Genomic DNA, 144,179 nt, shown 5'->3' with positions numbered 1-144,179 from the left:
CCAGAGCCTTGATTTGGGAGGGGTGGCCGTGTTAGGAGGGAAAAGTAGCGCATTACTCCCCATCTAGAATTCCGTTCAAAATAGGTGTGTTAAGGCCTCGTTTACTATCGACGTAACGTAACGCAAGGGGAAGTTAAAACCAAGTGTTGTAATAGGTGTTGTAAAGACGCTAGTTAGGGGTCCTTCATATGTGAAAAAGCCTGTTTTGATCTAATTTACCATGTTTTTTCGTTTTCAAAAATTTTACCAACCTTGATATTATACGCAATGTAAAATATATTTAAAAATAATTATGCCACGACATAATCGACCTTAGTCAGGTAGGTCTTAGCGGTCTCTCTTGGGAGAGAGCACATAGGCCACAGTAAGGAACGTTGTGATACCACCGATATAATAAAAAACACTAATTAAATAAATTGTGATTATATCGTGCAGTAATTATTCTTGATACATTTTTATATCACAACATGACCGACAAAAACCTACTAGTAAGTTAAAAAGGTGTAATGCCATGTTTTCGATCTAAATACAACATAGTAACGGTTTTTGTGTTTATTTTCAGATATAACTTAAACAAATAATACCTATTGAATTATATATTATGGTTCAACTTTAGAAAAAAAAATTCATGAAGTGTTTTCATCTTTTGTTCCTGCATCTGAAAGCCATCATAAATTCCAAAGCTTATATATGCACAATATATTGCATAATTAGATTCATACTTCATATGAACATGATAGTGGTGTTATTTTGTGTGGATTTTGCTAAAATCTCTAAAAATCTGCAGGAAGAAAACCTATATCGAGTTCGTTAATGACTAAAATTGGACTAAGATGATAGAAATCGGAATGGCTTTTTCAAAAGCAGAAAATCCGCTATTGCTCCCTTAATGCAAGAGATACACCATCCATTTAAATTTATAAAAATGTTTAAGAGATTTACCCAAAACTTATGTTTGGACACTTTTGATAGAACCATTTTAAAGTCAGGGGTGAAAAAAATGGGGGTTGAAGAGAGAAAGAATATTTTATTAGGCCAAAATTTACGTTTCCAGCTGTGGGGTTAAAGGAGAAAAATATCTCAACTTCGTTATTTATTAGTAAAAGTGGATCAGTCTTGTTTATGTCAACATGAATCAGTCAAATAAACTGTACAATTTTTATTTGAAGCTATTTTTTAAGTCTCTTAATACTCAACAAGCCCAGTTTGTTTTTTGAGCCGGCAAGAATCTGCTAAATGGTGCTAACAACTGTTGTTTAAAACAATTAGGAAAATGGAGGAAAGAGAAAGAGATAATGGTATGGGCATGCCGAGATGCATCAAGTTGGCCCGCTTGGGCTCCGACAGCTTAAGCTAGCCACCGTTACTTTTAAAATGTGCTCCTTATTTTAAACGATATGTTTTCTTACTCCGGCTCCTTGTTTACTGCAATCAAATGGCTAAATTCAATATTATTTTTGAAATCTAGGTCCTCCCGTTAGCCATACTGAAATGGATTTGTTTTTCATTTTTGTCTCTCAAATTCACAACAAATAGTTTATAGGTCGAAGAATGACCCTGAAGCATTAGAAACCTTGTAAAGTCATAGCAAATTTGGCCAGTCTTGTTCCTAAAACATTTTTTATGACGAAAGTTTTAAGAAATAGCTGGTAGAGGCTGTTGCAATGTAACTCACTCTTTAGATGTGAACCCCACCTACAACTTGGTAACGCACCCTAAACTATTAGAAATTAAATAGAAATTATAGTATAAACTATCCAGTAAGAGAAATAAAATATATATTATAACTATAGATAAATAGTAACTACTTGCTGTACAAAGTAGAGATGAAACTTAAAAAATACCAAAACTTATTCGTCCCATCTGCTATTCCTTCTTCTGAATCAAGTAGTAAACATATAGACACCTACGCTTCATTCTTCAATAATAAATAAAATGCAGCCAGCAAAAAGAAAGGAAATATTAAAAGAAAACGTCTTGTTCAAGCGGGTGGTAATTTCTTTTCATTGTTACTGCAGATAATCGCAGGACTTGTAAATTCTATTCTCCAGAAATGACTGAACCCTATAAATTGACGCCAATTGAACTTGCTCTTTCACCCAAAGACCACTTTGAAGATAATCATTTTGAAGATAACCACTTTGAAGATACATTTATTAACAATGAAGCAATTGCCGATGATGAAAAATTAATTTTGCTTCAAAATGCCCTTCGACGTGTTAAAAAAAATAAACCTTATCGTGACAAACGGCTCAAATTAGACGTCACTGGTCAACCTTCTGAAAGTACTGAAGGTTTCGAAACTTTGAACAAGCCGAAAAAAGAAGATGATTTATTAATAAGCGCTGTAAACATATTGCCTCCATCCTATCGTGAACAAAGTAAAAGATTCTTGACATATCTCACTGAACAAATTGACGAGAAATTGAATGCAGTTATACTTTAGGGCAAGAGTTGCAATTTACTTTATTTACTATCAGATTTGATTGCATACCATAACGGGATCAAGGTACTTGCTAGTCAATTATATAAATTTTTAAAGTCCTCAAATCGTTCCAACAATCTATTCCGGAATAGAAATGATTCGAAATAACTAAGGATCTTGGAAGAAATATCATGAGATTTATAATTGGAGTGCACACCAAGTAGGACTGGTATGGATATTGAACGAACCCGTCTTTCCACACCATTTAGTACGTAAAAGGGTAGCGGGCACTTCACACCACGATTCATAGGACTAGAAGCCGTGACAATCGAAAAACTAAAGCCTTTTACCCTCTGCATATATTAAAAGCAGATCTTTTGGCTCTAGACGCGATTCAAAGACGTCATAATAGAACGTACAAATATATTTTATTCGCTATAAGTGTTTTAGTCACTATGCATATGCAGTTCCATTGCAGTCGAAGAGAGGCCATGATGGTGCTAAAGCCCTTGAATACATCTTTGAACAAGATTCGTATAGAAAAATTCAAACGGATGGCGGAAGTGAATTTGTTAATCCACATATAAGAAATTTTTTATTGAAATATAATACAGTACTCTACCCTAGTCACAAGTCCTATAAAGGTGGCATTGGCTGAACGTTTGATTCGAACTATTGGACTTTTAATTTCAAGATTTTTCTCATTGAACAATACTGGTGTATTTTTTCACGATTTAGATAAAATTATGTCAATTCATAATTAACTCCCTTATCAATCCCTTTCCAACCATAGTTCTATTAAAGGTTGTTATAGTGATAATAAATTTTTCCATAAACCATATTCTAATGAAAAGTCGGGAAAGAAAATATTTAATGTTGGTGATACTGCTCGAATCGATAGAACAAGAAATATTGTTGAGAAAGGGTATTACTTGTGGTCCACTGAACTTTTTCAAGTGTGAAATGTCCTGGACATTAAATCTGTGACGTTCCGTCTTCGTAATATGAAAGACGAGTGATTCCAGGCAGTTTTTATGATTATGAATTGCAGAAATTTAGAAATAGCGAAATCTATCAAATTAAAAGGGTGTTAAAGATACGTACTCACAAGGGTAATCGACATTTGCTTGTTTGCTGGCTAGGATACAACTCTGATTTTGATTCCTGGGTACCCGTTGAGGAAGTTTATAAACAATGTCTAATGATTTTTACGTGACATTCCTGTTCATTGTTTCTGATCCACTCTACAATGACTTGAATAGAACGAGCGATTTTTGGACAAAACTCTCACTTGCCAAGAAATTTGAGAGAAGGTATGAAGTTGCTCTTTTAGATTGTATTTTTAAAAACACATATGATATCATAGGTAGAGCAATAGCGCTGCCTAAGTCAAGAACGATGTTGCCAAAATGTATTATTTTTTTTTCCTCCATACCCGGGCACTTCGTATCGAAGGTGCTGTCGTAGAAACTTCGAAAAGGGCTCATTCCTTTGGAATTTGGAGTGGTTACTACCCTTTTTAATTGTTGAAAGGGTTTGGTGGGCACCTCCCCCCCCCCCCCCCCCGCCCATCATTCCCCCAAACACATCCAATCAAAATTTTGAGATAGCTATTTTGTTCAGCGTAGTTGATTTCCAGATAGAAAATACATTTTTGAGGAGGAAACTCCCCCACAACCCTCGGGGCAAGGGGTTTAAGTTATGCCCTGGGAGCATATAAGGTTTTTCTACAAGGTGTTGTCGTAGAAACTTCCAAAAAAGGTTATTCGATTGGAAATTCAAAGGGCTAGTGCCCTTTTTAATATTCAAAAGTGATTGGAGGGCAACTCCACCCCCCTCCCCCGCCCATCATTCCCCCAAACACATCCAATCAAAATTTTGAGATAGCCATTTTGTTCAGTGTAGTTGATTTCCAGATAGATAGATAGATAGATAGATCGTGTATTTCAAAAAGCCCAAGAGCCATATACACACAAAAAATATTAAAATAGAAAAATTACAACAGAGCAAATTACAAACACACATTAACATTAATACATAGCTAAAAATACCTTCTGTTAAAATACAAAAAAAAAAAAAAAAAAAAACTTTAATTCCAAAAAATTAAAAAAAATTAATTTTAAAAAAATTTACTTATTTTTAATACCTTATCTATGTACGCACCAATACGAAATATTGTGGTTGGATTACTACTTTGTAATATATTTGGAAGCAGCAAAACAATCCCATGTAAGTAATTTTCCCTTAAATCAGAGAGCACCAGGCACTTTTGGAGAAAATGGTCCAAATCTTCGTCCTCATCTCTACAAAGAGGACACACATACCAACCATCAGGATGTACTATCCCCCTGTCGAACACCATTTGCCTGCTCTGGATTGGAAGGTAATTCGCCCTAAGCTGAATCCATCGACATAAAAGCATAGCCGGTAAATTGAATTTAAAATAAATTTTCTCTCCAAAGCTAGGTTTAACCTGATTATACTGATTCAATGCAGCAGAATTTAAAACCAGCCCTTGCCAATACTGAATTTCTTGACCCTCTAAGATAAATCGTACCTGGCTTACTAAATTGGTTGGTAGATCACGGGAACCAAGACCGTCATTCCATAAGCAAGCCATTCCCACTCTTTCTAGTAATGACCTAATTTGGGATGGCCACGACCGTTTCGAATCATAGCTCAACATCTGATAATAAGCAGCACTTACTAGTCTGTCTTCATTGCACCTAATGATCTTCAACCAAAATCTAAGCATCAAAATAGACCTACGTAGTTTTAACGAAAACAGGCCCATATCACCTTTCAGAACCTGTGAATGAGTTGTCTGATGTAATCCAAATAGTCTTTTATAATACTGGAGCTGGAGGGACTCCAACTTCTGTGCCGCTTCTCCGCCCCAAATCTCCGCTCCATACTCTAATACTGTTAAAATTTTTGTATTAAATATTCTTTTGTGCATTTTTAGGCTTTTAATTACCATTATCGTCGGATTTCTAAAAATTGCAGACATGGCCACTTTACCTCTATTAATTAATTCATCAACATGACTCTTTAAACTTCCATTTTCCGATAAAACAAATCCTAAATATTTTATTCTTTTACTTACTTTAAGTTCCTCATTATTAAATTTAAATTTATAATTATCTCCGCCACTTGTTTTCCTTTTTTTAAAATAACAACTTCACTCTTTTCAACATTCAGCCTTAGTTTTTTCATCTGCAAATAATCATCTATAAGACCCAAAAGCGTCTGCAGATCTTGCGGTGTGCTAGCCACCAAGGCAATATCATCTGCAAATAATAGTAGTGATAGTTTATGGGTCCCTAGACTAACATTTGGAGCCCATATATTCTCTAGATAATCAACAATATCATTTATAAAAATATTAAACAATTTAGGAGAAAGAGTGCTGAATTGTTTTACACCCAGCTTAATATTAAAAAACCTAGAAAACCTGTTACCAACTAGCATGATTCTACTCACACAAATATACATACTCACTATCAACCTCACAAACAAATGAGGGAGGCCAATTCTAACCAGGGCATCCTTAAATAGCTCTCAGTCGACACTGTCAAACGCCTTGTGGAGGTCCAGAAATCCCACATAAAGACAAGTTTTTCCCTTTCCGTATTTATCAATTAATGCCCTTAAAATAAATATTGTATCTACCGTCCCGTACCCTGTTCTGAAACCTGCTTGTTGTTCATGTATTATATTATTTTTATATAACCATTTAGAAAGCCTTGTATCTAGTATTTTTTCCATTATCTTACTTAAAGCAGGGACTAGCGATATTAAACTATAATTTATGTGCAACTTAGGGTTTCCTCTCTTAAAAAGCGGCATAAGCAATGATCTCTTCCACTCATTTGGCCATGGTCCTGAAGTTAACACCTTATTACAGATAAAAACAATTATCGACATAAAAATTTAAAGAAAATTCTTAAATAACTTTATTGGTGCACCATCAACCCCCGCAGCCGAGCCTCCTTTTAAATTCTTGAATACAAACTTGACCTCATCATTACTCACTTCCCCTACTAAATCGTAATCATGTTCCTTCATGGGATAAACAACCATCTCTGTGGTATGTGTTACCTCTTGTAATTCTGCGCAATCACCTTCCATGCTTTCTAGGTAATCAGGCCATGAGTTGGCGTCTGGAGCCACCTGTGTCTTTCCTTATTCGTTTCAAATATCATTCATTATATAACCCCAAAACTTCTTAAAATCTCTATTTATAAAATAATTTATATTATCAAATTTCTTATTAAAAAAAAAATCTTTTTTTTTTTCCTTTTAATTAAAACTTTGTAATATATTATTCTATATTTATATTCTGCTAATCTTAAAATTTTCTCTTCATGTTTATCACATTATTTTAAAATATTAAATAAGCATCCTACCTTTTCTTTCATTAACTTACACTCCAAATCAAAATATCGCTCGTTTTTATTTTCATTTTTATTCAGATTACACGATGCTGCACAACTGCAAATTATTTCATTTAACTCCATAATTATACATTGTATATCTTTTCCATCTTCTTCTAACGCTTTCAACTTATTTGTTATATGCAACTTCATAAGCTCCCTTTTAAATTTTTCAAAATCATTATCAATTAAATCATATCTAATTCTTTTTCCTAAGCCCTCTAATCTAAGCTTCCCATTAGATAAATTTCTAACTCGAGGAACAACATCCTGAAGCTTCCCAGTCTTCAGCTCAAGCTTAATAGCTCTATGATCGGATCCAACTAAATCTAGTACATCAATACCAATCGATTCAGGTACAAATTTCGTATTAATCAGCGAATACTGCTGTATTTATTTAAAATTTAAATACAATTGTTTCGATTTATGACAAACGTCCTCATCCATACTTGTTCAATGTTAGCCCTATCGAAGTTCATTGAAGTAAAACTAGATTTTTCCATAAACCATATGCTAATGAAAAGGCAGAGAAGAAAATATTTAATATTGGTGATACTGTTTGAATCAATCGAGCAATAAATATTTTTGATAAGAAAAATAATTTGTTGTCCAATGAATTTTGTAAAGTGTCAAATGTCTTAGATACTAACTCTGTAACGTATCGTGTTTGTGATATAAAAGTTGAAGAGATTTTTGACAGTTTTTTTTACTGTGAGTTGCAAAAAGTTAGAAACAGTGGAATCTATCAAATTGAAAAGTATTAAAGATACGTACTCACAAGGGTAATCGACATTTGCTTGTTCGCTGGCTAGGATACGACTCTGATTTTGATTCCTGGATACCCGCTGAGGACGTTCATAATGTCTAATGATTTTTACGTGACATTCATGTCCAATGTTTCTGATCCACTCTACAATGACTTGAATAGAACGAGCAATTTTTGGACAAAACTCTCACCTGCCATTAAATTTGAGGGAAGGTATGAAGCTACTATTGTAGATTGTATTCTCAAAAATACATATGATATCATAGGCAGCGCAATAGCGCTGCCTAAGTAAAGAACGATGTTGCCAAAATGTGTTATTTTTTTTTCCTCCATACCCGGGCACTTCGTATCGAAGGAGTTGTCGTAGAAACTTCGAAAAGGGCTAATTCGATTGGAAATTGGAGTGGCTAGTGCCCTTTTTAATAGTCGACAGGGTTTGGAGGACAAATAGCCCCCCCCCACGCCCATCTTTCCCCCAAACACATACAATCAAAATTTTGAGATAGCCATTTTGTTCAGCGTAGTTGATTTCCAGATAGAAAATACATTTTTGAGGAGGAAACTCCCCCACAACCCTCGGGGCAGGGGTTTTAAGTTATGTCCTTGGGGCATATAAGGTTTTTATACAAGGCGTTGTCGTAGAAACTTTAAAACAGGCTCTTTCGATTGGAAATTCAAAGGGCTAGTGCCCTTTTTAATAGTCGAACGTTATTGGAAGGCAACTCCACCCCTCCCCCCGCCCATCATACCCCTAAACACATTCAATCAAAATTTTGAGATAGCCATTTTGTTCAGTGTAGTTGATTTCCAGATATTAAATATGTTTTTGTGGAGGACACTCCCCCACAGCCCTCGGGGCAAGGGTTTTAAGTTGTACCCTGAGGGCATATAAGAACGATGTTGGCACAATGTATCATTTATTATTTTTACCTTTAGAGCAAGGCACTTCGTATCGAAGAAGTTGTCGTACAAACTTCAAAAAGGGCTCATTCAACTGGAAATTGGAGTGGCTTGTGATTGGATGGCAACTAACACCCCTTCCACGTCCAGTATTTCCCGAAACACATGCAATCGAAATTTTGAGATAGCCATTTTGTTCAGCATAGTTGATTTCCAGATAGAAATTATATTTTTGAGGAGGACACTCCCCCACAGCCCTCAGGGCAAGGGTTATAAGTTATGCCCTGGGGGCATGTAAGGTTTTATAAAAGGCATTGTCATATAAACTTCAAAAAAGGCTCATTCGATTAGAAATTGAAAGGGCTAGTGCCCTTTTTAATAGTCGAAAGTGATTGGAAGGCAACTATCCCCCCCCACGCTCATCATTCCCCAAAACATATCCAATTTTTTTCAGCGTAGTTTATTTCCAGATATTATTTTTGTATTATTTTGTATTGTTTTTTTTTTCTCTATACCCGGGCACTTCGTATCGAAGGAGTTGTCGTAGACACTTCGAGAAGGGCTCATTCGATTGGAAATTGGTGTGGCTAGTGCCCTTTTTAATAGTCGAAAGTGATTGGAGGGAAACTAGCCCCCCCCCCCCACGCCCATCATTCCCCCAAACACATCCAATCAAAATTTTGAGATAGCTTTTTTGTTCGGCGTAGTTGATTTACAGATAGAAAGTATGTTTTTGAGGAGGAAACTCCCCCACAACCCTCAGGGCAAGGGTTATAAGTTATATCTTTGGGGTATATACGGTTCTTAGAGAAAGTGTTGTCGTAAAAACTTCAAAAAAGGTTCATTCGATTGGAAATTCAAAGGGCTAGTGCCCTTTTTAATAGTCGAAAGTGATTGGAGGGCAAATAAACCCCCTCTCAAGCCCACCTTTTTCCCAAATTTTGAGATAGCCATTTTATTCAACGTAATTTTAAGTTCTGTAAATAAGGTTTTTGAGGAAGACAAACCCCTCACAGCCCTCAGGACAAGGGTTGTAAGTTATGCCCTGGGGCCATATAAGGTCTTTATGGACCGAATTGTCGTGAAAACTTCAAAAAGGGCTCATTCGATTATAAATTGAAATGACTAGTGCCCTTTTTAATAGTCAAAAGTAATTGGAAGGCAACTAACACCCCTTCCACGCCCACCATTTCCCCAACCACATCCAACCAAAATTTTAAGATAGCCATTTTGTTCCACGCAGTTAAAGTTCAGGAAATTATACCTTTGAGCAGGACACTCCCCCCACAGTCTTCATGGCAAGGATTATAAGTTGGGCTCAAAACCCCTGTGTCTTCCCAAGGCCAGAACATAATTTGCACTTTACTGAAAAAAATATAATTTTTTTTGCTTGTATAACTTTAATAAATCAAATAATATTAATATTTTGATTACTAAATATCAGTATATGCATATTAAACTGACAATGCACATTCATTTGTATTTTTTCAGTACAGTGCAAATTTTTTCTGGCCTTGGGAAGGCATAGGGGTTTTGAGCCCAACTTATGTTAATTTCTGCTTGTTTTGAGTTTGACTCGGTTATTTTTTGTAATTTCTGTTCGTTTTGGGTTTCATTTATTCATCAATGCTGATTTGTTGTAATTTCATGCTAGGTATATTATTTGATTTTATTTTTGCTCATTTTTGGTTTAATGGAGTTCTTTACTTTTCTTTGAAAAACCCTTTTTGTGGAAAAAGTTTTTTTTTAAATAATCCTAAGAAAGGATCACACATATGATATAAAAATTAGACCACATGATTGGCCTGTCGTTAACGATCAACATATAATTGAAAAAATCAATTCATATGAATATCCCTTTGTCACATTATCATACAAGGAGTTTGGGACTATGAATGATTTGTGTAGCTCAGTCAACAACAAAAATTCATATCGTACAATGGTGCCTTTCAATTCAACTATTCGAAGAAAGAGGGCAAGATCTACATTAGTTCACCCACTGACAATTAAAAGGTTGTTCTCAATGAGGATTTACGTGAAGTTCTTGGTTTTAAACATAATATTATCAATGTTAAAAGTACTGGAAGCGCTATTGGCATGGATTGTGTCATTTTCAGAGTATTCAGCCGCGGTCTCCTCGGACAGTTGTATATTTCTTTACGGATCCTTTGTCGAGAGATCAAGAGTCTGTAATTCCAATATCCCCGTCCTACGTCTTCTTGAACGAAAAATCTCTAGTAACCACATTCACCCCTACAATATAAAGCACCTTCAATACATTCCAGTCAACACTTTGTATTTGGAGCTCTGTCAGTTGACATTAAGAACTGAATTGAAAGATCCTCTAGCAATAACAAAAGGTTTGACAGTGATTACATATCATTTTCGACCCATTCAGTGAAATGGCTAATAGAACGCATTTTGTATGTCTTGATATTAATTGCTATGTTGCTACTCTTGGGCAACGACAGCTGGGCCATGGAATGGACTATTACAGGGGTCGTTCGTCAATTTCCGGTCACGGTCTCGGCAATTGGTTTACTAAGCTGTTTGTCTCTGCACTACCCCTGGCTAAAAAATATATTGTTCCGGTTGCCACAGATTTTTTGTCTGCACTACACGATAGTGGTTCCTGGAAGAATTTTCAAGGAATCGCTCCACACAATGTCAGGTCCGATGTGTAATCCCCTTGCGAGAGACGGAAATTAAAACGAACTGGAAAAGGTTTGAAAAGGGCGTAAAAGACCTGGTCACTCATCAGTGTCAACAACTCAGCCCAAAAGCGTAAAGCATCAAAAAAGAAAATACAAAGATCGAAAAAGGATTTATTTTACTAGAAAATGGCATATGTACCACATAAAGAATCTCATCCATCAGTCAACTCATCTCTAAATATTTTCAATGCGGAGAATGTATGTCAGTGTAAAACACGGATACTATGAACAATTTTATCCGCAAAAGCTACTATCTGAAAATGTTCATTTTCAAATTTAGTCAAGTGAAAATTATTTCATAGATTTGACTTCAACATTTATAGATTGAAATGTTAATGTAAAAAAATCTAACAACGATAAACCAAGTGCAGCCGAGGGGATATCCGATGAAAATTTTGTATTACACAATTTATTTAGACAATTAAGTGTCTACATAAATGGAACATTGGTGAGCACAAGCAATAATCTTTCAAATTAATTATTTTTTAACTAGTTTTTTTCATTAATTATAAAACAATTAATGTTGATGACTCTAATGTCATATAAGCTGTTTAGAGGACATGCACTGGGTTATGAATATAAAACAGACACTGACTGTTTTTCTCAAGGATATTAAATCTCGTCCAGGCTTTACCAAGGACATTAAAACACTTTGTATTTTACTACATTTGTTTCTTTTTACAAGTTTTTATTTATTTATTTTCCTAATGTTCAAATAGTTCAGTGGAATAAAATGGTAGTAAAGGGACAATGCGTTAAAAAGATCAAAGTACTTAAAGGGGTTTCAGAGCTAAAATGTTAGGTGTAATAAAGGTTTAGAATCGCCTATCAACTAAATTTATATCTGGCCAACACTTTGTGTCTTTCTTTATTTATTTCTGCTACAAGTAACGCCGCTTGTGGCAGAAACTATTTCTTTTACGCAAAGGTGTAAGTAATATTTAAGAATGCATTTATTTTTATTACATGTAGACCTGTTTTTTTGTTTCTTTTTTACGGTTTTTTTTATTTATTTATTTTCCTAATGTTCCGCTTTGTGACAGAAACTTTTTCTTTTACATAAAGGTCTAAGTAATATTTAATATTGTATTTTCCTAATGTTCAAACAGTTCAGTGGAATAAAATGCTAGTAAAGGGACAATCTGTTAAAAAGATGAAAGTGCTTAAAGGAGTTTCAGAGCCAAAATCTTAGATGTAATAAAGGTTTAGAATCGCTTACCAACTAAATGTATATCTGGCCAACACATTGTATTTTACTTTATTTATTTTTGCTGTAAGTAACGCCGCTTGTGGCAGAAACTTTTTCTTTTACACAATGGTGTAAGTAATATTTAAGATTATACTTATTTTTGTTACATGTAGACCTGTTTTTTTCTTGTTTCTTTTTTTTTTGTTCAGACAGTTCGATGGAATAAAATGTCAGTAAAGGGCATTTCGTATCCTTAAAATTTTCTGAGAAATTGATTGATATAGAAATAGAAATGTTTTTTCCTTTTTTTTTATGTTCAAACAGTTCATAGGAATAAAATGTTAGTAAAGGGCAATACGTATCCACAAATTGACCCAAAGAGAATGCAAAGATATAATTGCACTCAATTCTTGCTCATAGACACTATGCAGCTGTTCCAAATGGTAATCTATAACTAGTTATCGACACTATCTAGTTTATTTAATGCATTAAATCACTAATTTTCACACATTGGAGGGATAAACACTTGCATCATTTTTTTAAAAGTGAAAATGAATTATTCTAAGAAAGTGAGCTGTATTTGTTAGAGTGTCAGAAACGTTACATATTCATTTAATTTAAGCCCTTTTTTCAGCTATAATAATGTTTGGTGCGATTGACACAGAATATATTGGTCTGAAATATTCCTCAACTGGCATTATTTTCGAAGCAACTTTCTTACTGCTAGACGAACAATAGCGTGATGTCCCTCCAAGGTCCCCTCTCCCCAACCTCCAACTTTTTGATCCCATCCCCCACATTTTTTTACTTAAAGCATAAAAAATTCACATTTAAGTTATATTTCTTAACGTTTGTAGATGTGTGTTGTCTGAAACCTATGATTTGGGGTGCTTGGTTTACTATTTCGCACTTTTCTGACCTAGGTTTCTTAGCCTGTCGTAGGTGTGTGTTGTCTGAAATCTATGATTTAGGATGTTTGGTTTACTATTTTAGGCTTTTCTTAGCTAGGTTTCTTAACCTTTCATATGTGTGTGTTGCATGAAACTTATGATTTAGAATGTCTAGTTTGCTATTTTGGACTTTTCTGAACTAGATTTCTTAGCCTTTTGTAGGTGTATGTTGTCTGAAACCTATGATTTGGGATGCTTGGTTTACTATTTCGCACCTTTCTGAGCAAAGTTTTAACCCTTTATTATTTCCTTTCGTAGGTGTATGTTGTCTGAAACCTATGATTTGGGATGCTTGGTCTACTATTTTGCACCTTTCTGAGCTAGGTTTTAACCCTTTATTATTTCCTTTCAGTTAGACAAGGAAAGGTAGGATGTTCATGGGAATTATCTGTCTATAGACTACAAGTGGTAAAAGACAAACTTTATTTTTAAAATATTCTTTTTGTATTTTGGAAAAAAATATTTGCATATTTAAACCTTTTATTATTTCCTTTCAGTTAGAAAAGGAAAGCTAGGGTGTTCCTAGGAATTATCTGTGTATAGACTGCAAGTGGTAAATGACAAGCTATATTTTTAAATTTACTTACCACACTCAAATTTCTCATAGATACTTTTTCTATTAATTTTTGATACTCAGTCAACAGTTAATGGTGTTATGGACCTGCTAGCAGTATCAATGTCTCTGAAAATTCCATTTCTTACATCTCTGACTTTTTAATAAACATTCTAAGCGTTTGACTTGCTAGCGTACCCTACAGATCAATTCTATTTTTTTCAGAGAAAATAAAAAGGTTCCACTTCAGTTCAGATTTTTCCCAAAGACATAAAAAATTTAAAGTTTGGTTCCAAATTTTTTGTAGAAGATAGAAAAAGCTATACATTGATCGTGAATATTTCACCATGAAGATAAGGAGCTTCACTTTAATTCTGAGATTTTTTTCCCAAAGACATAAAAAAATTTAAAGCTCTGTTCAAAATTTTAGCGTAGAAGATAGGAAAAGTTATACTATGATTGTGAATAATTTCCATGAAGATAAAAAGTTCCACTTTAATTCTAATTTTCTCAGCGAAGTGAAGAAAAGTTCAAGTTCTCTTCTGAATTTTCTCTATGAAAAGAAATAAGTTACAGATCAATTCTATTTTTTCCAGAGAAAATTAAGATGAAAATAAAAGGGTTCCGCTTTAGTTCTGATTTATCTCTAAGAGATGAAAAATTTAAAGTTCAATTCTAAATTTTTTGTAGAAGATAGAAAAAAGTGATACCCTTATTGTGAATATTTACATTAAGAATAAAGAGCTCCACTTTAATTTAAAATTTTCTTCATGAAGTTCTAAAATTTTCAAGTTCCCTTCAGAATTTTCTCAATGAAAAGAAATAAATTACAGATCAATTCTAATTTTTTTCAAGAAATAAAGGTTCAACTTCAGTTCTGGTTTTTCCCAAAAGACATAAAAACATTTCAAGCTCTATTCTAAATCTTTCCGTAGAAGATAGGAAAAGTTATACTATGATTGTGAGTATTTTCCATGAAGGAAAAAAGTTCCACTTCAATTCTAAATTTTCTCAACGAAGTGTAGAAAAGTTCAAGTTCTCTTCTGAATTTTCTCTATGAAAAAGAAATAAGTTACAGATCAATTCTATTTTTTCCAGATAAAATAAAAAGGTTCCACTTCAGCTCAGATTTTTCTCAAAGAGATGAAAAAATTCAAAGTTCTGTTCCAAATTTTTAGTAGAAGATAGAAAAAGTTATACTTTGATCGTGAATATTTCACCATGAAGACAAGGAGCTCCACTTTAATTCTGAGATTTCTCCCAAAGACATAAAAAAATTTAAAGCTCAGTTCTAAATTTTATCGTAGGAGATAGGAAAAGTTATACTGTGATTGTGAATATTTTCCATGAAGATAAAAAGTTCCCCTTTAATTCTAAATTTTCTTAATGATGTGAAGAGAATTTCAAGCTCTCTTCTGAATTTTCTCTTTGAAAATGAAATAAGCTACAGATCAATTCTATTTTTCCAGAGAAAATAAAAATTTTCCGCTTCATTTCCGATTTTTCTCAAAAAGATGAAAATAGCTCACTTCTGAATTTTACCAAAGAAGAGTTACAGTTCAATTCTAATTTTTCCAACTAACTTAGACAAGGTTACGTGCGCGCACGTACCAAACTTCCTTAACAACTGCCCGAAACTATACCTAGTAGATGAAAATAGTAACCTTATCTTTATTATTAGTAAACAGTTTCAAACAAATAAAAGGTCAAATAAATGCGAATATTCAAAGAAAATTCAAAGAAAAATCTAACAGCTATGCCAAACTTTCTTAACAACTCTCTGAAATTATATCTCGCGGAGAGAAATGGCAACCTTATACCCATCATATTGCCTCAGATCTCTGGGCTGTATTCTCTGAAATATATATATTTCCAAGCTAAGGATATCTCAATAATATAGGAATCACCTATACCAAACTTCCTTAACAACTGACCGAAACTATACCTAGTAGAGGAAAATAGTACCTTTATTTTTATTATTAGTAAACAGTTTCAAACAAATAAAAGAGCATATTCAAAAAAGAAGTCGTTTAACAAAGATCTCCCGAATCATAGATCTTGGAAGCTCATTATGATTTTTTTTGTTATCATTAAACAATTTTAGTCAAATAAATGCGAATAATCAAAGAAAATTCAAAGAAAATCTAACAGCTATGCCAAACTTCCTTAACAACTCTCTGAAATTATATCTAATGGAGAGAAACTAAGAACTATTCCACGTTTCATGATCGTCTTCAAACTGTATTGCATTTTCTACCCGTTTAAATTAGTCGAACAGAAAATGTGCTTTGAAAATAGATATTTTCGTTGTGTCTTAATTTTTGAAAATGTGATTTGAAAATAGATGTTTTGTTTGTGTCTTAATTTTTATATTGACGAAAATTTCTTTTAATATTGGATTTTATTGTTGGATGTTTGTATGAATAGCTGATGCGCTAAGGTTCGTAAATAGAAACAGTTATAATGAGGAAAGATTTTAGGCCACGGGGGGATTTAAAAAAAATGGTAACATTCTAAATGATATATTTGATAATGTGAGGTAAAAAGTAACAGAATTAGATGTTCAAAGCATCTGCTTGTCTAAGTGCCGAAAGATTAGGTCAGAAATGACGTTCTGTTAACTTTTTTCTTACACATTTTTAACTCTTAATGGAGCCTCTATAATGAAAATTGGGGGTATTCTAAAAAAAAGCTGGACGGGTGGGGGGGCCCTATGAGCTTGGGGAATAGTGACCCTTGGAGGTTCAGTGAGGTTCTTGGTGCTTGCGGTCCTTGATAGTTCAAATCCAAAATCGTCTCACTAATCCCATATTGTGTACTTGTCTATTATAGCGACTATAGTCGAGAAGTAAAGCCAAGTCATCTTGATGAGTCTATTACTTTCAACTTTTTTAGCGTTAAGTCAAAAATTTCTATCTCTTTTATTGCATATTTTATATTGACAACACTGCTCGATGGTACTTGTGTATTATACAGAACACAGTCGAGTATTAAAGCTATGTCATCTTGATGAGTCTGTTAATTTCAACTATTTTTTAGGGTTAAGGCACAAATTTCTATCTCCTTTATAGCATATTTTACATTGACAACACTGCTCGATGGTACTTGTGTATTATACAGAACACACTCGAGTACTACCCAAATAAAAATAATATGTATCTCTGAATTCCATAAGGCATTGAATCAAACTGTTACTTTTGCCTCGAAACGTGAACAATATAAGAAATGTCTCAAAGTGGAATTGTGACATCACTGATAACAAAACACTTTGATTTCAATAACACTCTGTTACATAAATTCAAGGTAAATATTGGCTGTCATCTTGTTTGTACCGTTGTTCGTACCGTTAGTAGGTCAATGATCTTGTTCGTCCCGTTGTTCGTATCGGAGTATAAGGTCTTCCCCTACTCTTGTGTATTATGCGCCATCAGCGATCACCATAAAATACTTAAATGAAACTCTACAATAACCTAATAACACTACTAAATACTTGGAAAAACGGTCATTTATAAAAAAGAACTCTTAACACTTGGAAAAAACACTTAAATGAAACATTACATTTACTTTATACCGGGATTTTTTTTTCTTTTTAGTTAACAAACTTTCCAGATACCTCGCTATTCTTCTCATACACTATACAGGTTCAGTTGAATTTTAAAATTGATCGTCAACAGATTGTTGCGACAGCTGAAACGTAAGTTTTTAGAATTTTGTTTTCTTTTGCTATTTTTAGATACATTTTCTTAATGTTTAATACACATTTATTGAACGCCTGATAGATTTAAGGAAATACAATTTTCTTTCTGAAAAATTTTAAAATTTTTATTTATTATTCGAACTATTATGCAAGGGTTCTGAAACGCCACAGCCATTTCGTTTTTACCAGATTTCTACTTCTCTTGATGGATAACGAAGAAGACCAGCGGCCAGCCAGCGACTAACGAAGTTCTTAACTCATGAATAGGCCCAACTCTGTTGGAAATTCAAGCTGGGATTTGAGAAAGACTGATGAAAACATTAATGTTTGCAATCAACACTGATCACCCCGGCTGCGCGCCGCCGACATCTCACTGCTTTTTTTGGCCCCACCGCCACCGGCCATCCCTTATCGGCGTGGCACCGGGTCTAGTCCTAACTCTTGACTCTTCAAAACTATGCCCTAATTCTTGATTGGTCAATCAATTGACCGATCAGAGTAGTCAATTTTATTCTTGAGAGTTGAACATTGTTCAGATCGAGAAATTATGAATGGTGGGTGCAAGTGCCGCTGTAGTCGTGCGTAATTTTGTTTTATCGACATGTGTGACTACAATATGGCCTGGGCCAAGGCCGTATCCAGGGGGTTAGGGGGTTTGACCACCCCTCGGAAAGTTTGTCCGACTCGTAAAAATGTAACAAAAATGAAAATAAACCAATTTTTGATGCCTTTTTAAAGTTTTTTTTTGTAACCTCGTCCCCCCAGAAAAGATCCCTTTGAAACCTTCCCCCCCCCCCTTGTCCTTAAAAAAAATCCTGGATACGACCCTGGCATGGGCATTAAACCACAAAATGTGGGGGGACTCCTAAATTGTTTTTACCAAAATTGGCACACAAGATGTTCAAATGCGTCTGTAATAGAAAACCCATTCATTCACACGCATTAAATCACTCACAATCCTTAATAAAGAGAAGCTCTACCCTTTCGCCATGGAAATTTTAATTGCCTTGGTAAATGACGTCGTAACGTGCTACGTGGATGGAATGCTCAGGGCGGCTTTTGGTTTTAAAATAACAGTTCTAAATTCAACTTACATGAATAGAAGTAAAAAAAGAGTATAAATCCTTCCATACTTAACAATTGAAAGCTTGCTTGTACTAGATTTTCACTTTTTTTTTCTGTATATGCCAGTACCTACTATCACTTAGGCCTTACATTCTCAACGAACAAGGTAAGCTGTAGTTTACTATCATAAGCAGGTTGGAACAAAAATAGTAAGAAAAGTTAATTTACTAGTTATAGTCAACGTAAAAATACATAGCATAGTATAGTAATAGTAAGTATTTAGTATAATTATAGTAAAATATTTAGTATATGTAGTATAGTCAAAATTTATCTGTAAACATATAGCTTACAATTATGTATAGTAAATAAGGATGGCAATAGTAAACGTATAGAACGACCGTCGGCTAGAAATGAGATTACAAAATGGCCTTAAAATTTTAGAATATTTCTTGGGACGTAGCCAAAGCTTAAGGGATGAAGGAAGAGCATTTTCCAGTACGTCGACCTCTTGTGTCGTGTGAGTCTGCAGTAGTAGCTGTTGAACTACGATATGTAAATTAAATAATGAAAAAATACCTTGGAAGCTTGCCTTTAAAAACTATCATTTGCTTACGTCTTCTCATTTCATCATTATATGATTTAATTGGCCATTTTTCTATGTTTGGTTTCAGGGATTTTAGAACGTTTTTAATTAATACTCAAAAACGGAACAATATTATTGAGTCCTTTTATATTTAAACTCTTTTTTTATAAATACAATATCGAAATAAATTACTTAATAACACAAAGCTTATATTTAGGTATTATAGATAGTATAAAGATAACATATATACAAAATAAGATAATTACAACCCACAATAAATCGTGTTAAAACAACTTTAAAAGTGAAAAAAAATTACAATTTTATTATAATGAGTTAATTAATTTTTAGATATAATTTACTATAAATATAACAATTTTAAATAACAAACAATCGGATTTTAACTTAATGTATTTATTGGCAAAAAACAAAAATGAAAGTGAACATTCTTTACCCATTCGTATGCTACTCCAATTATGTTAAACTTCTAAATTCGAGGTTTTCAGCCTCCACAGGATTTTGCACTATTCCAATGCAAAATCCATAAGAAGCAGTTTGGTAACATTTGCTTTACGTGTCCGGTCATTGTCTTTGATGAAAAAAAATAGGGCTAAGGGAAGCATTCCTCGCTGCTTACTCAGCGTAATACACAGTTTTTTAAGCACCTTTCGACAAGCCTTTGCATTAGTTGTTGAATCTCATTCTAAGCCAAGGACATATCAGTTTAATAAGATTATCATTGGCACGTAATTTAGAGAGGATGAGCATATTGCCTCCCCCCGATTTTGAAAATATTCTTTTGGTATTCTTTATAAAAAAAAAGAACAAAATGCCCCCTCCGAATATTTACAAGTACTTTTTTGCATCTTCATAAAATCGAAAAATTCACAAAATTCATGAAAATGTGTACTCTAAGATAATTAAATGACACAAAGAAATGTCATCACCAACACAGGTTGCATAAGTGAGACAAAATTGCAGCTAAACAAATTGTAATTGATAGTAATGAATATTCTAATCCTGTCATTGTCAAGGTATTTTCTCTTTTTTTATTTGCCTGTTGTCAACACTCCAGTTTATTCTTTGCTATTGTCACTTCAGATGTCGCAGATTAACTCAATAACGTTCCAGCCAATATGTGATAGAGTAGAAAATCCTTTATATTCCCTTAAGCGTCTGACAGAATTATTCGGAGTTAAGACATCTAAACCATAACATTATAAGGGCTAAGATTATTGCTAGAGCTATTACTAACAATTCACTGCAGCACCAAGCCACCTGAGGCCAACACATCTGCGCACGCTCCTTCTCAATCTCAATCTGTTCAACATCCTCCCAGGAAGTTCCCATTTCGCTTAAATCTTTGCTTATGACATCCTTCCACCCAATTCGGCGACGACCTTTTTTTTGTTTGGTCCTAGACGATTGCTCGACAAGGATAATCTTTGACAATCTGTCATCCGCAGATCGTATCTTAACCATCTCAACTTTACTCTCATTATAGCCTAGTCTCAGTTAAGATTATTAACTATTTTATAGTATCTAAAAGTATTTGAAGTTTCAAATTAACTTTTTTACTAATTATTATTTTCTAAAATGTTACGGCAGCTGTTTTAATTTGAGCCTTCGTTCAAGTTCAAACTAAATTTTGATTCTTTTGTATATTAAATAAAAAAGACTAGTTTATTCAACTGAAAATAAGGAGCAACACTAAAACTTAAAACAAACAGAAATTATTACGTATTTGAGGGGGGTCGCTCTCTCCTCAATATCGCGTTCTTTACGCTAAAGTTTGATTTTTTGTCACAGTTATTTAAGAATGACTCCTGAATCACAAAGCCCGTTTAATTTGAAAACAAAGCGTTTTTAAAAGTTATAAAAAAAACCTTAGTGTAAAGAGTAAGGTATTGAGGAGATGGCGACCCCCCCCCCCCATATACGAAATAATTTCTGTTCGCGTAAAATTTTAATGTTGCTCCTTACTTTTACTTGAAAATCCTTCTTTTTTAAATTTAATTTCTGATCATTTTTAGATTGGTGTCTTGTTTTTCCTCAAGCGAAAACTACCCTTGTAATTTTGAAAAATGCCTTTTCGCATCTTTACGCAGAGAACAGAACAGAATCCTCACTTCCTCCCTGCATTTTCCTGATATGGTACCCTAGGCTTATCCCCCGATTTGTGAAAATTGGTTATTGGTGATTTAATCAAAAGATTTACTTTTCCCAATATAATCACTTGGAAACCAACGACAATTTTGAAAACGACCTTTCTTATATTTTCATGGAAAAAATTTGTCCCAAAAAATTTTTTTTATAAAAAAAGATCCATTGAAAATCTTTTTATCCCAAAAAATTTTCTTTTATTAGTGACAATTGTACATTCTATCACTTAAGCTATAAAAGGACTCTGGACTTCTCACCTGGATCTACGTTACTGTTATACAACACAGTTTAGGCTTTGTCGATTAAAAAAAACAACTTTATAACGATTCCATCCTTGCTGAAAATTCCCCCTCGCTTCCTTAAATTTTTTGCAGAGGCTTCAGCCTGCAAAATTATCCTTAGCATACTTTCATTTGAAAAATGAATTTAAGCTCTAATCGTTTTTTCGACCACTTGGGAAATTTTTCCTTCCATGTAAATTTTTCCCCGGAAATCAAAACATGCTGGGAAATCTCCAGAAAATCTCCAGATTTGGCAAAATTGACTTGGCAAAGAGAAAGTAAGACAAATAAAAAGAACTTTGTATAGGAATTCTGTCAAATCCCACAGTGCAAAAGTTGCCTTGGAAATTTTCCTCTGACGGAAAATTATCCCCATTGAGTTCCACCCCAAGCACAAACCTCCCCCGCCCCCCCCCCCCAAAATAAATTATGTCTACTTCCCAATAAAAACTACTATACGTAAACAAAGGACTAATTTATAACTTAAAGACCTATCCGCAGTGGCTCTGCGGGGTCATGTCAAATCTAAAGGGATAGTTTTGAAACCTTTCAACTAAGCTAAACAAATGGCTATTTCAAAATTTTGATCGAATGTCTTTGGAGAATAATAGGACATACCAGGGGGGCTAGTTTTCATCCAGTCCTTTTGGTCGCATAAACAGGGCAGTAGAAATTTTAATTTCCGGTCAAATGAGCCTTCCCTAGATGTTCTACGACTGTTGGTTCAATACTATCACCCATGGGGGAAAACAAATAATGATGAATTCGTGATCTTTCTTTTAGCAAAAAAAAAAAAAAAAAAAAAATTGAACATTTTTGCAGATAGGAGCTTGAAACTTCTACACTAGGGTTCCCTGATAGACTGAATCTAATGCTGTGATTTTCATTAAAACTCATTGACTTTTAAGGGGAGTTTCCTCATTCTTTCAAAAATCGGGCAAATTTTTGCTGGTTTGTAGCCTTTTATGCGGAACGCTAAGCTTAATCTATCTTATATATTTGAAAACACCTTAATAAGCCCATGATATATCTATTGACATCAGAATTTTGTCTTTTAGAGTTTCGGTTATTATTGAACCGTGTCGCTCCATACGACAAAAAATATTGGTTAATTTCCCCTCCCCTCTTCTGAAATTAGAAATATTCTATGTAAAGCTGAGCTTTTTAAATGGAAAATGTACTTTTTGTAGTTGTTAAAAATCATTTATTTTAGACTTATCATCAAAAAACTTACTTTATTACTTATAAAACATCAATAAGTTTAACTTTTCTGTATGATCTTTCATATTTTTTTCATAAGAAATGATGGGGGGGGGGGCTAGTTGCCCTCCAATAACTTTTGACTATTAAAAAGGGCACTAGCCCTTTGAGTTTCCAATCGAATGAGCCTTTGTTGAAGTTTCTACGACAACCCCTTCTATAAAAACCTTATATGCCCCCAGGGCATAACTTAAAACCCTTGCCCCGAGGGTTATGGGGGAGTGTCCTCCTCAAAAAGATATTTTCTATGTGGAAATCAATAACGCTGAATAAAATGGCTATATCAAAATTTTGATTGGATGTGTTTGGGTGAATGTTGGGCGTGTGGGGGGGGGGTTAGTTGCCCTCCAATCACTTTCGACTATTAAAAAAGGGCACTAACCTTTGAATTTCCAATCGAATGAGCCTTTCTTGAAGTTTCTACGACAATGCCTTCTATAAAAACCTTATATATATATATACGTATATATATATATATATATATATATATATATATATATATATATATATATATATATATATATATATATATATATATATATATATATATATATATATATATATATATATATATATATATATATATATATATATTCCAATCAACTGAGCCTTTTTTGAAGTTTCTTTGACAATGCCTTCTATAAAAACCTTATATGCCCCCAGGCCATAACATAAAACCCTTGCCCCGAGGGTTGTGGGGGAGAGTTCTCCTCAAAAACATATTTTCTATCTGGAAAACAAATACGCTGAACAAAATGGCTATCTCAAAATTTTGATTGGATATTTTTGGGTGAATGATGGGCATGGGGGGGGGGGGGTAGTTGCCCTCCAATCACTTTTGAATATTAAAGAGGGTACAAGCTCTTTCAATTTCCAATTGAATGAGCCTTTCTTGAAGTTTCTAAGACAATGCCTTCTTTAAAAATCTTATATGCCCCCAGGGCATAACTTAGAATCCTTGCCCCGAGGATTATTGGGGAGTGTCCTCCTTAAAAAGATATTGTCTATCAAGAAATCAACTACGCTGAACAAAATGGCTATCTCAAAATTTTGATTGGATGTGTTTGGGGAATGATGGGCGTGGGGGGGGGGGGGTTAGTTGCCCTCCAATCACTTTCGACTATTAAAAAAGGGCACTAACCTTTGAATTTCCAATCGAATGAGCCTTTCTTGAAGTTTCTACGACAATGCCTTCTATAAAAACCTTATATATATATATATACGTATATATATATATATATATAAATATATATATATATATATATATATATATATATATATATATATATATATATATATATATATATATATATATATATATATATATATATATATATATATATATATATATATATATATTCCAATCAACTGAGCCTTTTTTGAAGTTTCTTTGACAACGCCTTCTATAAAAATCTTATATGCCCCCAGGCCATAACTTAAAACCCTTGCCCCGAGGGTTGTGGGGGAGTGTCCTCCTCAAAAACACAATTTCTATCTGGAAAACAAATACGCTGAACAAAATGGCTATCTCAAAATTTTGATTGGATCTGTTTGGGTGAATGATGGGCATGGGGGGGGGGGGTAGTTGCCCTCCAATCAATTTTGACTATTAAAAAGAGCACTAGCCCTTTGAATTTGCAGTCGAATGAGCCTTTCTTGAAGTTTCTAAGACAACGCCTTCTATAAAAACCTTATATGCGCCCCGAGTACAACTTAAAAACCTTGCCCCGAGGGTTGTGGGGGAGTTTCCTCCCCAAAAACACATTTTCTATCTAGAAATCAACTACGCTGAACAAAATGGCTATCTCAAAATTTTGATTGGATGTGTTTGGGGGAATGATGGGCGCGGGGAGGGGGGCTAGTTGCCCTCCAATCACTTTCGACTATTAAAACGGGCACTAGTCCGTTGAATTTCCAATCGAATGAGCCTTTTTTGAAGTTTCTACGACAACGCCTTCTATAAGAACCTTATATGCCCCCAGGGCATAACTTAAAACCCTTGCCCTGAGGGTTGTGGGGGAGTGTCCTCCTCAAAAAGATATTTTCTATTGGGAAATCAACTACGCTGAACAAAATGGCTATCTCAAAATTTTGATTGGATGTGTTTGGGGGAATGATGGGCGTGGGGGGGGGGCTAGTTGCCCTCCAATAACTTTTGACTATTAAAAAGGGCACTAGCCCTTTGAATTTCCAATCGAATGATCCTTTTTTGAAGTTTCTACGACAACGCCTTCTATAAAAACCTTATATGCCCCCTGGGCATAACTGAGAACCCTTGCCCTGAGGGTTATGGGGGAGTGTCCTCCTCAAAAAGATACTTTCTATCTAGAAATCAACTACGCTGAACAAAATGGCTATCTCAAAATTTTGTATGGTTGTGTTTGGGGAAATGATGGGCGTGGGAGGGGGGGTTAGTTGCCCTCCAATCACTCTCGACTACTAAAAAGGGCACTAGCACTTTGAATTTCCAATCGAATGAGCCTTTCTTGAAGTTTCTACGACAGTGTCTTCTATAGAAACCTTATATGCCCCCAGGGCATAACTTAAAACCCTTGCCCCGGGGGTTTTAGGGGAGTGTCATCCTCAAAAACATATTTTTTATCCAGAAATCAACTACGCTGAACAAAATGGCTATCTAAAACTTTTGATTGGATGTGTTTGAGGAACTGATGGGTGGCGGGGATAGTTGCCCATCAATCACTTTTGACTATTAAAACGGGCACTAGCCGTTTGAATTTCCATTCAACTGAGCCATTTTTGAATTTTCTACGACAACGCCTTCTATAAAAACCTTATATACCCCCAGGGTAAAACTTAAAACCCTTTTCCCGAGGGTTGTGGGGGAGTGTCCTCCTCAAAAAGATATTTTCTATCTGGAAATCAATTAAGCTGAACAAAATGGCTATCTCAAAAATTTTGATTGGATTTGTTTGGGGGAATGATGGGCTTGGGGGGGGCTAGTTGCCCTCCAATAACATTCGACTATTAAAAGGGCACCAGCCCTTTGAATTTCCAATTGAATGGGCCCTTTTTGAAGTTTCTACGACAACGCCTTCTATAAAAACCTTATATGCCCCCATGGCATAACTTAAAACCCTTGCCCCGAGGGTTCTGGGGGAGTGTCCTCCTCAAAAAGATATTTTCTATCTGGAAATCAACTACGCTAAACAAAATGGATATCCCAAAATTTTGATTGGATGTGCTTGGGGGAAGGATGGGCGTGGGGGGGGGGCTAGTTGGCCTCCAATCACTTTCGACTATTAGAAAGGGCACTAGCCCTTTGAGTTTCCAATCGAATGAGCCTTTTTTGAAGTTTCTACGACAACGCCTTCTATAAAACCTTATATGCCCCCAGGGCATAACTTGAACCCCTTGCCTCGATGGTTATACGGAAGTGACCTCCTAAAAAAGATATTTTCCATATGTAAATCAACAACGCTGAACAAAATGGCCATCTCGAAATTTGGATTGGATGTTTCTTGGTGAATGATAGACTTGGGGGGGCTAGTTGCACTCCAATTACTTTCGACTCTTAAAAGGGGAACTAGCCCTTTCAATTTCCAATCGAATGAGCCTTTTTTGAAGTTTCTACGACAACGCCTTCTTAAAAACCTTATATGTCCCGCGGGCATAACTTAAAACTCTTGCCCCGAGGGTTGTGGGGGAGTGTCCTCCTCAAGAAGATAATTTCTATCTGGAATCAACTACGCTGAACAAAATGGCTATCTCAAAATTTTGATTGGATGTGTTTAGGGGAATGATGGGCGTGAGGAGGGCTAGTTGCCCTCCAATCACTTTTAACTATCAAAAAGGCACGAGCCACTCCAATTTGCAATCAAATGAGCCCATTTTGAAGTTTCTACGACAACTTCTTTGATACGAAGTGCCCGGGTGTGGAGAAAAAAAACAAAAAAACACCACATTGTGCCCACATCATTCTTTACTTAGGCAGCGCTAGCGCGCTGCCTATGATTTGAACTAGAAACTAAACTTTAACTGATTCAAAAAAATATGTATATACTGGAGTGCCTATGCTTCAAAGCTTTAAAGGCCACTAGTTACAGTAAATAAATATAAACAGTAGTGCATGTTTGATTCAGAAATGGAATACATCACACCACCACAAATGGACGGTGGTCAGCGGATGAAAGTACTGATTAATTTTCTAATAGCGTATCAAAGCACAGTAAAGCACAGTAAAGGTAAACAAACATAGATTATTGAACTTTACATAGATTTCTAACTTCAATTTTTTGCAAACCTCAAAACCCATCCAATCAGGTGATTTGGTCTTCCTAAAGGTGAGGATATCCAATAACATTGAGTGGGTAGAGCGTTATCTAATCCAAGCGGGTGGAGTTTTTTCAAACCAATCAGGCATTGCACGGGAGGGCTGGTTTTGCTAGATAGCCAATGTAATTGAGGATCACATCGGCCCATGTGTTTCACTAGCAGGGAGATATTTGGTGAAAGCTAATCTTTAATCTCTGATATAAATTCCTCATTGCGCACACACGAAGGAGGAGCCAAGAAAAATGTAATAATTACTGAATAATAACTGAATTAATTACTTCCCTGATAATTACTGAATTGGAGATTCAGTAATTATCAGGGAGTCCCAGTAAGGTCTTTAACATTCAATTCGCCGATTTTCAGGATTTGAAATTCCAATTTTGTTGTTGATAAACACTAAAAACAATTTTTGTTGAAACTCAAACAGTTTTTTTTTTTTACAGCGTACCATTATTCGTAATAACAAATCATTGGACAGATAAAACTAATGCCGTATAGGTATTACGTCATTAATAAGAACGTTCAATTAAATTTCAGAGAATATAACCAGTTTTATGAAAACATAGTTGACTTCTTTTCAAACTGAAAAATAATATTTTGAATCTAGTATTAAATTGAAGAACACGCTAGATCTGCAAGCATTTAAACAGTAAATAATTTCAATATTCCTACTTAGTTCCGATTCTCTGATAAAATTCCGATATATGATAAACACCTTAGTTTAATAACAAAATGTTAAAAAAGGACGAAAAGGAAGAAACGAATAGAAAAAATACAAAAAATACTTCAATCAATGAGACAGCGGAATCCATCGAGTTGGAACCCCCGGGAGTAGGAAAAGTAAAAATTGATAAAAAAAAAAAAAACAACAACAATAACTGAAGAAGAAACGATACCTGAAAAAGAATTAAAAATGTAAGATCGGAGAAAATCTCAGAAAAAGGCAGTGGTAGGAACGCAAAATATTATTGACCGTGTTAGAGCTATGATTTCTCGAGCTAAACGTGATGATGGGCTTGTATCCGACATTAGCCATGCTTTCAGGAGCAGCTGTGACACTGCAAACAATTTGAAGACAAGTAAGGAGATGTTTAATGATGAATAATGTTCGAGCAATACAGTGCTAGGAGACGGACATAATGGATATGTACTTCTTGCCGAAGGGAAATACAACGGAAGAAAAGTTGCCACAAAAATTGTAAAACTAGAAGACACTAGAAAGATTCGAAATGAAACATCTGGAATTACTATCCCACAAGAAACAAATTGGCTGAAAAAAGTCAAAGACATAGATGACTGCTTAAAATATATTGACTTTTATGTTGACGAGAAATATACTGTTACTGTTTTGTAAGAAAAGTCACTTGATTTAAAAAGTTTTATCAAGCAATTGATCAGAGTTAAAGAATTGGATAAGCAGTGTGGAAAAAACGAACACTGGTTGAGTGAATATGAAGTTCTTAGTAATATTCCAACAAACGTGTCCATAGTTGCAAGATTAGAAGAGTGTAAAATTGCTCATAGACATCTCAATACAGAAAACGTAACAATACAGAAAACATAGATAGATGGCAGTTCTAAGTAGTCATTATTGATTTTGACGCTTACAGAGACATGGAAGAGGAAATTGCGTAGCCAATTCTTATTTTTCAATGTCTCTTTCCCCCTTCTGAATTAAACAGCCATCACCAAAGAGTGAAAGAAAAATACAATACTCCTAGTTATGAATTCATTTCAGAATGTGACAAAAAATCAAGTAAGAAATGATTAAACTCTATGGCTATGGTCCAATAACAACATGGTGCTTGGGAGTAATCTTGGCACGACTTTCACTTGTTGAACCAGACACATTTTGGGAGAATGCAGAAACAGTTTCAAAATCTGCGGAGAGCATAACGTAGGAATCCTTAGTTTCTCCACTGGGAAGAAAGTTTTAGATCAACCGTATATCGTAAATAATGAAACAGATATTTCAATTAAAAAAGAGGAAAAACTACCATAAACAAGACGAAATCTGGTATAGTTTTTATGTTCCAACGTGGCCCAGTACTGCTTCATATGTAAAAAGTGATGTGTTCACAATGTATTATTTATGTATCACAATGTATGCTGACTTCATACCCTTTCGAAAGACTGTAGGAAGCAATGGATGGTACCAAATTGGTCATCACTAGGATAATCGTAGGCAGCGCAATAGCGCTGCCTATGTAAAGACCGTTGTGGGCACAATGTATTATTTATTTTTTTGTTTAGGCATTCACTTCGTATCGAAGGAGTTGTCGTACAAACTTCAAAAAGGGCTCATTCGACTGGATTGAAAGGGATAGTGCCCTTTTTAATAGTTGAAAGTGATAGGAAGGCAATTAACACCCCTCCGATGCCCACCATTACCCCAAACACATTCAATCAATATTTTGAGATAGACACTTTGTTCAACGTAGTTGAAAGATCCGGAAATTATGTCTTTTAGGATGACAAACCCCTTAGATCCCTCAGGGCAAGGGTTGTAAGTTATGCCCTGGGGGTATATAAGGTTTATACAGAAAGAGTGATCATATCAACTTCGGAGGGGGCTGATTGGACTGCTAATCAGAAGTTTTAGTACCTTTTCTTGAGATTCAGAGTGATGGGAGGGTGGATACCATTCCCCCCTCGTATTTTCCTGAAATGCATCTAGTTTTCCGTGGGGGAGGAGATTTCCTTGGGGGAATTTTCCACGGGGAGGAATTCTCCGGGTAAAACGCCTAGACTCACTAAAAACTGTGATTTTGGTATATCGACGAGTATCAAATCTTCACTGTTTATAAGGGTCTGGAAGAGCAATTACCAACTACGATGAGGAGTGAAATAGGTCTCTAGTGCTAAACTGCGGGGAAATTTCTCCAAACTATGTGGAAAATTTCAAACATTCAAGGTCTATGTCGAAGCGTAATCAGATTTAAACCAGTTCTTGCGATTCTAGGTGAAAGTAGGGCTGGAAAAGCATTCTACGCAAGCATTTATATTCTCGCATAGCATTTCTCTTGTGAAAAAATTAGGAAACGGACTTCCAAGCACTCAGACTAGGCCCTCTGTCGGATAATATTAACTAAAATCTAATTGAGCCTTTGTCATTACAGGCTTTATAATATATAATCAAGATATGGATGTATCTTGCTAAGTGGATCTAGCCTTACATAATAATTATATACGTGGCTTTCCAAATAATAATCCACACAAAACAAGAAATAGGGAAATTTCTTATTTACCACAGAGAAGAGGCAAATAACTTATAACTAAAATGCTAAATCAATTAGAAATAAAGCTAAAAATCTTAACGAAGAAGGAAAAATAAACATAATTCTAGATAAACAACTGGATAAGTTACCCTAACGGAGGGGGAAAGAAACTTGCAAAAATAATCGCATTGAAAGCTATACGAGCGTAATGCTTCTCACAACAGATATAAGAACGTAATGCTTCTAACAAAATCAATGCTGCGTAAACTTCTAAGGCTAAATTCATTGCTCTTTACTCAGAAGTTTGGTTTTTGCATATCAATCACTTGAGAAGAAATGAGGATTTAGGTTTGTTTGCTGCTGAAAATTTCCTGAAATTCACACATGTTCAACTTTTAATCACATTATTTTGCTTTTGAAAAATAACATTTTCGGTAAAAACTACTCATATGTCAGTAGATGCAAAGGCAGGGCTTAAAACTGCTTCGTATAAACTGCTTTGCAAAGCTGCTATCATATAAATTCATCTTCATAGTAAAAGTTTGTTGTGGAAGCAAATGTATGGGAAATAAAAGAAAAAGATCTGGAAACGCTGATATGTCTCCCTTTATCTGTTTGATTTCTCCAGTACTAATAGGGCACTAGAACGTTGCAGAGCGATGAGAGAGAGAGACACAGATAAAGAAGGAGAAAGAGGGAGAGAAAAGAGGTAATACGAGAATAAAAAAAACCTTAAATATTCATCAAATATACACATAGATGTGCGTCTACTTCTTCCAATCTCGCTTTGACTATCATCGAAAGAATTGAGATCCTCCAGATTTCACTTTCTTCGCCTTAGCTTCCTCTTTAACTTGCAGTCTTAGGGGTAATAGCGGGTGCAAACCCTGGCTCTTCATTGTGCAAAATTTTATTATCGAGCTGCTGTTTTATATCCGGAGGACGCAGAGAATCATTCTTTTCTTTTGGTCGAACCATTATATTATATAAGAGATACCTGAAGTATCTCTCAAAGAAGGTTTTAAAAAGTGGGCCTATAATGCAGTTTAGTTGGTAAGCAACTATTCAATACGAATCCTTATTTTATGTAAAGGTAGAGTGTTTTTCAGAGTAGATTTCAATTCTTTTAACAACTTATTCCTCGAAAACAAGACTTGGACGATTTATTAGAAAGAAGGTTTCCTGCATCACAGAGGGATGCACAGTGCACAGTCACGTTACAATGCCATGCATTTATGATATACGTTTTCAGTTTTTTTTTACCTCTCTGTACTTCAGCTATGAACTAGATTTCGGCACAGCTTTTAGCACTTTCGATAAGTTCTGCACTTTAGAATATTTTTTTAGTAATTGAAATATGGTTGCTTAACTTTAGTTGCCTCTTTTTTAATCTTACCACTTCAGAACAAAGGATGGGCCTTAATATTCCTTTAAACTTTCATTGCACTGCGCCACTCTAAAACCGTCTAAGTAAAATTTCTCGCAAAGGTAAGTTCCAAAGATACTTTTGCGGGAATTTTCATTGAAGATTGAAAAGCTGCACTCATGTTTTCATTTACTTCCAAAATCCAGTTGCACTTTTAATTGTAAGCTTTAGTTTTAAAACTAAAAAAAACAACAGAAACCTAAACATAAAAAAAACTTAAACCTTCTAAACATCAATTTGTTGATTCCAAGTCAACCATTTTGCTTTTGAATAATTTATAGCAAATTCATAATAAACTCTACTATGGAGTCTTTAGCTCCTTCCTCTGTCCTTATCCTTGGAAGGGACTCCCTATAGGCGCAGCTAATAGCGTCATCAGGGTTACATTTTCACGATTTGGCCTAAGCAAAACCGTGATTGCGAGCAGCGTTGAAGGGTGACCTTAAGGATTGGTACCTCTTGAGGATATTACAGCTTACTAAATGACACAGCAGTGCACTGGATTGGTGGCCGGCGTTTGCCCCCCCCGCGGAAAATACCCCCCCCCCCAGAAAATAACCTCCCGTGGAAAATAAGGCTTTCCAAATTTGAGAATTTTATTTGAGTTATATTTTTTTTATTTCCGTAGGAGGAAGGAATTTTGGTACCTGTGCGTTATGCGCCACTCACTCAAGTTTACGCTGTGTAAAATTCGAGAGCACACTTTTTTTTTGTTAGTTTTTTCGTTACTTTAGAAATAATTTGGGCTATATATTTGCATATTAGGGGGGGGGGGGGAGGAGGGTAAAGTATAGCGGGTCGGTATGGAAAATGTGTTTGGTACAATTATTCTGCGTATTAGATAGATAGATAGAGAAGTGTATTTTAAAGCCAAATATACGGCCATTAGCATAGTAAAATAACATAAAAGGCACAAATAAGATAAACTTTGATCAGCGATCACCATAAAAAACTTAAATGAAACACTACATTAACCTAATAATAGTACTTAATGCTTGGAAAAACGGTCATTAAAAAAAGAACTCTTAACACTTGGAAAAAACACTTAAAGGAGACACAACATTTACTTTATACTGGGATTTTTTTTTCTTTTTAGTCAACAAAATTTCCAGATACCTCGCTATTCTTCTATATTTTTTAGTGTCTATATACCTAGAAAGAATTATTTTCTGCCTTCAAACTGTCCGAATACTTTACTCCCCAGGTAAATATCCCCCCCCCCCGTGGAAAAGAAGGCTTTCCGACTTTGAGAATTTTATTTGAGTTTTAATTTTTTAATTTCCGTAGGGGAAAGGAGTTTTGGTACATGTGTATTATGGGCAACTCACCCGAGTTTACGCTGTTTAAAACTCGGGAACAAACCGGTTTCTTCGCTAGTTTTTTTTCAGCTTTGCGCGAGACAAGACAAAGACAAGTGACAGAATATATGGGAAATATATAATTTGGGCTATTTATTTGCACATAAGGGGGGGGGGGGTAAAGTAGTTTGGGAGTTGTAATTCAGAAAATAAATCCTTCTAGGTATAGCCACTAAAAAATTAAAGAAGAATATCGAGGTATCTGGAAATTTTTTTTTACTAAAAAAAAAAAAAAAAAAAAAAAAAAAAAAAAAACGAGTATAAAGTAAATTTAATGTTTCATTTAAGCGGTTTTTCCAAGTATTAATTGTCTTTTTGTGTTGTTTTTTTTAATGACCGTTTTTCCAAGCATTAAGTACTATTATTAGGTTAATGTAGTGTTTCATTTAAATTTTTTATGATGATCTCTGATACAAATTTATCTTATTTGTGCCTTTCATTTATGTTATTTTACTATGCTAATGGCCGTATATTTGGCTTTAAAATACACTTCTCTATCCATCTATCTGATACGCAGAATAATTGTACCAAACACATTTTGCATGCAGACCCGCTGTACTTTACCCCCCCCCCCCTAATATGCAAATATATAGCCAACATTTATTTCTGAAGTAACGACGAAACTAAAGAAACAACTGGTGCGTTCTCGAATTTTACACAGCGTAAACTTGAGTGAGTGGCGCATAATACACAAGTACTAAAATTCCTTCCCCCCACAGAAATCAAAAATAAAACTCAAATAAAATTCTCAAATTTGGAAAGCCTTATTTTCCAGGGGGGGGGGGGGGGTACAGCGAAGCTTATAGTAGATTGGGATGGAGTCGCAAAGGTGGCTTAGGTTGCTAGTAAGCCACCTCACTCAGCCCGTGCTCAAACATTGTTTTGAGGTTCGTGCTAAACAATAGGTAACCTAGTGGTTTTTTAATGCGAAAGAAATTGCGAAGACTTTTTTGCAATAAATTAGTTTTTTTGGTACTTGTCTGTTATAGCGAACATCATACATAGGCAGCGCAAAAGCGCTGCCTAAGCAAATAACGATGTTGGCACAATGTATTATTTTTTTTTCCATACCAGGGCACTTCGTATCGAAGGAGTTGTCGTAGAAACTTCGACAAGGGCTCATTCGATTAGAAACTTGAATGGCTAGTGCTTTTTTAATAGTCGAAAGTGATTGGAAGGCAACTAACACCCCTTCCACGCCCACTATTTCCCCAAAAAACATCCAATCAAAATTTTGAGATAGCCATTTTGTTCGGCGTGGTTGATTTCCACATAGAAATTATGTTTTTGAGGAGGACACTCTCCCCAAAGCCCTCAGGGCAAGGGTTGCAAGTTATGCCCTGGGGGCACATAAGGTTTTATAGAAAGCGTTGTCGTAGAAGCTTCAAAAAGGGTTCATTCGATGGGAAATTCGAAGGGCTAGTGCCATTCTTAATAGTCGAAAATGATTGGAGGGCAACTAACCCCCCTCTCATGCCCACCTTTTCCCCAAACAGATCCAATCAAAATTTTGTGATAACCATTTTGTTCAACGTAGTTGAAAGTTCTGGAAATTAGGTCTTTGAGGATGAAAACCCCCCACAGCCCTCAGAGCAAGGATTGTAAGCTATGCCCTGGGGGGCATATACGTTTTTTTTTTATAGAAAGAATTGCCGTAGAAACTTCAAAAACGGCTCATTTGATTGGAAATTGAAATGGCTAGTGTGCTTTTTAATAGTCCAAAGTGATTGGAGGGCAACTAACACCCCTTCCACGCCCACCATTTATCCAAACACATCCAATCAACATTTTGAGATAGCCATTTTGTTCAAAGTAGTTGAAAGGTCTGGAAATTATATCATTGAAAATAACACTCCCCCCACAGCCCTCAGGGTGAGGGTTGTAACTAATGCCCTGGGGGCATATAAGGTTTTTATTGAAAGCTTTGTCGTATAAACTTGAAAAAGGGCTCTTTCGATTGGAAATTCAAACGGCTAGTGCCCTTTTTAATATTTGAAAATGATTGGGGGGCAACTAGCCCCCCTCTCACGCCGACCTTTTCCCCAAACACGTCCAATCAAAATTTTAGATAGCCATTTTGTTCAACGTAGATAAAAGTTTTAAAAATTAGGTCTTTGAGGATGATAACCCCCTCAGAGCCCTCAGGGCAAGGGTTGTAAGTTATGCCCTGGGGGCATATAAAGTTTTTTATAGATATCGATGTTGTAGGAACTTTAAAAAGAGCTTATTCGAATGGTAATCAGATGGGCTTGTGCCAATTTTAATAGTAGAAAGTTAGTGGATGATAACCAACGCCTCTCGCACACCCACCATTTCCTCAAATATATCCAATCAAAATTTTTAGATAGCCATTTTGTTTGACGTAGTTAAAAACTCTGGAAATTATCTCTTTCAGGATGAGACTCCCCCCAAAGCCCTCAGGGTAAGGGTTGTAAGCTATGCACTGGGGGCATAGAAGTTTTTTTTTATAGAAAGCGTTGTCGTAAAAACTTCGAAAAAGCCTCATTCGATTGGAAGTAGAAAGGGCTAGTGCCCTTTTCCATTGTCGAAAGTGATTGGACGGAAAGTAACCTTTCTCTCACCTCCGCCATTTCCCCAAATACATCAAATTAAAATTTTAAGACAGCCATTTGGATGAACGTAGATGAAAGTTTTAGAAATTTGGTCTTTGAGGATGAACCCCCCCTCCACAGCCCTCAGGGCAAGGGTTGCAAGTTATGCCCTGGGGGCATATAAGGTTTATTTTTATAGAAAGCGTTGTCGTAAAAACTTCAAAAAGGGCTCATTTGATTGGACATTGAAATGGCTAGTGCCCTTTTTAATAGTCGAAAGTGATTGGAAGGCAACTAACACCCCTTCCATACCCACCATTTATCCAAACACATCCAATCAACATTTTGGGATAGGAATTTCCAATAAGGCATCTCAGCACTATCCCAAGAACGAATGAGGGTATTATGTTGAAACTATCAGAGCTACTTCTGCCCTTAAAATTTAACCGAATCAAAATAGCGTAAGTGTATCCAGGCTATCAAAGAAAGTAAACAGATTTTTTTGCGAATGGTATCAAGTTTTCTATTTCAGATCAGCTAGAGGAGGTATGAAACTAAATTAGCGCTACTATTTGTGTCCAGATTTTTAAAAGGGTGTATGTTGTTAAAAATTGCTGAAAATTTTTCTCCAGCATACAAATAGCAGGTCAAACCATAAAGTCTTAAAAAACGAAAAGATTTAAACTATTATTTTCTTTTTCCCTGAAAAGACTACCATACTTTATGCTAATAAATATCACATCTAAAACTGAATGCCAAAACCACGCTAAGCATTCCTTTGAACAAGCCGTAGCCGTGGAATCAGGGCAGTTCAAAAGAGGGGGCATCGGGGCAGGTGCCCCGGGTGCCGTGAGTGAAGGGGGGCACGGCTAGGGTCCACCAACCCTAAGAACGCCTCTGCGTAGAATTTTTTGTATATGATGAATGCCTTACCTGTACATGGGCATCTAGCCTTCTAAAGATTTGACCCTTTATCCTTTAAACGGACGAAGTCGAATAATTGCGCTTGAAAAAGCCAAGAGATCGACAGTGGAAATGAATAGCTCCGAAGATTTTTGAACCGGTAACATACAAATCTATACAGATATCGTTAGACCCTATTCAGAGGATTTCGAATACCAAATGGAACAAAAGACCGGAAAATAACAAAATAATGGAAATCCTAGAAGAGCTAAATGACACATATTCTTCACTTTCTGGCGCCCTCATTCTGTTTCTTCCTTTTTTTTACTTTAAAAAATATAAACTTGTCAATTTGGTCAGTTATTGGCGCCCTTGTCAAATCCCCCCCCCCCCAAGATGTTGCTCTAGATCCACCTTTGTTAAAGAAGTTCGCTCATCTAAATTTAAGCCATAAAAATACCACATAATTGGGGGTAATTGAAAATAACCTTTCCACAACTGCTCATAAAAAAACACAAACAACATAATCCCAGTGAAATGGTATCCCTTCGATAACAGCCTTATTACCTTGTTTTTATTTGTGTTAGTTCTATTGAATGCGTGGCCGAATATTAAAGCCTTGTTTTCATATTGCCACTCATATTGCCACAACTCTTACTGCCCCATGTTTAACTATGTCACACTGAATAAATTAGTTTATTCGTTCAATGCAATCTGTTTTACACAAAATCGCTTAAACGTCTAATATTTACAACTCTTATTTGTACTGTTCCAAAGCCAATTAGTTTAAACCCAGATACGGTGCTAGGTTTGATTATAATATACTAATCAGTTAAAGAGAAATAAATCTGGGATTTATTTCTTTATGTTTTCTTATGTATTTACGCACGGACAATGCCATAGCTAATGATGAGACAGAACCGTACCAGTATGGAGGTGTTCCAGGTTTCACCCCCTCCCTCAAGTGTCAAAAGTTATGAAAAAATACATTTTCTCTGATGAGTCAATGGCTAAAAAGAGCTAAATGAACATTGGCATAGCTGATAGCCACTCCCCCCCCCCCCAACCAAAATCTTAAATACAACCCTATTGACAAAATAAAGAAACATCACATACGCTTTCCAAAACAGAATCTATTAACACAAGTACAAGGTAAAACAACCTAGAAGGCGTAAAAAAAAAACAACAAAAAAACTATGAGATACAGAAATATCTTCAAATCATACAAAACTATAATATTGTTAATGAAAAAGCATATATTCAAAAATATGGATGTAGAACGTCCGCTGAACTGCCTATCATAATTGGTCCACACTCTTCAGAAGTCCATTTTCGCATCTAGAAATAACCGTAGTTCAGCAACTGAACATAATTATCTTAGAAAATAGTTTAGTCAACTGGACTACTTGAGTGTGAGCTAGCCCCCTTTTGGCTCAAGGAGTATGAAAACTGAAGAAAGCGAAAACTTAAGTTTGTTTCTATGAAAACCGTAATCTAACTTAATCTACTGAAATTACGAGGTTATTTACAAAAACCTATATAAATGCATTAGTTGCATTTATTCCTTCTTTAATTTTGCTTTTGGGCGAGGATAAAAGAGAAACTTTTGGCAAAAGAACGCAACAGGTTGTACAATAATGTGTACGTGTTTGTTTATTTAGCCTATGTTTTGTATACATACCAAGTACTAAGTTTTTTCTAATCCAAAAACAGTTTCAAAACGAGATATTCTACTTATTTTCAGTAAATTCAAAGTAACTTAAAACTTTAATGGAAATACGTTTTTTTTGTATTGTGTAATTCAGAGCATTGTTTAACGCATTATCACTGTATTGTTAGGCCTCCTACAAGCCAAACTTCTTGGGTAAAACAAAACCCTCAATAGTGTTTCTAAAATAATGTTCTGTATGAATAGAACAATTGATTAATACATTGACATTGAGGTTGTTTTTATTTTGGGTTTAGTTTTGCTGTGTAACACTGCACTTTGAGGGCCGAGAGTAGTAGTTTTGAATTCCTAAGAAACCCAGGTTAAAGTGCTTGACATTCTTCTCTAATCAGTTTCCCATAGTCTTTGCCCTGGTCTTTCTTTAGGTTACTTTGTTTTTAAAAAGCATTGCCTGATATACTTGAACGTAGCTGATATCAAAAGAGCAATATTATGTAAAGTAGCACTATTACAAATTTTTATTGCAAGAAAGCATCGTCATCTGTCTATTCCACATGATGAACATGACAAGTTGAGAATAATAAAGGAGTAAATTCATCCATGGATATAAATGAATAGAGGCCCATTTTCCATCGTCCAAACAAGACTTTAGCTAATAATTTTCCAATCAGTTACATGTCTGCCATCGAAACAAAAACTGTCAACTAGGAATGATAGAGAATCCCTTTAACAAATCAAATGTTGGAAAATAGGAAGCGGAATATACAAAAACCAGATAACGCAGTAAAGCAGGATGACTAATTTTCCTGTGGTGGCCCAGTGGGTGTGGCCTCAGCTTGGTAATACAGAGCCAAGAGACCGAACCCGGCCGTAGGAACACACTGCAAGGCCGACACAAGAACCTTAGTAGTCAAGGAGCGTCGTTATTCCGATACAATACAGTGCACAATGACTAGTTTTTATGTTTATGACATTAATTGAGGATTCAGAACTTCTTGACAAAACTTTTGGACTAATTCGAGACAAAACCTTTTTCAATTGAGGATACAAACTTTTTCGGCTATTCCGACCTGATATCAATTTATTAACCGATTAGTTTTTGCTTTCTTAAAGTCCTTTTGGTCCTACGAAAAAATCTGTGTTTTCTTGAATTTTCTGCCCAATTATTACGTTTCTGCGAACTGTTAGCTAGCAAGTTTTGCCAGATAACAGTTCTGTATCCGCCGTCCCAACTAAAACTGTTAGCTAACAATTGAATGGCGGAAAAGAGCCTTAGATTTGTGTCTTGCATTATGACATCTACTTGATGCATGCGAAGATATAAAGCACCATCTTTTTACTTGTTTTTACAAACCTAAAACGAACAGAAATTACCCAAGGTATAAGAGAGGTTACCTTCAGGTCCAAGCCCCCCCCCCCAAAAAAAAGTCTATACCTCCCTCCCAAATTTTGTTATTTTATGTAAATTGCCTTCTTTTTTTTTAGCATGTACAGCCATCATGTTATTTTGTCCCCAATAAAAAAGACAAAACAAAAAACAATTAAATAAAAACAAAAACATATAATCTTACCGTAAATACCATAAGGGCAAGTGCTTAAATATCATGTACACGAGGCGAAAAGATTTACCTTTTCTTAAAAATCCGGAATTTGACTTCAAATAATGAATTTCAATCAAACGTATCGATTCAAAATACCTCCGAAAGGAGAGCTATCTAATTGCATTATATTTTCGTGTCCAAAAAGGGCATGTCTGAGATTTTCATTATTTTGCTAAAGAGAAAATTAAAAAAATTATTTTTGAAAGCTGTCATTAAGTAAAAAAAAAAAGAACTTTTCTTGCGGCAATACATTCAAGTTTTTAAAAAGAAGAGTATGCAAGGATTGAAGCCTGTACCAGAAAAATTTGGCTTCATTTATGTAATATATGCAATACGCAAAAATATATTAATTTCGACATATAATGGGATATAATTGTTAGCTAACATAGTTTGATTTTTAACGAGCTCGTAACGAGGGAGCAAAGGGCAATGCTCTGAACGTAGTAGGGGTATGAAAGTGTAGTAGGGCTACGCCCAGACCAGTTTCTCGTGCAAGTGGTACTATTTATTTTCGGACACGTGATGCCCATTACGGTAATTTTTGAACCAAAATACTCATTACAAAGTAATTTTTCGAACAGGTTCGGATATCTAAAGTAAGCAAGACTTCAATATGAGGGAGCAGACGATGGAGCTTGATAGGAGAGAGGAAGGAACAGAGCACTGAATAGAGTAGGGGGAGGAGTAGCGGTGTAGTTAAATTGTTCTTAGGTGGCTTGGTGCCCAGACGAGCTGTTCATAGAAGTGGGAAGTAATAAACGTTTTAGATATATCCATCATGATAATTCTTGATCAACACACTACTTAGACAGCGTTAATGTGAGTTATTCGTAACAGTAACAGCGTTATTTATAGTAGTAGTCTTATACATCAAGTTTTTTTTATATGTTTGTTAGATGGAACAAAATTTGCTAGTCGGAAATCGAGTGGTTGAGAAATTGATTGGGATATGAATCAACATAAGAAATTTCAATATAGGTACGGATCCCGTCATCAATTAGCAATCCAAATTATAATACAAGCACGTTTGACAGTATATTAACCGTTTAAACAATAATTACTGTTATATTTAGTCCTATGTGCCGTTACCATCAGTTCTGCCACTCCTCAAGATTTTTCTCAAGATCTTGAAGTTTCAGCACTGAGCTTGGGATCTTGGAAAAAGGATATAAAAAACGTCATCTTCGAAAACTAAATTAGAAATTTTGGAATTTTTTCTCAGATCTTGGGAGGCATCGCGAGTAAATTTTGGGGCATTGTTAAATTCCCAGTGGGTGTCCTTGTTATCACAAATTTTATGCCTTACCACTCTGTTCTATCAGCCTTGTTTTCCATTGTTTAGAAAGCTTTTCCACGAAATTGTCTAATATATCAACGCTCGGTCTCAGCGCTGTCTTTTTATGATCCTTCCTAGTTCTCTGTTTTTTATTTTTTCCTTCATATGTTGTCATCTCAATATTCGTACACTGATCAACCAAAACCCTGAAAAGAAATTAATACATATAAGATATCTTAAAAATAAGTTGTTCAGATGCCAAATTAAACCCACTTTTAAATTTATTATGGAGTTTGGAGCCCAGCATTAGGTTAACTCTGACCGTTTTATGTTCTTTGAGATATCCATCAAAATTCAGGGTAAAAACGAAAACTAAAAATTTCTTTTGGCAATCAAATATTACCATCATTTCTTTATGACTTTAGTAGCCAATTAGAGATGTCAGAGACGTCTTTTTAAACCGGTCACCTATGGAGGGAGTCATGGGCTCTATGCCCCGTTCCCGAGAATGTGATGGTCTGCTTATTTTGTTTCTATAAATTGCTTAGTTTCCATATGATCTGCCTCTCTAAGAGTTTATCCCACCCCCACTAGTCCTGGGAAAATGGGGCAAGAAAATATAAGTAACTCACTCTTTGCAAATCAGATTTCAAGGCATTATGCCTTCCCAAAAACCCATAGGCAAAGCCCAAAACTTCTGATGTTTTTCCACTAGGTCATTGGTAGGTTATATTGAAATCGAAGCAGCAAAATAAATTAGTCCGTCTTTTTTGTAAGCTCTTTAATGGTTTTTCAGTTCCGAAATATTTTTCATACAATTTTTTTGCTTGAGTTTTTCAAGAGGATTTAAATTGTTTTTAATTGTAGAAACTTTATCTTTTGTTAAATTGATTTCGAGTAATCTATGGATACTCGAGTTGTATTTTTCTTTTTTTTTATGACAAACCGTCAAATATTTAAAAAGTTTGGGGTATCCTGGTATCTCCTAGGTATCTTATCAACGGAAGGGATAGTATATCCCCTACGGTATCTGGAGTATTTGGAAGTGCTTTTATCTGTAAGAAATATTCAGTTTATCTAATTTTGTATAGTAATAGTTATGCACATCATGGCCGACAAAATATTATTGAAAGCCTTTTAATTAAGTCTTTTGTTTCCTTCAGGCTGCTTAAGGACCTTTCTACCCTTTTATTTACAACTCCACCCAAATAGTTTGAGCTTTCTACTTAGTTTAGAGGTGTTCAATCAATCAATCAAGTTTATTGTTACGCCAAAATATCCAAAAGAATGGCCCTGGCATGTTAGAAAAAAAAAGACATCACTGTGACATGTTATTATATTGTTTACAAAAGTATGGCACAAAGGAACGATCGTATCGCACACTACAATTGGCCGGAGGGAGCTTAAATTTTTCTTTTCTCCAGTGTGACCCCCGGGTGGGGCGGGGATTTTCAAGAGCTACGTGGATTTTTAGATTTTCATCTAAAGACTCCTGGAAACGAAATGGTTTATTTATTTAGAAAAAAAAATCTACTAAATTTCATTATTAAATCAAACATCAACTGTATCTACAAAATGGTGTAAAAATCATTTATATTGCAATTTTGTCCCAGATCGTTAATTTTTTCGTAGATTTACTGGACTATATCAACGGTTTCTGATGAAGTCCCTATCTAATGATAATGAAAATCTAATGATAATAATGATAATGAGATTTCATCATCAAACCTAACACCACCTATATCATTGCTATTGCTTTATTGCATTGTGATATACGAGAGAGACAACCTAATTTGTCAAACTTATTCTTTTGGTTACTATTGCATGGTGAATATTGTCATATTGGACGTCATTAAGATATGAGTTTTGTTTATCTTTTTTTTCCGTTGATAAATGCTTCGAGAGTCGAAATATTCAGAATTTTTTGCAATTTATAGTTTGCTTTTTTGTCCACTGTCTTGTTTTTTGTTTTATAGCTATTGTAAAATTATTATACCTTTTAAAGTCTATTACATCATTTTTGCTATATTGAAAACCAAAGCAATTATATTTTGAACGTTTTTTGACTATAGCGTTTAAAAAACAAAATAAAATACTATTAAACAAGTTCTTGAATTTTGAATTGCTAATATTTCACACAATTGGTATCACTTTATATTGAACACTCAGTTTTTGTTTTTGTTTTTTGTCATCTTGACAATTTTCTTGGCAATTTTGTCCCAGATCATCGATTTTTTCCCGTAGATTTACTGGACTAAATCAACTGTTTCTGATGAAGTCCCTATCTAATGATAGGGACTCTGGTTTATTACAATGTGATATACGAGAGAGACAACCTAATCTGTCATACTTTTGTTCGTTTCGTTGCTATTGCATGGTGAATATTATCATGTAGGACGTTATTGAGATGTGAGTTTATTTATCGTTTATTTCTTTTCTTTATATATTTTGCTTAATTTAGTTTAGTTTTTGTCCGTTGATAAAGGCTTCTAGACATGAAACCAAAATATTCAAAGTTTCTTTCTATTAGTTCGCTCTTTTGTTTTTTGTCCACTGTCTTGTTTTAAAATACTACACCCGTTTTTCTCTGTTTTAATTTGTTTAATTTTGTAAATGGAATAGCGGTGTCGTCTAAAAAATTATTCAGTTCAGGGATTTTGTACCAAAAACATTTAGACTTCTTATCGGAACCTGATCCAACAAGTAAAAGACACATACAAACTTTGCCCTGAAAAGCAGAAAAATGAGGAGATATAGCTAGATGTCAATATTTAAAAATATCAATTTGCAGTTGAAAATTTTTAAATCAACAATTTTTGAAAAATATTTTTTTTTGAAACAAATGGAAGTCAGTCTTACAATTTCAAACACCTAGGATGCTGACAGTGTATACTGGTTAAAAGCTTTACTTAATCGTTACTGTTAATTCCTAGCTTGGGATTCAGATTCTTTGTAGCAACGCATATGGTAGCGAACATTGGAACATTTTTTTGGGGGTTTAATTTGAACAAAATGGAGAATAAATACAATGACAAAAAAAAAGCTGATATTATTACATTCCTCTTTACAGACCTGATACAAATCTCATACACCTGATTACTAAGATGTATTTCAGCTTCTAAATTCTTCCAACTTGTTTCAAACCTCACCACCATCAGCACTTATTAATCCAAAAGGGTAATCTACAATTATAACCGAGGAGGGGCCACATCCAAAAAAATGGGGACTTTCGTCATAAGTCTAATATTTATTTAGAACACTACAAGATTCTGTTCTTCGTATTACCTACTCATTCCCAACATAAATGTGGGAAATCTCTCCTTCCTCTCCCTGGGCATCCATAATTAGACCCCATGCTTACTTGAGAGTTGGAGGGGCCACATCCATAAAAATGGGGTCTTTTGTCATAAAGTTTAAAGTTTATTTAGAACACTGCAAAATTCTATACTTCATATTACCAACCCACTATCTTCAGAAATGTGATCAATCTCTCCTTTCTCTCCCTGGGCATCCACGAATAGACCCCATACTTACTTGACAGTTGGAACCTTCTCTGGATCAAAAAATTCCACACGATGAGGCTCAAACGGTACACAAACCCTCCCTGTTTTTGGATGAACGCAAAACGGCGACTTCAACAAATGATTCAACCCTTTTGATACATTTATGTCCAATCGTGGATAGAGGCAGTGTAAAATTATCTCTTCTCGAATATGCAATTGAGGACGTTTCTGAAACAAAATAAGACTGGAACTTACACGCTATGCATATACAATGACTGTATTAATTTATAACAGACTACAGACAGCCTGTGTTCTAACAAACTAATTGAAATTGTTCTTCTAGAACACAAACAAAATCTTAGATTTTTTTCAAGTGTTTGAGTACGTTGATGGTAAATTCTACGGCCTTAACTTTGATAAGCTCGGTTACATAGATTTTAATTCTAACAGAAATATATAAACAAACAAAATATTTTCAAATACTGACAAATGGTCTGCGTAGCACAGGCACTGATCTACTATCAGCCTTTGGCCGGGAGTGCAATGCGTGGCTGGGGACCAATCATCCAATGATTCCAGTATCCCCCTTCACGAATTTCTTCGTGTACCCAATTGGAGCTGGGTCAACTCAGTCTGATCTTACAGAGTCACACCGCTGATCCTATTCCAAAACCAGATAATAAGCGACACCAGGACCCAAACCCCTGCAATTACTGACGAAATTGAAGGTCTAGCGCGTCAACCACTTGGCTAAGACAGCTATTAGTACTACAGCAATAGAACTTTAATAGCAATAATAATAATGCCATCGTTTTAGTTAGATATGTCAGTGACTGTTTATTCATTTGCACATTGCAATGCTTTTTCTATATATTTTTGGGTATCTATACAGGTAATATATCTATGGGCAAAAATCTGAAGGCAAAAATGCAGTGGAATATTTTACAAGTGAAGCAGCTTTTCCACTTTTTCGTCTAGTAAAACGTTGAAACGACAACAGATTACCATTTGATCGTATAGAATGGATATCAAAGACAGCAAGCAAGCAGGAAAGCGGGTAGGTCTTGGTTCCTGCCCCACACCCTCAACTAAGGAGATTTACAGTTGTACCAATAAGTTCCCACATATTTCTTATATTTCACTTGTTTCATGCTAATTGCCTCCCTCCCCTGAATTTTTTTTTTTATCAGTACATGCCTATTACCGCCAATGACTATTTAATTTGAATGCCTCATGGCACCGGAATTAGGCAAAGGATCTTCCCCCAGGAAATCAGGACTAAAAAACTTTAGATCTTTACGGAAGTGAGTAGAAGCGGAAGCGCTGAAAAGAAGTGATTTACTTGAGACAAAATTGCATAATTATATAACCAATAAGCCTATTTGTCATCAGGAATTTCATGGGTAGTTGGGATTGAAAAACTCTAGATTTACTGGGAAAACTGTTGGGGTCGAAACACTTGAAAGACGTAATTTACTAAAGAGTCAAAATTGTATAGTGGGCTGAATAACCTAGGCATTTCTTTTCCACCGTTTTAAGAGCATACACATGCGAACGGCAAGCAAGCCTTTTCATAGAAAACGTGACGCTTTCTAGGCAAATATTTGAATTTTTAGAACATGGACGCTGAAAGAGGATTATTAGTAAATCCATCACGAGGGATTAGTCCATATTAATTGAGTTTGCTTGCAGCAGGACCACGCGCTTTTTGTCACACATGCCATATGAAATTCAGAAGTTTTGGAGGAATTTGTTTAACAGTAAGCTCCTCAGATTCACGGCGGCTGAGCTTACAGAGTCAAAACAACTGACCCTCGCCCCAAGCCAAAGAATTGGTGATACCAAGATTCGAAACTCTATCCTAAAGGACAAAGGGTTGCAAGCCTAGCCCACCATCCATATGGCTAAGATCACTTGGCTATGAAGTCAGATTGGATGAGCATACATTTCTATCGTAAGTATTTCCATAAATCAAACTATGAAAATCTCTCAACCAACAAACCAACACCAGAAAAACAAAAAAACATAAAACAGTTGAACCAACAAATCATCTAAGAAAAGGAATCTTGTTGAAAGATGGTATAGTCGCTCTAATGAATATATTTTCATAAACTAAGCTTGTTTAAGTATTTCCTTCACAGAAACAACAGCTCTAAAATGACTATTCTACAATAATGGCAATAATGGCACAACAATGGCCTAGCAATCACCATATGAAGCTAAATTTACACCTTTTTTTTAAGAGAGACATTGGGCTATATTTCACCAACTGTATAGCAAGTGACTCGATTAATTCATTTTTGACAAGCTCAAAGGCTATTGCGACAAATGTTCAAAAAATTTCTAAATCAAATGTTACTTTAAAAAGATTGAAGATGAGATTACCCAAGAACAATTACTTAAGAAACTTAAGATTACTTAAGACACTTAAGATTACTTAAGAAAGGTAGAAAGACTACTTAAGAAAAGAAGGTTGCTAAAAAAAAAATGAGCGCAGCAAATCCCTTGGTGAAAACGATTTGTACACGTTTCAAAATTGCTGACTTTCATTGCCCAATTCACCACCAATTATTTTATGCAATCATTATGTTGAGGCAATATGTACAAATTATGATAATTCCTTAAGTTTTTCTTCAGCATAGGAGGTGGACTTACAAATCTAATATTTTTTTAACAATATTCTGCTTCTAATAATAAAAAAAAGCATTGAAACAGACATTGCCCACATTTCAAAAGAACATTCATCACCACCATTTAATGCAAAATGAAAAGTCTATCTTTTTAAATATTTTATTTAAAAAGAATAGGATATTTATTAACAAAAATCGTTTTAATAGTTTTCATTTTATTCTATTATTCAATGAATGATGCAAAGCAATTGAATCCGCACTTAACCTTTCTCAAAGTATTCATATCCCCACCAATTTTCAAAGTCATACCAGCCAAATGAACGTTGAAACTAAGCTACCATACTTTATATACCTTTTTTTATTACCCAAAATAACGTTAATAGATAAGATTTTTATCAACAAACAGAAAACCGCATTTTCTTGTATTCTTTGAATATGGGGACTTTTATAAAGTGCATTTTAGAATGGACTAAGTCAATAGGGCTTGTAAAATATTATGCAGGATTTGGTGGCGAGAATATTCTTGTTACTGTTTGAGTTGGGAATAAATCAAGCGTCTAAAGGCCATAATCTACAGTATCTTATTTAGAGTGTCGGCGACATTCAGTCACCCAATAGCTAATATGAAACCATGATGCTACAGAACGGGTAGTGTAGTATCAGTTTCTCCGGAAAGAGGAGATCAGATCAGTCAGTTGGTTTTAAAGTGCCCACAAGAGGGATTATTTTTTGGGAAATTTCAAAGAAGTATTTCATAATTTGGAGGAGAGAAGAGTAAGGGAGCATTTAAGGGAAAGAGGGCAAACCTCTTTTTATTTGGTCCTAAAAAAAAACAGTATGCGCCACATTTTTTTTGTCTTTTCCTATCTATCGTCCAACCTTTTCTGGTGCTAGATACAGGAGATGATCTTCAGTTTTGTTGGAGATAGGGGAGGAGCTACAAAGCGACATTAAGCTTTGGGCTTGGGGGGGGGGGGCGTTTCTTGCGATCCCCACAAAACAGAATACAGTCCGGTTTTTTAAGAGATTAAAAAAGTAAAGTTTAAGCCTGTTGGTTTCATTAAAAGGCGAGATATTGTACACGTAGCTTGGTAAACATACGACACTTTTTGTCGTAGCTCGGGGATTGAGCTGGAACTTTTAGAATTATTTTCCGGAGGGGAGGGGTAGGAAAACGTAGAATTTAGCTGGAAGGTGGCAAACTAGTATTTCTCTAGTCCTCATCTGAAAGAATGCCGACAGTCTTCTTATGAAATTTAAATAATAATGTACACCGTGAATAGCGTTGGTAAATTTTTGTCCAAAGTAACAATCACACGTTCTATTATTGGTAATGTTGGTAATTCCAGTTAATTCCGGTTATCACAATAAAACAGGTAGGCAAGGCGTCTCTAAAGATACAACAACCTAACCCGATGCATAAGTCTGTTTAAAAAATTACGAGAGAGTACACGATTTTAAGCCATTTCTTTTTTATGCCTGAAGGCAAGCGAGAATACCTCATTATATAGATTATATATGGCCAGGTTTAATATTAAGGTGACAAATTTCATGTTTTCGAAAACCTATGCTGTTATGCATCACGGCTTTTTTTGGGGGGGGGAGGGGGGATGGAGACGTGTTTAGGGGAAGGAGGCAAAATATTTTTCTGCACTCCTCACAAAAGAGTATACGCTAGGGTTTCACCAAGGGTTCCTCTTTTTCACCTTTCGCCCCACAGGCTCTGGCTAATTATGCCAATACATGAAGAGTTTTCTTGTGGTACTTTGGTAAACAAAGGATTTTTCGATTGGACAAAAAATATTCAATTTTTAGAGAAACATCCACAGTACAGAAGCTCTTATTTTTATAGGAATTTTTCAAAGTAAAATGGAGCGTGCGCGACCATGTGATTTTATGTCTAGAGTAGAGTGATTTTGTGCTCTTTCTCAAAAAAGAAGTACCCCCTTATAGTTAACATGCCTTTAATCCATCGACGATTTAAACTTTATATTTTTTTTAAAGTTTTATACATTATGTCTCTTTAAGCTTTAACTAAGATTTAAACTCAATATTAAGGAGCCATTTACAAAAAAATTACATGGTCAATATCGGGTCAAGGTTTCTTTCTCTACCTTCTTAAAAAGGAATAGATAATTTTACAACGAATTTCATGAGAATATCTGCAACCAGATAAAGAAATGGGGAAATAAACTGGGAAAATATTAAATTTGAATACGAAAACAATCTGTATTTTCTTTTTCTGAGGTTATATGTTTGTCTTCTTTGGTCTTGTCGGCATGAATCCCCCCCTTCCCCCTGTCAAATTAAAGTATTCACTGTTCTTTTCAACTTGCGAAATTAAGTCTCATAAATCTCAACCCGTTTGGCTAGTAAATTTACGTAATTTTAACAATGGTTAATCTTAAGTATCAAGTTAGCTCTATTGAAGAGTGTTTTTACCTCCCCCCCCCCCTCTTTTTTTTGATCCAAGTTTCCAAATTTTATTTAGTGAATTTATAATTTTGCGACATTCAGAATCAGTCAGATCCTGATTGAATTTATTTATACAGTTTGCATTTAACAGCACTACCAATTTTAAAAGAATCTAGGGCTTTTTTAGTCGTGATACACCAACTTCATGAGTTTTTTCATTGGAAAGGAGTCGGGAGTGTTTTGTTTTGCTCTTTGTTTGCTATCTCTATGACCTGGGCTTATTTTTCATCCAGCGATAGGTCAAATGCTACATCTTTTCTTCAAAAAAGAAAAACATGGATCTGTTTCTCTTTTTTACAAGATTCTCCCTCGATTCCTCCATTACGTACAGTAGAAAATTCTTCACAAAACTCTAGCTTGTCACAATGATCTCGGTACTTTTGTACCCTAAAAAAAATCCTAGGAGTTGGTTCAAAACCGAAAACAAAAGAAACTATTAACCAATAGAATATCCAGACCTGCTCATATTTCAATAAACTTTTCCAAAATTTCTCTAGGACGGGGCTAATTTAAGCAATTCCTCCGTCCACATTTTGTACACATTTAATGATCTAGACCATTTTCTTTAAAATTGGTTTATTTCTCACGTAATTTACTCAGTTTTCAGATTTATACGGAAAATATAATCCAACTCCCCTAATAGTATAAGATTCATTCATAATGAAATAATTCATAATCCCCCTCCCCCTCCAAAAGCTCCTTGGCCTGTGAAGTAGGGAGAAGACAAACAAGTCATTTACAGAAAAAAAATTGAATACAAGGATTAAAATTATATAAATTGAATATACGAAATAAATTAGATAGATTAAACAGACTCCAAAAATTCCTGTGCCAAAGAGAGAGATAAAAAAAAAAGAAATGATTACTAATGGGCTAAGAAATCCTAATCTCTGTTTATCTTTCTATATTGTGAAAATTTGCTACCTTTTCAATTTCTTTACAATATTCCTCAATAAGCTCCCATCTTCCATGGCCATCCAAACTTGAGGCTTCTTGTTTGAGCATTTCTTTGTTTTGCCAGTCATCAGGGAAATAGCATAGTAATTTCTCCCAGGTTTGGTTGTCCTCTAAAAGGCATTGTTCGTCTAATATAATGGCCTTAAAATGTTTCTCACATATGCTAACGGATCTCCTAAAAATAATCAAGAGTTCTGGCCATCAATAGCATAGCATCAATGCTTTTTTTGTATTTTCTTTTTTTGTTTTAGACGAACAAAAATATCTTAAATGAATAGAGGCCTAACAACAATGATTTAACAAAAGCTTCGACTAAAATTCGAAATAATTGTCGAAAATATGAGATTTATATGGAAAACGGAAGAAATCATATAGAATGGAGGCAGCTGCCCCCCCCCCTGCTCAGGCCTACAACGGCCACTGGTAATAACTCCCGATCCCCAAAAAATTAAGGCCTAAAACTACGCTTTTCGCGTGTTTTCAACCCCCCCCCCCTAAGAGTTGGTCATTGTCCACTTAAGAAAAACAAAAGATAAAATATACTGTATGATTTGTCTCTTCGTCTTTCCTTCTTTGAAATCTATTATAGCACGAAATCTTTGTTTTATGTGACTTAGTCAGCGTTGTTATGGGGATTGAATAAACTGGTTATGAGTGAACTTCACTTGCGATGCCGCTAACTCCGCCACGGCTATTTCGTTTTTTTTTCTGTATTAACAAAACAGAGATAGGAAAAATGTACTCTTAATCCAGAGCTTGATTCTAATTGTCTTAAAATGTACATTTCACAATAAAAAACAATAAGTTATTGAAAATAGGTGGGTAGCATTATATAAAAACGTTTATCATTATTCGCAAACGTCTTCAGCAACACTTCCTGATAAAACAAATTATTACGTTCGTAAGATTTTTCTAATGCGTTTGAATCCATTGATCACAATTACAGAGATGTATTTACTGGAAAGGAGACAGGTGATACCACCTAACACAGGGGTGAAAATAATTTGGTTCATCCAGCTGAGAAAAACCTAAAGTAATTCATGTATTTTTCACAGGGACAGGTAGCAAGCCTGTCGCCCAGTGAAGCTATATAGTTCAGCTAAAAGTTGTAAGTTTTAAAAATTTTGTTTTAATCATTGAAAAAAAACTTCCTATAAAATGCTTAAAACTTTATTTGAACTCACCTATGAATGATTATAACTTAAATGCAATCAAATGTAAAATTACAGAATCAAATGTAAAATAATCAAATGTAAATACAACCGATGTAATGAACCTATGAGCTCGGTCTATAAAAGAATATTAATTTCAATCAGGTAAAATATTACATAACACCAACCCTGGGTTACTCCACAGTAGAAGTATATACCAGTAGCGAAATGCTTCTCCAAACATGACACACATTTCATAGCGCATAATTCGGAAAGTTTCCGGACCGTCAGAGCAATGGATTTATTTGCTATTTTGCATTCAATCAGATTGGCGCTGAACATTTGTCATTGCGCGTGCGCGAAAGCGGGGTCATGAAGAGTGATTTAGCTTGCGTGGTTTTACATATGTTTCAAAAATCTACTGTAATCCGCTACTGTATGCTGCTGCAACCAAATTACTGATGTTACTTACATTACAAGCATTATACACGAGAGAAACGCAATTACGATCAAATCTTTCTAAGAGGGAGTTCATTCATGAAGAAAGGATTCAAGCTACCCCCTACATATGTGTGCAGTTATATGTTTATACCACTTGTAGAGACAAAATTCAAAAACTTACTATATTGCAGATGCAGCATGTATTTAGTAATATCCGTATGTTAAACACTTACTTGGCAAAACACAAAATATTTATAGTATGTTTTAGGAGGGGGGGGGGAGGGGGTATTTGAGCTCTTCCTGGTAGCACCTATATTTTATTTTTCTTCTATTTTCAGTTCTATTGAAATCACAGGAAATTAATTTTTTGAAATTGAAAGAAAAGAAACTGAAGATACACCTTTTAATAACCATGAGCAGATTACCAGCTAACTTGTACATGACTTTGAATCTCAAAACAGAAACTTCTTTTTTTTGTTTGTTGGAGCTCAACATTCACCTTCTAATAATGTATCTTGGATGAGAGACTTAAAACTATGCTGTCCTGATACTGTTTCCAGTAGCCACGAAGTCGCACAGAATTTAGACCCCCCAAAGTTTTACCCCCCCCCCCACCTTTCTGAATACAGCTTTACCAACAAAATGCTCCGGCAAAAACTCTTTAAATCACTTCCACGTAGGAAATTGAAAGAAACAATATTGAACGTTCATTTGCTTCTTTCTTTTTCATTAACATATTCTAAGGAAAGGTAAGCGTACAAAGCGGTCACGCATACCCCACCCCCTCCATAATTTGTAAAATTATACGGATGTCATTTCCTTAGCAGCAAGAAGTCAACCCCTCTTACAAAATAAGTTAAACCTCAATCAAGTCTCATTCGCAGCTGTAGCGCACATTCAGTCCAGTCGCATTAATTATGACGCAAAAAAAAAAAAAAAAAAAAAAAAAAAAAAAAAAAAAAACAGCAGCAAAATAAATTGTTGCTCAAATGGATTGGACAACTTATACAAAGTGCCTTAATACCCCACCCCAAATTAAAAAAGACATATTAAAAATCAAAAAGCGATGACACCTGACATAAAATATGCTACTTTTAGAATAGAATACCCCCTCCCACAAAAAAAAAATCAAAATCATTAACCTCTATCTCCTAATGGTTTATTGAGACATTAAGAAAAAATATAAAAGCCTTTGTGTACGAAAGGATTTCTCTAACTTTTTCCTTAAAGGACAAGAAAATTCTAATAGGAACTATTTCAAGTCTTTGCTTAAATTATCAAAAGGATATTTGATTTCATGAAACAAAACCCATAATGATGAACATCTCCAAAAACATTCATGTAAAAAGAGGATAAGTTAATGAGATAAATACAATAAAGGCAAAAATAAAGGCCACACGCGTGCCTACCCATGAAAAAATCTAATGTCGCTTATGTTTCTTCTGGTTTATATGTTTTCCGGAGGAGCAGCAGCCCGGTTCGGCTTTATCTAATGGTTGAGATACGGGATGATCGTACTGTGTAGATTTCTCTACAGTGTCTGAATAAGCCTGTAGCATATGGACTGTTGCTTCTATGGCCAGAGTCATCTATAAAGGGAAGGGGCTACTACCCGAGGAACGAGTCTTAAAGGAATTCTGTCCGATTTTTCACTTCTCTTATTTTTCGTGCGAACATTACGTTGCGAATCCAATTTTTTTTTTAACCATTTTTTTATTTCAGGATATTTACGACTCGCATTTTCCACTTACTATAATATTAACAATCAAAATCGATCAACCGTCAAAACGTAAAAAAAAATAAACTCAATAGTTTACTACCAAAACATATAATTACATTTGAGGGCCATGCCAGCCACAGGAATGCTACATGCAGTTTTTCGCCTTTACATAACGAGCTCTCCTTATGACCTGTCGTGTTTATTGGCATTGATACCATAGAGATACCAAAGCAAAGGGCTAGAAATCAGGAGGGGAAACCAAAAGAAATTTTTTCCCCTGGGGTTATTCTTGGTTCTCGACGGTCCAGTCTCTGACTCAGATGATATGTCTTTTAACCACATCTCTTTCAAAAATAAAGTTTTTTTCTTGTTTTTTTAAAGCATTAATCCTTTCTTCATTGATCTATTGACTTTTAAGGAATTTCTTTTTTTTAAAAAAGGTGAATAAATAATACTGCTTACGCTACAAAAGGATGTAGTCTCAAAGAGTTAAGACTTATTTTTTTATTTTGATTAGCTCCGCCTCTAAGGAGCTGAAGATATTCGGCGACAGCTGCTCGCGCGGTTACTGACATCTTCAAGGCAGTTTCATCAGCTACCCAGCAATGAACACCACGCCGACCAGAATATACCCATAGGATATGCTGAAACCCAAAATCACCTGAAAAAAATAAGAATATTGAAAGCTGTGAATTATTAAACTGGGCTACTAGTTGGAACCTATTTATTTGCCATTACCACCCTAAGGCAATAGAGCTTATGGCGGTGGTAAATAAAAACATAGTACGTTACAAGATATAGATTTTACCAGAGAGTGGAAGACTAAAAAAATGCAATTCAAATTAAGTCTTTTACGAATATAAGATAAGGCAAAAAATTTTTATATGAGAAGCGCCAATTTCAGAAAATTTCCGCAAGCAACAAAAGGATCCACGACCTGTTTTAAAAACCAAAAACCTAAGTTAATTAAGAGCTTAAATGAGATACGTGAAATCAGACTGCACCACTCAATCGAGCGTGCAGAGTTCAAGCGAATAAGTTTTGAGTTCCATTTTGAAAAAAAAAAAAAAAAAAAAAACCATCACCTGTTCTATTACCATGGCTAAATTTTCGGGTTAAACCAAAGATCTTAGAAGAAAATATACAACAAATAATGCAGTTCTAACCATTCTTCCTGCGTCGGTTCTTTGCGGGGAGATACTACAGTTTTCTGGTTTTTGAAATGATGCAGTTTTTAGAACCGCTATACATGACTTCGGCTAGCTGAAATCAATGAACCTCAATTTTTCTACCCACAAAATTTCTTAAACATTCTACCCCTGGGAAATTTAAATCATCCCACATTTTCACCAGCATTTGGAGCCTAGTGATATAAGTCTTTGAGTTGAACTTAAACATCCTTTGTGGTTGGGCAAATTCTAGAAGCCCAAATTGTCGGTTTCTTGAAGAATTCACAAGACCCTACGATGACATTGAGCAATCAGAAGAGTCTCATAGGGGCATAATTAAGTTAGATTTCGTAAGGGAAGACAAATTGACACATTTTAAATAAATACTATTCCATAAATCCATTTCAGGGTCATTCTCAAACATATTGTCAAGTCCAAACGAGAGAGCTTGTCTCGCCCTTTTCAAAAACATGCTAGGAGTGAGAAAGATTCTTTTGGTGGATTTTTATACACTGGTCAACTACCTACGGTGCTGAAACCTGGCCTGCTACTGCTTCTACCGAATGTAAGATAAGATTTTGCTTGGTCTCCAATTCCTAACTCCAATCAGTAATAAAATCGACTCACAGTCCATGTCATTTTGATGTATAAACTTTATGCTATTTTGATCACTTAGTCCGCGTTCCGGCAGTAACACCCACCGAAATACTTCTCACTGTAAGTCTTCAGCACATTTAGAATGGAAGACACTTGTGAACATTTCAACTACCGCCATTTCAAATCTTTTTACTCAAATTTACATAATATACATTTTTTTTACTACCCCTATTTTTAACCATTGCTGATTAATCAGAGGCAACACTCTAGCGTCACCAATAGTAAGTAGTCTTTTATCTCCCATGTATTAATTTTTTTTTTCTTCACCCACTTCGCATGGAAGATGTAATCTTAGAAAGTTGGGATGGGCTTATTCCATTAGAAATGAAGTTTCTAGTGCTCTTTTTAAAGGTCAAAAGTGATCGGAGAATAACCAGTTCCCTTTCTGTGCCATTTTTTTTTTGTTTTGTTTTGCTATCCAGTTTTACCATAGCCTCACATAATATTATATCAAAATTTCGAGATAGTAATTTTGTTCAGAATAATCGAGAGGTCCAATAAATATGTCAGGGGGTGACAAGCCCCCACAGCCTCTGGGGCAAGGGCAGTAAATTATGCAGACTACCAATTGCTTACAGATAGGTTTTATAATGGTAAAAGAGAGCCAGGTCTGATCTTGGGAGCCAGATTAGCTAGAAACTTTTAGTGGTCATTCCCCGGACAAAGAGGAACACACATTTTGCTGATAGGGGGTGGCTCTAAGGAGCCAGGAAATGGGTCAAAACATTTTATCCCTGATTAGTTTGAAACTTACGACGTAAAGCCTCGAGCCAAGATGAAAAAAATAAAAAAATTAAAAACAAGAATATTGGTTTAGAAATTAGAAACAAACTGTGTCTTCCCATAAAAGGTGCCTTACATCTTTTTAGTTGGAGTACGGGCCTCCTCCCAAAACGGGGCCTAAAATAATTTTCCCCGATTGACCTGAGAATTTCAAGGATGGTCTAAGTCTATGAAGACCATATATTTTTGTATCAAGTGGGACAGGTTATAGGGGGCCCGCAAACAGGCCAGCAACCTTGTTGTCCCTGATCAATTTAAACTTTCAGTCCAAAGTCCCCATGCCATGAGGAGTTTAACATGAAAAAAAAAAAAAATTAGATTGAGGGCATGATCCAGCCAAAAATTAGGCTCGATAAGGGCTAACAACCTTTTGTTGCTGTTCATCTCAAAACATATATCCTTAAATCCTTGGGTCGAGAAATCCCAATGCACAAGAAAAAAACTGGAAGAATAAAATGTAGGTTCCCCCAAAAAGGGCTGATTTTTTCTTGTCTGCACAGTGGGACACAACCATAAGTCCCTGGACCAAACAAACTCTCATGTACAAAAATTAGATTGGAGGCATGCATTCCAGAAACTGGGCCAGAAAATAATCTTTCAGAATGGCTTGAGGCTTGTTTCTGAAACTCCGTAGAACAGGAGACACAAGGATTCACAGAATATATTTATATATAAATTTAGTCAAATACAAAGCCCTACAAAGGGCTAACAAAATATTTCCGAACGACTTGTAATTTAAACCCTGGTCAAATGAAATAGAAAAAATTTAATTTCAGGATAGACTCCCCATCAAATTTTTTCCCAAAAAATAACCCATTTTTTTAATTCGTTTGAAACTTCCAAGGATCGCTGCCTAGCCTCAGGGGACCTAATTTGTTGTTTAGAGGGGGAGGATGTCGAAAGCTTTGGAAAATAGCAAAACAGCTTAGAGTCCCTACTCAGTTTTAATTTGTAGCCGTAAGTCCCTAGGCCAAAAGGAAGCTAATATAACAAGAGATCTTTCTTTGGGGGCATGGTTCTTCTAAATATGGGGCCAGAAAAGGACTGTAAACTTAATTTTTCCAACCGACTCAAAAAATAAGTCCTTGGGCCAAGAGAACCCCAATGAATGAGAAAAAAAAAAAGAAAATAAAAATATTGCTCACAATGAAAAAGGGAAAAGCTTTCTTTTTTTCATATGGCCAGACTTACACCCGTAAGTCCCTGGGTCAAGGGACCTTAATGTACAAAAATACTTTTATCTTATGATTCAAACTTTACAGTACCTCAATTAATAAAAAAGGAAAGAGTCAAAGAGAGGTGAGCAGAACATTTAAAGAATGTGTTAAACCCTGATAGAGCTCTAGGAAGATTATTTTGCGAGGAGGAACTGGAGACAGCACAAAAAGGATTGAAAAATCATAAGGTCTCAGGTGTTAGTACCGCCACGAAATATTTTTTGAGTTATGATGGCTATGAAGCTAGTGAGAAATTACTGAAGAGTATGAACATGTCTTTTGGAAAAGAGGAAGTACCTAGTAACTTTAAGAAAACTTTAATTAAACCCTTTATAAGAAATGATAAGAGTGATTGCGGTAATTACAGAGGCATTAGCTTGATTTGTGTAGGAGACACTATTACAATGGCTCTCATTAGACTAAGAGATGGTGTAGATAAAGCTTTGTGAGAAGGATAGTGTTTTTACGATGGGGATAAGATACGTCGATCAAATTGTCACTCTTAGTCTTAGATTAATTAACTGAGAATATAAACGGCTAAATTTTTAATTAAGACAGTGAAAGTAGCACCTTATTTTCTACTTTTTTTTTATTTCTTCAATTCATTTCAAATTGAAGAAATTATATTTAAAATGAATTCTGTGTGCCCTTGATTTTGATGAAAGCAAAACTTACTTACTTCTGAGGGCAATGTCCAGTACTTTAGTAGCAACAACCATAAACTTCCAACATTTGCTGCATATATCTGCACCAGAGCAACAGGTTCGTACCTCGTCATAATCCGTCATATCTATGTCAAAAACTAGCTCCTTTTCCTGAGGCTGAAATTGACCAGCAGAAGCCATTCGATTGTCTTTAGGCCTAAAAAATAAGCAATCAAAAAAAAAAATAGATCATACCAGCACAAAAAGTGGTTGGAGGATTCCTCCTACTGTTGGTCTAAAAGGCCTAAAATCTGTATTTTTGATCGTGAAAAACCACGTTGGAAAAAATCCTCTGATTCTCAGGTCAGGCACCCCCCAACCCCCACTCAAATCCTGTGTGTACACAGAAAGCATTTCAGAAAGGGGCCAGATGAAAACAGAGACAACAAACAAGCATACCAATTATATGAGAAACAAAGGACATTATACTGAAAATATAAAACTAAGTTGAAATATGGAAGAGGGGGCAATTCCCAGGGTATCAACTTGTGCATATCTTAATGATCCAATATACATGGTGTTCTTACAATAAGACATAATATACTGTAGAGTCTAGTATACTTTATTAAGACCGTACTGTGACATACTGTACTAAGACTGAACTGTTTCTGGCCGTAGTCCGTTCGAAGTCTCCCATGTGCAGTTAGACAAAGAGTTTTGACCAAATCGTTTCCGAGGACATGGTGGGTACATTTCCTATCGGTGGTGACGGGTACTATTATACTCTGTAAAAGCAAAGAAGCTAGTTGGAGTGGTATTATCAATGTTCCCAACATTGCAGAATACCCTTGTAAGGTCAGCTCTATCATATTCGAAATGAATACTACGTAACTGTAGTCTCTGCATTCACTGGTGGTATGGTAGATATGTCTGGTAAGGTATAAGTTTGGTGGCCTTCTGTTTCACTTACTTGACTCTTACTCTATCTCTCTTATTAAGATCACCATGCTGATGAGGAATGTTCAAGTATTGGACGTACAGCAGAAATACAAAGTAACATAAATGAACGAAGGCTAAACTTAGAGAACGTGCGCTTTAGACATAATAATTGGTAATTCACCAAAGAGTGACATCTGAAACATGTTTATCAAACTTAAGTCGAAGTAAATCCCGAGGTCTCGAACATTACATCCATACCCAACATTGATTTAGCATCAACAAAGTATTGGTAATATTGAGGGAGTGTGCGCAAATAGTGCACAGTACTAGACTTAGTTTCGTTAATGAACATGGAATTTGCAGTACACCACCTGCACAGGGCGTTCAAATCGTACCGAAGTAACGAGATCTCGTGTGCATTTATAACCAACCTACATACCTTTACGTCATCCGTAAACATTTTTACAGTCAAGTCTTTGACAACGTGTAGCAAATCATAGATAAAAAGGCAGAAGAGTACTAGCGCAAGACAAACACCTTGCGGAACTCCATTTCCCACAGGCATAGGCAACGAACCATTCCTGCACAGTTGCCTAACGATTGCTTTTTTCCACTTTGAAGGATACGCGCTAGCTGAAAGACAGATATGGAACGGACACAAGAGAGGTTAAGCAAGCACTGATGCGCAAGCACTGAAGTTCGCGGAATACTGTATTTAAAAATCCATTAATGTCTAGTGCCTTTCCAGTATCAAGATTTCGAAGCGTATGATAGACTTGCTGGACCATAAAATCTGAACCATTAAATTCTTTTGTTAAATCCAAAGGACTGAATTGGGAATGTGTTTCTGCTGGTGCTTCTGCTTTGTAGAAAAGTTGTGATTTTTCCAGATTTTGTACCGTAAGTAATATGTGATATATTTAAAATATAAAATTGTTTTCAAATACTTCCGAATAAAATAAAATTGTTTCCTTCTAAAAATACTTCCGATATAAATTAAACTCCCCCTAATTGAGTTTAAATCCCGTTTCAAACTTGAGTCTAAACTCTTAATCAACAAAAGAAAAACCGCATTTCATTCTCAGCCAAAACACCCCTTTAAAGTACAAAAAAAACGGATGATTATATTTGCAAAAGAACTTCATACTTGATGAATTCAAGAGCACTTTCTAATACTTCGCAGCATCCCAGACTTTTTGTTTTACAGACCGACAGATGTGAAATGTGGAAAAACCTAACGGTTGAATTACGGTATTAATCAAGGAAGATAGTTTTGAATTTCGCGAAAATTCTTGGCAAAAAAATCACGAGACAATGTCTTACACAAAGTTTCACAGGAAGTTTCAAGTTATAATAGGAATGTGAACGTATAATGATCAAAATATTGAAAATAAATTATTGGACGCTCAGTTAACATAATAACTTTAGTTTTTCAACATAATAACAAAGTAGCGGGCCCTCCACAGGAGTTGGGCCAATCGTGAAATAGCTCTTAGGGCACAGAATCAGGACTGATAATATATAGTGATGAAAAGTGTTTTCCGCGTCAATTATGTTAGTACCATTCTGCCATCCATTATGAAATTATCATTCTGACTGTTAGCACGATTGAAGTGAAGCCTTGCTCATATACATACATTGTTGTATACCTGAAATTAAAGTCTCAATAAACCCATCACTTTTCTATTTGTGTTTGTTCTTATTATATTCCTGTATTTCACCGCATAGTAGATAACTAGTACAATTGTCTCCATAGGCAGCGCTCCCAAGGAATCTAATTACCCTACGATATATGTTTACGCCCCTGGATTGATGGCTCTCCAGCCCAATTAATCACCCCACAAGACAATTCTAACTTATTATTTAATCTATTCTTTTTTCTCCCATGGGGAGTGGCATAGTCATTTTTTTCTACCCCGTCATTATATTCATCCCTTTCCCCCATCATAAGCGGCACAGGGCGGACAGCCAATAAAATTCCCCCGGTACAAGTGGCACAATCTTTAGCGGCACAAGTTTATATCAACTCAGCGGCTCAAGGTAAAACCTAAGCGGCAAAAGCGGCTTAAGCCATAACGGCACAGGTGGCGAGACACTTAATGGTACAAGTGGCACGGTCGTAAAAACTTGGAGGCAAACATGCGAACTAGTTATGCTACAAACTTCTTAATTTAAATTTAAAACATTGGATAGGTACAGACTTACAAGAAAAAGTGTCTAGGACTATAACCGCTAAGTTATAATAGGAAAACCCTTTTGGAATATCTCATAGGAGATAGCAGTCAACCCCAAATAGGTTAAGTGAATTTTGTGAAGTTGGTTTAAATATTTCAAACGCAAAAATGTCAGAAGAATTGAGCGAACTATTAATTGCGCAAAAGTTGGTCGCAAAAAATGTAGAAATAACAAAATCTATTCCGCAATATGATGGACAATCAGATGTCGACGAATTTAATATCCAATTGGCCCAATTCATAGAATTAACAAAAACAGAGCTAAAAACGTTAGTAAGTATGCTCCTCCTAAGATTAAGAGGGCAGGCTTTAACCTTCCTAAAGCAAATTGAAAATACTGTCGAAGATGATGACAATTTGCCAATAAATACAATAGACAAATTGTTAACGGCATTCAAAGATAGATTTATCGAAACTAGTTCAACAAATAAATTAAAACACGGAACGGCAAGCTTTGACCATTCATAGAACGTGAGAGAATATTTACATAATATACAAATTTCAGTAGAAGCAGAACTTGGAAAAGGGTTCAGGAGAACTCTATGAAAAAATCATACTACACGCTTTTTTGTAAGAGCGTCCCCCAAAATTATATAGGATGGTAATATCCAAAAAAATTCGAAGTTAGATCTTGCAGTTCAGGAGGTGGGACGAATGATCGAAATTGACACGATTGTGGCAAACCACAGTAAAACAAAGATAAATAGCCTAGGCGAATCGACCGCAAGGCCAGCCTCCATTGAAGGTCAGGCTTCTCCAAATTTCTTTTCAAGGGATAATTCCCCAGTGCCACAAAGAAATAGACCTCAAGAACCAACTAGGCAGAAAACAGTAAGTTTTCAGCCCATTAAACGAATAAATTATGGGAATAGTCCTGCAATAGTAAGATGCTATAATTTTAATTGAACTGGGCATATCGCGAGAGTGCTGTTCTAGGATCAGAGACATAACGGTACCAGGGAATGCCGTCTGTAATACACAAAATTATGACAACCATTTGTTCCGGAGAACAAACTTTAGCGCTAGTGGTGCACAAGGCTATAGCTAGGGAAGAGTGCGACAAACAGTACTTCGCAATGCGTATCAACCGAATTTGCCTAGCCTTCCCCCCAATAGGCAAAACAATTATCGATTCGAAAACCCAAATACTCGTCAAAACCAATATAGGGCAAGAATAGTATAAACGGAAATTTGCCGACGGGAAATGCAAATTTTTCAAGCCGACGGCATTTGCAGTCAGCGCCAGCACCCGCCACTGTCGCAAGAAATCCAAACTACCGTAATAATACATGTCAAAATCTGAAAAAAAATGTAAATCAATTAGCTAGAGATTCCATTGAAATATCTGAATCTCTATTGCAGACACCGACGTATGAAATAAATCCGCAGGCAAACGTGTCAGGCCCCTCAGAAGAAAAAATTGGACCCAGAATATTTTATAGGTCCAAACCAATAGTAGTACCGTCCTTTAGTCTTAGTAATAATAAGTTACCTATATTTAATGATTTTTGTGTGGCAAATGTTCACTTTAAGACACTAATTGATTCTGGTGCCACGGTTAATATCATAAACTTATGCGTATTTAATAGGTTGCCTTCGCGCATTACGCAACAGAAGAATTTTAATAATCCCAATTTAACAAGTGTAACAGGGCATAGATTGGATGCAAAAGGTTCAATTCGCCTAGACGTAAAAAGGGATAATATGATTTTTCTGACAAACTTTATAATATGCAACAATTTTCCGTATGAAGCCATTATCGGCGCTAATTTTTTAAGGTCGAATAAGGTATTATTAGACGTAGTGAACGAAAGACTTGTCGACCCGGCGAATACCCCTTCCCCTACCTTAAGAAATTGTAACAGAGGTTACGAAGAGAATGTAACAGTAAATAAAATTTCTGGTGATAGAATGTTGCAATCTTTTGAACCTCATGTCTCGCTACAAAGAGGACCTGGCACATCCAGAAATTCGCTTTCTTATTCTGAGCGATATTAAAGAAGTGAAGTAAATTAAAATAATAAGTGGATTAAATCTGCAAAAATTAAAATAGGATATGCGACAGTATAGGGCGAACGAGATCAAGAAAATAGTGGAATTGTGGAAAAACATAGTAAAACCCAAGGTGACACCGCAAGATGCCGCAATGACGCAGCAAAGCGCCATTATGAATCTAATAGACAATAATAGTGAAGAGAAATATTACGGGTTCGCGATACGGAAAAAAAAAATCCCTCCGAAAACGATTCAAAGAATTCAGATCGCAGAGATAATTGAACCAGTGGATAACAAATCTAAAATATGGCTTGCGATCCTGTTAAATGGAATTCCTGAAAATCTGTTATGCGAAGAACAGATTTTATCGTACAACAAAGGAGAAGGTTTTATTTGGGTAACTAATAACCATGAGAATGATACAATTACGATAAAAAAAGGGAACATGTCTAGTTTAAATCCAAGTTATCTTGGAGAATGATTTAAATAGATAGAAAAATTCCAAAAGAAACCTAGTTAACGGCATTAAAACTTCAAATAACAAATACCCTCTAACTAAAAACCATTTTTTAAACAAATTTAATATGGATCATATTACCGACTTGGAAATCAAGAAAAATTTATGCGAATTTTTTTGGAATTTTAAAGATGTTTTTTCCACATCCGAAGATTACTTCGTACTGATCCCGTTTTTTGAACTTTCAATTCTAACGACCGGTAACCCCGTCGCGAAACAGCAATATCGTATACCGTATAAGCATAAAGAGTGGCTAAAAAATAAAATTCATGAACTAGAAAAAATTGAGATTATATGCCCCAGTATAAGTCCGTATTCAGCACCAGTGATCTTGGCCCCAAAAACGAATAGTGACCTGAAACTTGTAGTAGATTATAGAGCCCTTAACCAACAAGTAGTTAGTGATAAATTTCCTTCACCAAGAATAGATGAAATTCTTGACTCTATCTCAAGTAAAAACTAATTTATGACTTCTCTGGACCTGACCCAAGGCTACCACCAGGTGAAAATAGCCGAAAAAGATGTCTGCAAAACTACGTTTTCTACAATCGAGTGCGGTTCCTATGAATACCTACGAGTGCCTTTTTGACTCAAGACAAGTTCAAACGCGCTATGTAGACCCTTATTGTATCTATTAAGAAGATTAAATGATATCAATCATTTTGTTGACGATGTGATATGTGTAGGAGCAAAATGCTGAACAACACTTAGCAACATTAGCTAAGGTGTTTGAGAGATTCAGAGAAGGTAATTTAAAATGCCAGCCTGAAAAATCAGACTTATTTCAACCCACAATTAAATTTTTAGAAGTAGAGGTAACACAAGAAGAGATATCCCCAGACCCAGACACAGTAAAATGTGTCAAAAAACTTAAACCCCTCGAATTATGAAGGAATCAAGAGGAATTTTAGGCCTTATTAGTTACTCTAGAAAATTTGTGCGCAATTACGCCCAAATTGCGAAACCCCTCACGGAATTAACTAAAGGGAACTCCCAAAATGTTACCTGGCCCCAGAAGGCTCAAGCTTCCCTAGACCGTCTCAAAAAGGCACTCACTTCTGAGCCAATATTATCGCTGCCTGATTTTGAAAATGGACAATTCGTGGCCACAACCGATGCTAGTTCAAAAGGCATTGGTGCTATTCTTTCGCAAATAATCCCGGTAGAAAATCCTAATCCTCTAGAGGAAACGCCCAAACAAGAAGTAATAGAAAAAGTTATATGCTATTTGAGTAGAACTTTATCAAAAGGTGAAAATAACTATTCTGCCACAAACTTGGAATTATTATCTATAATCCACCACTTGGACAAATTTAGACACTATTTAATTGGTAGAAAATTAATACTACGTTCAGACCACAAATGCCTGCAATACTTGCGCACTTTTAAAAACCCCACGGGAATTCTTACCAGATGGATTACGAATACTCAATATCTAGATTATGAATTTGAATATTTAACAGCCAAACAAATTGAAAATTGTGACTTCGTGAGTACATTCCCAGAAACTATCTCCGACGGAATATTTTCTGAAACTGAGAAACTGAGGACGCCGTGAGAAGCCGAGGAGGACGAAATTAACGCTACGATACTAAGAGTAAACATGAATATAAGAAAAACAAAGTCAAAGACACAATAAAGGAAAATAAGGAGAACTATTGTCCCTTGTCTTTAGAAAATATAAAAAGAAATAAAAAAAAGGGTGAAATGTGTTTAGCACTTATTAATTATTTTGTGAATGATGATGCGTTACCAGATAAATTCAAACTCTTAGAAAAGAAATAGATAATTTTTACTATGATCTTGATGAAGAAATATTATGTAGAATTGTGAATGTTGAAGCAAATAGAAACCAAACTTCAATAATACCTGTATTACCCCAAAACTTAATAATACCTGCCTTTGAATATTTTCATTCAGATATAGGTAGACATTCAGGAATAACGAAAACTTTCCATAAATTAAAACAATATTTTTATGTGTCTTCGGCATTAACAAAACTTAAAGAATTTGTAAGTACATGTGAAACGTGTAACTTAAGAAAAAAACCCAAGCTTATCCTAAACCCCCAATGGGAAGAATCCCGGTAGCGAGGTCCCCCTTCGATTTTATCTCGTTTGATTTATATGGAACCAGTGGAGACTTACCTGTTTCCAACAGGGGCAATACTTGTATTCTTTCAGTTATAGATCACTTTTCTGTATTTACTTTTGCTAAAGCATTAAAGAATCAAGGTGCGTATGCAAGGAATAAAATGTTAGTGAAAATAACTTTTAAGTTTGGCATTCTAAAAAGGTTATAAGCGATAACGGAAGTACCTTTATTTCTGACGTAACAATAGACTTAATGAGTTTTCTTAACATAGAGAAATTGATGACGACCCCTTATCACCCACAAGCTAAAGGTAAAATAGAAAATAGGCAAAAAATACTTTCGAATGTATTAAGAATTTATACAAAAGACAACAGGAACGACTGGGATAAATTCTTACCTTATTTAACCAACATAATAAATACTGCGTATTCAGAAACAACTAAAGAAAGTCCTTTTTATTTGTTATTTGGTCGTGACTTCATAATACCGTATCACGATATAGTTGAGTCCCGACAATATTATAATAGCACGGAGGATTACAAACAAGAGCTCATAAATAGGATGAGGAAAACTTATAAAATAGTTAGGCAAGAGTTGGAAAAATGTAAAATAAGTCAAGAGCTAAGAAAACTACCCAAAATCAAAGAGAATATAGATTTTAAGATAGGAGATTGCGTCTACCTAAAAAATGAGGCAAAGACGGAAGACAGGAAACTTTCCAATAAATATTCTGGACCGTACAGAATAGTCAAAAAGTATAATAACGAACTTACTTTTAAAATGGCGAACCCCGATAACGGAAAAACCTATAAGGCACATGTTAGCCGAATAAAAAGAGCCAAATTCCCGGAAAGATGGGTATCGCGTCCCTCTTCTACTGAGTCGTCAGACATAGAAGACGAACCCTCTAAATCAAGATTAGCCGAGTTAAAACCATTTAATTTCAAGCAAGATTATTTTGAAAATGAGAGTGATGAGGAAAACTTTGAAGAATTTTTAGCTATGAAAAATCTAGTTATTCCCAAAAGAAAATCCCTAATACCAGTGGGAATAAAAACGCCAAAAAGCCCAAAAAGTTCATCATTGGAGAGCACAGGAGAGTTAGATTATACGGTATCTCCGAAAACCCAATTTTTTCCTGATAGAATTTCGACCCCTTGTCCCCCCAAAAGATTTCCAGACGATATGGTTTCCCCAGCATCCCCGATAGAGAGACCCCTGTCGCTACAGGAGGAATTGAACAGAGCTGTAGAAACTCCGGGTATTATTGTAAAGAAAATTCCTCCCAAAGATTCAATTAAAACAAATCTACGAGAAGCTATGGATTTAATAAACTTCGCCATAAAAACGAGGCAAAGTACATTGCCTTAGAATTAAACTCCCAAGGATGACCAGCAAGGACAATATCGTGATATAACTGTGTCCAAGGTCAAGCCTAAACAATGGACTTCATGGAGGGAAACACTAGTGCAAAAAATGCCCCATCCTCCTGAAGAAATGGCATTTAAACAATGGCGGAGCCCCGCAAAAAATTTTGATTCCTATCAGAGTTCTCAAGAGTCTTTCAAGTCTCCCGAATTAAAAACTCAAAGCGAGGATTTAGAAAATAAACCCTCTACTTCCAGAGGAATAGAAATCTACGAAGGAAGGGCAGGTGATACCTCAAAAACGCAAAGTGCCACATCTAAAAGTTCTAATGCGAAGTCATCGGAAACCAGTTCCGAAGAGTCTGACGGCGAATCAGACCATATGGTAGTTAAAGAAACAGGGAAATCGAATCAGACTTCAGCGCCCGCGCACGCGAAAGAAACAAAATTAAAAGTGAAATAATTTTTTAAAAAACAATACAAAAAATGTGACCTTATATCGCTAGCAAAACCTAAAAAGAAAAAAAACCACCAGAAACAGAAGAAAAAGTAACCACGCAATCAGGTAGAACAATCAAAAAACCAGACAGATGGAAATATTCATAGTCAAGATAAAATTAAAATTTTCAATGGTTAGGTATCATTAGGGAATGATAATTTAAAAACTCCCTGCTTATGAATAAAAATTACATAAATATAGAAATATCATTGCTACATGCCCGCGTATGCTATCTAATCGAGCTCTGTCCGCAACCCTCCACTAGCAAATGTTCCCTGACGTGGAGGGGGGCGGATTTCAAATCCTTTATGAAAAAATCCACTTATAATCCACAGTCATAAATTTAAAATTATGCGATTAAATTAACCAAGTCAAAATTTGTGAATATATAGTGATACAAGTGATGTCAAAACATTAGTGATCAATGAGAAAGGCCCAAAGTAGGAAGCTCGCGGTCGACCGATGATGACAAGTAGTGTTTTAGGTCCTATTTGGCACATTCTGCCTACTGGGTAGCTACCTTACGAGAATCAACTGTACATCTACAAGAGTGAATTAATCAATGGAACAACCCAAAATATACCCAGTTATTGAGATTATTGACATAATTATAATCCCCATAGGAACCTCGATAGTAACAAATTATCTTAGTTTCAACCATAATGTAGCATTCGTTAAAATTAAAATCACACATTTCTAGATATACGCTGACCTCTGACGATCTCTCGTGTGTATAGTCATTGCTGGCCCGGCGATCGGAAAGAGATAACCCACATGGAATGCTACTAACTCCACTAAGTAGAATATTAATTTATTAACAAAAAACAACATGAAAAAATTTCCCAGTTGTCCGCAGTTAAATAAACCAGATTTAACATCAGAAACATTACGTTATATGTCTCCACAGTGTTTTCTTGCCCATAAAAAATGTCACAGTATGAATAACGTAAATAAATCATTGAGCGAATATGTAGTGGTGAAGGTAGTAGAGGAACTAAATTTCGTCACGTTACATTTCCTCCTAAAATCACATAGAAGCCCCCTGGAAGATCGAGTAATCTTAAGAATAATAGCAAGTTTAGTATATTATAACTTCATTACATGGGTAATGCTAACAGCAGTAGAAAGAACTAGATGAGCGGCTACGATGACATTAAGAGCTCTCTTACAAAAAATTCCAATGTCACAATATCCCCTAATTGCCGAATTTAACGCAGAAAATCTATGGCAAACTCAAGATGAAAATGGTGTTACCACCATTTGGCCCCTTAGATTCCTTACACTATTAATAGACCGAGGGTATAACCTACTAAATGGAAAAAACTTTCTTATAAGTTTGTATAAAAATTGGTGGAACATTGATGGCATAAACCCTGAAATAAAGCCCAACACATTGGAAGTTACCGCGCGAGATTATAACGACATAAAGAAAATTGCACTAAACTTTTTCGAAGAAGATGAAAATTTTTAATCCAAAGTATTCCCTGGTTTTGACATTATTGTACGTGAACAAAAATGTTGTAATGCGTCACACATACAATTAATTTTTAGAGTAGTAAAAGTTATAAATAATCCGCTTTCCTTAGCTGAACGATGTCGTAAAGTAATTCGTGAAAATATGCAAAAGAAAGATATATCGAATACGTTGAAAAACCTAGACCTTCCGAACGATCTGTTGGTTTATTTTATGCACATAAACATAGATAAGAGCAAGGAAAATAACACTGTATTTAAAATGAAGCTCCTCAGCCCAAATGTGTCATCATGGGAAGTTCATCGCCGTAATACCATGCTAGCGCTGTTGGAAACACGCAACGTACTACCAAAAGATACGTCAATATTAAAATTGAATGCAGATGAATATGGGAAGAATCGTGTATACAGATAAAATTATCAAAATAATGTTTTAAATTATAAATTCACAAACGCTATAACCTCTGTTTTCGAAATTTTTTTTTCTTCGCAAATAATAATAATAATAGTGAATCAAGTGAATAAATATTAATGAAACAGCGTATGCTCTACGCAAAGGTAAACCATTCATTTACCTCAGTGCTTAGAGGAGTAATAATCTTACGAGATTGATAACTATCTAGCATCTAGATAAATACCTATTAGTTATCAATAATAGGAATACATGACTATGGAATAAATTAATCTCATATATATATTATTTTGTCTTAGTGCAGATTCTAATAATTCTAGTAGCAATAACGAAAATAATCTTATTAAAAGGCTTATAATGAAAATAGGTTACCAGCGTATTTACATGTTGCTTGCTTACTTATTTATATGTTGCTTACTCGAAAAATATAATATAAAATTAAGTCATATAGTAATTATTAACTATGCCTTTAAGGTATATCTCAACCAGTATTAAAGGCATATCACAACCAGAGTAAAAATAAGACTTCCGTAACCATTCTAATCCCAAGATATAATCCATAAGCAGAAGTTCTATTTTGCGTTCACAATTTAGTTTTGCTCGAGCAATGCCATAAAGCAATTCAAAAATTGGATAGATACAAGATAATATAATAAAATAACCTAAGTTAAAAGTTAAAATGCCTAAACTACTTTGAAAAAAAAACATAATAATAACAAAATAGTAAATAAACGAATTTTGCAAAAATAGGTAAAATTAATAAAGAATTAATTCTAGAAGCAAACAATAAGATGAGGCTTAAGAATATCATCATAATCTTCATTGTTCACGCAGCAGTCCAATATATTGTAAACCAGAGTGTAATATTTAAATATGTGAATTCGGGGCTAGCCGGTCACAATGCATGGAAAATCTTTATGAAGTTGGACCCCAAACCCTTCGAAACTTTATTTTATCGAGTAACAAGACTAGAGAAAATACGAATGAACTCAAGGAATCAATATTTTAGTTCCTAAGGTCAGGTAAGGAATTACAGACCAGTAAAATGATGCATAGTAAAGATAATAAAGAGTTTCCAATTCCGGTTATCCCAAAACTAAAATCAAAATTCGTAATAGATGACTTTGATAAGAAAATGGCAGAAATCGACATGGCACTAAGAACCAGCACCAAAGAAAATAGAAAGAAAAGGTCAGCGAATAATATTTAATACTTATCGAGAGACTTTACTACAATGCAATCTATGGAAAACCCTAAGTTATTGACTACGAGGAAAGGAGAACTTTATGATGGAAATTACGCAATGCTAAATGAACTACTAAGCCTATGGACTTTTCTCAAAGAATTATGGCAAAGTCATGCTGAGAAAAACGTCACGAAACAGATATCAACATCCAAACTAAGAAAGGGAAATCACAACAGACAAGATACTAACCTAAAGGAGTTAGACAAATCAAGGAACAAATTCTCAAATACCCGACAAGATAATGAATATATAAATCCTACAGAAAGAAAAGAAAAAGACATCATGACAACCACACCTACATATGTGACCCCAGCCAAAGAAATAGTCTTCGATATCGGAAACTACGGCAACACAGTGTCAGAATTGATCGCACTTAGTAAAGAGAGACATGGAAATTTAACTATGTTAACCTATCTAAAACCAACGACATTTACAAGATGGACATGGTCAACAGGGCCCATGTTTACGCACACCCATTCTATTGGCAAATTCCTTATAAACGCAAGGGCAAGAATCCCGGTTAGACATACCGAAATACAAACGATAAAAGTACAAGGGGTAAAGCCAGAAGAAAAGAAAATAATTATAAAAAAGAGGAAGAAGAGGAAAAGAAATGTTGGGCAATAGACGGTAAACGTACTTGTGCTAGATTAACCATTGCCAATTAACCGACAAAAGAAGGTATTGAACCATTACCTGATCTAAATGAGAAAAACACCCAGAAAGTATCAACTGATCGAGTCTTTTTAATATTATACAGACAAAGATTACAAGCCTTATTTGAACTATTTAATGCGGAAATAAAAAAATTAAAACAAAGCTAAACGAGAATTTTTGAAGTGTTCTTTCAGAGAATCAAATACTGTAGATCTACAAGCCTATTTCTCATCATCGGAGAACTCGCCTCCCGCCTTTTTGGTTTAACAACGGAGGAAGACTTAAACATCCTGAGGGAAATTGTAAAAAAATTGGATAATGCTATGAACGTAACGTTACACGTCCGGAAAATACAATCAAGCATAGCAAAGTACCAAAGAGATAAAGTCGAAATGATATCTAAGAAAATTTCGAAAACTGTAAATGTAATGAACTATTTAAGGAACGAAGTGGATCGCGTGGTGACAGACGTGAGCCTTACCATGGTATCACTCGATATAATTACCATGTCATTATTAAATCTAATGACAGATGTTAGTAAGTTCGAATTCACCTTGTTTGCCCTCACGGGAGGAACCTTGTCATACGACCTGGTAGACCCTTCGAACCTAAAAAGTATTCTAGATGAAATAAAAACACACCTAACGTTTGGTTTACATTTACCCATAGAGCCAGAAGTATCAAATGTATTCCTTTATTATAAAAAATTAAAAGTCCACATAGCGGAAATAAATGAACAATTATTCGCAGTAGTAACGATTCCATTGATAAACCAACAATCCATATACGACTTGTACAAGATTTCGACCTTCCCTGCGAATATAAAAAAGATGAATTCATTTATGACTATCACACCTGAAGCAGAGTATTTACTTTTTGATCAGGATAGAAGAAAATATGCCCTAGCCGATTCACAAGACTTAAAAGAGTGCGTATCATTCAAAAACCTAGCATGCCAGGTTACTTTACCTATTTATAACGTCAAATCTGGATATTGTCTGTTAGATATATTTTTAAAAGACACACAACAAGAAGAAATACCTTATTCGTGCGAAGCTTTGATAGGAAGTACTAAACGAAAAATATTCATACACCTTAGAAAGTATCTTTGGTTATTTTCTGTTCCAAAAAAAAATGTTGGAACTTTGTCTTGTTATAATAATACAGAAAGAATCGATCCAAGTTACAGGACCGAGTTACTATTACAAGATGTGGGTACGATAACCATAGAACAAGGATGTTGACTTGTAACTAAATAATCAACAATTCAAGCGTCGTTAATACCACGAGCACAAATACAATAAGTCCTAAGATAATCAATTTTAAGGCAATCAACCTGTCGTACACTATTCCCAATATAGAAAGTGAGGAAAGGAAAATCTCAATATGGTCCAAAATCGAAAAGAATAAAGGAACATTACCGCTTACAAAAATAAGAGAAGCATTAAACTCCCAGATTCCCCTATTTACAAATGAAGACCAAAGATTAACGTACGTGGATAATAGATACGGATTATTCTCAACCAATTTCTGGTGGAACATACTACTGACTGTATGTTTCGTATTCGTGATTTCCTTGACTATGAGAACTTTACTGACTTTTAACTATGGAAGAATTTTGAGAATAAGAAGGCAAAAACCAAAGGAAAAACACAGGGAAACGGCTGAAATGCAGAAGTTAAACCCGGAACCCCATGACAACATCTAAGCCAAGAAAAAGGGAAGTCATTAGAAAACGAGTGGGTATAGAGGTCTCCACTCGTCCTTGCTATGTCTAGTTCCCTCATTGTAAGTGTCGTTTACGTAAAACCGTGCGGTTATGACGCTGCAACATGCGTTTCTTAAACAGCACGGACGTGCGTGAACAATGAAGGCATGAAATATATTGTAAACTGAGACCTCAAACTTAAAGATGTAGCGTAACTTATGTTTAAATGGTTATTTTAAATCTAAGGTAAAATTAAATAAGTGTTGAAACACATGAAAATAAGGTGTGTGTAATAGCGTATACTAAGGAGCATAATAAGAGACATTACTTATAGTTACACGAATTAATCTCTTATATCGTCGTTATTATATAACAATTTAGAAGAAATTCATATGGTTTAGATTTACCAATGGAAATTCTATATATTTGAAACCGACATGATACTAATGTCGTTTTGTTAAAATCAATATATGTGTAATAATATTAGTGTATTTGTTTAATATTATCTTGTAGCGTAAAATTCACCATAAACGTACGCAATCGTATTACTTATTATGCATTATGACTACTCGTTTTAAAGAACGTGTGATTCTGCCTCGTTATTTTTATTACAGGAATTGGAATGACTTATCGGAAATCATTCATTACAATACGTGGTCCAGCGCAGATACAACCTAGTAGCATCGATTTTCATCATCCCTCAACCAACGAAGAGTACTCACCATAAGTTACAGGCAACGAAGCTAGGACGAAAATTACGGTTACCTTTAGATCGTTGTTTCCTCAATCACAAACCATATTATGTATCAGGTAACAGTATCTAATAAATCTCAGTATCCAGTGCATTATCGAACTATATAAACAAAGCAATCCTGAGAACTCCCATCGACCAGTATAAGATGTAAGCGCATAAACATCACCCTTGATAAACCCTGTGGACTGATATTCCATATAACTGCATAGTTATGATATTCGATGAACCCAATTTATTTACATGTCGCAGATTCACGCGTTGAATCCCTTTCGACCATTTCTCGGAATCGATCCTATCACCTCTATCAAATGCGTAAAGTTCCTATCTCTGTTATCCCGTAAATTTTACGAGATAATTTCTAAAAAAAATGGACTTGAAAACCAACCATTGAATCATAGAAACCAAAAGTAATCCCAGTGAATAACCCCTGAGCGACAATATACTCCTCCCAAAAGTTAGACAATATGTTGAAGGACTCACTAAAGTTTGATGTCGACCCATCCCAAATCCAAACATCAATTCCCCTGTGATTAACCAAGGAGTCACCGCAAAAGCTAATAGATACAAGCCCTGCACGAACAATTTTATAAGAGAACTTAATCTCTAAGTGCCCAACGAACGAATTTATACGAGAAATACATTCTCTATGTGCTTTAAAATATCCCAAGAATGATATGCTGAGAAGAAAATCAACCCATCTATTATCAACACGATCCCAGTGCTCAACCCATTAACGATAAAGCACCTTATGAACTATCTAAAAACAGCAGGTGAGAATGAACTCTGATGGCAAAATTCCACACACATGTAGCTGGACGTATCATTCCCCGTTTGATAATTAGAGAAAGCACTCCGTCCAAGATGAACAAAACCATGCTCGAACTATTCTTTGAAGGAACTATATTGTAAGTGTTTAAAATTTTTTTGCACAAGACGAAAATAGTGAAGGACCATAATTTACAACAGAAGGAGTGAGTACGCTAAGAGACACGTAAGGTGGTGAAGTAGGTAAGAATTTACATCACATTTTATTAATTTTGAAAATTTAACAATTTCAATAACCTATCATTAATATTATATAACAAACCGTCCCAGTGAAAGTGTTTTAATATTTACCAGTGAACGCGGTGAATATAATATTGTGTGTTTTAAATCGTTCCTATATGTATTGCTAAGTGTTCAGATTAAGTTATGTGTAATGTTGTCGTATTATTCATTTAATTTAGCGTAGATAGGAAACATAATTATCCCATAGTTAGCGTAAGATAAAAAACTTATAAAAGGTGAATTTTCAAAAAATATCTTATTATAATAGTAGAATGACCCCAACCACATAAAACATTTCACATGATAATGTTTGGTAAGGTTGGAAATGTAGGAGTCATTAATGTAGAAAAAAAAAAAAAATCTTTGTGTAGTGGCTATCTTAGTCCGGTGGAGGAACCTTAGAAAAGGATATATAATAAAATAAGAAAGGTAATACAGGAAAAAATTTTTAAGCACTCCATATTAAGCTTAAATAAGGCTTATAATAATACAACATCAATTAAAGTTATGTAGAACAAGTAGTAAATGAATTTCGAAATACTTTCAAACCTAAGGGCAAGCAAGTCTTAATGACGGGACGTCATTAAATAATGGGAAGGGTAATATGTACCGTAAATAATATGTAATATATTTAAAATATAAAATTGTTTTCAAATACTTCCGAATAAAATAAAATTGTTTCCTTCTAAAAATACTTCCGATATAAATTAAACTCCCCCTAATTGAGTTTAAATCCCGTTTCAAACTTGAGTCTAAATTCTTAATCAACAAAAGAAAAACCGCATTTCATTCTCAGCCAAAACACCCCTTTAAAGTAACAAAAAACGGATGATTATATTCGTAAAAGAAATTGATACTTGATGAATTCAAGAGCACTTTCTAATACTTTGCAGCATTCCAGACTTTTTGTTTTACAGACCGACAGATGTGAAATGTGGAAAAAGCTACCGGTCGAATGACGGTATTAATCAAAGAAGATAGTTTTGAATTTCGCGAAAATACTTGACAAAAAATCACGAGACAATGTCTTATACAAAGTTTCATAGGAAGTTTCAAGTTATCATAGGAATGTGAAGGTTTAATGACCAAAATATTGAAAATAAATTATTGGACGCTCAGTTAACATAATAACTTTAGTTTGTCAACATAATAACAAAGTAGCGGGTCCTCCACAGGAGTTGGGCCAATCGTGAAATAGCTCTTAGGGCACAGAATCAGGACTGATAATATATAGTGATAAAAAGTGTTTTTCGCGTCAATTATGTTAGTACCATTCTCCCATCCATTATGAAATTATCATTCTGACTGTTAGCACGATTGAAATGAAGCTTTGCTCATATACGTTCATTGTTGTATACCTGAAATGTAAGTCTCAATAAACCCATTACGTTTCTATTTGTGTTTTTTTTCTTATATGCCTGTATCTCACCGCAAAGTAGATAACTAGTTCAATTGTCTCCATAGGCAGCGAACCCAAGGAATCTGATTACCCTACGAAATATGATTACGCTCCTGGATTGATGGCTCCCCAGCCTAATTAATCACCCCACAAGGCAATTCTAACTGATTATTTAATCTATTTTATTTTCTCCCATAGGGAGTGGCGCGGTCATTTTTTCTACCCCTTCATTATACTCATCCTTTTCCCCCAATCATAAGCGGCACAGGGCAGACTACCACACATAAAATTCCCCCGGTACAAGTGGCGCAATCTTTAGCGGCACAAGTTTATATCAACTCAGCGGCTCAAGGTAAAACCTAAGCGTCACAAGCGGCGTAAGCCATAACGGCACAAGTGGCGAGATACTTAATGGTACAATTTTCATCAACATGAGAAAGAATTTCAGGATGTATAAACGAAGTGGATGATGGGGATTGTTAATCTTGATTTCTTCTTACAGACTTTCAAAATCTTTTTGGGCAACTTTGGACAGATGCAATAGCGTTTGACTCAACATCTTGGTGATTTAGATGAAGAAATTGGTTACTTTATATCTCACTCTTTTATAATTTGTCCATGAATCAATGGTTTTGAATTGTAAGCACTAACGCTATCTATCACCCTTTTCTTTGAGAGTTTGTACAACATACCGGGAAAGGACCTGTCTATTGTTGTAAAACTACCTGCTGGTAAATATGGCTCATATTAATCTTTACCTTCTTTAAGGGCCTGCCTAATAAATTCAAAGGACACATCAGCACTAGCATTACATTGCAGTAGCTCCACTTGAATAGAAAGAGATGACATAGAATAAGAAAATGCAACATAATTTGTTATGCCATAATCAGATTTTGGAGAGTCTTTCGGAATATCAGCAAAACCCAAAACAAACTTAAGTGACATCAGCAAAACTGCAGAATGGCTTTTTCCTGATGGTGGTAAAATTCAACATAACTAATAGCATCATGCGATTTTATTATTACAAGGTCCAAGATTCACAGGGTTTAATTAGCCCGCAAACGACTTGGATTCTGAATGTGCTGATGCAAATAATAATCTTGCAAAGTTTGTAGGAATTAATTTTCAAACTACTCATCAGAAACCTGTGCTGTGCATGAACTTCAATCAATAGAGGGTAGATTAAAGTTACCAACTAATAGAAATTTGGAACAAAGAAAAGAAACAGAAGACAAATACTGCAATATCTTTAAATTATCAACTAAAGACATTTCATTAACACTAGGATTACAATGAACTGCTAAAATTCTAAAGGAGCTTTTGGACTTAGGCAACTTAACATCAACAGCTGAACATTCATTTTAATTTGCAGGGATAGGGTCACTAACTTCCATATACTCCAACAGTGTATGAACAAAAATAAAAATTCTACAATTATAGCTACTATTAGAATGGGATTACAGTCACATACTTGCTGGTAATACACACCAGTTGTTGGATCTTCAGTAAGTCCTTGCAAGATAAGCATTTGTTGCTTTATAATAAATTGGTTTAGGCTACCGTCAGAGGCCAGCTTCCCACTGACATTATACTCAAGCTTTTGGCTTGCTTAGGGCATCAAATTAAATTTTGAAATGGGCTGCAACATATATTTTCACGCCCCGAGTTGAACATTTGTGGCTGAATATTTCTTGATGCTTGTTAATCTGTCATTAAAATGTTTCAGCAGCTTATTTAATTTGTCCCGAATCCCCATTTTTTAATGTAATAAACGACAATCTGATCCTGTTTTTAAGAGGATTTGATACCTTAAACATCATTTTGTGAGCCTTAACGTCGGCTGTCTGTCTCAAAGGCAAGGGGTTCATTAGCAGATTCTCCCAGGGGATTAATTATCATTGATACCTATTGAGGATTTGTGATTTGATTATGAAATTTGATTGAAAAGACAATAGAATTGTGTTGGCAAAGTTTTCAATCAAAGCGGGTTGTACCACAGAAAATTCAAAGAGCTGTCAAATTGATCAAATGTCATTTCTTTTGTGGTGATTTTTGGGATCCTAGCAGGTACACTAGAACGTTTTTAGTGACAACCCTTTACTGAATATAAAAAAGAAATTTCTGCTCTGTTTAATCGAAAAAACAGAATTTACACTTCCTAAAGATATAAGTTTCTCTAAAACTAAAGATATCTATATCCCGCATAAAAAAAGAGAAGTTACATGGTTTTTCTAAGATTTCAGGGAAAGTAGATGTTGGCTTTTAATTTAGTCGGATTGCATATCCAAGCTCTACGAGTTATGGCATGACCACTCAATCAATTCCAAACAGTTTGGCAACACAAGCTAAAAAAGTTTATAATAAAAGCTTTTTATAAACTTTTATAACAACCAAAAAGTTTATAAAAAAAAAAAAAAAAAAAAAAAACACGGATTGGTTAACACGTCGTATTCAATAAATTTGTATGGTCATCCAAAAAAGAAGCAAATAACAGTACACTGGAAAAATAATTCCAGAATCAGTGAGTATAAAGGTCAGCCATAAACCAACATAAGCAGTAAAACATTTTCAAATTAGAGCCACAACTACGCAGAATAAGGACAATAAGTAAAAGGCAATTGTAATGACATCACTCTTCAGTTACTCCACAAGCAGTCCCACACAAAATTTATTGATTTGAAGGGGGAAGATAATCATCAAAAAAAATTATTTAGATATTTTTTAGATAATAATTAGCTGAAAAGCCTATATTTTATGTAATTTTTCCCAGTTAGGGGCTATGGGTTCCTGTTCAAAAGACAACAAATTCGTAATTTTTGGCTGGGATACTCTGAAGTCTGAGATTGTATTTACAAAACATTGTAAACTTCACCTAAAGTTGTAGATTGCTCCAATGTCGATCTTATGTGGAACCCTACCAATTACAGTTTCTTCCCAATCTTCTTCATCTTGGAATGACATGTACCTGATGTAGACATCATCTGCGAGTGTAAATGAAAATTCTCGAAACGGAAAATTTGTCTTGATTTCTAAAATAGAACATTACAATTAGAAACCAACATCTTTTTATAATTATAAAATGAAAACTATAGCCTCCTAGATTTGTTTGATAAGGGATGGTTTATCAAGTTTTGAACCAAAAAGCAAGAAACATCACATGGATACTTTTCTAAGAAAAGACTCTGTAGCTTTGGAAAGGAAAGAGGATACTTTGGCTAAATTTTCGGACTTCTATGAATAGGCAACTGATTCAGCTAATAGAGAAGCTGCGGAGCTTCTATCATTGAACGAGACCTTTGATTGACTTGATGAAAACATTTGGCTTAATGAGACACACTATACTTCTGAAGAAACTATCTGATGAAATCGGTATTAAACCTTTTTGATGGAATTGCTGCTAGCTTCCCCACTAATGGGAAGCAAGAAACTAGGCACCAGGACAAAGTTTCTGATAACCTACAGATTAAATGTGGCATGCCAAATGTACCTTTTTGGGGCTGATTTTGTGTCATACTGTGGTAAACAAATTGGCAGTATGATATCCAGATTGGTAGAAATATATGAATGAGCTATCCTGCTAGAGAAATATTCTAGAGTCCAGCGCGCCTCTTAAGGCATCTCAAATGGTTGATGAAATATAGCTGCTCGGTATTCTTATAAGTTTTAAGTTTTGCTAGGGAAAAAAGTCAATAATATGCTACTAACAAATAGAAACTTGTTTCATAAACACCTCCTTCATAACAAAAAAATTTAATTCATTCCTCAAAATTGTCCACCAGTATGGCATTTTGGTCTGACATCCTGGGAGCCTGACCTGTTGAATAAAAGTCAGTTTAAGGTCTTAATTGTTTCATCTAGGAAGCCTGAGGTGACCTTATCTGAGATGTTATAATTCTGAACTATGAGCTGAATTATATAATGTGATTTTTTAACTTGGGTAGAATTTAATATAGAACTGATTGAATAAGTTTTTACTTTGTTTGTCTTTTTGTTTTTGGCATATCAAGCATTCTGATGAAAATCAGTTTCTTTTTATAGCTGTATAATAAGAGTTAAATTTTGTGGATTGATTAAAAAAAATCAGCATTGCCGATACGCATTTCAATTCAATCTCTAAATATGTCTTGTGTTTATAATGTTTCAGAAAAGGAGACTCATCACCAGAAATTTGGATCAGATCTCAATGACAATTATACCAATAAATCTAGCTTCTCAGAAAAACCAACAGATCCACTTTGATCACCATCTTTCCTTCTGATCTTTTGCACTGAAACAATTTGTAAAATTTCAACCTAATAATGCCTGAAGAAGCAGCTCTGAGTAGTTCTGAATGACACAGTTTAAGCATATTTGTATTTTTCAGTTTGTCACATGAAAATTTATCATATCTAAATTAACTTCAAGTTTCAAATGCAAAAAAACTTATTTCTCATAAAACATGTTCTTTCTTTTACAATTTGAAAGTTTGATTAAAGGAGAAGAAGAAACAAAAAAAGCAAACAAAAACCATAATATTAATAGAAGCATTTTTGCTAAAGCTGTTTAAGAAGACCTTATAAGTCCAAGTTTTTTTTTTATTAAAATAAGAAACAAAGTGAATTGCAATAATGAAAATCAAACAACAAAGGCATAACATTTTGAGCCCTTCAAGGCCAAAATTAGCAACTGAATAGAGCCATAGAGGCAATTATTGGCAGAAAGTTCAATAGAGCAGGTCTTGCGGACCAAAGTAATTGCTGACATGATATTTGGGGAAGGGGTAGGTTGAAACTATACTTAAAAACTTTCAACAGTACTACTTTATCTATAATATATCTCTGTCAGCACATTTGAACCAGATTACATTTAATAAAACTTTTCAGAAAAAATAGAAATTCTCTACTAGTGCTTCAGAGAGAAAACGCTGACTACAGTACTTACAAAAAGCTAAAATACATTTTTGCTTTTCACTTCAATTATAATTACATCTTCAATTTTTGAAAAACATTAGCTACCCAAAGACTGTACTATAAAAAACAAAGAAGGAAAATCAGGATGAATAATACTGAGGATGAATTTATTGTTCCTCCAAGTGGAATAAATAAAATTCAACTGTCTAGACACAACCAAAAAGGGCCCAAGAAAATTAGCTGAGTTAATAATGGACCCAGAGCTTAAATCATGCCTGAGGAGGGAAGTTTCATGATTTTACAGAAATCCATTTCCTATCACTAAGGCAAAGAAGACCGCACAGAAAAATACATCTCACATTCATGTACTCAAATACTTTCCTAGATAGCAAAAAGAAAATTATATAGAATTTGCAGCCAATAGTTATACTGATAATTTACAGCACCTGCCAAAAGCCATTGTTTGGTCTTGGGTATACTGGCAATAAAAGTTCTACAAAAGATAAAATGTAAACAGCAAAAGATAAAAAAAATCTTAGACATGGTTGAAGAAGTGAGCTATTTCCTTAAATTCTATTATGCAGGCATAGAAGAATGGCTCCTTGAGGTAAACCTGCAAGTCATGACGTCAAAATTTTGTTCAGGACCATGGTGCATCCCAGTTTAGACACCACTCCTTCTGCTCCCAATCCCTATCTACAATATGCTTGAATGACTCCAGGGTTTGAGACTGGATGGTTTGATTGGTTAGGGAGTTCCAAAGCAGAACTCTTAAAAAATAATTGCCATCTCAAAGTAAAATTAAAGTAATAATGCATAGTATATCTTATAATCTTTTACAGGAAAAAAAACTTCACATGACATTTCCCCAGTTTTTTTTTCAATTCTTGCTTGTATAGGGTGTAAATACATTATGTTACATACTTGTACCATATATAACAGAAAAACAATAAGTAAAAAAAATGTTTCCTTCCCAGCACCATAACTGGTGATTAAACAGACATACTCACAGCATCCAGCAAGACACTAGACGAAAATGTCACATATGTGTTACATGAAGGACTATTGACATTCTACAGAAAAAGAAAACAATGTGCACTTAAACAGGTCATCTGGACAAAAATAGGACAGATAACAATTCCTTAAAATAGTTTCTTCTGTTCTTTGTAAGTTGCTAGAGTTATTAGCGATACAGGATGTAAGTAAGTTCTACCATAGACAATCAGTTTGGTTTTAAGGGAGGTTACAGCTGGGATTACCTGCTTGCTAGCATTCTGACTGATACAGAGAGTAGTGTTGAGTTCCTTGTTCTTGCAGCTCACTATGTTCATTGGACTTTTAACTCTGGTCTGTATTCTCATTTATTATATAGCATGCAGCAGCATAGTCTTGATTGCTCAGTTGTGCAAGCATTTAAAAATATATATTCTAGGTTATGTGTTGCCTTGAAAGTTCCTACCCATGATGATTATGTTGTCTGTAAGACTAAAATAAGAGTTTGGAGAGAAACCCTCCAGGGTGAGGTAACTTCCCCCCCTTGTACAATAAAAGTGTAATTGAACCCCAAAAATGATTAAAATTAGCTTTATTTTTTAAGGATTGGACCTTTCCATGCTCAATTATGCTGATGATATTTTAAATTTAAGTAAAACTGTATTGTCTATTGAGGAGAATTTTTATATGCTTAGTAGGGAGTATGCCAAAATCAGTCAAGAGTTTAATGCCTTGAAGAGTGAGGTTCTTGCTTTCAATAAACCTATAGGTAATGTTGACTACGAAAAAACTAGGAAATCAGAATATTAGATAGTCTTCTTGCATTGAATACCTTGGTTTTCCCATAGGAGATAGTGTGAAATTGACAAGGGCACTCCTCATCACATATCTATATGAGAAACTTAGAAATGCATTTGGCATGTCATTCTGCAGTAAAGTTTGCAATAGCAGGCATATTCATGCCTGTGTGTACAATGCATTTCCCATGTTCCATATCATTGCAGACTCTAATTTTGGAATATAGCTACAATCACTGATGAAAAAATTATCTGGTCTGTATTTTTTGGTTTTGTAAAGTTTCTTTTATGTATATCCCTATGGGATAGAAGCAAATGTTTGGTTTAAACTTATGGGTTAACTGATCCACTACTAGCAATTGAAGAGAGTTGGGTTTACTTTTTGTTAAAGATGGATAAGTCAAATAGCATCTATCATGCTATTTATTTATTTAATTATTAATAACAAAATACCGTAAGCTTTAACAAGCTTGTCACACTAAACAATTATAAAAAAGTCTATAACAATGTTGATGACATAACAAAAACATACGGTAACTGAAAACATTGAAAACATAATAACTGAAACATACAGTAGCATACCAAACTAACTGAAACACATCTGTTAATAATTGAAACATACCAAAAAGTAAGCCTACAAAATGACTGAAGACACACTGTCACAAATCAGCTAGTACAAAAGTACCTAGTATAGAAATCTGTAGAGGCTAAACTACTTTTGAAAGACTGGACCGTGGTACTTGTAACTATTTCTGATGGAAGTGAATTCCAAGTCTTCCACACTCGGCTAGACAAAGAGTTTTGGCCTATTATTTTGTGTGAACATGGTGGGTAAATTTTGTGTTGGTGCTGACGGGTACTATTGTATTCTGTAAAAGTGAAAAAGTGAGATGGGGTGGTATTATCAATATTCCTAACAATGCGGAATGTATTTATTAGGTCGGCTCGATCACGTCTGAACTGGAGAGTGGGCAAATGTAGTCTTTGCATTCTCTGGTGGTAAGGTAGATGACTAAGGTATGGTATGAGTTTGGTAGCCCTATGTTGCACTCTCTCAACGCTCTTATTAAGGGGATACCATACTGATGAGCAATACTCAAGCATTGGACGTACAGTGGATACATAAAGTGAAATCAGTGAATGAAGATTAAACTTAGAAAAGTACACCTTAGACGTTGTAATTGGTAATTTGCCTTAAGGGTGATATCCGATACATGTTTATTAAATTTGAGACTTGAATCAAGGCAAATCCCAAGGTCACGAACATATTCCACACTTGAAATTGATTTAAGGTCAACAAGGTAATGGCAATGTTGAGGGAGTCTACGCAAATAGTGCACAGCATTGCACTTGGTTTCATTAATGAACATAGAGTTTGCAGTACACCACTGGCCCAGAGCAATCAAATCCTCTTGAAGTAAAGAAATCTCATGTTCACTCATGACTGCGTGTAGATTTGTACGTCATCTGCAAACATGTTTAAGGTCGAATTCCTAACAACGCCTGGCAAATCATTGATAAAAAGGCAGAAGAGTTCTGGCCCAAGACAACTGCCTTGTGGAACTCCACTTATGATGACAGAGCATCATGACATAGGTGATGACAGAGCATCACCTACTGTAACCTCTTGGGTTCTATTTGTAAGATAATCCCTTATCCATGCTTTAGTTTATGGGCCAATGCCATATAGTTGACATTTATTTATCAGAAGTGGGATGGAAATTTTGTCAAATGCTTTGGAAAAGTCGATATAAATACAATCAAACAAAATACCATTATCCGTCATCAATTGAAAATCATGAATCACCTCGAGAAGTTGCGTGTTACAAGATCATCGTTTACGGAAACCATGCTAAGTAGAATGCCATAAATTATTTTCCTCAAAATGTGCCTGAATTCTACTCACCACAATTTTCTCTATTGTATGGGAAAAGATTGATGTATTTGAAATTGGTCTGTAATTATTGAAATGGGACTTTGAACCATTCTTGTACAACAACCTAATGATAGTTCTTTTCCAAGCTGAAGGACATTTACCAGATGAGAGACAAGGATTAAAGAGATATGTTAGTGGCCCAGCAAGCACTGATGCAAGTTCATGTAACATCACATTGGAAAATCCATCAATATCTGGTGCCTTTCCTGGATCAAGATTTCGGAGTGTCAGATAAACCTGCTGGTCTGTAAACTCTGAATCATCAAATTCTTTTGTTAAATCTGGAGGAGTGAACTGAGTTTGTGTTTTGGTGTGTTTGAGTAAAAACTGAACCAAATACCTTATTGAAAAGTTGTGATTTTACAAAATCATCATCTATATGTGAAAAAGTTTCAGGATCTATGAAGGAAGTGAATGATGGGTATTGTGAAACTTGATTCCTTCTCACATATTTCCAAAATCTTTTTGGGCAACTTTGGACTGATGCTATCACATTTGTCTCCACCTCTTGACGATTTAAACGAAGGAACTTAGTTGCTCTATTTTTAGCTCTTTTATAATTTAACCAAGAATCGAAAGTTTTAAATCTTAAATGATCATGCCACCTATCACCTTTTTCTTTTAGCATTTGTACAATATACCAAGGAAGGATCTGTCTATTTTTGAAAAACTGTCTACTAGTATATTTCTGGTACATATTGATCTTTACCTTCTATAAGGGTCTGCTTAATAAAATCAAAGGATGCATCAATGGTAGCATTACATTGCTGTAACTCCTCTCATATAGAAAGAGATGAAATATAATCTGAAAATGCAATGTAATTTCCTCTATCATAATCATATTTGGGAGAATGATTTAAAATACCAGAAAACCCACAACACAGTTTAGTGATATCACCAATTCCAAATGATCACTTTTTTCCTAGTGGTAGCAAAAACTCAACACTAGCAACATCATCTGACAATTTTGTAATTACAAAGTCTAAAACTGAAGGGGTTGAATTAGTGGGCAAACGAGTAGGGTTTTGAATGTGCTGATGCAAATAATGCTCATGTAAAGTTTCTAGGAATTGATTTTCAAATGACTCATGAGAAGGTTGTGTTGTACTTAATGTCTAATCAATAGAAGGTAGGTTAAAGTCACCAACTACTAGAAACCTAAAACTAGATAAAGAGACAGTGGATAAATAATGCAATATTTTTCTATTATTAAATGAAGACAATTCACAAACACTAGGACTACAATAAATGGCTACAACTCTAAAAGCAATTGAGGACCTGGGTAATTTCACATCAACTACTAAGGATTCACTTATAATTGAAGAAATTGGGTCTTTAACTTCAATATACTTTAATGAGGTATGAACATAAATGAAAATTCCATTCTTATAATTAGTATTTATAATGAGATTATAATCAGGCACTTGCTGGAAAAATACATCTGGGTGCTGACAGTTCTTGGGTAGTGATTCTGTAATAACAATAACATGGGGTTCGGGGGTTGATATTAGGGCATGAAATTCATAAATTTTTGTAGATAAACAGTCTGCATTTGTATATAGAACAGATAAATTACTTTGATTTTTAATACTATGTAGAGACAGGGAATAGGTTTTTAAAGGGCCATTCTGTGGTTTGGGGAAATGGCTCCCCATGTTAGCACGTTTTTTGTCACTATACAACCATTTTTAATTCCTAAATTTTGCTCACCAGCAGCAGCTCTTTTCTTGATTTCTTCTACTAATTCTTTTCTGTGTAGCCAGTCTTCTTTTGAGGTATCAGTGTAGTCTCCCTTTTTAATGCGGGACTGTGTTAGGATGTCAATTTTAGTTTTAAAGGAACTGACTGAGAACAGTAATGGATCTGGTTGATTGGATGAGTTGGGAGCATTTGAGTTGGGGTTAGTGCTTGTCAGCCTTTGCAAATTGGTCACTGCACCTACATCAATTTAAAACCTGTTTTTAAGAAAATTTTGTAAGAACTGTAAGTCATTGGTTTGGGGTGGAACACCATATGCAACTAAATTCATACGTCTTTCCAGTCTGTGATTTTCTTGTAGCACCATCTTTTGAACTTCAGTTTCCAGCTTATCAACAATGGTATGATTGACCATTTCCTCCACACTGGCCAAGGACACCTTAGATGACATAATTTTTTCTAGACTCTGAACTCTAGCATTAATACCTTCAAGAGAGGTACGCATTTCATTTTGAAAACCAACATACATAGCTTTCATTTCACTACAATGCTCATTCAGAGCTGACTTCAGCAGCTGGGAAAGATCTTGCTGGGCTGAACCTCTAGATTTCCACATGGGGCATACCCAGGTGCAACAAGTTGGTCATTCATTTTTAAAAGATATCATATTCAGAGGAGGACATTGATAGGCATTGTGCACACAACCATTGGTCACATTTATCACATTGTATAGCACAAGAACTCTTGTCAAGCAAACACCCAGCAACAGCACATTTATCAATGCCTTTTTCAGGAGTAATTGGTTTCTGACGTTTGTTACTTTGTGGAGGGGGCATCACACTGGTAATAGGCTACTAAACTGGCTGTAATTTCAAAACTGCCAACAGGTGTGCAGATTCTATAATCAATAATCAAGTATACTGAGGCTACCCAGACTGCTAAGGTGAAGGGTAACACAACATAACACAACAAAGTAGAAACACACTTGTATAGTTAGTAGTGCCCAGCTGTCACAACTGTAGGCTACTAGTAAACATAGCCAGCAATAAGTGAGAAATAAAAATACAAATAATCTCACTCTATGAAACTAATCAAAATGTAGGAGAGAAAAACAAACCTTAGCCAATTATTGTTTGGTAGGCTGTTATTTTTATATAAAGGCTATTTTTGTTATTAACTGCTTTTCTTATTTATACAATATAAATAAGAACTGGCTATGTGCCAGTAGATTATTTCTTAGTTATTATCATTACCTTACTTACATTACTTTTTATATCAGGCTATTCAGAATAGTATGTTTTCTTTGTGTGTTCTTTTTTCATTTTTGTTCACTTTTTTTTACTCTATTTATGAATCCTTGTATGTTCCTTTGGACAATAAAGAAATTGACTGATTGATATTTGAAAAGAAAATAAAAGGATGCATTGAACAACATGTTCACATTCTATCTAGCTAAGTAATGAAACAAAAACTTGAAACTTACCAACATGCAACTAACATGGAGGTTTGTCCCCTCAGAAGGAAGCACCCTCAGAGAGGCTGTTCCAGTAATGGATAGCATGTACAGAGAAGAATTGCTGGCAACAGGGGACTTGCAGCTTCTTTGTGTGACTTCTTGTTATACTTGCAAGGCAAGAGGAGAAAACTTGACTTGAGAGGTTGTTTTGTAGCAGTTTGAGAGTAGCAATTGTGTCTCCTCTCTTTCATTGACAGACTAGGGTGGGGAGTTTTAGGGATACAAGACGTTCCTCATATGGCTTGCCTTGCAAAGCTAGTATGAGCTTTTTTGCTTGCCTTTGGACACTCTCCAGTGCTTTAATGCCCATTTTATAATGGGGAGACGCTAGGATCAGTCCAAATTCCAGGTGTGGATGTACAATAGCTTTGTACAGCTTCTTGACCACACATGGCTTTCTGGTGGTAAAGGTTTGTTTTATGAGCTCTAGGACTCAGTTTGCTTTAGCAGCTTGAGCTTGTGTGTGGCTGTGGAAGTTAAGTGTGTCATCAACAACAACTCCTATGTCCTTCTCCTCACTTACAGCTTCAAGTAGGTCATCTTCAATATAGTAAGGTTGTCTATGATTGTTGTGTCAAAGATGCAGGGCTTAGCATTTTCATATGTTGAACTGCAAAACCCACTCAGATGACCATCTAGATAGTTGATCTAAATCTCCCTGCATTGTTGAGTGACTGGGCCTAATTTGGGCCTGTTCTAAGAGATTGCAATTGTCAGCATATAGTGTCAATTTATGCTTTTTGCAATAAATCTTATCTTATCTATATATGCTGAACAATACAGGCCCCAGGATTGTGCCCTGTAGGACTCCACTAATAACAGGAATTTCATCAAAATAAACAGTTTTATTGTTGGTATCATAAACTAATACCCTCTGAGTTCTTCCAGTAAGAAAGGTAACTATATCCTAATGTACCCTGTATGTTTGCATTTTCAGGAGAAGAAGTTGCTGCTGTACTTTATCAAAGGCTTTTGCTTGATAAAGTAATGTGACATCCACCTGAAGGCCATCATCCAAGAGTCTGGTCACAAAGTCATATGTTTCAATGAGGTTTGTGCGGATTGAGCAACCTTAATGGAAACCATGCTGACTTTTTTAAAGTGACTGATTTCTTTCAAGGTGAGAGACCAGTGCATTGTTTATGATGCTCTCAAGGACCTTGCATACAACAGAAGTAAGACTTATAGGGCAATAATTACTGGCTTGGTCCTTTCTCCCTTTCTTGAAGATGGGCTTGATGTTGGTCAGCTTCCAATCACTTGGGAGCACTGTGGAAGTGAGTGACATCTCAAGAATCATTGCTAATGGCTCAGCAATTTGTTCACCTGCTTCTTTTAATAGTCTGGGTCATAGATTATCTGGTCCAGCAGCTTTATTTACATCCAGTCTTTTAAGCCTTTCCAGAACATTCTCTATACTTATATTTGTCATATACATTGGTTGCTCTGGTAAAGTGGCTGGAGGATTTTCTATGGCCTGAGTGGAAAAATTTGTACCAAAGCTAGAGTTGAGCAAATCTGCTTTTTCTTTAGCCTCTGAGGTCTTTGTGTCATCCTCTTTCATAATTTCCAGGTATCGTGTCTAGAGGGATTAGCTGCTGAGACATGGCACCAGAACCCCTTTGGATTCTGCTTTGCATCACCTGCAATTGCCTCCTCATGGTTTTCTACAATCTTCTGAGTCAAATTTCTTAGCCTGTTTCTGCATTTCTTGAATGTTCCATAGTGGTTATCATATCTGCATTTTATGTATTTGGTCTGAGCTCTTCTTCCTTCTAGCCCTTATGACTTCTTTGGGTAGGAAGGGGAGTGTTTTTGGCAGGGGTGACCAGTATACCTGAGTATGTTTGTTTTTTGCAGCTAAGACTACTGTCTTACATGCCTCCCAGCATGCCAGCCACATTCTTCCATTTTATCGTCCTGCTGTATCAACTCATAATTTTTAAAGGATTTTTTCACTTTATTTTCCTTCTTGAAGTTCATGTGTATCTCAATCAAGATACAAATATGGTCACTGCTTCCAATTGCAGGGATGGGAAGTAGAAATAACTTGCTCAGGGCCCTTTGTGACAACTAAGTCTAGTAAGGAGGGTTATTGCTGGTGCATAAATCATTTTGGTTGGTCAATAATCTGTGTCAGTGAGGGATTTAGTTGTGACACAGGAGGGACTACTTTCTGGGGGGAATCCTATCCTTCAACCCACTTAACATCTGGCATATTAAAATCTCTAAACAAAAAGATTGTTGAATGTTCACAGGCATTCATTTTTGAAATGAGATTAGATACAGCAAGGTGTGGAATATATTGATCAGGGGCAGACAGACTACAATAAACAACACCTACAATAAACAAAATGATCCAGGTCCAATGTGGAGTTATAAACAGAATAATTGTATTTAAATAGTCTAGGGTGTAGAGGGAACTTCTGTCTAAACTCTAATGTTTGAAAACCAGATGTTTTCCAAGATTGTAGCCAGTCAATCCCAACTGGTCTAGTCCTAACCATCAGCCAATCATGACTATCAAACCCTATACAGATAAGGTCCAAGATTAGGAGCCTGCTGAGTATGTACAGGAAAGATACTTTTTAATCAGAATATCTCCAGTACTTTTATTTGGAGGGCAAGAGGGGTCTCAGTAAAATTCTACTTTTGCTACTTTTGGCTATCTTGGAGAAGGGTTAGTTTAGGAAAATGAAACTTTCAGGGATGGGTCTATAGGCTAAAGTATGTCCTGGAAAGGTATTTTGAAGTACCTAACTCTACTCCTTCTCTATCTAGAGGGTTCTGACCTTTAAAAAGCTGTATACTATTAAAGAGAAACCTTGCAATATAGATATTCTGCTTAAATGAAGTACAACAAAATTGGTTTCAGCTTCACAACTTTGCTCAATCCCAATTAAGCATGGGCACTGTTTCTGTTCTGTTTTTAAAGTACCTGTTTCTGTTCTGTTCTTACAAAAAAACAGAAACAGAACAGAAACAGATGACCTGTTTTCTATTTACCTGTCCTGTTTCTTTTTTTTTCTACCTGTTTTTCTTCTGTTCTCGATTATACTTTATTGATTCGAGAATGAAATATTAAGAAATTTCAAACTTATAAAAGTGTTTTAAATAGTAATTTGAAATTTTGAAGAAGCGTGGTTACGCCTCATACAGTTTTTGGAATTGGAGCATTAATATAAAGTAGAAGTAAGTAAAATGATGGCACTCAGTGTGTCTAACATATCAAATGTGCTGCTAGATTGTTTAAGCTAGGCAAAATTAGGGCTTAGGAGTCAGATGAGAGTAAATAGGTGTGTAAATGGGAGAACGGTAAAGGTGCAGTTTTGTTCCACTAAAACAACTTATTTTTTAGTGTATATTATTCAGTCAATTGAGTAGAAAAGCTACACAGATACTGTCTAGGTGAAGCAGGATTCAAACAAATCACTAATTGGCAGGGCTTCTGTATCCTATATTACATGGGAAGTGATCTGCACCTTTAACCGGGAAAACTTTAATTCAACGGTTTTTATGGAATTCATGCTGCTAGATAACAGTGACTTGCTATGATTACCATACTCGCCTATAAATACTAAATACATATTATTAATTGCAAATTTTCTTAAACGATTAATCAGAGAGGAGTGTAAATGTATTGAAGTCTTGTCCAGTAAAAATAAAAGTTTTTGCTGGCATGTTTTATTGCATCTACATAACAACATATACTTTTTCAAGAGGCTAAATATACTTTTTATACCATCTCTAAATATAATCAACGGAAACCCCATCAGGGAAAAGCCTAGAGTTGAAACAATGGCCTAACTAGCTAATTCTGGCCTAGCAGGCCAAAGTTTTATAAAATGCTGATACATTTTTCTCATTCTGCAGAATAACACCTCTTCCAGTGAACACGGTAATTTTTGCCATACAGCACAATAAATTTAAAAAAAATGCCACTAAGCTGTATATTATTTCTTGTATCTGTCTTAAATACCTATTATAGACAAGTAAAGTCCCGTAAAAATTAACAGGATATGATATGATTTATTAACACTAAGAGCCTTACTGGGTCATGGTTAATATTCAATGTAGTTAAAAAATAATCTCATAATACTGTATATTATAATACTGTACTGCAAATTGTCTAAATTTTTAGAGAACCGTAGTTAGGAGCTGTCATTTTGCTTTTATTCGCTGACAGGTTTTCTTGGCTTACTGCGCAAACAAAACCGCTCAGGGTGAAATTGGCCCCTTTCCCCCTAATTACGATACTGAGGTGGAAGAGGTCAGATATTTGGCTGAAGGTGCAATTTTCAAAATGGTAGGCTACTGGAAGGTGCTTCTAGTTTTGTGAAAAATCCTAAAATCAACCTTTGTTTTAAGACAAGCATGATGCCATTTTCTGATGAAAACTTGGATGTTCCAAGACATCTCTCTGGGTACCCTCCGGAAAAAGGAAGCAAAGAAAGTATTGGGTGCTACTTACTAAGAACATTTCTAAAGACTAGGGGAGTGTCTGCCATAAAATTTATACACCATCTGAAAAGGGAGCACACAATTGATATACACAAAGATAAAGTATGTGCGGCTTGTGAAGCAAATAACAAACCCAAACCAACTAAAAAAATATATCAAGTTAGGCTGCTTCCCTTGAAAAAGCTCCAGATAGTAAGGCAAGTGACACATAGGGCAATGGCTTAGTGAAATCTGGAATAAGAAGAGCAGAGATACGATGTTTTTTTTTATTTCCAATCAATCAAAACAAGTTGGAATGCGGATGCTCTGCTGCAAAACCCTGTTTATGTACAAATTGCCACGGTCTACATTTGATAAGCCAGGTATGAAATAGCTTATTTAAAAAACGACAACAGGGGGCTTGAAAGCACCATTTGGGGGAACCGTCCATCGTCACTTAAGTTTTCTTGCCAGAAAAAAGAAGTCAAGAAGGCTACTTTAACATTTGCCACTCAGATTACCTTGATTTTTCGCTGCAGGTCTGGAAAAGGATCTGGCTTTATATGTGTCACTGGCTATTAAAACATAAAGATGAGCCATTAGTACAGGTTGCATCACTACCCTTTACATTTCAAGTGGTCTAAGTATTCTCCTAAAACTACTAACATCCTTTCAACAATCGAAGTTACAATCAGGAAGTTTTCAATGATAGAAAAGATGTTCCGCGGTGTGACTGATTCTGGGAACAATGTCACCAAAGCCTGTGGAATATGACCCCTTTCCTGAACTACATGTTTTTAACATTGTCTTCATTCATCTGTTGCACATGTTCTTGGATTTTGGTCCACTAGAAGCTTAGCCAATGATATCCCTGAAGAAGATTGCTTGGAATCCTTTGATGAAGTCGAAGATGTCGATCCAACTGTTGAAAATGATTCAGACGGTCTTTCTGTTCTTTGTTCTGACAACTCTGGAAATGAAGATACACTTGCTGAAGAATCTGAATAAACTGATGCAGTGTCTAAATATGATGCAGTGTCCCGTTGATTCATTCAGCAACAGCAACAGCAACCGTACAAGAAAAACGAAATATATTTTCTTGATTATTATCGCTTCTAACCAGTAGTTGTACCAAACCTATCCTGCTCAAGTCATCCTCAGGGCTACACTGTGGTGTTTATCCTTCCCATAGTATAGTGCAGACGGTTTGATATCATTTATTTTCCCTTCTTATTTTAGTTTTATATTTGTGTTTAAAGCTTTTTCCAATAGGCAATGTTCAGAAGTCCTCCAAAAAAAACGTCCCCCCAGATCCCAAATCAAATTCCATAGTGAAAGATACCCATCCTGGCTGGTCAAGCACATTATCTGAAAGTTCTAATGATGGCTCCGATTCGGAGAATAGGACAATGATAACTGTAGGTCCTAATGCAACCATAAATGATGATAATGGGTTTCAAGAGTTCCTCTCTAGAAGCTCTAAAAAAAGGAAAAAAATCTCCCCAATTAAAAGCATTTCCCCTCTTCCTGCCCAAGATCCTCCCTCCAAAAACTTACGAATTTACCTTAAAATTACTCCCACTACCCCCTTTGAAATAAAATTGATCACTGCAATAAGAGTTGCAATTTTTAAATTGCTAAAATCAATGTTCTCCCTTAACATTAATCGTGATGGATCTCTGCTAATAGCTGTAGAAGATCAGAAATCAGCAGATACAATAATTAACCTTAAACCCCTTCTGAATATCCCAATTATTGCATCTAATTGGAACCCAAAAAAATCACCAACAAAAATTGTAGTTTATAATGTTCCCCCAGAGATATCTACTCAGGAGTTAAAAGAAGGCCTCTCAGATAGGGCTGGAAACACAATCCCAGTTGAGGATGTTACCCAACTTGGAAAACCTAACTCTACTGGCCTAAAAACTAGTAGATCCTTCTTATTCACACTAAAGGATAAAATTGATATCCTAGAAAAATTATTCCTATTTGGGCAAATCAAACCACACAAGGAATACAAACCTAAGCCTATTCAGTGTCAGAAGTGTTTCAAACTGGGACACACGACAAACAAATGCAATGAAATTCTCCAAGAGTGTAGTAATTGTACATCTTTCCATCCTAAAGAGCTGACAACTTGCAAAAACACCCAGCCTACATGCATCAATTGCAAAGGCCCTATCTACAAATAAATCTACAAATAAATCATTATGCCCTGCATACAAGAAAAGAACTCGAACACTCCAAATACCAACAGAGAAGGCCATCCCATACCCCTTTGCAGCAATGGAAGCAAATGCTGCCCAACAATACCAAATAAAGCTTGTAATGAAACCAACCAAAACCCCCAAGTCAAACGCCCCCAATGCATCAAGCACCCCATATAAAACAACATCTTCTAAGCCCCCTAGCTCAAATCCCTAGCAGAAGGAATCACCAAGCCAGCAAGCCTTGTTTTCCGGTGAGATAAGGCCAGCCTGGCCCTCCCTCCCAAGAAGAAACAAACCAGAAACACTACCAGGAATCAATCCCTTAACCAACAAACAGGATGCACTACCTTAAATGCAATCCCCAAATATATGCTTATTCATTCTAAACTGTAATGCAGTTCAGGCCATGAACATACATCAACTACAGAAAACAAAAATTATTGCAGAATTGGCAAAAATCTACATCCAAGATGATATGCTCATTCAAGCAAAAAAAGATCTTGCTTTACTTTTAACAAAGCTGAACATTGATACACAGTCATATGAAGAATAAATCAACAACACAACATTTATCAATACTCCAATGGAATGTAAGATCACTCACAGAAAATAAGCTAAATGAACTAATATCATTTATGAATAATAATTCCATTAATATTGCTTGCCTCCAGGAAACTCATTTAACCCAAAATCAACAAATTAAGTCTCTGGGATACACTATCCTGAGAAAGGATAGATCTTCAGAGAGAAAAGGAGGTGGTGTAGCTTTATTAGTTAATAATAATATAAAATTTTGTGGCATCAATTTTCCAGATTTTGAAAATGATGTTGATGTAATTGGTATAAGTGTTTGGCTGAATAATTTAAAAACCTACATAATAAGCTTTTATAACCCTAATGGCCAAACTTCAGATGCCAAGGATTTCTTTAATTATATAAATAATTCTAATATGTTAAAAAACATCATTATTTGTGGTGATTTCAATGCCCACAGCCTTTTGTGGGGGAATAAACCAGCAAATAAAGCTGGTAAATTTATTGAGCATATGACTTCAAATAATAATGAATTAGCTGTTGCTACCCCTCCAAACCTAAATACATATTTTAACCCCAAAAGTGCCAAATTCTCCACAATTGACCTACAAATTGTGTCTTTAAATTTTTGAACAAAATTTACATAAATAAAATTGATAGTCTGTGTACAGACCACTTTGCTATAGTTTGCTCCCTAAATGAACCTGCTGAAACTTCATCTCATACCTCCAAATTTATCAACACTAAAGCAAATTGGTCTATGTTCCAAAATAAGCTAAATGATGAAATTACAAGTTTCACCCAAAGTTCATGCATCTCTAACACAACAGTTGAGACACATGCTGAAGCCTTGACATCTTTACTAATAAATACAGCTAATCATGCTATCCCCAGGACAACACCTAAGAAAACATTAACTAAAAAAATTCCTAAAGCATGGTGGACAAATGAGTGCCTAAATAAATGGAATATAAAAAAGGCAGCTAGGACAGAATTCATAAAAAAACCAACACCTACTACATATTTAAAAAAATTACAAGCAGAATCTAATCTAAAAAGGACTATAATAGATGCTAAAAATAAATACTGGAATAATTTTGCAAATAATCTCTCCAGAGAAACGCATGAGCCAATAATACATAAAGTCATAAGCCACATTTGTGGGAAAAAGACTTCTCCCAACCCACTCCTGTATTAGCTTATACATAATAATACCCATTATGACAATGATATTGAAAAGGCTAACCTATTTGCAACTCTTTTTGTTAATAAGCTAACATCAAACAATCAAAGCAATCTGTCCACAATTCCTATGAACCCTAGTTACCAACCACGCCCAGGATCCGAGTACATAACTAATCCATTTTCAATCCAGGAATTGAATAATGCAATACATCATATTAGGTCCAAAACTAGCAGCAGCTATGACAATATACACCCTACATGGATAAAAAATCTCACACCTTCATACAAACAAGAACTGCTAAATTGTTATAATCACGCTTGGGCATCGTCTAGGTTCCCCAATATATGGAAATGTTCGTCCCTCCTACCAATCCTAAAGAAAAATAAACAAAAAGATAACCCTGAGTCTTATAGGCCCATAATGATTACACCTGTGATGGGGAAAATAATGGAGAAAATGATTTATCACAGACTCCTCTGGTTTGTTGAGAAAAATAACATGATCCCACACAGTCAAACTGGATTTAGGAAATACCATTCCTCAACAGATGCTTTCATTTTGCTAAAAAATGCAATAAATGAATCTTTCTCAAAAAATTATATCCTAGTGGCAGCTTTCCTTGATTTTGAAGGAGCATATGACAATGTGAACCACCAAATCCTTTTAAATAAACTTGCAAACCTTGGAGTACCTCCCAAGCTAGTATCCTTTATTAAATCCTTCATAGAAGTGCGAAGTTTCATTGTTTGTGTTGGTTCAGCCTCTTCACCCCAAAAGACAATATCCAAAGGCCTACCTCAGGGAGCAGTCCTCAGTTGCCTCCTATTTGCCCTATATCTCTGGGACATGAACCTACCCCACACGAATCTACAATATGCTGATGATCTGGTGCTATGGTCATCTGGCAACACCTTTCAGATAGCACAGTCAAATCTGCAAAAGTCACTTTTCCAGTTTGAAAAATTCTCTCAACATTCAGATTTACCCATTGCACCCACCAAGTCAAAAATAATCCAATTTCACAGGAAGCGAAACCATGTTAATGCAAAACTAACTCTAAATAAAACAACTATTCCAGAGGATAATAATATTAATTACCTAGGTCTCATGCTTGACCAAAAACTTAATTTCCACCTCCACATTTCAAACACAATAAAAAAATGTTATAGAAAAGCGAATATACTAAAAAGACTTCTTTCCACACCCTGGGGTTGTAAGGAGAAAACCTTACTCCAGTTTTATAAATCACATATAAGACCCCATATTGACTATGGGCTCATTGTATATGGTGCATGTGCAAAGACCCAGATGCAAAAAATTAAAACAACACAAAATGATATAATACGTCTCATATTTGGTCTTAGGAAACCCACAAGCACCAAGTTTCTGCTTATGGAGAGTAGATTAACAACAATAAGGGACAGACGTAGGTTTCTCTTGATAAAACATCTTACAGAAATTGAATCAAATAGCTCACACACATTACATAATTGGTTAAGAAATCCAGCCGTGTCTAGAGGTATTGCAGATGAGTATGCCAATATTCAAAAGAAGTTCCCTGTACCAGCAAAGTCTATTGCACCTACTTTCCCCCAATCCCCTCCTTGGAATTGGTCATTTCCCATAATAAATACTGAATTTTCAAAATGGAATAAAGATTTAAACCCCATTGCTTTTGTTCAGAAAAAATTTGCAGAACTTAATACAATTACCTATAAAAATAACTTCCAAATGTTTGTTGATGGGTCAAAAATGAATGAGAAGGTTGCAAGTGGTGTTTTCCTTCCACACCTGAAAATTGCACTGGGCGAGAGATTATTTAATAATTTATCTATAATGTCTGCTGAGTTAAATGCCATAATCATGGCATTAGAACACCTTAAGCAAAACCAATCTTTGATTGAAAAATTGAATAATATTATCATCTATTCCGACTCTTTATCAAGCCTTGAGTTGCTGGCCTCAGCTCCTCAATATAAGTTGGACATTGACACTTATCATTGTCTTAGTATTATTGATAATCTTGCTTCAAGTGGCATAAAGACTTACTTTCAGTACATTCCTAGCCACTCTGGCATAAGTGGTAATCATCAGCTTGATGAAATAGCAAAAAATGCTATAAATATTGACCAGCCAAGTGGGAGACCAATCCCAATTAGAGATATTTACCGATGGAGGCTATCAGATATTAATTTTAATAAGATTAATCCTATTCTTTCCCCCTTTCCCAATAAGTATCTTTCTAAAATTTATCATAGAATTCGTTCTGGAACAAATGGACTAAATTTCCTTTCATTCTCATATAAGATTTCTAATTCAAGTGGTTCAATTCCCCTGTCCCCTCTTTGCAGGCATTGTAATATGAATAATGAAACAATTGACCATTGCCTATTTGAATGTAATATGCTGACGTCTGCACAACATACCTTGCTTTCTAAACTGTTAAAATACTTCAAACACCACAAAATCCCACTATCAGTCAAGAGCCTAGCCAACTATACCTGCACACAGAGCATAGAAATCGACATCTATCATCTTATATTTGAACTCCTAGAGTCGAAAGATCTGCTGAAAGATATCTGAATATATCTAATAAATATGAGGCAATCAAGCCAGTAGCTCTGTAGCCCACAGAGTGAAGCAGAAGGAAAAGGGCTAAATAGTTTTACTGAAAAGCCCGCCTGCTGTTAAATAGAAGAAGAATGAGGCAATCAAGCCAGTTGCTCTGTAGCCCACAGAGTGAAGGAAAAGGGCTAAATAGTTTTACTGAAAAGCCCGCCTGCTGTTAAATTGAAGAAGAAGAAGAGGGTGATCAAAGTAATGGAGAAAATGGGTGGGGAGCTGGGAGTCTGTCATAAAAGGAGGTTGCAACACAGGCTATCCGATCCAAAGACACGCTCACTTGATCAAACGTTGATAGTCAAGGATGTCAAGACCCCTTTTTCTCTGGGAATGGACCGCGAAAACTTATCTAAATAATGCAAAGTATGTCGACTCGTATTCTTAAAATGATAGTTCGATGTAGAATCACTTTCTATAATAAACAAGTGCATGGGTTGGAGGAAGTATTTTTCTGCCGCAAAGCAAAATAAATTTTCGAAACAAGTTATCAAAAAGCGCAAATGTTTATATATTGCATCCCTTTGAAAATCCATTAAGAGAAGAGAATGCTTAAAGAAAGTATTGTGTAGCAAAGGGTCTAAGTTTCTTTGAAATTCAAAATTTAAGAAATTTCATTTTACATATTTACTAAAGAATGAATTTGTTGGAGGGCCTAGAACATTATTTTCTAGCGCAAAGTGCCGTAAAAATATACAAAGTACCCTTAAACCATGAATTTTCCTTTTGATTTGTCTCTCCCACAGATTGGCTAGGAAATAATTATTCTTAAAAAGATGTTTTAAGCTGTGAGGCAACGAAAATTTTTGACTTGGGGGTAAGAAGTGTCATTTTCCCGTGTATTTTTCTTCTTTCATACATTGTTTCAGATGGCTTCCAAACATCAGGATGGGAGAAGGGGAAAGCATGGTCTGGAGGGGGAGACTGTCCCCCGCCAAAACACCTATGGGCTCTGCTTAAACATTAATGACTTTTAGCTGACTGCGCAATTTGACGACGAAAATTATTTTATTTTCAAAATGTATCAAATAATTAGTATGCATTTCTGGGAAATTCGAGGTGATTCTGTATAAACATAAAAGCGCATTTTTGGAAAAAAGGAACGGGAAAATGGAAGAAAAAAACCATAAAACAGGATGGCGATGTTGTGTGCATACAGTTTTTCGTCCCTTTATTGAAAAACTGTTCTTTTTGGTGGAAAATGCTGCAATAGTACTGAAAATAAACCGAAACTTATCATTTACAAATTTTTTCTTCTTTAAGCCTTAGGTGTTCGAAAACAGCTGTTTTTTGAACAAAAACAACTGTTTTCTGTTTTTACCAAAAAACAGAACAGAAACAGGTCTTCTGTTTTTTTGGTGACCTGTTCTGTTTCATTCAAGTCCTGTTTATGTTTTTCCTGTTTCTTCAGAAAAACAGAACAGTGCCCATGCTTAATCCCAATTTTATAAGGTTTTAAAGATATACAAATAAAGGTACTCCAGTACTAAACTCACTCTTTTATATAGAGCTAGTTTGGTTAATGCTAATGAAATAAAATAAAATGGGATGAATATATAATAATATAGAAACAAATTTGGGCTATATATTTGCAAATTAGGGGTAGGGGGTGATTGGTAAAGCATAGCATATATTAAATATGTAGCCCAGCCTAACCTAGGCACCTTCCCCCCCTAAACCCCCAAAAACAACAGTTCAAATATAGTTCTTGCCTTTGTTTATATCCCACAAGGCAGCATAAACCTGTTTTTCATCATGTGTCTTGGTCTATTTCATGACTGGTTTGCCTTGCAGTATATAAAAGAGTATGTTTAGTACAAGAGTACCCAAATCAATTTCCTAAATTTTGAAAAAAAAACAACATTGATATGGCTTACAATTCCACTCAAATAACAGAAATTCCATTTCCAGAACTAAAACCAGAGAAAAAGAAACTGATAACTGAAAATTAAGGTAAAATGTTATTTTTTTCAAAATTTCAATAGGTAATAGACCTGTTATGTAGGCAAATTTCAGGACTCTCTAGGGGGAGGAGTGGAGGTAGATACATCAAAATACCTTCCAGGACATAGCCTACTTTAGCCTGTGGACCCATCCCTGAAAGTTTCATTTTCACAACCCAATACCTTTCCAAGATAGCCAAAAGTAGCTAAAGTAGAATTTTACCAGGTTCTTTATCCAGAGAGTCAATGTTCATGGGTTATATAACAGTTTTTTCACCAAATTAGCATACTTTGGGGGGGGGGGGGCAACTGCCCCCCTTGCCCCCCCAAAAAAAACCACTGGTATTAACCTAGCCGGTTTTATAATTTTCTTAAGCTTGTTTTCTGAATTGTAGGCCTATAGTGTTTCCTTCAGAGGGGACAAACAAATATGTAAATTTTTACCAAATCATATTATTGACTTACAAATAAAGTGAATATACCACTCAGTGCCTTTTGGTCAATATCTACCAAATCATATTATTGAGTTAGGAATAAAGTGAATAAACTAGTTATTCCCTTTTTTTTATGCTTTCAAAAAAATAATAGAGAATTTCAATCAGTTTTGATATAACGCCCCCCCCCCCTATATCTGCTATACCAACCCTCCACCTGAATGGACCTTTATAGGGGGGGGGGGGCTGAACTCAAACTCCATTATCACTTCGTCTTTTTTTTATTAAAAGAATAAAAAAAGGCCACGAATTTTTTATTAACTTTAGTCCTAACTCAAAAATATGATTTGGTAGATATTGACCTGTCTTTTTTTATGCTCTTTTCAAATACAATAATCATTTTTGTTGGAAATGAATTTTAGCCCCCACCCCTATATATACCCATTCAGGGTACATATTTGCACATTATGGGGGTGGGGAAAAAGTTTAATCTTACCTCTCATTTACATCAGAAATAAAACTTGGTCAATATATACCAAATCATATTATTGAGTTTCAAATAAAGTGAATACACCATTCGATGCCTTTTTTTATGCTGATTACGAATATAATAAGCATTTCTATTGGAAATGAATTTAAGCCCCCCCCCCTTATATAGGCTATACCTAACCTAACCTAACCCAACCTAACCTATCCTAACCCTGAATTGGCATATATCGGGGGGGGGAGGGGACTGAAATTCATTTCCAATATAAATACTTATTATATTTGTAACCAGCATAAAAAAAAGGCATCAAATGGTGCATTCACTTTTTTCCTAACTCCAAAATATGATTTGGTGGATATTGACCTGTCTTTTTTTATGTATTTGAAAATATAATAATCATTTTTGTTAGAAATGAATTTTAGCCCCCACCCCTATATATACCCATTCAGGGTACATATTTGCACAGTATGGGGGGAGGAAAAAGTTTAATCTTACCTCTCATTTACATCAGAAATAAAATTTTGTAAATATATACCAAATCATATTTTTGAGTTTCAAATAAAGTGAATACACCATTTGATGCCTTTTTTTATGCTGATTACGAATATAATAAGCATTTCTATTGGAAATGAATTTCAGCCCCCCCCCTATCTCGGCTATACCTAACCCAACCTAACCTAACCCTGAATTAGCATAAATCGGGGGGGGGGGGCTGCAATTCATTTCTGATAGAGATGCTTATTATATTCGTAATCAGCATAAAAAAGGCATCAAATGGTGTATTCACTTTAGTCCTAACTCAATAATATGATTTGGTATATATTGACCTAAAATTTACCCTCACCCCCCTAAAGTGCAAACATATACCCTGAATTGGTATAAATAGGGGTGGGGGTAAAATTCATTTCCAACAAAAATGATTATTATATTTGGAAAGAGCATAAAAAGGCATTGAGTGGTATGTTTACTTTATTCATAAGTCAAAAATATATTAGGTCTAAGATAGAATATGCTTCCGTGATTTATTCCTCAGGCAGTGACACAACCCTAGCAAAGCTTAATTCCGTACAGAATGCAGCTATACGCATTACCTTTGCAGCTAGAAAGACTACCCCTATTGTGTTTTTAATGTCAGAGTCAGGACTTGAAAGCTTGGAAACTAGGAGAAAGGTAAATGTCCTGAAATATATCAAAAAATTGTGGACAGCAGATAATACAAGCCCATTAGATCAAGAATAGTTAGACCAGGAAAAATTGTTACATCAAATAAGTTTAAAAAGAGAAACCAGGAAAATATCTTTGAAATGTCTTGTCGTATCAGTGAACAGTTCGGAGTGACACTAAAAATGACAGATATTTTAAAAGTTCCAGAAACTGCTTTACCTGATCCTCGGGAGACAATTAAGCTACAGTGCAATCTTAAGTTTGAAAATAATGGATATCATGATCCCAGGATAAACTTTAAATTAATGATGGCAGAGAAATACAGGGGATTCCTTGATATTTATACAGATGGATCTAAGAAAAGTAACCCAATTTCTGCAGTAGGGGCTGCCTTTGTCATTCCATTGATACAAGTGTCAAAGTCATTTAAACTGCATTCAGAGGCAACAATCTTCCAGGCTGAAGTAATAGCCATAAAGGAAGCAATTGCATTTGCCAAAGAAAATCTTAGCAACTAAAGAAACATTGTATTGTTGTCAGATTCAAAAAGTGCATTGGAGGCACTCGCCAATTTTGATCATAATGGGAAAATTTCAAGAGAAGTTGTATTGTGCTACACGGAAATAGTATCATTAATGTCAACAGCAAACATGTGTCTTCAGTGGATCCCAGCCCATGTTCAGATTTTGGGGAATGAGAGTGCCGACACAGTTGCTAAAATGGCATGCGAAACAATAAATGTATTTACTAGTGGTTCAACTCCTAGATCTGCAATGCAATTAGATCAATTGGTACAATCAGTAAGAACGTATGATTTTGAGGATAGCAGAAATCAATCAGGAAATTCGTTTGTTACCCGAAAAGTAGCAAGAAAGTTTGAGAGGCATGTGTACCAAGGATTAAGTAGGAAAGAGGGAAGATTAGCGTTTCGTCTTAGATCAGGCCATGCAGATACAAAACTATACAGGACAAAGTTTTAAGGAGAGTCAAGTAACTGTGAGTTTTGTGACAAAGAAATAGGTCTGGTACATCTTCTTATAGATTTTGATAAGTACACTCTTCAAAGACAGCATATCAAGGCCTTTTTTCATGAAAGAAGAAAATAGTTGACTTTAAATTTGATTTTGGGAGGATTTGCAAATGATACTGACAATATACAAATACTAAAGCTGGTTGCACAGTTTATAACTGCCATGGGGAGAGATAAGACAATGTGATGGGAAGAATAATTATGATTAATTAATGTGACAGAGCAGATTATTGATGATTGACTAATTAAAGTGGGATCCGGATTTATTGAAAGAAGACCCAAGTGACCGAGCAGTCAAGAGGGGTCTTTAATTTGTTCATCATCAGAAGAAATTGGAAACCAGTTTCATGATTAAAATACTAATTAAGTTCAAATTGGAAATTTAGCCCAGGCTAAATAAAGAATAGGGAAGTCCCTATCAATCTAATAGACCTAAAAGGTAAAGAGTTTTCATTAGATAGAATTGTTCCTGGGAAGGTATTTTGAAGTACCTATCTCCATTCCTTCTCTCTCTAGAGGGCTCTGACCTTTAAAAATCAGTGTTTTGTAGAAGGTGAAACCTTGCAAAATAGATCTTCTATTTAAATGAAGTACAAATGAGTTGTTTTTAGCTTCACAGCTTTGCTCAATCCCAATTTATAAGGTTTTAAAGATATGCAAATACATTCCCTAAATTTTGAAAATAATATTGATAGGCTATGGCTTAAAATTCTACTGTTGATCCCAGGCACAGAAAAAGTTCCAAAGCTGCCAATAACAGAATTTGAAAACCTTCTGGCACTTTAGCAGTAGCCTACAACTTGTGTTTTGACAACCTTTTTTTTTAAGGAAAAAGTATTTTATATGTATTTTGGTAGACCTATTTTCAGGCAAAATCTGCCAACAAATTTGAAAACTGCTAAGTAACATTGATATTTTGCTACCCCACTCATTGTATGGTGGGTTGATCTATTTCTGGATTCTCTCTAGGTCTGATTATAGGCTTTTTTGTGATCATTTCAGCATTCACAGTTGCAGATAATGCCCCACTTCCAGACCCCCCACAGTACAAAATTCAAAAGAGTATGCTGCCCATTAATATTACTAAAGTAGATGTAGAGACTCAACTAAAGAAGATTAACCCAAATAAATCAGCAGGACCTGACGGAGTGCCCCCTCAGCTCTTAAAGGAGACGTATGCAGTACTATCACATCCTCTCACCCTACTATTCCAAAAGTTTGGAATAGTAGCAAAAAAAGGCATCAAATGGTGTATTCACTTTAGTCCTAACTCAATAATATGATTTGGTAGATATTGACCTGCCTTTTTTTATGCTCTTTGCAAATACAATAATCATTTTTGTTAGAAATGAATTTTAGCCCCCACCCCTATATATACCCATTCAGGGTACATATTTGCACATTATGGGGGGAGGAAAAAGTTTAATCTTACCTCTCATTTACATCAGAAATAAAATTTTGTCAATATATACCAAATCATATTATTGAGTTTCAAATAAAGTGAATACACCATTTGATGCCTTTTTTTATGCTGATTACTAATATAATAAGCATTTCTATCGGAAATGAATTTCAGCCCCCCCCCCTATATAGGCTATACCTAACCCAACCTAACCTACCCCTGAATTGGCATATATCGGGGGGGGGGCTGAAATTAATTTCTGATAGAAATGATTAGCCTATTATATTTGTAATCAGCATAAAAAAGGAATCAAATGGTGCATTCACTTTAGTCCTAACTCAATAATATGATTTGGTAGATATTGACCTAAAATTTACCCCAACCCCCCAATGTGCAAATATATACCCTGAATTGGCATAAATAGGGATGGGGGTAAAATTCACTTCCAACAAAAATGATTATTATATTTGGAAAGAGCATAAAAAGGCATTGAGTGGTATGTTTACTTTATTCATAAGTCAATAATATTATTTGGTAAAAATTTACCAACAAATAAACTAATACTATCGAAGCCACTAATATAGGCCTAGTACTTAGCAAAAATAATCTCCAGGCTAACTTAGAGGATGGGCAAGCCTAGCTTAACTCTAGTTACCTTCATTGAACCTTCCAGAAAAAAAACTTTTTTTATATTTTAATCAAAGTATTAGACCCAGGAGAATGAAGATTTCAGGCTTCAATTAAAAGATCACATTTGGAGAATTTATGCAATTTCATTGATCTAGCCTACTTAAATGACAGCTGATAAATCCTAATTTTTACCTGGATTGTAAGAAAACCATTTATACAAAGAACTAAAAGGAAAAAGCCTCTGATAGTATATTTTTAGCAACTTTTGTTCATAATCTTCCATTTCAGGATTATTTCCCGCCTTAACTCGTCATGTAAGTTCAAATACTCTGCCACTGGAGCGGCTTCACGCCATCTTCTGGCAGGCATGAGCTTGAATAATAGCAAGCAGTGGTGTATTATGATTAAAACAAAGAAGTTAAGAAACAGAAGAAATTGGAAACCAGTTTCATGATTAAAATACTAATTAAGTTCAAATTGGAAATTTAGCCCAGGCTAACTAAAGAATAGGGAAGTCCCTATCAATCTAATAGACCTAAAAGGTAAAGAGTTTTCATTAGATAGAATTGTTCCTGGGAAGGTATTTTGAAGTACCTATCTTCATTCCTTCTCTAGAGGGCTCTGACCTTTAAAAATCAGTGTTTTGTAGAAGGTGAAACCTTGCAAAATAGATCTTCTATTTAAATGAAGTACAAATGAGTTGTTTTCAGCTTCACAACTTTGCTCAATGCCAATTTATAAGGTTTTAAAGATATGCAAATACATTTCCTAAATTTTGAAGAAACAAAATATTGATAGGCTATGGCTTAAAATTCTACTGTTGATCCCAGGCATGGAAAAAGTTCCAAAGCTGCCAATAACAGAATTTGAAAACCTTCTGGCACTTTAGCAGTAGCCTACAACTTGTGTTTTGACAACTTTTTTTTAAGGAAAAAGTATTTTATATGTATTTTGGTAGGCCTATTTTCAGGCAAAATCTGCCAACAAATTCGAAAACTGCTAAGTAACATTGATATTTTGCTACCCCACTCATTGTATGGTGGGTTGATCTATTTCTGGATTCTCTCTAGGTCTGATTATAGGCTTTTTTGTGATCATTTCAGCATTCACAGTTGCAGATAATGCCCCACTTCCAGACCCCCCACAGTACAAAATTCAAAAGAGTATGCCGCCCATTAATATTACTAAAGTAGATGTAGAGACTCGACTAAAGAAGATTAACCCAAATAAATCAGCAGGACCTGACGGAGTGCCCCCTCAGCTCTTAAAGGAGATGTATGCAGTACTATCACATCCTCTCACCCTACTATTCCAAAAGTCCCTAAATACTAAATCTATTCCACAAGGCTGGAAGGAAGCTTACATTACACCTGTTCATAAAAGAAGCAGCAGAGATGAAGCCAGCAACTATCGACCAATTAGTCTCACCTTGGGAGTGGGAAAACTTCTTGAAGGCATAGTTAACTCAGCCATTATTGAACACCTAAATGCGAACAAGTTACTATCTCCTAGCCAACATGGCTTCCGCCCCAGTTGATCAGCTGATACTAACCTCATTGATGCTTACGAGCATGTCACAGAACTTATGGACACAGGATCCCCTGTTGATATGATATTATTAGACTTAGCAAAAGCGTTTGATAAAGTATGTCATAGGAGGCTAAATTCTAAACTCCACACAATAGGCCTCCATGATGAAGTCATAAATTTGATAATGCAATTTCTTACCGATAGGAAGCAGATGGTAAGAGTATTTGGAGATGGTGGATCAATTTTCTTCTCAGAATCAGCGGATGTAGAAAGCGGAGTACCCCAGGGCACGGTTTTGGGCCCAACTTTATTCAACATCTATATTAATGATGCATCTTCAATCATAAAGAATAAGATTTGCTTATATGCTGATGATTCCAAAATAATCGGTCTGATTTATGACCCCCAAAGACATCCAAACAGATCTCAATGCACTCTCAACGTGGACAAAAACCTGGCAACTAGAATTTAATGTCCAGAAATGTTATGTCATACACTTCGGAGCCAACAACCCTCTCAGCCAGTATTTTATTGAATCCACTGGTGGTTAAGAACAACCACTTACAACAAATCACTTCAAAAAAGATCTTGGAGTTTTGGTTGATAACAAGCTTAAATTCAACTTAGACCCGCAGTTTGCAGGAGCCACAGCCAACCAAACTCTTGGTATAATAAAGTGAACATTCTGCAGTAGATCTCCAGCAGTGATTACTAAGCTCCTAAAGGGCCTGATCCGACCAAAATTAGAATTTGGGATGTCCATTGCCACGCCAGTTAACCAGCTTGACCAATTGATTCTGGAATCAGTGCAGCAGCAAGCAACAAAATGCATAAGGGGTTTTCAAAATTTGCCATATTCTACCAGACTCCAGAGGCTCAATATACCATCTCTCACATACCAACGTAAGTGAGGGGATGTATTGATGACATACAAATTGATCTGCAACCACGATATCATCCCTGACTTATTCCAGTTAGATAGTTTGTCAAGAACAAGAGGGCACCCCCTTAAGCTCTACCGGAAACAAGCTAATACCAGGCTGCAAAACAAATTTTTCTCCAACCATGTGGTTGGCTTATGGAATTCCCTTAGCCAGAATGCAGTCATGTCCCCTAATACTGAAGCCTTCAAGTCAGCTGTTGACAGAGATTGGTGCAGCAAGCCATGGCGCACAGTTTGGGATGCGCCCAATGAGCTGAGTTACCATCATCATTGACTGGCGTCTACAGGATTTGTCCTTATTGCTGGCAAGTGCAATTTAAGGTAATGTTTTTAGTGACTTTGCTAGTCATATCATTCATATAGCCTAAATGAGAAAGAGGATAGGGTCTAGGACTGTACCATGAGGGGTTCCACTGAAGACATTATTTTTGTTGGAAGTAAAAAGTTGGATCTGCTACTTCTTGTCTTTCAAGAAGCTCATTACCCATTAACTACAATAGGCTATTATGGATGCCAACTGTTGACAGTTTGACCCTAAGATGTCTGTGAGGCACCAAGTCCAATGCTTTAGTAAGGTAAATCAAAATCAAGTTATCAGGCACTCCCTTGTCTAGGAGGCTGGTGATGATATTGTAGGTTTTGAGTAAGTTGGTTTCCACTGAAATTCTTGGAAGAAAGCCATGCTGGTCTGACAACAGTATGTTGTTGGGCAGACAATATTCCAGAATTTTGGTGTTACCTTAAATTGCAGCTAGGAGTAATCTAAGTGTTCACAATACATTCCAGGGTTTTTACTCTCAGAGAAAGGGGTGGGTGAACCTCTTCTCAGCTGGTGACAGGGAGTCAAATAGGAAGCCTTCTTTCCATTTTATGTTGGAGGAGTTTAAGTCCCAGACTATCAATAAGCTCCCTTTAAAAATTGCAGCTGTGTTGTAAAATATACTAGCAATCACTAATTCCATTTAAAGCGGGTCTGGGGCAGATGGACTCAAATAAATGAGGCCTACTAATTATTATCATGCTACAATTAAGGAGGTCAAACCATTTAGCTTCAATATAATCCAAGTCAATCAATGTACTACTATAACTTGATAGGTACTGCAGGATGCTTTGGCAAGCACCATTAGACTGTGTTTAGATCTTGGGGACTGTAAATTCAAGACAATAAAATATGCAGGAAACTTAATATAGATTTAGCCAGCTTATTACTTCTTAGATAATTTTGAAGACCACACTACCTTTCCATGACAATAAACAAAAAGTTCAAATAGGGATATATCCTTTTAATAGACCATGATAAATTTCACAAAAATACTAGATATTTCAGTCACATATTCAGTGACCATCATCAGTAGTAATACATTGGGAGTATTACTACTAATGATGGTCACTGCATATGTGACCAAAATATCTAGTTTTTTTTGTGAAACCTATCACTGTTTATTAAAAGGATATACCATTATTTGAACTTTTTATTTATTACTACTTGACTCGGCAAACTTCAGTCAGTAGGATCAGGTTATAATTGCTCAAGTAAACAACTATATTTAGCTCATTTGAATGATAGTAAGCTAATATTGTTAGTGAAAAGATAAGTTGTTGTTGGTCTTCTGACATGACTCATCCATATCGATGTCTAGTGATGCAAATGGTGTTGTAGCAGTTGTAGAGTTTGTATTACAAAAACTTTGTGGGGTTGTGGCAGAGCTGGATATTTGCCTTTCTTGGTAAATGCAGTTTAGCTTTCAAGAATAACAGCATTAGGCAAATATGCCTATTTAAGTATTCTCAAGTCAAAAAGGCAGTCAAGTCATGTGGATTGAGTTAAGTGTGTCAATTAACTTAACCCCACTTGTATTATTTATATGTCAGCTGATGGGTAAATCTCATCTGTGGAGTGTTTGCCACAAAGTTTTTGAATGAATTTGGAGATGGTGCAGATATCATGGCTTTGCATAAGTTACTCCATGTCTTAATGGTCCTTCACTTCATTTCAAATTTCATTTTTATGCTTAAGGGCTTTTTTTCATCTGCAGTATTTTCATTGAAAAACTCAGTATCAAGATTCAATAAAACCTACAAAGATACAAAAATGTAGAAAAACAAATATCCTTTAGGAAGAAAACTAACAAATTCTACAATCTACCTAAAAGGTTTTTGCACTATTAGCCCCTGTGGCACTTAAGCTCTATTCCCATCTAAAGGTCTCTTTTGGCAAATGTATTGTTGATCAACAAATGTGAAGACAGATTTATTTATCAACAATACTTGTTGTAAGAACTTGAATTTCTGTTTAGGCTATTATTTTTTGTTAAACTTGTGTCTACTCTTATCATTTCTATTTATGAAGCTTTTCAGAGTTTGATCAAGTTCTGCAACTAAAAGTAAAGAGCAAGATTAAAACATGTAATGATCAGAAATTATTCTATATGTTTGGATGGCTGCCCTCTCCTCTACTACTTGCTTGTTATGCTAATGTTTTTAGTGCTTTAAAAAGCTTCTTATTCCAATTCAATAGCCCTTGTATATCAGCAGTCTTTTTAAAGAATTAGGAAAAAGTCAAACTTTAGTGTAAAGAGCAAAGGGTAGGGGGGGGGGCAGTCCTGCTTATGTAGGAATAATTTCTTGTTTTAAGTTTTAAGGTTGCACCTCACTTTTAATTGAAAAAAACTTTTTTAAATTTAATTTCTGATCTTTTTTTCAAATTATGGTTGGAAATCTCCCTCCCCCATGTGGAAAACACCACCTGGAAAATTTGTTCCCCACAGAAAACTTCCTTCCTGCTAAAAATTCCCCTCTCCATGAACAATTTCTGTGTGTTTCTCAACAAGAAGTACTTTATATAAACAAGGAGCAAATTGCATAACTTACAGCCCTGTGCCTAGGGGCTGTGGGGGGTCATGCCATTCCTAGAGGCATAGTTATTGGACCTTTCAACTCTGCTGCACCAAATGGCCATCTCAAGATTTATATCTGATGTCTTCAGGGAAATAAGGGGCTTGGGGGGGGGGGCTAGCAAATGAACCCTGTACTGATCTTCTAGGACCATTGGCTTGATACAATCATTCCTGGTGAAACACAATCAAATGAACACGCATTCATGATCTTTCTTCTGGCAAAAATACAGTATTCCACATTTTTCTAGATGTCTGAGCACCACAGCTTTACATGAAAGGCTCATTAATTCAGCTTGAAGGTAACCCTGTGGTTTTAGGATTAACTTTGGATCAAAGACTCACATAGAATGCTTAAGTCAAAGCTGTGAAGTGGTCTTGCACATCACTCAAAGGGAGGAAAAGTTTGCCAACTAGCTTGATTTTGGACCCAAATGCTATCAGTAAGGTATTTTACAAGGATTCAGGCATATGGCTTAGACCACCCACTGTACCTGTTAACATTTGTGAAAATGAGTCCTCAATGTTTAGGAAAAATTGGGGCATGGGATACTTTTATTTCCAAATGCCCAACCTGGGAAAATAACCATTTATCTTTCCCTTGTCTGCCTTTTCCTCCAGGTTAACTCCTGTTAATGTATGCCTCCAGCTAATTGCAAAATATCCCTCCAGTAATAACTCAAGCAGAATTCCAGAAAATTAGAACGACAAACTTCCATGAGTTCCTGGAAATTTATATAGATGGCATATACAAGCAGGTAAAGCAGCTGCTGCAGCAGTCTTCCCCCAGCTAAACCTCCACATTTCAAAACTGCTCCCTAATGGCTCCTCTGTCCTCATGGCTGAATTAGCTGCAATATACAAGGGTCTGAAGGTGGTCCATGCACATCCTCCTCCCAGGAAAAAGACAGTTGTATTCTCAGACGCCCAATCATCTCTACGAATTATCAAGAAAATCCATTTTGAAGTTACTGACAGAGATGTCCATTGGTTGCAAGAATGGATAATAGCCCTTGCCAAGGAGGGGGTAGAACTAGGTTTCCAACACGTCCCAGCCACCAGGGAATACGTTTTAATGAGGAGGTTGACAAACTGTCAAAATAAGCAATCCAGAGGTCTTCTGGAATTGGCCAAAACTCGGTATCTATCACCCTTAGGGATGCACTGAGATGTAGAAATGGTAAATTAATTCACTATAGCCCATTGAAGCTCATATTTAAATACCAGAGGGATAACTTTGAGTTTCTTAGGATTAAGAGCCAAGCAATGATTCTCAGAAGGGAAGAACACTTGTAGAAAAAACACCAAAGCCCTTTTTGTTGCAAATGTACATTAACAATACAGACTATGCAGTATCTCCTATTTGAATGCCCAAAGTCAGCAACAATTTCCTCTAAACTGAAAAGAACAACCAAGAAGTTGGGATTGCTGGAAAATGTTAAGCTGTTGCTAGAAGCAGACTTCCCAGCCCAGGAAAAGAGATGGATCTTCAAGCGAATCATTGACTTCTTCCAAAGCATCAATATTTCATAAAAGAAGTACTGTAAATTGTAAGAAGAAGGTTCAACAAGCATAAGAAGGGGAGGGTCCTGTTGCAAGAGCCACAGGGGTACCTGCAGAGTTTACTCTGAAATTGCAGGGAAAAGGTAGCAGGACCCTAAGCTTCCCTTGTTTGGCCCTTATGAAAATGCCAAATTAGTTTTCTCTTCCCCTTGGAAGAATATAAATTCAATGCTATGGAGGAGAATCAACCAACTTTGAAGCCAGAAGGACACCAAATGATGGAGTCCAAGTGCTTTCTAGTGAAGAAGAAGTGTACATAATTGTATTGTCCTCAAGCAGCTGGATGCAGCAAAGTTGCTAATAGTAATAGCAGTAGTTTCAATAAGTTACTGCCAATTTTTAAGCTATGGGCTGCTTTGCTGCCCTTGGGTTGGCAAAAATGAAAATTTTGAAGAGTAATCATGGTATGATTAGAACAAATTATGTCTTGAAATTTTGGCTCTGACGTTTGTTGCAAAAGGGACTTTAAAGGTGCCAAACTGTAGAGTTCTCATCCCTAAACACATCCAATCAAAATTTTGAGATAGCCATTTTGTTCAACATAGTTGATTTCCAGATAGAAATTATTTTTTGAGGAGGACACTTCCCCCACAGCCCTCAGGGCAAGGGTTGTATGTTATGCCCAGGGGGCATACAAGATTCTTATAGAAAGTGTTGTTGTAGAAACTTCAAAAAGGGCTATTTCAATTGGAAATTGAAATGGCTACTGCCCTTTTTAATGGTTGAAAATTATTGGATGGCAACTAACCCCCTCCCACACCCACCATTTCCCCAAACACACACAATCAAAATTTTGAGATAGCATTTTTTTCAACGTAGTTGAAAGTTCTGGAAATGGTGTCTTTGAGGATGACAACCCACCCCACAATCCTCAGAGTAAGGGTTGTCAGCTATGCCCTGGGGGCATATAAGGTTGTATAGAAAGCAATTTTGTAGAAACTTCAAAAAGTTATGCCCTGGGGGCATATAAGATTTATTACCTTAAATCGCACTAGCCAGCGATAAGGACGAATCCTGTAGACGCCGGTCAATGATGATGGTGGCTCAGCTCATCGGGCGCATCCCAAACTGTGTGCCATGGCTTGCTGCACCAATCTCCGTCAACAGCTGACTTGAAGGGTTCAATACTAGGGGACATGACTGCAATCTGCCTAATGGAGTTCCATAGGTCAACCACACGGTTGGAGAAAAATTTGTTTCGCAGCCTGGTATTAGCGCGTTTCCGATAGAGCTTTAGGGGGTGCCCTCTTGTTCTTGACGAACTATCTAACTGGAATAAGTCAGGGATGATATCGTGGTTGCAGATCAATTTGAATGTCATCAATACATCTCCTCGCTTACGTCGGTATGTGAGAGATGATATTTTGAGCCTCTGGAGTCTGGTAGAACATGGCAAATTTTGAAAACCCCTTATGCATTTTGTTGCTCTCTGCTGCACCGATTCCAGAATCAATTGGTCAAGCTTGTTAACTGACGTGGCAATGGACATCCCAAATTCTAAGATATATAGAAAGTTATTGTGGAAATTTCAAAAAGGGCTCATTTGATTGGAAATTGAAGGGCTGGTGCCCCTTTTCATAGTGAAAAGTGAGTGGAGAGCAACTAATCCCCTCTCACGCCCACCATTTCCCCAAACACATTCAATCAAAGTTTAGAGATAGCCATTTTTTTCAACATAGTTGAAAGTTCTGTAAATCATGTATTTGAGGATGAGAAACCCCCCAGAACCCCCAGGGCAAAGGCTGTAAGTTATGCCCTGGTGGCATATAAGGTTTTTATAGACAGCATTGTTGTAGAAACTTTAAAAGGGGCTCATTCAATTGGAAATTGAGAGGGCTAGTGTCCTTTTTAATAGTCAAGAGTGACTGGAGGGTAACTAACCCCCCTCTCATGCCCACCATTTCCTCAAATACATTCAATCAAAATTTTCAGATATCCATTTTGTTCAATATTGTTAAGTTCTGGAAATTAGGTCTTCAAGGAAGAGACTCCCCCAGAGCTCTCTGGGCACTGTTTGTAAGTTATGCACTGGGGGCATATAAGGTGTTTATAGAAAGCTTTGTTGCAGAAACTTGAAAAAGGGATCATTTGATTGAAAATTCAAAGGGCTAGTGCCCTTTTCAATAATCGAAAGTAATTGAAGGGCAACTAACCCCCCTCTCATGCCCACCTTTTCCCCAAACACATCCAATCAAAATTTTGAGGTAGTCATGTTGTTCAACATAGTTAAAAGTTCTGGAAATTAGGTCTTTGAGGATAACAACTCCCCACAGCCCTCAGGGCTAAGGTTGTAAGTTATGCCCTGGGGGCATATAAAGTTTTTATAGAAAGCATTGTTGTAAAAATTTCAAAAAGGGCTCATTTGATTGGAAATTGACAGGGATATTGCCCTTTCTAATAGTCTAAAGTATTTGGAGGGAGGATCCTCTCATGCCCACCATTTTCCCAAACACGTCCAGTCAAAATTTTGAGATAGCAGTTTTGTTGAACACAGTTGAAAGTTCTGTAAATTAGGTCTTTGAGGATGACAACTCCCCACAGCCCTCAGGGCTAAGGTTGTAAATTATGCCCTGGGGGCATATAAAGTTTTTATAGAAAGCATTGTTGTAAAAATTTCAAAAAGGGCTCATTTGATTGGAAATTGACAGGGATATTGCCCTTTCTAATAGTCTAAAGTATTTGGAGGGAGGATCCTCCCATGCACATCATTTCCCTAAACATTATGATAGGGCCATTTTGTTCAACATGTTTAAAAGGTCTGAAAATTATGTCTTCGAGTATGACAATCCTCTCTTCATAGCCCTCAGGACAAGATTCGTAATTTATGCCTTGGGGCAAGTAAGGTTTTTACAGAGTTTTGTTGTAAAAGCTTCAAAAAGGGCTCATTTGATTGGAATTGAGAAATGAGTAGTGCCTTTTTTATTAGTAGAAAGTGATCAAATGACAAATGCCTCCCCCGTCAATTTCCCCAAACACTTCCAATTAAAATTTTGATATAGCCATTTTGTTCAGCATATCAGAGCGGTCTGGAAATGATGTCTTTGAGGATAAAAAAAAAAACAGCCCTCAGGGTAAGGGTTATAAGTTATGCCCTGGAGACATATAAAGTTTTTATAGAAACCATGGTCATATAAGATTTGGAGGGGGCTCATTGGTAATCAGATGATGTAGTGCTATTTTACATAGTCTAAGGGATTGGAGGGCAGATACCCCCCCCCCCTCCACACACACAAACACATGTCCTATTGTCCTGATATTCATGTAACAGAAATTTTGAGATAGCTATTCTATTCAAAATGGTCTAAATATCACATAACAAGGCCTTTGGGGTTGAAACAATGCCTAGAGATTAGGAGCAAGGGTTTTAAGCTATGCTAAGGGGATACTTAAGGTTTTTATAGAAGGGATTATTGTTTAACTTTAGGAGAGGCTCAGTCTTTCTCCCTGAAAAAGACTATGTCAATATAAAGCAAACATAAATTAATTTTAAAAAAACTTTCAACAAAATAATTTTTTAAAAAAGAGTAAAGAACTCTGTTAAACCAAAATGAACAAAAATAGAATCAAATAATGTACTAAGAATACAACTACTATAAATCAGTATAAATAAATAAATGAAACCCAAAACGAACAGAAATTAAAAAAAATAAGAGTCAAACTCAAAACAAGCAGAAATTAATGTGAATTGGATTCTAAACCCCAAGCTTTATAAAAGCCAGAATATAATTTGTACTTTACTGAAAAAGATCTTTTAAGTGTTTTCACTTATCTAACTTTAAGAAATCAATTAAAATTTTAAGGAATAAATATCAGCGTTTGTATATTAAATGCTGACAATGCAGATTTTTTTCAGTAAATTCATATGAATTTTTTTCAGTAAAGTAATATTCTGGCTTTTAGAAAGCTTGGGGTTTAGACCCCTAACTCTACTCTTCTCTAAGTATCCCGGCTGTGACAGTCAGATTTATTGCAAAAAAAAGTTGCTTATCCTCGCATAGCCCAATGTGATCTCATCTGTGATCTGTGGTTTTTCGTCCAAGAACGTCCTTTGCTGTTTCTATGATTGCTGATGTGGCCTGGTCGGTCAGGGAGTCTATCTCATTAGTGGTGGTCTGTGGAGAATGCTCAGCAGCTTACGCTTCCACTGTATCTTGTAAACTTTGATTTAACCAGTGTCTTCTAGCAAGGCTGTAAAATACTGTTGCCCTTCCCTTTATCCTCTACATTGCACCCTTCTGGAAACTCTTGCCAAGTATCTGCTTCATCTGCCTCCGTGGTATAGAAATTCACTACATTGCTGACCCAGAAGTTGCCATCGCGAGATGCCATCGCGAGATAGATAGCAAAACATGATAGAAAAATTGATGGGAATTTAAATGATTGGTCCCATATTCTTAAAGCAGTGATATTTTTTTCCTATGCTCTGTCGTGTTGTGTGTTTAATTGTGATGGGTTTTTCAAAAAAATTTAAAAATAATAATACTTTATTTCTTGTATGATTGTTTAGCGTTATTGTTCTGCATCATATATCATATGTCGCGCCGTTTTGAATTTATTTTTTCACACATATATTATGTAAATTAGATAGTAATATTATCGTTTTTTAAGTTATCGCCTTCGGCTCCCACCTCGGCCCCGAAACTCGTTGGTGTTTATTCGTTATAGCATAACTGATTCATGTACTGCCGTTTCATCTAGTATTGTGAGTTTTAATGATTAATCCGTCACAAAACTGGAGCCATATCTTGAAGTGGTAAGATAATGGGTACACTAGATTGTAAAAGCTTGTGTTTATACTTGTTTGCTTATATGTCCTTTTTTATTCTGGTTTCTTTTGTATATTTGCTTGTCTTGTATTTTGTGAAATGTCTAATCGTCGTTTTTATTGTTTTATTATTTTGTTTTCTTTTACTGCTCCGTCTTCTTGCTTTTGTATGACATGTTTTCAAATAAATAAATGAATATCACAGTCTCTATTCAAACTTGTCTGTGACTGACAATATGGCCAAAATTGAGAAAGCAAAGGACATGAAACAAGAATCTATCATTTGTATCTTACATGCACGAAAGAACTTCCTGAATAATAATTAGATATTATGGTGTATATTTAAAAAAATAAACGCAATTTGACTTGGTTGGAACATGATTGGTCTTGATATAAGAATATTCAGAAGGAAATTAAGCAATAATTTTGTCATGCATTGTGTTCAGTAGTTTTTTGTTTATTTTCTCCTATGTAGGGGTGTATGCATTCACTAATCGTCTATTCCATTATGGATATAGTTGTGATAGGGGGAGTATCCTAAGATGACTCTAAGGACACTATTAGGAAAGTAAAAAAAATCAGAACCATGAAATGCTTTTTTACAAGTCCCTTTCTCTTGGAGCTTTTTCTGATATCCCTTCCTTCAGACAATACTGTTTTACTGTTTGTACATTTATGACCTCTAGAATTGCCAGGAATATACCAGAAATTAGACGAGCACAAATATCTGTATACAGGAAGCTGCCTTTGCCTCTTCAATGGTCTGAAAGACCTTTCTTCACAAAAATCTTTAAAGATTTTGCCTGAAAAAGTACTTGGATATTTATCCTAATATGTTTTTTATGCAAATGTTGGCGATGCATAATTTGCTTGTAGCTTTTCAAAAAAAATGTGTAACTTTATAAATCTTCTTTTTAGACCATGTCTTTTTTTTTTAACTGATCTAAATTAGTTCGTTTTTTCAATTTATTTTTTGAACATGGGTTTCAACTTAATTTCCAGGGGGTTTGTGGAATATGTCAAGTGCTGGTTCAAATGTAGCAGGTGCTGTTCCAAGCAGTAGCAGCTCTTCTAGCACCAGTTCAAATCCTGCACAGTCTAAACCTGAAAAAGAGCAAAAACCTTCAACCAAGATGTCAAAATCATTGAGCACCTCGGCTAAAAGGTATGTTTCCAGTTTGTTATTTGTAGTAATACAGTGTTGGTCTCCGTACAAACAAGGTGTCTTGATGCAAGCATTGGTGTGAGAAAAGAGGAGGGATATTAAGAGCCTCCATCCCCTCATGAAATGGTTATTTTTTCAATAAAAAAAAGTTTGTATATATTTTTATTCTTATGATGGTATAAGAAAATCCTATTTGATCCTTGTTTTTGTTATGCTCGTTAATGCTATGCTGTCAGAAGCATTGAGAGCTTTTAATTTCTGTTCAGTCTATATAGAGTTGTTCCTAGGATTGGTGGAACTCAAATATAAGCAAAACAGTCAAATCAAAGTTAAAAATTGGATCGAAGTAGGTAATCAAACAGTTTGTGGTAACAAGCCGTAAGTAAGGAACAACCCGGCTCAATAGTAACCAAAACTCTAAAAAACAGAATTTTGATACAAATAGATACATCAAAGGAAGAAGATTTTTATGCTGATTTTAAATATATAAGTTCCATCAAGTTTAGTCCCACCTATCAAAAGTTACGAGCCTTAGAAAATTTGCCCTATTTTTGAAAAAAAGGGGGGAGGATCTTTCCTCTCCCCTTTCGAAAAATGTGGGAGGATCTTTCCGTGGAAAAATTTTTCATGGGGGTAGAGAATTTACATGAAGGGGTGGCTGGGTTTCCCAGCATTATTAAAAAAACAGTAAGAAATTAAATAAAAAACAATTTTTTTTCAGCTGAAAGTAAGGAGTAATATTGAAACTTAAAACGAACAGAAATCATTACGTATATGAGGGGGTTCGTCCCTTCCTTAATACCTCGCTCTTTACGCTAAAGTATTTTTAATAATTTCAAAAGAGCTATTTGTTCTAATTAAACAGCCTTTGTGATTCAGGGGTCATTCTTAACGAATTGGAACAAAATTTGAACTTTAACGTAAAGAGTAAGGTATTGACTAGGGGGTGAAACCCACATATTACCTATATGAGGAATTTCGCCCCCTCGTCAATACCTCGCTCTTTATGCTAAAGTTCGAATTTTGTTAAATAACGGCCGATATAAGTAATAATTTGGTTGTGTTATTTTTTGGCCAATCTTAGAATTTAATTTTACCTTAAGAAGCTTCATAACTATGATTTTATGTAATAATAAACCAAAGATATTGTATGTCTTCGACTTATGGTTGTTATTAAATAAAAAAAACAAGTTTTTTTCAACTGAAATTAAGGAATAACATTAAAACTTAAAACGAACATAAATTATTACGTATATCTTTTAAACATTTTTCTTTCATTCATTTCAGTGATTTGAGAATTGCTCAACTTGTGACTTTCATTTTATTAAAAATAGTTTCAACCTCTTTGGCCGTTTTGTTACTATGCCGCAAATATCACTAATTTAAGTTACGTGGGAGAATCTTTCCATGAAGATAGTTCCTCGTGGTGGAAGGGAATTTTCCATGGAGGGGGATCTGGATTTCCGTATATCATTTAAAAACTTACAGGAACAGAAAATATTACATATATGTGATGGGTTGCTTCTCCTCAATAGCTCGCTCTTACGCTAAAGATTCTTTTTTAACTTTTAAAAGAGGTTATTATTCTACTTAAACAGCCTTTGTGATTCAGGAGTCGTTTTTAAACAACTGGAACAAAAATCAATTTTAGTTTATTATATAGTTATTATTAGTAAAAAAAAAGAAAATTAAAATGCAAATTTTTTTTTAATTACTCATGTATTGTGAACCAAATTCAAAACATGCATTAATTCAGAAACGTTCAGAAATTAAATGAAAAAAAAGTTTTTTTTACTGAAAGTAAGGAGTGACATTAAAACTTAAAAAAAAAACAGAAATAATTCCGTATATGAAAGGGGCTGACTCTTTCTCACAACTCTGCTTTATAAAACAGTGAAAACTTTAACATAAAGAGCGGGGCGTTGAGCAGGGAATAGCCCCTCTCATATACGGAATAATTTCTGTTTGTTTTAAGTTTCTTTTATTTAATTCCCGTAGCAATCGCCTCAAATCCCCCCCCCCCCCAGGAATGGCTCTGAGTCCATGTTAAAGTGCCAAAACTTCCTCTTTTACTAATTCCCTCTACTTTTTTATATTGGACATTGTTATTGCATGTCGTGAACAAAATAATGCCCTCTTATCATAGAAAAACTTGTCTCTGAAGATCAAAACTGGAGAGGAAGTACATCACCAGATCTGATCACCTTCATCAAGCTTTGAATACATTTAAATGCGTTTGATGTGTAAAAGTTGGTGTTTTAAAGCTGACAACTAATGTTATTGCGGTGCAAGTGCAGGGTTGGTCCACTACATAAGGAAACTTGTTAAGAAAACAATTCTTACTTCATAATATGCAGAATAATCCTAGTTAACATATTTTGCAGGGGGAGATCCTTTATCTTCACTATTTTCCTTGTATTTCCAGTTTTTCTATCACATTCTTAAATATTTGCGTCTATTCTCTAAGTCTTGAAAATCGTTTATAAAAAACACCCATTATAAACAAGCAAGTTCTATCTAACTAATCTAGCACAACTTAACCTACTTTATCAGTATTTGGCTATTAATATGTTTTGGGTAGATGGTACTGATAGTGTTTAACTACGAATATAAAATATTTGAAAACGGGATATCCAGTCGATTCATGTTTATTTTCAGATTTTTGTTAAAGAAGATAAAGGTTCTCCCCTGCAATATATATTAACTAGGGTTATTCTGCATATTATGAAGTAAGAATTGTTTTCTTAACAAGTTTCCTTATGTAGTTGACCAACCCTGCACTTATATCGTTATTTATAACTCGTAGGCAATATATACATAGTTTGTATGTCCGTCTGTACAGGGCAAAATAGTCTTCTTTGTGAGCTAGCGTCTGCTGTTCAGAGGAACTGAGACGTAACTACATTTAACGACGTAAGTTGTCTGCTTAAAAATAGCTTGCCTAGTTTTTCTAATCATTTAATGCAACCATTATACCAAGACATGCTAGCTCCGATGCTTAGGGACTGCGGGATTTCTGATTTCATCTCTTTGCAGTACATTAGAAGTTAAAAAGTTCTACTGATCAATGTTAAGAGAATGTCTGATTGATTAAAATCACTTTGGAGTTGATTAGGCTGTCTTATAAATCTACTTTCAATCTGCTAAACAGAACGACATCATTAGCGTACACGAAGTAAGACAGGTTGGTATCATTACGTAGAAGACAGGGCAAAGATATGATCGAGGATCATAGCAATTGCTTGTTTTAGAATGAATACCCTTCCATTAGGCAGTAGCTTTGAATTTTAGTACCAAAACCTCAGCGAACACTTTCAATTTTCACTATGCTGGCACTTCACTACTGTGTAGCAAAGTGCTTATTGCTGGTATGTGGCTGACACCCTCAAGCGCTCTTAATACTGTATATCTATAGCGAAAATATATAAAGGCGACTTATTTCTCTGGTTCTGTTAGCCAGAAGATGATGAGCCACTACACAAGCATGACCTTTGTGAAATCCAAGCTTGCTATCCCAAAAGTGTCCAATGTCAAACTCAGAGAATATCACTTATTCAAACACTTCAATTGGGATTGTATTCGTTTGGATCTTTTGTTTATTAGCAATAGATGGGTGACCCCTTTGAGGAAACTATTGAGGCAAAACTCCTAGTGATGCACTTCAAGAAGATAACTTTTGATGTGAATAACAGCTTTCAGGCAAGTGATTGAGGTGTGTTTTTGTAAGACCATTGCTGTGTGTTCCATTCTTTGCTTTGGAAATTGCTTTTCTGACAGCGATCTGTATCTTTTACAAAGAAATGGACATAACATACTACTATCCAGTGCAACGTGCACGTAAGTTGAAAATTCGCTTTTTCATACTGATAAGTTATTCTCATATCCATGCACAGAATTATATTAAGAGTGTCGGTCGTGCACAGTCAGGGAAGTTTTAGATGCGTTATCGTCAAGTCTGATTGGCTTTTGCCATAATGTCTTCTATCCACTATGCTTTTGTTCAATAGTGGATTTCATCTTAGCCTTGTATTTGTGCTTAGTACTTAGTGTTAAATCGAGTATCTACATTGGTTTCTTTATCTCAGTTTCGATTCATCTTGTAAGAACACCTTTCGATTTGGCAGCTCTTAGAGCTTAGGCAACTTGAAATTGATAAGAGTTGAGACCAGTACTGTGTGAAAAATAAGAAGGGATGGCACTATATAGATGAAAAGAAACTTTGTTGTGGCTAAGAATCAAAGCAATGGTAGTGACATATATTGCAGCGTTACGTTTTTGCCAGTCATGCTTGGAAATACATTCTGGAAGAAGCTTTGGTGATGCTTGGTTCTGAATGCAGATGAAACGAAGATTTGGAATGATCATTAATGGAATCGTGGATGCACAATATAACTGGGTGAACAGGCATTGATACTTATGAAAGTAGGTGGTAAATTTTGGATTTATTTTCGCTAGCATGGGTGTAGGTAAGGTCCATGGACTTCGGCCAGATGTTACGTGGCTGGTAGATAGCTCAGAAGGATATTGGATAGGATATAGTCCTTGGTAGGGTCTTATTTTATGCCTGTAGTCATCGGCCAGCTACTCCTGCTTCACTAAAAAAAAACTTCACATATTGCCCAAAAACATCTGCCGCTCTTGAGAACTTTGTCAGAGAGACAGCATTTTATAGTTGGTAGGCATATAGACACTGATGAGCTTGGTTCCCTGAGCGGAGACTCAATTATTTCCTGTTTGATTGAGGGCTTAGCTGACAGTTTTCCCCTAGAGTATGTTGCAAGGTCTCTGGAAGGATGTCCTGTCGTTTATCTTGCTGGCTGTATAAAGATGTCATGCGACTGGTATATGTTCAAGAAATTTACGTTCAGTACAGCCAACACAATGTTCCTGGACGAGATTACCCATGGTCTTCTGTCTATTAAGACGACGATTGATGTTCAGATTAAGACCTTTAAGGTGTCTATTCAAATGTTAGTCTTGTTTTTCAGAATCTCTTTTCTGTTAGAGCTGCTAAGGCTAAAGCCGACATGAGATTCATCACAGACAGAACATTCGGGTTTTTGTTGTATGGTGTGTCTTTTTGACTAGTGCGGGGAGCAGAACATTTAGCACACCTTGGTCTGGTCTTGCAGTTTTCAACGTGATGTGCGTAGTATTGACATTTAAAACATCTTCATGGGACCTCGTTGTGCTTCGACACCTGGAAAAAGTCATGTCCAAGCTTCATTCAGTTAGATATGATAAAGTTCGTAGTCTGTTTTTTGTTTAAAGTCAGTTGGACCGTTTGACTTTGTCCGAAACAGAAAGGCTCCTTGACAAGGCCTGGACTGTGTTTGGCTAGTTCGGTAGCATCAACATCAACAGAAAGTCCCCTTACCTTGCCAAACATTTTTTTTTCTCGGAATTTGCATGTGATGGACAAGTCAGTGTGATGGACCCAATATTGACACTTCAAATACCTTCTTGTGGTCTCCATGTGATTTGTTACCTGGAAAAGGCTATGTCCAAGCTCGATTAAGTTAGTTATAGTAAAAGTCCTGGTTTCTTAATTCTTGAAAGTCCGTCGGACCGTTTTAATTCGTCTATAATGAAAGGGTCCTTGAAGAGGCCTGGATTGTGCTTGACCAGTTTGCTATCACCAACATGAACAGAAAGGCCTATTAACTTACCAAACAATTTTGTTCCTGAAGTTTGCATATAATGCTGTTTTGGCTGCCATTCGAAGATTTTGCGGAAAGAACACTGGGAGCCTCATTGCAGAAAGCTTTCGCTTGAACAGTACCACCAGATTTGACCTGCTTAATCTTTCGTACTTGTCTTACCTCGTCTATGTCTTCTTTAAGCTGGAGATGGCCAAATTTATGTGGTCTAATTAAGGGGGCCATACGCGGTCTGTCTAATGACTATAGTGCAAATCCGTAACTCATCGCTCACTACTGTTGTAACATCATATTCGGGGGGAAGTGTTCGTTTAACACCGAAACTGAGCTCTTTAGATCCCAAATTTCTCCCTCGAGTATAGAAAGTTTGTTTCTGGGGCCTGCGGGACGTGGGATGGGTGAGTGGTGACGTGCAAGTGATTACAAAATTAAACTTAGGATTTTAATGAGAAAGAAATGTGTATAGAAATATATCACTGGGATCCAGCGCTGCACACTCGGTAAGGCTAACTACAAACAAGCAAATAAACGAGAGAGAAAGAGAGTATTACTAATTCAAGAAAAGTGCTAGAAAAAACCATAGTTGTCGGTGGATTTGAAGCCATGAACCCTTGGTCACTAGCCAATGCCAAATTGTCATTGTATTGACTCTGATGCCTTAGATGTGTAGTTTATTATAGACAAATCCAAAAATGCCTGAAAAAACACAGAATAAGCTGAAGCTATAGCCGTTTACCTTATCAAGGTGGAAGTGTTCAACAGAGTCCATAAGAAGTTCCGGTTAGTTATTTTTCAAGTCATTAATAAAAGCCAGGGATTTTTAGACGCAGTAGTGTTTCCAAAGTTGTAGCCTTGTTTTAATTCATTCTATCATATTATTCTTAAAATTTGGGGTACAGTAGAAGGGATGCCCCTTTTTTTTTCCTATTAATTACGATTGAAGAAAGACAAACTGTAATAGGACCGAGAAACTGAATTTTCGTGAGAAAATGTTGAGACAAGAAAACTTGTCGTTCTTTGTAAACGCTTAATATTTCTCACAAAAGAATCAACCAGGTTTTATACAAGATTATTTATCTCTCCAGGAATCACATATTCTTGCCTGTCTAGATTTGTTGCTCATCATTATGTAACCCGTTTTGACAAGCTGGGGTTGTTTTTCTCTTCAGTGACAATGAATAATGTGGTGACTGGCTTGCGGAAACACGTGACATAAATTGACAATTTTTTTTTCAAGCAGCAACATTTAAACTTAAAAAGAATAGCAATCGTTCCTAATAAGTTGTTCCCTTATCAATGCCCCGCTCCTTGCACTAATGTGTATTAAAAAAGCTTCTTGTTCCAATTCAACGGCCCTTGTGTTTCAGCAGTCCCTCGTAATGAATTTGGACAAAAAGTCAAACTTTACCGTAAATACCGAGGTATTGAGCAGAGGGCAGCCCCCCCCCCCATATACTGGATAATTTCTGTTAGTTTTGCTTTCAATGTTGCTCTTTTCTTTCAGTTGAAAAAAAACTTTCTTTATTTTAGTTTAATGTCTGATCGTTTTTCGAATCATGCCCAGGCCTAACTAAGATATGATTTGGGCTCCCGCTCCCGACGTTTTGCTGTTCAATTGTATGTATCAGTAATTGTAAGTCGATTGGTAGTGGTCCAGTTTTTCAGTTTTTATGCTTAAGAATTAAAAGGTTTGATTATAATTGAAATTTTGGACAAAATTTGAATATTTAGTCAAAATTTTCAATAAACAGTAGTTTTATTGAATAAGTTCTCAATAATGTTTTCATTACAGAGTTTTGGATGGACGGAAAGGGGTAGCCTATAATTGTTCATATGGATGAAATTTCTGCGTAACTTTTGATTTTCTACGCGGCTAAAGCCGTCGCAATCTCTAAAATAGTGTTCTCTGATTTTTAAATATATTGTGTAATATATCTAAACACATTATAGCTCGTATATTAATAGGAGCAGATGAATATTAACATTTCAAATCGCTGGAAACAATGCTCCTGGTAGCACTTGCCTGACGCTCCCCCTCCCCCAAGAACTTCCCTGGCAAGGCTAGTGATGCACCACCTCACCTTTTCCACCTTTGTACCGTTATGTGTGTGAATGTTATATTTTATTCTACGCAAAAAAAACTGTCGCATTTGGAGGGGCATCATTACCCCCCCCCCACCTCAAGCTAGCCCCAATAATAAAGATGTAGACCAAAATTTGTCTGGGAATCAAGAGGAAATGGGTATCCCCCCCCCCCTTAAAGCCTATTCCATATTTATTTAAAGGCCGGATGAGGGCTGGTATATTTGGGAATTAAAATGCACTCTTTGAGGTAAGTGCCGCCACCCCCTATAAAATGACCCACCGCCCCTCCTTCATGATAGATGATACGTACTTACGCAAACATGGCTGTCTATAATTTTATATGAAATATAAAGCAAATCAGTTTCGTTAAATGAAGCTTTAAAATAAATGTCAGAAAGTTTTTTTTTTAACAGGAATAGAGGTATCATCCCGCTGCACCCTTGTTCAGGATTAAGTCTAAATGAAGGGAGATGAGAGACTAATTTCTCCCCTCCCCATATTCCGTTCTATAATGTGTTAAAAATAATATACGATGAGACAAAAAAACTGTTTTCCAACTTTAGTAATTAGGAGGGATAAGCGCTTGAATGAGGCCTTGAAGGCGCCACCGTGTGGCATTTTTTCACTCCGACTGGGAAGCTGAATGTGTTGGTTCTCGAAACTATTAAAGCGACTGGCTATTTCAGAATTTGTACTCGATAGCAAATTGTTCCTCTTTGAGGCAAAATCGTAGTTTGGTACCCCAAATGATATAAAATGCCGTGGCACAATTTTGTTGATAACTGAGAAAGGGCATTAGAACTTTTAAGTTCCGGTCGAACGAGTCCTCTCCTGATCTTCTAAAACCATTGGTTTGATTTGATCATCTGTGGAAAAAAAACAAACACGCGTCCATTTTTTCTGGCAAAAAATGCGAAATTCTACATTTTTGTAAATAGGAGCTTGAAACCTTAGCATATGCAGATATGCTGGATCTAATGTTATGGTTTTCATTAAAATCGCTTGACTTTTTTGAAAGTATTTCCTACATTTCTACAAAATCAAGCAAATTTTTTCAGGTTCTTAGATTTCGATGTGTTACATTAGAGTTAATGAATTTTATATATTTGGAATCCGCATAGAAAGTCTATTCTTTTGATGTATTAATTGTTTTAAAAAAAAATTTCAGAGTTTTGGTTACTATTGGGTCGTGTCGCTCCTTACCTGCACTTTCTTACCACGAACTGTTTGATAGTAGCTTAAAGGTTTTTAATAAGTACCGTGGCGTAGAAACGAAGTGTTTTTTTATTATATCAATTAATTATTGTGTTCAAAATGCTTCAATTTGTTTTCATTCTTTTTCTGCTAGTTGGACATGAATGGTGTACTTGATTCATAAATAAAAAAAAGACTAGTTTTCTGTTCTAAGACTTCAATAACTCTTATACCCGAATATTTCAGCAGTATTATTGGCAGCCATGTTGGGCTAAAAGAAAAGCAAATTATCGTAAAAACAGTTTACAATTGAAATATATTTTCAAAAAAGTGAAATTAAAAGGACTTCATCATTTCAAGGGAGTTCAGCCAAGATTTAATAACTTTTTAGCCAAGAAGTTAGGATATAACAGTTGCCACTGTCTTGGAAGGAAAGAAGTTCTTATTCTTGGAATTCAGTTTTTTCACCCATACAGGTATGATACTAGTTCTTGCCTGAATACTGGTTGACTTTGATCCCATGGGGCTGAAGGTGCCTTCATGGCAGGCCGTAGAAGGATGTCCTTGATCAGATCCCCTTTGTTATAAGTAGCCAATTAAAATAAATTATTGTATTGATCAAGGATTTTTCAAACAGGAGGTGAAATACTGCATCCCTCTCTATGCTGGATTTCAAGGGAGTTAAGCCAAGATTTAATAACTTTTTAGCCAAGAAGTTAGGATATAACAGTTGCCACTGTCTTGGAAGGAAAGAAGTTCTTATTCTTGGAATTCAGTTTTTTCACCCATACAGGTATGATACTAGTTCTTGCCTGAATACTGGTTGACTTTGATCCCATGGGGCTGAAGGTGCCTTCATGGCAGGCCGTAGAAGGATGTCCTTGATCAGATCCCCTTTGTTATAAGTAGCCAATTAAAATAAATTATTGTATTGATCAAGGATTTTTCAAACAGGAGGTGAAATACTGCATCCCTCTCTATGCTGGACAACCCGTAAGGGTTTTCAAATTAAGTAAAGCTGTTAATGAGCAGTTACTTCATAGGAGGTACAGAAGAATAGCCATAATTGGGAAAAAGAAATCCTCAGCAACTCTAACTGAGAGACTAGCTTGTATAGTTTGATGTATTATATACCAAAGTTAAGTCTAATCAATTAGCTATACTTGGTAATTTTGCAAGTTTCCCTGATTCGAACCTCCAAACAAAACCGTTCTTCTGAAAGTTCATAAAAGTATATTTTTTTCCTCTTGTAAAATTATAAAAACATGAAATATCAGGGGGCCAATTTGCAAAAATGTAGGGGGGGATCAAAATTCTTTTTTTTAAACCTAGGAAGCTGCAGTTTTACTGTTGTTTCGATATTCTTCAATGAAAACGGAGAAAGGTATTTTTCAATGAAAATACAAAAAAAAATTTTTCTTTCAGTGAGTATACAAGAAAACCTGTTTTATTCAAAATCTAGATAAGTACAAAAAATCCAGAGGGCCATTGTCTCCCCCCTTTTCTAATCGACGTACATGGAGATGTGCCCTTTAGTTTTTAGTGTGAAAATATTGAGCTTTGGGATATGTAGACTTGTTAAATGAGCATAATTTTGCAACTTATTAAGCTATACTAGAAAGGCCTGCGAAGATGTTATAAGCCCTTTACATAACCAAAGTTTTGTTTTTCTTGCTGTACGTAGCAGAGGTTTTTTTCATCTTAAACTAGTCTGAAAGAGAGACCTTCGCCTAGGAAGATTGAAAATTTGAAATTTCCAAAAATGCACCCTTTTTACCCTCACGCCCCACCCCGCAACTGTAGAACGTGTTTGCAGTTCTTGCGTTATTTGTATAGTTTTTTTTTTTTTTTTTACTTTATTCTGAACATATTCACGTTGTTAGCTGAGTCCTTACATTGTTATTGTTCTCACTTTTTTAAAGAAAAATAAAGAAATTTTGTCTGAAGGTGAGTGATTAATAGGTGTTTTTTTTTTTTTTTTTTTTTTTTTTTTTTTTTTTTTTTTTTTTTTAAGAAGCAGTAGAGTGTAGTAAGAACAAACCAAAAGTGAAGTTATAAACTGACAACAGTTCAGGAGCAAATGCGTGCCATTTTATATTCTAATATGTTATATATGCCTTGCTATCTACCGAATAAAATAGAGTGACAGGATGATGGATGGGTTAAGACAGGCTTAAATAAAATGAAAGGGCTCAATGCCTTGACCATAGTGTAAAACTAAATTTTAGAAGCTATTTTATGAAGTCTTGATGGGTTTTCTATTTACTTTGTCACTATTTTTATTAGATGATTTTCATTGATTGTTTAGAATTGTGGATTTTTTTTTAATATGATTTTTGTTATTTATTATTTTTTTTTAAGCTAATTTTTTTTCTCTTTAAAGACATCGCCGAAAGATATTCGCTATATTACTTTTTGGTGTATCTGTGAGACATCATAGGTGAACAAAATTCATTTTGTATCATACTTATGAGGGATCTTGATCATATCATGGATAACCCATTACGTTTATTATCATGACTTAGCTGGATTTGGTTTTTATATACGTTTCACTCCATGTTTGATGTAGAGCTCGTGTATGGTATGAATGCATCAGCACTATTGATGAGGTTTTTTTTAACAAAATTTACACCAGGTTGGTAAAAAAATCAAATAAAAAAATTATTTTTCAGGATACAGAAAGAATTGGCAGAGATTACGTTAGATCCACCTCCCAATTGTAGTGCAGGACCAAAAGGGGATAACCTTTATGAATGGGTCTCCACAATCCTTGGACCTCCAGGATCTGTTTACGAAGGAGGAGTATTCTTCTTGGATATCCACTTTACACCTGAGTATCCCTTCAAACCCCCAAAGGTATTAGTTTCTGGGTACTCTTTATAATTGAAAATTAATTAAAAAAAACTTTTTCCACAAAATAAGTTTTTCAAAGATAAGTAAAGAACTCCATTAAACAAAAAATGAGCCAAAATAAAATCAAATAATCTACCAAGCGTGAAACTACCACAAATCAGCATCGATAAATAAATGAAACCCAAAACGAACAGAAATTACAATAAATAACCGAGTCAAACTCAAAACGAGCAGAAATTAACATAAGTTTACTGAAAATTTGTACTTTACTGAAAAAAATATAAATGTTTTTACTTTTATAACTTTAATAAATCAAATTATTTTAAAATTTTTATTACTAAATATCAGTATATGTATATTAAACTGACAATGCATATTCATTTGTATTTTTTCAGTAAAGTGAAAATTTTTTTCTGGCCTTGGGAAGGCATAGGGGTTTTGCGCCCAACTTATGTTAATTTCTTCTCGTTTTGAGTTTGACTCAGTTATTTATTGGAAAATATACCCTGGATAAGTCTTGTTTACTTCTTAATGCTTATTTATGATATTTTTGACCTTGGTATACTACTCTCTTTAATGTTGGTTCATTTTTTGTTTAACAATGCTCATTACTTTTCTTTGAAAATATCGCTTTGTGGAAAAAGTCTTTTTAATATTCAACTCGGTTTTTGTTCCACTGACACTTTACTTTCAGGGGAAAAAAATAATAGTTTAAATCTTTTCATTTTTCAAGACTTTATAGTTTGGCCTGCTATTTGTATGCTGGAGAAAAATTTTCAGCATTTTTTAACAACATACACCATTTTAAAAATCTGGACACCACTAGTACTGTTTAACTAAGTTTGATACATCCTCTAGTTGACCTGAAATGGAAAATTTAATACCATTCGCAAAAGAAATCTGTTTACTTTCTTTGATAGCTTTGATACGCTTTCACCAATTTGATTTGGTTACATTTTAAGAGAAGATGTAGCCTCAAAAGATTGAACATAATACCCTCAGTCGTTCTTGGGATACTGCTGAGATGCCTTATTGGGAATTAGCATTATCACAGTGCATTTTGATTCAATCTTAACGCAACATTTAGTTTTTAAGCATAATGGGCCAATGGGAGGGTGGGAGTGGAAGGGGGATTAGTAGCCCTCCAATCACTTTCGACTATTAAAAAGAGCATGAACCCTTTCTATTTTCCATCGAATGAGCCTTTTTCGAAGTTCCCACGACAATTCTTTCAATACGAAGTGCCCTGGTCTAAACGACGACAACAACAAAAAATATTACTAATCATTTTCGACAGTTTAAAAAGGCACTAGCTTTTGAATTTCCAATCGAATTAGCCTTTTTTGAAGTTTCTACGACAACGCCTTCTATAAAAACCTTATATGCCCCGGGGGCGTAACCTAAAACCCTTGCCCTGAGGGTTATGAGGGAGTGTACTTCTCAAAAGCTTATTTTCTTTCTGGAAATCAACTAGCCTACGCTAAACTTAATGGCTATCTCAAAATTTTGATTGGATGTGTTTGGGTGAATGATGGACATGGGTGGGGGGGGGGCTAGTTACCCTCCAATCAGTTTCGACTATCAAAAAGGGCACTAGCCCTTTGAATTTCCAATCAAATGAGCCCCTTTTGAAGTTTCTTTGACAACGCCTTCTATAAAAACTTTATATACCCCAGGACATAACTTAAATCCGTTGCCCTGAGGGTTGTTGGGGAGTGTCCTCCTCAAAAACTTATTTTCTATCTGGAAATCAACTACGCTGAACAAAATGGCTATATCAAAATTTTGATTGGATGTGTTTGGGGGAACGATGGGTGTGGGGGAGGGCCTAGTTCCCCTCCAATCACTTCTACTATTAAGAAGGGAACTAGCCCTTTGAATTTCCAATCGAATGAGCCTTTTGAAGTTCCTACGACAACGCCTTTTTATAAATCCTTATATGCCCCAGGGCATAACTTAAAACCCTTGTCCTGAGGGTTTTTGGGGAGTGTCGTCCTAAAAAACATATTTTCTATCTGGAAATCAACTACGCTGAACAAAATGGCTATCAAAATTTTGATTGGATGTGTTTGGGGGAATTAGCGGCGTGGGGGGGGGCTATGTGCCCTCTAATCACTTTTGACTATTAAAAAGGGATCTATCCCTTTGACTCTCCAATCGAATGATCCTGTTTTGAAGTTTCTATGACGACACTTTCTATAAAAACTTTATATGCCCCCACGATAAAATTTAAAACCCTTGCTCGGAGGGTTGTGGGGGAGTGTCACCCTCAGAATCACACTTTCTATCCCGAAATCAAATGCGCTTAAAAAAATCGCTATTTCAAAATCTTGATTGGATGCGTGTAGGGAAATAATTGGGGTGGGGGGGGGGCTAGTTGCCATCTAATCACTTTCGACTATTAAAAAGGGCACTAGCCCTTTGAATTTCAAATCGAATGAGCCTGTTTTGAAGTTTCTACGACAACGCATTCCATAAAAACTTTATATGCCCCCAGGGCATAACTTAAAACCCGTGCCCTGAGGGTTGTGCGGGAGTATCCTCTTCAAAAACACATTTTCTATATGGAAATCAACTACGCTGAGCAAGATGGCTATCTCAAAATTTCGATTGGATGTGTTTGGGGTAATGATTGGCGTGAGGGGGGGGGGCTAGTTGCCCTCCAATCACTTTCGACTATTAAAAAGAGCACTAGAACTCAAGATTTCTAATCGAATGAGCCCCTTTTGAAGTCTCTACGACGACCCCCTCTATATGAAGTGCCCAGCTTTAAAGAAAAGAAAAATAATAAACAGTACATTGTCAACATTGATCTTACATGACATCAGGGCATAACTTAAAACCCTTGCCCTGAGGGTTGTGGAGGAGAGTCCTCCTCAAAAAGATGTTTTGTGTCTGGACATCGACTACGCTGATCAAAATAGCTATCTCAAAATTTTGATTGGATGTGTTTGGGGGAATGATGGGAGTGGGGAAGGGCTAGTTGCCCTCCAATCACTTTCGACTATTAAAAAGGGCGCTAGCCACTCCCATTTCCAATTGAATGAGCCCTTTTCGAAGTTTCTACGACAACTCCTTCGATACGAAGTGCCCGGGTATGGAGAAAAAAAAAACCACATTGTGCCCACATCGTTCTTTACTTAGGCAGCGCTAGCGCGCTGCCTATGATAACAACCATTGGATATGCATTAACAAATATATTTTTTTTATTATTATTTGTTTTCATTTCTCTATAATAATCAGATTTCAAAGATCCTTCTAATCATTTGCCGCGACATTACTTAGTGCTACTACATATCCTGAAAAGGCTAAATCCTACTTTTTTTTTTCTTTTGAATTTGCTCGAATGTTTCTGATTTTGGGGATTCTTGAAATTTTCTTCTCGAACTCGAGACAAACGAGACTCTGAATTCTAAGTACTAAGATTAGAAAAAAAAGAAAGCTGCAATCGTTTCAGAAAAGCAGCTGTTTAATATTTTGCCATTTTGAAATGGTGGCCTAGGAGGCCGCTTTGGTGGCAGTCTGATACTTGGGTAAGAAAATGTTCTGTCAGCAAAACGCGAGTTTTTTTTTCCTGATTTTGTGCATAAATAAAACTCAACAATTTCTTAAGACTACGACAAGAACTAATTTTTTTGCCTCATATGTTGGGGCTGCCTTTGTATGTTTAATATTTCTTTCAATATATTGTACGGATTTGGTTTATATATTCACATATTGGTTTGTCATGATATACAGTGGTCCATTCTAAACAACGACAAAAAAAATTTAGAGTTGGAAGAAATCTACTTTAAAAAAAGCTTTCGTTTTTTACATTGATTCCAAATATGTAGCTTTCTTCAAGATATTACTCTATCACTAAAATGATTTGTGTAATTTTATAAAAAGGAAAGAAAACCCTCCAAAAGTACATTTATTAAATTCTAAATCAGGGTTTCCCAACTGGATAGGATGTATATGCCCCTGTGGCTGTGAGGAAGAGAGCTTTCCGTGTCGTAAAAATTAATCAGTTGAATTTTCGTTGGTTTTCGAACAAGCATAGGTAGTGGTGCTTAATGATGGAAATTAAGGGGATAGCGCAATAATTTTTTTTCAAAATCAACAGGGGTAATTTTTTGTTTATTTTCTCAATGAAAATACCAAAAAGAATGCAATTTTTCAGTGAAAAATACTTTTAAAAGGTATTTTGAAAATCTAAAGGAGAGAGGCAAAAATATTGAATGGGGGCCCTATTGCCCCCTTCCCCCTGGATTGACGCCCCTGGGTATGCACTGTATGAGCATGACATTAAAAAGTACGTCAATTTGAGGTTTCTGGAAATGTCTGACGATTCTATGTATTCTTTACTAAGCGGAAACGCTCTGTTGAGGCCTCATGGGGTCGCATACCAACTAGAAACTGATAGCCTTATGCTTTCTATCATCCTTCAAGTGAACCTGAACTGCGAAAAAAATTGCACACACATGGTTCACGGATGGGTCTTTGAGCAAGAGGACTTTCTTCCCCCTCCAAAATTTCTAATTTGGTGAAAAAAATAGTTTGGGAAAATTTGGGTACGAAACATCCGATTTCACTAAGTTTCTTAAATAAACGGGAATTATATCAACTATTGCTGGAACACAGTTGTTGAAACTGACCATCCGGTTTTTGAGAGCTCCGCTCGCCAAACCTGTTGGCTAGTGACGTCACTGTTTATAGTCATGTAGATTTATATTTTCAACCCTCCTACCGAAAGAGTTTTTTTTTTTTTTTTTTTTACTTTGCTGAAAATCCCTTTTTATATGACACAATGCTCAAAGAAATTTAAGAGCAGTTTTCTGCAAACAATGCGACAGTTAATTTAACGGGTTGCCAGCTGAGGCAAAAAGATGCTTTTTACAGTAGTCCTTAATGTACAAATCAGAACATATCCTCCCCTCACCTTGAACTGATTTTCCAGCTTTTATTTTAATTTTTTAGGTGACCTTTCGAACTCGAATATACCATTGCAACATCAATTCTCAAGGAGTCATCTGTCTGGATATACTTAAAGATAATTGGTCACCAGCTTTAACTATTTCCAAAGTTCTCCTTTCTATTTGTTCTCTTCTCACTGATTGCAATCCAGGTATGTAAAAACAAGGACATTGGACCTAGTCTGTAGTAGTAATTTATTTTGTTAAATACTGTTAAGGCTGAGGCCTGTCATTGATATTTTGATCAACAAGAAAAACATTCTAAAGAACACAAATGAGGCAAACATTTAATATGGGAAAACAAAATAACTTACTGGTATATAAAACTAGCCAAAGAGCCTGTTGGACCCTTAAGGTATGATTCATTTCAGGGTAGAAAATTCATGATTAACTTCATGTATTTTGTATGATTGAAAGGTAATGTGATCTTGGTCGTTATTAACCTATTGAAAAATTGGATTTTGTGTTAAGTATACTTACCCTATCTTGACATGGTGAGTCTAATGGCCGTTCAGAATTTGTATATTAGCTATACTTTCTGAGATATGACCTAGCATCCACAGGGGAAAAAAATATTTAATCAGTTTTCCACAGCCATTTCCTAGACGGGAAGAAAACAGAATTTGGAAAAAAATCTATTGACAACATTCTGTATATTTTTCAATTTCTTCTGTTCCAAAAATAAAAGAATCGCTATTTTTTTCTTGAAAACTTTAAAAAAAATTACAGAGCCTATGAGGTTTTGGCCAAATAGAAATCATTTGTTACCTTCGATATAATACTTTCTGTTACCTTGGCTCTGAACTGATTTTGGGCCCTGCCCTCCTAGGCTTTTCTAAACTCTTGATACCCTCTCGTGATGTTTAAATTTTGTTAATTAAATTTTTTGTGTGTTAGAAAGCTTGTTACCTGAAGGAAGCTTAAAAGGCCATTAAATTGGAATGTTTTTTGGGTAGTCCTCTAGACATATTTTATATTAATGAAAAATATCGTCTTAATTCAGCACCCTTTATATGTATCATTGCAATACTATCATGTATCTTTTCGCTTTTTAAATGCATTTGAATATGATGTCATTCACACGAAAAATGTTAAGGCTTTTAAAGTTAAGGTTAAAGTATAGTCATCCAAAGGATGCACGTCCTGCCAAGTTAATGCTTTAAAAGTCGGCATGTGCGTCTGCAAGTGTCCAAATATCCATCATATAGATATGCCGTTTTTTTTTTTTTTTTTTTTTTTTTTTTTTTTTTTATCAACGATGTTTGAAACTGAGGTGAAAGCTACTTAAAGAATAAAACGGCATGAAAATGGTCATTTTCCCCTTCTCCGATCATTCAATAAAAGTCCTCAGATATGTTTGATACTTGACAAATGAAACTCAGACAAATGTATTTACGTTTGATACTTACGAGGTAATAAAAATCTTAGTTCTAGGGGATTGATTTTTTTAGGCTTACGCAACTTTCGGACCCTTCCTAAAGTGGAAGGATTCTCTGGAAATTAAGTGGAAACATAGGAGACTTTTCCTAATAAATTTCAGACCGTTGGCCTTTACGGTTCCGATGCCAGCAGGATTCAAATTTTCGTAGTTCAGGGTAACGACTATTGCAAGTCTTAACGTTGCTTTAGCTGCTATGCTGAAACGTTTCTAAGTGCAATGTTTCAGTTTTTCATTAAATTGTCATGTTACAATATTTGCGTTGTTAAAATTTGTTATTATTTCGGCTGAAAATTAGCTGTTAAACCTTGGTCCAAAGAATATGGTGCTTGTGTCGGCAAAAACATCAACGCCATCTAGCGTTAGCACAACTTAGTTTTTATAAGGAACTGAAACGCTTATTGCTATATTATTTTTACCATCTATGCAAATTAATTTAATTATTCTTATTATTGAACTGAAAGAAAAAAATGCCAAGTGTAGCCAAACGCTAGATGTCGTCGAGGGTATTTTTTTACACTAACGCCAGTTTCCACTCTTGTAAGTACCCATACTCTGTGCCTTGATCATCTTTGAGGAGGACAGGTTTGCTACTTTTACTGGGTAGTGTATTTTTCATTGATTTCCCAAACACATTTCAGGCTAAGAAACATTTGTTTTCGTACCTGTCATGGAGAATGATCTGTATACAAAAATCATGAAGCACGCTAAACAGCGGAGAAAGGGGTTACATTTTAGTACACTTACTTCCGGTGTGTATTTAAGGCTAATGAAACACGTTATCAGGTTGTTCTAAAGTATGGTAGGTTTTATGTATTGAGACAAAGTGGTAACGCATTAGCTTGTTTACTGTTGCATTTTTAAGAGTAACAGGGGACAAGAAAACGGAGAATAAATTTGGTTGTAAGCAGAAACAACATATTTTACGAGGTGGTGACAACTACAGTGTTTACTTCGTATCCAATATAAAAGAAATTGAACTGCTGCTCCTGCACCACATTTGCCGACAGAGCCAACAAAAGTTTGCTCAAATATTTCCTTCTTGCAACTTTACCATTTTAAAAGTTGCGATGTAGTGACAACTAAAGCCTTTAACTCTTATCGAACAAAAAAAAGAAATGGAACTGTTGCTCCTGCAGCACATTTGTCTGCAGAGTCAACAAAAATTTGCTCCAATACTTTCTATTATCAGAGCAACGTAAATACTTTTTCCTTTTTAAGTTGGACTTCTTACTGGTTGGAACTTGTGTTCGTTTTAAGCTCAGTTTCCATATTCGTAATAATTTCTGTTTGTTCTAGGATTGATTCATCCTTCCATGATAGTTTCTATTGATTATTTGTTTAAAGGTAAGAACGAAATTAAAAGACAGTTTTGGTAAGGAGATGACAAAACGGAGAAGAAAAGCTTCTCTAAAGTTTGCAAAATTTCTAATACTTCTCGAAAAAAAAAATGTATCTCTTTCTCTCACTCTCTCCCTCTCTCTCTCTCTCTTTCTCTCTCTCTCTCTCTCTCTCTATTTCCCTCTCCCTCCCTCTCCCTCCCTCTCTTATCTATTTCATACACTAACTCCGTCATTCTCTCTTGTCTCCCAGTTTTAGATTTTCATATATATCGACAAGTTTTAAATGGATCCTAGTATTTTTTTATTTGTTTTTTGGTGAGCGGCTTATAAAAATCTCAAAAACAGTTTTCTAAATGTCTTGAGGCCCCAGTGGACGACATTTAATTCTTATTTTTCGAAAAGCAAACTCCTATTAAATCGAAAAAAAAACTGAAAATGTATTAATATCGTCTTAGTAAGTACCGTTTACCTGTTGAGTGAAAAGTGTCTAATGTGGCAAACCACAAATTTCAGATTTTTAGGTTTAATTTTCCCCACTTGGCTTGAAAGGGTATTTTTTGGGTGTTATGGGAACATTTAAAGCACTTATTCTTTAAAATCATGAAATAGAAATGATAAAGTACTGCTCATATTATTATTTAATCAGGAATATTGCATATAAATGTGAGAATAAAAAATAGGATTCGTTCATATGAATCATTAATTATCATTAGTTTCAATTGATAACTCTCTTATTCATTAATAATGAAAAATAGAGCTCCTATGTAACTATTAATACTTTTGTTTTTACAGCTGATCCATTAGTTGGAAGCATTGCAACACAGTACACTCAAAATCGAGAAGAACACGACAGGGTTGCCAGACTTTGGACGAAGCGTTATGCTACATGATTTAGTTTTATGAACTTTTTTAAAGCTAGTTAGTATTATATGCTAGGGTAAAGACACAAATTTGTTGATTATCGATCTTTAAATTGTACTGCTTTTAGATTGATAATCCCAAATTATCACGATACATCATTTTTATTTGGTAATGCTTAAGCTCGAGTTTCAATTAATATTTCTGTACAAGATTTAAGTTCTGAAAAATATTCCTTTTTTGGGTTTTCCATCTAAGCTAAAACACTCTTACCACTTTTGAGAAAGCTTTCATAACTTGACATTTGACATCCTCTCAGCTACTCTAGATAATTTCACATTAATAGCGGCCTAATTTTAGTTCTTTATCGCCCTGAATGTCAGGCCAAGTTTAGAATAATTTAGAATAGTTTGATTGCAAATTTGCATTTTTACCCTAGGGAAAGCGGATACATTGCCTAGATACGAACACAAAAAGATGGAATTTTGTTTGTGGTTTCTCTTCTGCTTCTCCAAAAAAAAACGAATTTCTTGCATTATTTTTCTTCAATCAGTTGAAGAAAAAGGAATATTTCTTTTTTTCCTGTTTGTTCCCCTTTTTACGAATTTCAACTAGTAAGATCAGTTTCTTAACATGTAATCAGAGATTCTTCTTTCAATACCTATTTATCAGGTCTTTTCACGACAGTAAGGACCAGAATTACTATTCCTCTGGACTGGGACTAACTCTCTAGAAAAGATCTAGTTCAATAGAAATGTCGTAGAAAAGCTTTTCCTTCTTTTTCAGTAGACAGTACACTGCATTCTGTTTGATACGCTAATGCTGTGAGATGGGAAATTTGTTAAACGTAAAAAGTACTTTCCATAGTCATTTAGAAACATCTTTGTCTTCTAAATTTAGAATTTTTGTGCTGATTTAGTGAGAAATCTGCAGGGAAGAAATTTTGCCATATTGTTTCTATTATGATACACTTAAAAATGCCTAGATGCTTTTGTCGCTCAGGTATCTCGTGAAACAGCCTATATCTCATAATTTTTCGATTAAACCGACAAGAATGTAAATAATCAATCACCCAAATTCTCTCCACATGGATAGCTTAAAAAACAAAATTTGTTTTCCTAAAAAAAAAGTTAATTCCGTCAGTTAAGGAGGCGGTCGGAAAGCAGTACGTTAATCTAATATTCAGCCTTCTAAAAAACGAAGGATTTTATAATTTCATCGTAAATAGTGTTCGTATCTAACACTGCCCTATCTGTGCTACCTCGATTGGGTATTCGTCTTGTTCCTAAATATTATTAATTGATATGGGCTATAATTTTTTACTCTTTAATCAATTCACTTGGGGATTACGTTCCATGAGTTTGATTGTTTTCCCTCATGTCATGGTGCACGAATACCATAACGTCACACATACCGTTACCACATGACGAAAAAACGCATTTCATACTTTGGTTCTGAAAATTCGTTAGCGCGTTGAAAATAATCATCTGTTGGATTTTCGTCCTCTGATCCTACTTGCAGAGGCAATTGCCCTATTCACAGCAGCTGGGGGAGAATACAAATTTGGGGTTGGATTAGGGGGTATATTATGCTAACAAATGTGAAAAATAGTCCTTGAAAATATATAGATATATACATACAATAAGTTTATATGAAATATGACGGGAAGTCAGTAACAATTTGAAATGCTAGAGGGTCCGCCCCCTCCTGTTTGTGTCCCCGACTGTTGAACTATTTTTTTGTCTACTAAAATTGCTAATTCTGTTCATTCTTTTCTTTCTGTTGACAAAAAACTAAATCTAAACTAGGGGAGGGGGAAATACTCTAAAAAGCGTATTAAAATTTGTTTATATGTATTTTTGTTACATTTTTACGAGTCGGACAAAAAAATCTTTTGGTGGGGGGGGGGGGTCAAACCCCCCCCCCCCCTGGATGCGGCCTTTCTCTCCACTTATTTCAGGTTCCATAGTAAGAACCCTATAACTCTATTGATATGTGTTGATAGAGAGAATGTTTTGACACTTAAAAAGCGTTTTCGCTTAATTATCATTTGGTAATAACAACAATAATAGTACAAAATTATCTTGAATTAATATTTAAAATTTCAAGCTGTCACAGTCGGGAATGGGTTCGTGCTGAGAAACTTGTCGTATATCGAGTTCTCTTCATTTGTTTTTAAAAAGATTAGTTTTTGTAGTTTCTCTGGTGGATAAAAATATAAAACATGTTGACTTCTTAAGTATAAATTTCTTCCCTTCAATTAAGATTTAATGCCCGTGTTCCCAATATTAAGTTAGAATCCGCTTTCCCATTAGACTATGTCTTCATTTTGTTTTTAGTTTTTAAATAGTTATAATTGTCTTTGCATTAATCCGTAGAACGCTTTTGATCACTCGTGTTTCCATTACATATTTTTTTTCTTTTTTTTAGTTTTTGAAGACCTTTATTTTCATTCAGTGATTTACTTCTATTGAAAGGAGCAAAAATGCATCCAAGTGGTTCTAAAAGCTTACTCCAACCCTCGGAAAAAATTCCAGGTTCTCCACAAAAATTCCAAATTTCCACATAATACACGTTGGGTATATTGTTTTGACTAGTAAACTTTAACACCACGAGTGCTTTGAGTTTTCTTATTTAAAGGTTCTATCCAGGGACACGATTTGAGGTTGACGGTTCTGTCCAGGGACACGATTTGAGGTTGACGGTTGGAATAGATCGTTTTCTCTGTCTTATTTTGTACTGGGTTTAAAAGACTGTAAGAAATACTTAATAAGTAATGGAACTTAAGCTTACTTTTGAGAAAAAACAAACGACACTATTTATTTTTACCCAGCAAAATCATAGATTAATTGTAAAAACCTTATTAAAACAGCAATTATTTTTTAAGTTTTATCGTCTGTATAATTCTACTTTATAGTAAGCAAAAATAAAAGAATTTTTTGCTCTATTCTTAAGCCAAAAGGGTACTGAATGTATGTAATTTTTTTTTAAACCCTGTTGTATTCTACAGAGCAACTTAATCCCCACTGATTGACTGAAATCAATTTAAAAGAAAAAAAATCTACACAGTTTAAAAAAATTTCGGATTGGTTTAAAATAAATTCATACGTTTAGTTGAAGTTCAAATTGTAATGAATTAGAATTAAGTTTCCCTTGAGTTTGCTTATTTCTGGTGAGTAATACTATGCTTTGAGTGCTGCTAGTAGTTTTGGAAAGAAGGCTTTGGATAAAACGATTGCAGTTTTCCGTTTTTTCTTTTTTTTTTTTTTTGTTTTTTTGTTTTTTCAAAATTAGTTGTCGAACAAATATTTTATAATCCCTATGCCCGTAAAAAGCTTTAAATATGACGATTTTAGGCACATCGTTTTATGACGATTAGTCTGAAAAGGATCCTTTGGACTGAGATTATTCTATCGGGGTATTTTTTATGCACACGAGCTAACCAGAAGAAATTCATGATTTTTTTTTCTTATTTGCACTCCTCAGTGGAGATTATGTAAATTGTTTGTCTAAATTTACTGAATCTGTTTTTTTGTGCATGTTCTAGGGTTCTTTGATTTTTTCTCAGTTCTTTTGTTTGAGCTGCAACACTTTGTTCATTGCAGGAGTGACGAAATGTTTCTACAATGTTTATGGATGTCTTCTTTTTTTAAGTCTTATTTAGTAATAAATTTGTGATTTTTTTCCTTCAATGTAGAAATTGTATATGAACGAATATTAAATAAGTTCTTGCTGAACTCTTTCTCTCTCTCTCTCTCTTTATCACCTAGAGATGAACCAAGAGTATATTTTTATCACATGATTGATTTCAGATTAGTGATTGACTAGATGCTACAGACACTTACCAATTTGGGCATAAAAATATTCACTGTATGTCTGTTTACTATTATTAATACTAACAACTCACTGCAGCACCAAGCCGCATGAGACCAACACAACTTCGTACGCTCATCCTCCATATCATTCTATTCAAAGCTTCCCTCTTTACACCCTCCCAAGAATTTCCCATTTTCCTTAAGACATCCTCCCACCCCAATTGGGGACGACCTGCTTTTCGTTTGG

At 35.4% G+C, this 144,179-nt stretch overlaps 2 protein-coding genes across 3 annotated transcripts; one reads left to right on the top strand and one right to left on the bottom strand.

The window, feature by feature from the left end:
• Positions 1 to 37,856: 37,856 nt before the first annotated feature.
• Prim1 (DNA primase small subunit) lies at positions 37,857 to 107,197 on the bottom strand. Its single transcript, XM_089097895.1, has 8 exons — positions 107,064 to 107,197; positions 79,836 to 79,992; positions 58,658 to 58,839; positions 54,615 to 54,813; positions 50,808 to 51,015; positions 44,810 to 45,006; positions 41,306 to 41,481; positions 37,857 to 38,067 (listed from the first exon to the last, which is right to left on the bottom strand). Exons 1-8 carry the CDS (start codon positions 107,152 to 107,154, stop codon positions 38,048 to 38,050), a joined length of 1,230 nt encoding a protein of 409 aa, XP_088954021.1. The 5' UTR covers positions 107,155 to 107,197; the 3' UTR covers positions 37,857 to 38,047.
• On the top strand, positions 105,197 to 143,854 carry Ubc2 (ubiquitin conjugating enzyme 2). Of its 2 annotated transcripts, none has more exons than XM_089097898.1 (5): positions 105,197 to 105,278; positions 119,569 to 119,731; positions 131,343 to 131,526; positions 136,483 to 136,630; positions 140,052 to 143,854. In XM_089097898.1, the coding sequence occupies exons 2-5, from the start codon at positions 119,583 to 119,585 to the stop codon at positions 140,147 to 140,149; spliced, it is 579 nt and encodes a 192-aa protein (XP_088954024.1). In that variant the 5' UTR covers positions 105,197 to 105,278; positions 119,569 to 119,582; the 3' UTR covers positions 140,150 to 143,854. The 2 variants fall into 2 exon arrangements, with proteins under 2 accessions (XP_088954024.1, XP_088954023.1); XM_089097897.1 differs by lacking the exon at positions 105,197 to 105,278 and adding an exon at positions 107,275 to 107,413.
• Positions 143,855 to 144,179: the final 325 nt, after the last annotated feature.

This window comes from Artemia sp. Qi Xiang Cuo, chromosome 12 (assembly GCF_049724085.1).
Source record: "Artemia sp. Qi Xiang Cuo chromosome 12, ASM4972408v1, whole genome shotgun sequence".
NCBI classification, from domain to species: Eukaryota; Metazoa; Arthropoda; class Branchiopoda; order Anostraca; family Artemiidae; genus Artemia; species Artemia sp. Qi Xiang Cuo.
This window is presented reverse-complemented; position numbering and strand designations above follow the sequence as displayed.

Excerpts from the sequence above, each read along its gene's own strand:
- Ubc2 (XM_089097898.1), top strand. The coding sequence starts at position 119,583 with ATGTCAAGTGCTGGTTCAAATGTAGCAGGTGCTGTTCCAAGCAGTAGC. Across the intron at positions 119,732-131,342 it reads TTGAGCACCTCGGCTAAAAG|GATACAGAAAGAATTGGCAG; the intron begins GTATGTTTCCAG and ends ATTATTTTTCAG. Across the intron at positions 136,631-140,051 it reads TCTCACTGATTGCAATCCAG|CTGATCCATTAGTTGGAAGC; the intron begins GTATGTAAAAAC and ends TTGTTTTTACAG.
- Prim1 (XM_089097895.1), bottom strand. The coding sequence starts at position 107,154 with ATGGAAGATTATGAACAAAAGTTGCTAAAAATATACTATCAGAGGCTT. Across the intron at positions 58,840-79,835 it reads GGAGCAATCTACAACTTTAG|GCCTAAAGACAATCGAATGG; the intron begins GTGAAGTTTACA and ends CTTATTTTTTAG. Across the intron at positions 45,007-50,807 it reads ATTGTAAAGAAATTGAAAAG|AAACGTCCTCAATTGCATAT; the intron begins GTAGCAAATTTT and ends ATTTTGTTTCAG.